The 144,179-nt window shown below is 40.4% G+C and overlaps 1 protein-coding gene across 9 annotated transcripts; it reads right to left on the bottom strand.

Moving 5' to 3' along the window:
• Positions 1 to 49,946: 49,946 nt before the first annotated feature.
• Positions 49,947 to 127,345, bottom strand: GK (glycerol kinase). 9 transcript variants are annotated; one of them, XM_032619781.1, is made up of 22 exons: positions 127,113 to 127,345; positions 115,945 to 116,018; positions 113,685 to 113,791; positions 106,503 to 106,580; positions 91,501 to 91,584; positions 88,070 to 88,146; positions 85,837 to 85,974; positions 83,622 to 83,731; positions 81,811 to 81,877; positions 80,678 to 80,695; positions 78,946 to 78,981; positions 78,506 to 78,573; positions 74,191 to 74,233; positions 73,634 to 73,714; positions 59,881 to 59,959; positions 59,011 to 59,107; positions 58,261 to 58,345; positions 57,602 to 57,722; positions 57,348 to 57,491; positions 55,880 to 55,960; positions 52,954 to 53,040; positions 49,947 to 51,110 (listed from the first exon to the last, which is right to left on the bottom strand). In XM_032619781.1, the coding sequence occupies exons 1-22, from the start codon at positions 127,188 to 127,190 to the stop codon at positions 51,100 to 51,102; spliced, it is 1,764 nt and encodes a 587-aa protein (XP_032475672.1). In that variant the 5' UTR covers positions 127,191 to 127,345; the 3' UTR covers positions 49,947 to 51,099. The 9 variants fall into 9 exon arrangements, with proteins under 9 accessions (XP_032475672.1, XP_032475676.1, XP_032475673.1 ...); XM_032619785.1 differs by lacking the exon at positions 52,954 to 53,040; XM_032619782.1 differs by lacking the exon at positions 80,678 to 80,695.
• Between the last annotated feature and the right edge of the window lie 16,834 nt (positions 127,346 to 144,179).

Below are 144,179 nucleotides of genomic sequence, written 5' to 3'. Positions count from 1 at the left end.
TTGGGGGATTTGACACCAAAAGAAAAGCATCAAAAGCAAAAATAAATAAATAGGACTACATCAAACTCAAAAGCTTCTGCACAGTAGAGGAAACCAACAACAAAGTGAAAAGGCAATCTACTGAATGGGAGAAAATATTTGCAACTCATATATCTGATAAGGGGGTAATATCCAAAATACATAAAGAACTCATACATATAACTAGCAAAAACCCCACACAATCCAATTTAAAAATTGGCGGAAGAGGGCTTCCCTGGTGGCGCAGTGGTTGAGAGTCTGCCTGCCGATGCAGGGGACACGGGTTCGTGCCCCGGTCTGGGATGATCCCGCATGCCGCGGAGCACCTGGGCCCATGAGCCACGGCCGTTGAGCCTGCGCGTCCGGAGCCTGTGCTCCGCAACGGGAGAGGCCACGGCAGTGAGAGGCCCGCGTACCGCAAAAAAAATAAAAATTGGCGGAAGATCTCAATAGACATTTTTCCAATGACAACCTGCAGATGGCCAACAGGTACGTGAAAAAAAGCTCAATATCATTAATCATCAGGGAAATGCAAACCAAAACAATGAGCTATCATCTCATACCTGTTAGAATGGCCATCATCAAAAAATCTAGAAACAATAAATGCTGGAGAGGGTGTGGAGAAAAGGGAACCCTCCTGCACTGCTGGTGTGGGAATGTGAATTGGTACAGCCACTATGGAGAACAGTACGGAGGTTCCTTAAAAAACTACAAATGCAACTACCTTCTGACCCAGATATTCCACTTCTGGGTATTTATCTGAAGTATATGAAAATGCTAATTTGAAAAGATATATGCACCCCTATATTCATTGTAGTAATATTTACAATAGCAAGATATGAAAACACCTATGTGTCCTTTGATAGATGAATGAAGATGTGGCACATATATACACACACACACACACACACACACACGCACGCATAACAGAATATGACTCACCATAAAAAAGAAGGAAATTTTGCCATTTGCAACAACATGGATGGACCTTGAGGGTATTATGCTAAATGAAATAAGTCAGAGAAAGACAAATATTGTATGATCTCACATTTATGCAGAATTTTAAAAAACAAGCAAACCAAGCTCAAAGTCACAGAGAACATATTGGTGGTTGCCACCGACGGGGGTGGAGGCAATAGGGGCGGGCGAAATGGGTGAAGGAAGTCAAAAGGTACAAACTTCCCGTTATGAAATAAGTAAGTCATGGGGATGTAATGTATGGTGACTATAGTTAATAATACTGTAGTGCAAATTTGGAAGTTGCTAAGCAGGTAGATCTAAAAACTGCTAATCACAAGAAAAGAAATTCTATAACTATGTATAGTGACGGATGTTAACTAGTCTTTTAGTGATCATTTTGCAATATATACAAATATCAAATCATTATGTGTTGTACCCCTGAAACTAATATAATGTATGCCGATTTTACCTCAATTTAAAAAATTACGTGAACTTGTGCTGCTGGGAATGTGCAACTTTGTCCATTCATAGAGAAATACAGGACACCAAGAAGATGGACCCTGTCTGATTAGATTTCTACTTTTCCCCAGGATCACTGTGTGTATCCTAAAAAGAATTTCTCACAGATCATGCCTTACTTCGCCAATTGGAAATTAATTCCACATACTCTCTCCCCCAGGGAGCAGAAATGAAATAAATGAAGCAATGTGTATTGTAGGTGTAAAAGTGTGTGTGTCTCAAAGTGCTATCATCACTTAAAAAGTGTCTAATTTTTAAGGCTTTTGAATTATTTCACACACCAAAAAAATAGCTTTACAAAACTGTAACTGAAGTCCACAGTTTTAAAACCAAACTAAAAATGATTACAATTTTTCACAGAAGGGGGATTAGGTAAACTTTGGCAGCAGGTGAGTTCACAACTTTTGAAGTTAGGACTCTCCAGTGGACTGCTTATGTTCCTGAGTTTGATGTAACTCACAAATGAGTATTTTGACAAAAGCACCTGCTGATCTCATTTCTGATCTCTAGGTCTCCTCTGAGGGAGCCCCATGTCTCATTTCCAACAACAGGATGGAACTAGCCCGTCTCTATTTTAGAAACTCGATGAGATTAAGTTTTATACCCCAGCTTTGAGCAGATGACCTTTGTCCTCGTTTTGGTCTTTAAGGACATTTGCCTGGAGCATGACACCTGATGACTGGTTCCCTTAAGATTGCTGGAGTTATGGAATTTCAGTTGATGGATGGATTGCTTTTTTATTCTCTTTACCATCTTTTTAAACCAATGTGGATAACAGAAATTTATTTCCCAACCTGCTAAGGCACAGTGTTTCTCCACAGGATTAGATCTCACTCAGGCCTCATGCCGGTCCACCTGAATCAGAATGTATGGATTGTGGGACCCAGGGATCAATATTTTAACAAAGTTCCCTAGGTAATTCTAATCTCTAGCCAAGGATTAGAACCACTGAACTAGACTAGCCTCTTTACTTTAAAATGTCCAAGCACTAGGATTTGTCCTCCTGACATACCACCTACTTAAGTGAAATACCTGAGACCCTATGCGCTTGAAGCAAGTGTCTCAACAATTTGACTTTGCCAATCCTGAGGGAGAGGGGTTCTTTCCCTGTGAGACTTCCAAGTGTATGCTCAATGGAAGTGACTCACGGATCTGGCTGAATCAGATGCTCATCAAAATATATTTGGCCTGAAGTACCCTTACATCATTAACTCTTTTTCAACCCTGACAAATTTTATGCTGCTGTTTTTGGCATGAAAAAAAGTCAAATCGAAAGAACTCTCTCATTCACACATTCTCTCACACACACTCACACACACACAGGCTTACTTTGCAATATCAGATTCAGAATTCTGGCTTGTTTTCTGCTATCTAGTTATTGGGACTACTATAAACACATTAACTTTGAGTAATGGACAGGCTTTCCACGTGTAATATTCTTAATTCTCTCTCTCACTTATAAGAAAATGTAACTGAGCATCCTGGCTGACTTGGGGCTGGGACTTGAATCTTCTTCTCTGGCAGGTAGATTTAAGCAACACCTTCCTACCACCTAATTCTATCCCCTGATTTATGCACTGCTGAGGAGCAACTTAGGACAAAAGCAAGTCAACCCGTGTCCCTAGTGATGTTTTACGTATACACATGAAGTGTGTACACTGCCTGGTAAGTAATAAACACTTAATAAAGACTTAGTTGAAGGAATGTTTGGGATACTTGGGTCAATGAGCAGGGGGCGCTGCCGGGAGTGGGGATGAGCAACTGAGAGAGATTTTGTCATAAGGGAAAGAGAAGCTTGGTACAGCTTCTCAGCTGAGGGTTGAAAGGAAGTGATAATTTTGACCTCCAAGGAGGTGCGCGCTATGCCCTGAGCACAAAGCCTGCAGGCACGAGCTGAACTAACCGCAATGTTCCCAGGCCCCGGCACCCTTCCCTGGGATCATTCTCTTACTGAGAAAAACACAGAAGGAACGAGGGTCCTGTGCCTTTTCTTTCTAGGAGCATAACTGGTGGAAAATTTTTTACATTATCAGGAATGAACAAGAAGGCACAGCTGAGAACTTCAGCTCCAGTGGCGTGGAGGTTCAGCACTGAAGCCCCAGCTGCTCTAGCCAAAACGGCCTTCTCCACCAGAACTGTGGACACACATAAAGGGTTTGGGATCCCCAGAAACACTTGGTCTCTACAGCCTCCTAACTGTCCTACAGGATTCACTTTCCACATCTTCCTCTTAGTTCTAGAACCCCCTGAGTTCTAGTTTATGACATATAAGTATATGGCTTCTGTTTGTGGTATATATGAGGGTTTCTGTTATTTAATGAAAAATTTTAATTCTCCACATTATTCCAGTCTACTCCAGAATCCCTACCACATTACCATACGAGGGATTTTACTAATGTTCTATGATGCAAAGCTAAAGAAAGAGTTGAATATACAGGAGATTTGAAAATACACATACATGTGTAAATAAACATGAGGAGATTAAGTGGAAAAGAGAGACACCAATGTCTGTCCTTTTTTTCATACCACCATTCCAATTTTCAGTGTCCTACAATTCAACTCAATTTTGACACTATCTATCTACCTGAAGATAGCATCAGATGCCACAGGGTAAGGGCTCAGTCCCACAAGACTGTCCCCACCCTCAACACACACACACACACACACACACACACACACACACACAGTTTAGATGCCAATCACCAGTCCGGGTTGTTACTTGTTCTTCTGACCCACCAGTCACAGATCAGAGGTTCCCACAACCCCCTCTCCTCAGGTTCGATTCATTTGCTAGAGCAGCCCAGAGAACTCAGAGAAACATTTTACTTACTAGATCACGGGTATATGATAGAAGGATATAATCGGCAACAGCCAGATGCGTGAGGTGCGTAGGGCAAGGCTTGGGGAGAGGGTGCAGAGCTTCCATGCCCTCTCCGGGCACACCACTCTCACCACATCTCCACATGTTCACCAACACCGAAGCTCTATGAACTCTGTCCTTTTGAGTGCTTATGGAGACTTCATTACATAGGCAAGACTGATTAAATCACTGGCCATTGGCGATTGAACGCAATCTCCAGCCCCTCTCCCCTCCAGGAGATCTGGGGGTGGGACTGAAAGTTCCAACCCTCTCAGCACTGGGTTGGTTCCCCTGGCAACCAGCTCCCATTTTCGGAGAAAAAGGGGCTTTCCAAAAGTTACCATTGGGCTTTCCTGGTGGCACAGTGGTTGAGAGTCCGCCTGCCAATGCAGCGGACACGGGTTCGTGCCCCGGTCCGGGAGGATCCCACATGCCGCGGAGCGGCTGGGCCCGTGAGCCATGGCCGCTGAGCCTGCACGTCCGGAGCCTGTGCTCCGCAACGGGAGAGGCCGCGACACTGAGAGGCCCGAGTACCGCAAAAAAACAAAACAAAACAAGTTACCATTAACATAACAAAGACACCTTTATCACTCTCAGTACTTAGGAAGTTCCAAAGGTTTTAGGAGCTCTGTGCCAGCAAAGGGACAAACAGTAAATATATATTTCTCATTGTAAATCACAATATCACAGATAGCAAGAAAAGAATTATTGGGACTTCCCTGGTGGGTCCAGTGGGTAAGACGTCACGCTCCCAATGCAGGGGGCCTGGGTTCGATCCCTGGTCAGGGAACTAAACCCCGCATGCATGCCGCAACTAAGAGTCCTCATGCCGCAACTAAAAGAGCCCACATGCTACAACTAAAGACCCCACATGCTGCAACTAAGACCTGGCGCAGCCAAAATAAATAATAAACATTTTTTTTAAAAAAGAAAAGAATTATTTTAATGAGAGAGGATAATAAGGGACTGTTTCCTTAACTTATTAATGGTACATAAAAGTACATAAATTTTAAGTGTACAGCCTGAAAAACTTTATATATGTAGACTCTCATGTAACCATCAACCACATCATAGTATGGAATATTAGAAGACTTCTTTGTGTCCTCTGCATGTTGGTTGTCCCCAAAGGGTAACCATTATTTTAATTTATCATCACAGACTAGTTTTGCCAATTTTAAACTTTATATAAAGGAATCATACAATTTGTGGAATGGTTGTTTTTTGTGGAGATGACAGTTTTTAACAAAGGTTGCTATAGCCCAGATGACATTTAATGGTGGGATTCAGAAGCGAAAACGAACACAAAAACAAATAAATGTACAGTATAAGGAGTCCCTTTCCAAGTCTAACTCTGGGAGTCTTCTCCTCCTACCAAAAAAGCCAGGGTGAGCTGTAAAACCCTTCTCACAGCAGTTGCAAAGGGAAACACTGTTTCTATGACAAGAGGGATTCAGTCATGGGTATAGTCCCATTGGAGGAGAGTGACTATTTAATATTTCAGTCCAACATAGATCTATCTGCAGAGGAAAGTGGGATCAATAAAAGCTAGAAAGATGAAGAGAGTTGCTGTGATGTGTGAGTGGAGACCAAGAACACCTTATAATCAGGATGTCCACTCTGTACCGATGAGTCCCAAGGGTTTAAAATGGTACTGGGCACATTGCAGGTGAAAAATGGAATATTTCCTGCCATTATCAGTAAACAAAGGACTTCACACTCATCAGGGATTGCAGCCCTGCAATGTGAGCCGGTGAGCCCTGAGGAAACTCAGGCTGTGAAAACACGGGATACTGGCCGCAGATAGCTGAGGTGCGGATCGAAGGAATGATTTCAGTGAGCCCAGACCCTTGCATCTTCCCATACATAGAAAAGCGCTAAATCCCTTAACTTGGGATATCTGCTTTTCTTTAATTAACAATATTTTAATGTTCCCAACTACCTGCCCCTTGTTGCAAAACGTCTGTATCACCTGCCCGCCCCCACCTCGGAGCAGTTCTCCCAGGGTTACTTGAGATGCTGCCTCCGGGGCCTGAAGTCCTAAAAATTCCCACCGAATAAAACGTAACTTTCAACTTTTAGGTTGTGAATATTTTCTAAGTTGACATGGGCATTCAACAAATATATGACTGAAAGAGTGTTGAACTAAATGAATAATGAATAAGGTTGAAGGAAGACTTCTAAAATAATTATATTATATACCCATCACCTAGAAAGTGGGAATAAGCCTACAGACAATGGTACTTGTTTCTGTGAACCTTCAAACTTTCTGTTTAAAAATATTCCAGTTCTAATTCTCTCTCAAGCAGATAACTACGAAATATTATTTTTAACATCTTTATTGGAGTATAATTGCTTTACAATGGTGTGCTAGTTTCTGCTTTATAACAAAGTGAATCAGTTATACATATACATATGTTCCCATATCTCTTCCCTCTCGCACCTCCCTCCCTCCCACCCTCCCTATCCCACCCCTCCAGGTGGTCACAAAGCACCCAGCTGATCTCCCTGTGCTATGCGGCTGCTTCCCACTAGCTATCTATTTTACGTTTGGTAGTGTGTATATGTCCATGCCACTCTCTCGCTTTGTCACAGCTTACCCTTCCCCCTCCCCATATCCTCAAAGTCCATTCTCTAGTAGGTCTGCGTCTTTATTCCTGTCTTACCCCTAGGTTCTTCATGACATTTTTTTTCTTAAATTCCATATATGTGTGTTAGCATACGGTATTTGTCTTTCTCTTTCTGACTTACTTCACTCTGTATGACAGACTCTAGGTCCATCCACCTCATTACAAACACGAACACAATTCCTTAAGTACTTTGAAATATCTAAGAGCCCATCAGTTTACTCGCTGAAATTTTTTTCTTTGGGTACTAAGGCAGATCTTCCTAGAAAAATGTTAAACCAGTATTATTTATTAAATGTATGGATTTGGATATCATCTTAACATGCAAGTATTTTAACATCAAAAAGAGAATCGTTCTACAATTTTTTAATTGTCTAACATGATGAATTCCTGTAATTTAAATAATGTCATAATTAAATACACTATGGTATAATGGATTGGATTCTGGAACAGAAAAAGGACATTAGTGAAAAAACTGGTGGAATCCAAGTAAATTCTACAGTTTTAGTACGTAGTAATGTACCAGTATTCACCTCTTAGGTTTGACAAAGGTATCATGGTTATGTAAGATGTTAACATTAAGAGAAACCAGGTGAAGGGTATAGGAGAACTCTGTACTATCTTTACAACTTTTCTATAAATCTAAATTATTCCAAAATTAAAAGTTTATTAAAAAAATAAAGCAGTAAAAGTCCCAATAGCCTGTGCTGCAGAAGACCATGAATGTTTGCTATTTACTTGACTTTGTTAGGCAGAATTAGACTTACCAGCCAATATACTAATATTAAGGGAGGGGAAAGAAAAGGATCCCTTATGCTTCTTTTACCAAAGGAGCACACGCGGTGGCACAGTAGTTAAGAATCTGCCTGCCAATGCAGGGGACACGGGTTCGAGTCCTGGTCCGGGAAGATCCCACATGCCATGGAGCAACTGAGCCCGTGCGCCACAACTACTGAGCCTGCACTCTAGAGCTGGCAAGCCACAGCTACTGAAGCCCGCGCGCCTCAACAAAGATTAGCTCCCAGCTCGCCACAACTAGAGAAAGCCCGTGCGCAGCAACGCAGCCAAAAATAAATTAATTTTTTAAAAAAGTGTTTTAAAAAAAAGGAACTACTATGAACAATTATATGCCAACAAATTACATAACCTAGAAGAAAAACCTAGATAAATTCCTAAAAACATACAACCTAGCAAGATTAAAGAATGAAGAAATAGACAATCTGAATAGACCAATTACTAGTAAGGAGATTTAATCAAAAACCTCCTAACAAACAATGGTCCAGGACTAGACAGCTTCACTGGTGAATTCTACCAAACATTCAAAGAATACCAATCCTTTTCAAACTTCCAAAAATAGCAAAGGAAAGAACACTTTCATATTCGTTTTATGAAGCCGGCATTACCCTGATACCAAAGCCAGACAAGGACACAAGAAAATAAAATTATAGGCCAATTTCCCTGATGAACAGAGATGCAAAAATTCTCAACAGAATAACAGCAAACTGAATTGAACAGTACATTAAAAGGATCATACACCATGATCAAGAGGAATTTATCCTTGTGACGCAAGGATGGTTCAACATATGCAGAACAATACATGTGATACACCACACTAACAAAATGAAGGATAAAATCATATGATCATCTCAAGAGATTTAGAAAAAGCATTTGGCAAAACTCAACGTCCTTTCATGATAAAAACTCACAACAAATTCAGTATAGAGGGAATGTATCTCAACATAACAAAGGCCATATAGGACAAGTCCACAGCTAACACCATACTCAAGGATGAAAAGCTGAAAACTTTTCCTCTAAGATCAGGAATAAGACAATGATACCCACTTTCACCACTTTATTCAACATAGTCCTGAAAATCTTAGAGCAATTAGGCAAGAAAGGGAAATAAAAGACCTCCAAGTCAGAAAGAAAGCAGTAAAATTCTCTACTTGCAGATGACATGATCTTATATATGGAAAACCCTAAAGACTCCACCAAAAACTGAACTATCAATGAATTCAGTAAGTTGCAAGACACAAAAATCAATATACAAAAATCAGTTGTGTTTCTATACATTAACAATGAACTACTGGAAAGAGAAATTTTGAAAACAATCCCATTTACATAACATCACAAAGAATAAAATATTTAGGAATAAATTTAACCAAGGTGCTAAAAGATCTATACACAGAAAACCATAAAACAGTAATGTAATTAAAACAAACACAAATAAATGGAAGGATGTCTGTGTTCATTCTTTGGAAGAATATGGTTAAAACGTCCACACTAGGGGCTTCCCTGGTGGCACAGTGGTTGAGAGTCTGCCTGCCCATGCAGGGGACACAGGTTTGAGCCCTGGTCTGGGAGGATCCCACATGCCGCGGAGCAACTGGGCCTGTGAGCCACAACTACTGAGCCTGCGCGTCTGGAGCCTGTGCTCTGCAACAAGAGAGGCCGCGACAGTGAGAGGCCCGCGCACCACGATGAAGAGTGGTCGCCACAACTAGAAAAAGCCCTCGCACAGAAACGAAGACCCAACACAGCCAAAAATAAATTAATTAATTAATTTTTTTTAAAAGTCCACAATATACAAAGCAATCTACAGATTCAATACAATCCCTATTATAATTCCAATGGCATTTTTCACAGAAATAGAAAAAACAATCCTAAAGTCTGTATGGAACCACAAAAGATACAGAAAATTTGAAGCAATCTTGAGAACAAAGCAGGAGGCATGACACTTTTGATTTTAGACTATTTTATAAAGCTACAGTAATCAAGACAGTATTATATTAGCACAAAAAACAGACACACAGATCAATGGAACATAAGAGAAAGCCCAGAAATAAATCCATGCATATATGGTCAGTTAATTTAGGACAAAGGAGCCAAGAACATACAATGGGGAAAGGATAGTCTCTTCAATAAATGGTGTTAGCAAAACTGGATATCCACATGCAAAAGAATAAAAATGCATCCCTGTCTTACACCATATACAATATCAACTCAGAGTGGATTAAAGACTTGCACATAAGATCTTTAACCATAAAACTCATAAAAGAAAACACAGGAGTAAACTCCTTGACATTGGTCTTGGTGCTGATTTTTTGGATTTGACACCAAAAGCAAAGGCAACAAAAGAAACATTAATAAGCAGGACTACATCAAACTACAAAAATCAAAGACATACAAATGGCCAACAAGTACATGAAAAGGTTCTCATTAATTATCAGGGAAATGCAAATCAAAACCACAATGAGGGACTTCCCTGGTGGTCCAGTGGGTAAGACTGTGCTCCCAATGCAGCGGGCCCAGGTTCAATCCCTAGTCGGGGACTAGATCCTGCATGCATGCCACAACTAAGAAGTCTGCATGCCGCAACTAAGACCCAGCACAGCCAGAATAAATAAATATTAAAACAAAACCAAAACCACAATGACATGTCACCTCATACCTGTTAGGATGTCTGTTATCAAAAAAACAAGACAGGGCTTCCCTGGTGGTGCAGTGGTTGAAAGCCCGCCTGCCGATGCAGGGGACACGTGTTCGTGCCCTGGTCTGGGAAGATCCCACATGCCGCGGAGCGGCTGGGCCCGTGAGCCATGGCCGCTGAGCCTGCGTGTCCGGAGCCTGTGCTCCGCAACGGGAGGGGCCACAAGAGTGAGAGGCCCGTGTACCGCAAAAAAAACAAAAAAAAAAACAAAAAAAAAAAACAAGACATAACAAATATTGGTAAGGATGTAGAGAAAAGGGAACCCTTGTACACTGTTGACAGGAATGTAAGTTGGTATAGCCACTATGGAAAATCGTATGGAGGTTTCTCAAAAAAATTAAAAATAGTACTGCCATGTGATCCAGCAATCCCACTTCCAAGTATACATCCGAAATAAATAAAATCACATTTTATATTCCCATCAGAAACATATGAGGTTTCCAATTTCTCCTCTTCCTTGCCAACACTTGTTATCTGTCTTTCAAAATATACTTCTTAGGGCTTCCCTGGTAGCTCTGTGCTTGAGAGTCCTCCTGCCGATGCAGGGGCCGCAGGTTCGTGCCCCGGTCCGGGAAGATCCCACATGCCCCGGAGCGGCTGGGCCTGTGAGTCATGGCCGCTGAGCCTGCGTGTCCGGAGCCTGTGCTCCGCAATGGGAGAGGCCACAACAGTGAGAGGCCCACATACCGCAAAAAATAATAATAATAATAAAAATATATATATATACACGCACATATATACTTCTTACTCTTGGATGTAAACAGTCCAAAAGAGATTCCAACCCTATTCCATCTTGTCTATTGTGGGGCCATTTTTAGGCTATCTGTGCCTCATTATACCCATCTGTAAAAAGGGGATAACAAGAATACCTATATCATAGGGTTATATGAGAATGAAATACTTTCATAAGAACACTTCTTGCTATAGCAAATGCCCAAAAACCATTTGCTATTATCATTACTATTATTATCATCATCTATGACAAAATGCTTTTTGCCTTTTCTCAATATACTTATTTTTAAAATAAATAAATTTATTTATTTATTTATTTTCAGCTGCATTGGGTCTTCATTGCTGCGTGCGGGCCTTTCTCTAGTTGTGGTGAGCGGGGGCTACTCTTTGTTGCGGTGCGTGGGCTTCTCACTGCGGTGGCTTCTCTGGTTGCAGAGCACAGGCTCTAGGGACGCAGGCTTCAGTAGTCGTGGCTCGCAGGCTCAGTACTTGTGGCTCATGGGCTCTAGAGGGCAGGCTCAGTAGTTGCGGTGCACGGGCCTAGCTGCTCCGCGGCATGTGGGATCCTCCCGGACCAGGGCTCGAACCTGTGTCCCCTGCATTGGCAGGCGTATTCTTCACCACTGCGCCACCAGGGAAGTCCCTACTTCTTATTTTAAATCTTTTAAGTAACGTTCAGGTTACCCATATCATTTTCAGTTTGTGACAGTGTTAGCACCTTTTTTTTTTTTTTTTTTTTTTTTTTTTTGGTACGTGGGCCTCTCACTGTTGTGGCCTCTCCCGCTGTACAGCACAGGCTCCGGACACGCAGGCTCAGTGGCCATGACTCACGGGCCCAGCCGCTCCGCGGCATGTGGGATCTTCCCGGACCGGGGCACGAACCTGCGCCCCCTGCATCGGCAGGCGGACTCCCAACCACTGCGCCACCAGGGAAGCCCCAGCACCTATTTTTTACTCCTGATATAGCTGTACGTTGGGAGAAACAATTCATTAAAGTGGTATCCCTGGCCTTTCTGTGCTCCTTTGCCGAGGATGGTGACTCGTCTCTTGGTGAATCTGGGAAAATAGTCTTGCCCATCTTGACACAATTTTTCCTCAATGTCCTCAGGCACTTCCTACCTACAGAGGGCATATATAATCTAATTTGTTCCCCCCTGCTTTAAGTTTCACAAGGGCTGGCTCCCCACCAGAGAGTGGCTGAAAGTCATTCAATTCAAGCAGGAGCCGTGAGTGTGTATGTAATTCTCAGTCTGTAAACTCGGTAGCATCAAGCTCATAATTTAGGCCACCTCCTCCACGCCAGGACTAACCAGTGATTTCAGTGACAGTTTATTCTCCTTCTGCCTTACTCCTGGGCCTGTCACTTAATTGGTTCTAAACTTGAGGGGGAGTTTGAGGGGAAGGTGTTTATTATTGATCCCCCACAAAGTCCAGCACACACCTATTTTTGTCATACCCAAGACTATAATTTAAATGACTTAAAAAATCAGTTACATGATCTTTAAGCCTCACCAATTACAAAAGGATAAGCTTGTGGAAATGGAAAAATGGAAGTGGAAAAATGCACTAATGTCCCTTAGAGGCAGGTTATACCAGTTAGCTATTTCTGTGTAACAAACTACCCCAAAATCGATTACCTTTAAAGAACAATCATTCATTTAGCTCAGTAGTCTATGGATCAGCCATTTAGGCTGGGCTCAACAGGGAATTTCTCCTGCTGGTCTTGGCTGGGTTCACTCTTGTTTCTGTGGTTGGCTGGGGGCTACTTGGTTTTGGGGGGCCTCAGCTAGGATAACTTATCTCTACTCCATTTTTTCTCTTATTCTTTAGCAAGCTAGCTCTGGCTAGCTCACATGGTGGTGAAAAGGTCCCAAGAGCCACAAGAAAGCAAAAACTGGAAGGACTCTTTAGTCCTAGGCTCAGAATTTTGGACATTTCGTACACTGCATTCTATTCTTCAAAGCAGGCCACTTGGCCGGCCCAGATTCAAGGGTGGAGAAAACAGATTTCACTTCTTGGTGGGAAGAACTGCAAAAGATTGTAGCCGTATTTGTAATCTACCACATATGCACAACAGAATAAAAGCAAATTTGCAGAAATATCGAACTCTACTTGTGTAATATAAAATTATCTGGACTAAAATTTAGCTAGACTAAACAGTATTTGCTTAGTACTGTTAAAGTTTATAAGCCAAGAATGAAAAGTTACCCTTACATTGTGGTAAACGATGTGAAGTGAAAATTTTTAAATTATAGAAGTCATTTGGAAATAGAAACCTCCTATGTAAATCCAGGGACCAACAAGTGCAAGACTGAATATCAGAGTCAATGAAAATGTTAGTCCATCATATAACTTTTGGTTAGTTACATGGTTTGAAAGTGAGACATTCTATAATACAACTGACGTGGGAGATGAATGTCCAAACTAATATTTTGGTATATAAGATTAAGACATTTAAAACAGGTAACAATTTATTATTGTAATTATAAAACTGAGTCACCCATGAAAGAGACTGGGTAGGATATTTTCTCTACCAAAAAAAACATTCTCTACTGAAAAAGTCTAAATAATTTATTCTTTACAAAGAACATACATTATTTAACTTGTTACTCCTACTTATATCATGAATTTGTTACTTTCCTCATTTTTTTGGGTCTCTATTTTGTAAACTTTTTATAATTAAATATTATAAAAATTATTCCAAGATGCCATATTGTCATTAATTCAATAGTAAGAAGCAGCTTAGTACTATTTTTATATTCTGATTTCCTGCCATTCCCCATCTGCCCCATTAACGACACAGATTATCAGATTTTGATTAATTTCCACCACCACCACCGCCCCCCCCCCCCCCCCCCCCCGCTCTTATGTTTATCTCTAGTTTTCTAAAATCCTCTCTGGTCCATTGGCTGCATAAAATGAATCTTCCCTAAATATTTGGTCTCAAATACTTCACTATTACAAGAGTAGTCTTGACTTCAACATGAAAAGAAAACAAATAAAACACCCAATGCAAAAGTTATTCTGAATTGGGGGCGATTGAGTAAACTCATTAACATATAGCTTCTAAATGTTTCTAATGGAATCTGAGGGTATTTTTTTGTTTTGAAGTTGTCACAGCAACTTGTTTTTTTCCCCCAGCCCAACTAGAATTGTTCTGCTTGGCCTAATTAGAACTGAACTGCTTGGTTTTCATCAAAAATCAAACGACACTGCTCAGTATTTTCTGGCTTTGTTTTTAAAAATCATTTACGATTTTGTATTGGATCACATATCTGGGGGAAAAAAACAAACCCTCAGCTTTAAACAAAGCATAGCTCAGTTGATTGCACGTCGTTTTTGAGTTTATTCATGCAAAATACCATCTATGAACTATGGGTATCAATGTCTACTTAAGGGAATGACTACCTTGTAGAAGTAGTCCCAATAAATTTAGTTAAATAAATGAATGGATGAATGAAATATAAAATGGAACATTAAATAAAGAAGCAGATTCATATACGAGTGAAAGCACACGAATTAGGTGACTGAGTTCAAGGCTTTGTTCCTTGATTAACTGCCTATGTGACTTTAGTCACAGATCGAAAACATACCGTAAAGTTCATCATATTGGTTGAAACGAATCTGGCTGCAAAATAACAGCACCAAACTAGAGGTGTCTATGGCTTCATCAAGGCTTATGGCCTTATGGTTGTGATATGGATGCCACAGCTCATGCATGACAGGGGGGAAGGACAAGTGGGAAAGGAAAAGTTCTCCTTACATGCCCTGCACCTTTCATGGTGGGGGTGGGTGGGAGGGAATCTTTCCCAGAAGTCTCTTATAATTTCCCTTCTATCTCACTGGCCACAACTGTGTCATATGGCCAATTCTGACTGCAAAATTGGCCGGATAGTGAAGATTTGGCATTTTCAGCCTCTGTACAGAGACAGGCAAGGAAGAAGACTGGGAATGGCAGTCAACTAGGCAGTCAACGGAGTCTGCCACAAGCCAGCTCCCTGGTTTCAATGATGATGAAGATTAGTCCAGAGAAAAGAGGTGACTTGTAGCAATTTACTGTTATGGCCAGAATCAGAACTAGAACTTACACCTTCTCATTGTGCAGTTCTGAGCATACCCTAGTAGCCACAGTGCTTCTTCAAAGGTACCGTATCCTCACCTCTGAGACAAGGGGGTTGACTAGATGCAATTAATTCAGCAGTGTATAAATGGGCATTAACTGACCACTTAATATATTCCATACCCTGAGTGAAGTGCAGGAGATCAAAAGAAATAGTTTCTTTCCTCAAAATCTGAATGATCTTAGTATTCTAGTTTCATAGATAACATAATTGTAATTTTTAAAACAATAAAATGAATCAAGTATCCACTCCAAGAAAAGGTTTAGAAGGTACATGTAAATCAGAAAATAACACTACTAGCTTACATAATTATCTAAGGCAAAGGTTAGCAAACTGTACCCTGTGGACCAAATCTACCCAGTGTTTGGATATAGTTTTATTGGAATCAAATCTAGCCCACTGTTTGGATACAAATAAAGTTTTATTGGAACACAGTCATACCCATTTGTATACATATATTCTATGACTGCTTTCCTACTACAATGGCAGAGCTGAGTAGTTGCAACAGAATTGAATAGTTGTGACGGAATCTGTAGCTTGCAAAGTCTAAAATATTTACTATCTGGCCCTTTACAGAAAAAGTTTGCCAACCTCGTATTTAAGGGGGAAAGGAAGAATGTTTATATAAAATATAGATGGCTGTTATTTATCTCATCATGTCCTCCTAATGTTTTACTGACTATCTGGTTTTTGGCTTCCTGCAAATTCAGCAGACGGTACATCAACATCAGCAATATACGACCTTGATTACTTGTGCCACTGTTGACTTGAAAACATTAAAAGAATGCTTCAATTAGCAGATGAGTTATTTTTGTTTCTGAGAGCATTTATTCACTCTGTTCAAGATGACAAAGATTTGACTTGGTTGGCTTAGACGACATTTTTGGATAACTTGAATTTATCAGCGTATATATAAGTATATTGTGTGAGGGAAGTCAAATTCAGCTGACCCTGTTTGCTTCCTGGCGTCTCCCAAGACCCTTGGAAGTTTCCCTTCCTCTGGTGGCTGAATATCCACACCTAAATGCTCATCAGTGTCTCAGATGCAGGTTTCAAGTTCAACTCAACTCTTCCCTCCACCTTGTCCCACGTTTGTTTATGATATGTTACACAGGCTTGGTTTCAAATTCTAGCTTCACCACCCTTGAACTTGGGCACATTTTTCCAACTGTCTAAAGCTTCAGTTTTCTCTTTCGTACAATGGGAAGAATAATATTCACCTTATTTAGGATTGGTATAAAAATTAAAGGAGACATTGAGCGTAAAGTGCTCGGCACAGAGCAGATATAAAAAATACTTCTCCTTCCACACACTTCTCAAAATGTTAGGCATTAAGTCGCGAGATCTCAGCTTCTGTAGCAGGCTTTGAATCTGGTGCATCGTTTCCAAAAATGTGGCCATCACCTTGCTTCTTCCCTAAATGGCTGCGATTATCGCCCATCTCTTCTTCCTTGCTCTGACTGCATGTTTTTTTGAGCCATCTTACTACAATTCTGCTTAGCAATCTACACTTAAAATAAAATTCCATTCTTAGTTTGTTACACTTGTTGATCAAGGCTCTTATTCAGTCATGATCTGCAAGGCTCTGCATTCCTCTCCAAGCCCATCTCTGCTCCACATGGTGTCTCATCTTCCAATAGGCTAGCCCAAGCTTCTTCGTATGGCAGACTCACGGTCCCAAAGAGCAGTAGGAGAAGACAAGCCCCAGTGAGCAAGTACTTTTCAAGCCTCTGTTTGTGTCTTTTTCTTACTGAGGTATAATTAACACATAACATTGTATCTACCTGTGTCTTCTTTGTTAGTGTCCGCTAGGACATAACAACTCACATGGCCTAGAGTCAGTGTGGATAAAAGGGTATGTATATAAGGAGATGTCCTTCTTTGGGGGTCATTACTGCCACAGTCTAGCACAGCCACTTCCTGCTTATGTGACACTGGGCAAGTCACTTACCTCACTGACACTGTTTCTTTAATCTGTAAAATGCAGATACCATTTATATTGTATGGTCCCTGTAAAGACGAATAATTTTTAATTCTTTACATGTCAATTCTGTACATCTCTTGCAATGCTCAGTATTGCGCCTTACACATAAACCTATTGTTATATTACTTTGCTAGGAACTAAGAAGGACCATAAAGATAAACAACAAACGGTGTCAGTAAATATCTGTTTATAGAAATAAAATGACTGCTCTGAGAAATGGACTGGTTGTAATATGGCCTTTGTCAGAGATGTTTTCCATTTTAATGACTTTTTTCTCCTGATTTAGAAATATATCTTCAGGGTAGAAAGAGATAGGAAAGTACAAAGGAAAGTAAAATTAACTAAAATCCCATTCTTAAGAGAGAACCGCTCTTAACATCCCAGCAGATTCCTCTTCAACCCTGTTCTCTATGGATTTTTTTTCCTAGAGATTTCACTCTTGTTAAGAGCTTACAAGCAAAATTAAAACAGCTTCTGAAAAGAGAAAATGGATGATCCCCACTTTGAAAACTTATTGAAAACATTTGTGTGTTGAAATAAAACCAAACGTACTGACATACCAGATAATTTTTGTTAATAGGGCATCAGGAATGGTGACTGAGAGATTGCCAGGAGACAGAAAAACATTCAATTTGCTTGTTTGGCAGCTAACAAGAAGTCACAGCCATAAAACTCAAAATAACTGACAAGTCATATATATACCCTATTTTCTTTCTTAAAAAAATTCCTCATGTAATCAAAAACATTTCCTTTACTTGACTCATTACAGGTGCCTTTTGCTAAGAGTATCTCCTCCATGCAAGAGTGGAAAAAGCAGCTCCACCTCTTTAAAGGGTTTTTTTCTGTGTTTTTGTTCGTCTTTTACAGAGACTGTATTCTAATCTGTCAGCACTTTCTGCTTTCTCACATGCTCCTTATTCAGCTCTTGGTCGCCCTGATCAATTTCCAGTTGACTTTCTCATTGAACTTTTAGCAAGTGTATTGGTGTATCCTTGGGGTCTTTACCATTCAAAATTGTTGCAAATACACGAGCCACATGAATGTAGTTTAAATTGTCTCAATTTACCAGATTTCTCCTTCATTAGTGAGACTTTACACATGGTTAAAAAAGTAATATGGGCAAAGAGAAAGAACTTTAATTACAAACCCATCTTTTTTTTTTTTTTTTTTTTTTTTGCGGTACGCAGGCCTCTCTCACTGCTGTGGCCTCTCCTGTTGTGGAGCACAGGCTCCGGACGCGCAGGCTCAGCGGCATGCAGGACCTTCCTGGACCGGGGCACGAACCCGTGTCCCCTGCATCGGCAGGCGGATTCTCAACCACCCATCTTTTTTTTTTTAATTAATCTATTTATTTTTGGCTACGTTGGGTCTTCGTTGCTGCACAGGGGCTTTCTCTACTTGCGGTGAGCGAGGACTGCTCTTCGTTGTGGTGCGTGGGCTTCTCATTGCGGTGGCTTCTCTTGCTGTGGGGCACGGGCTCTAGGTGCACAGGCTTCAGTAGTTGTGGCACACCGGCTCAGTAGCTGTGGAGCACGGGATTAGTTGCTCCGTGGCATGTGGGATCTTCCCGGACCAGGGATCGAACTCGTGTCCCCTGCATTGGCAGGCGGATTCTTAACCCCTGCGCCACCAGGAAAGTCCCACAAACCCATCATTGACTTAGTGACATGCTACTAATCTAACAAAGATGATTTCAGAGGTATTACATTTATTTCTAACTTACTGGAAGGAAAGAAGGGAGGAAGGGAGGAGAAGAGGAAGAAGGACTAGTGAGTGACTTCTAATTTCCCTGTCATGAAGGATTAAGTCATCTTTCTATGTCTGTGTAAATATGCATCCTTTTGGAATGAATTTTCAAAGGTAACCAAGTGAGCTAGGACTACTCAGTTTCAGAATCACAGTCATGATGGAATGGGCTGAGGGAGTCCAGATAGCCTAAGGGGTAAAGTCAAAGAATTGATTTTAGGGGGAAATGGAAAAACATTTTTTTGGCCAACCATTAGATTATTTCGGCTGGGATGAGGTTAGGGATATACTTTCACAATCAAAAGACATCTGCTTAGTAGTTACCAAATCTCTACTTCAAGTTCATCAATCTCCCCCATCAAGCAATCCGTGAATAAGTGGGAAGCACTGCCAAAAGTTGTTGTGCATTGTTTACTTTTTAAAAAGTAGTTTCATAAAAATGGTGAAATCACTCTAGGCTAATCCTTTTCTCCAAATTTTACTCCCATCCAAAATGTGCCTGCTTTGGTTCACTCTCTGGAGCCTTTAGACAGTTTTTTATATTTTGTTCAGAGTTTTTAGTTCTCTGTTGCAGTCACTTTATTAGGAGCCTACTTGGCCACACAGGAAGTGGCATTCCTGCTGAATCACATTTAGCTCAGAGAACATGACCTTTATGGTACTGATTCTTTGAGCTATGTTGATACTTGTTTTATGGACCAATTGGTTTTTTTTTATGGACCCATTTTTATAAACTGTGTGTTTGAAAAGAGTATGTAATTTTGCCTCTATTGGGGGCAGTATTTCTCTCAGGTCAAATGTGATTGTGTAGTTCAAATTGTCCATAGCCTTAATGATTTTTATCTTTTTGATATATTAAACCAGAAGAGTGTTAATATTTCCCACTATGATCGTGGATTTGGCAATTTATCCTTGCATTTCTACCAATTTTGACTCTATACATTTGCAGTCTTGTACTAAACATATAAAATTTTTAGTTGTTCTAACTTCTTGGCATACTGAAACTTTTATCATAATAATCATCAAAAAAAATCTTTGGAAAGGCTTTTTACATGGTATTCTGTTCTCTCTTTAGATCTCTTGGCTCACAACTGGATTATAGACTTGTCTTGGAGAACTTCTATCATCTATCTCGTCAGAACAATAATCTTTAAGGAGATGCTCCTCTCTCACTTCACCCAGGCGTTTCTGGAATTGCCAACCATAGTCTCTGTCCCCTTGTCCACAGCAAGTGGTCTGAGAAGAAGTCCAATGGCCCCAGCTGGGCCAAAGTTCTTCCCCAGACTTTTCTGGATTGTAGCTAGAGAAGAAGTTTTCCTTCCTCATTGGTCAGAAAACTGTCGAGATGGGTGCCCAGGGTTCCCATGTGAGGTTCTCTCTCTGTGGAGAATTCCCTCTGCTGTGGAAGAGAATTAGACCAGTAGGGAGACAGCAGCAGAGATAATGTAGTGCGTGTGCGTGCGTGCGTGCGTTGGCAAGGGTGGGAGTGGGAGCAGATATCACTGATGCCTATCTAGCTCCACTGCTGGTGGGTTACATGAGATGATAAATTTCTGCTCCACCCTTTCCCATAAGGTCGTGTGATCTGTCTGTCGCAATAAGTTAGCACATCATGAAGTACTTTGAAGGGTGTTATGGAACTCTGGCCAAAGAAGACAGTGTACCACCCAACAGCCATCCTCACCATTATAATTTTGTTCTAAAACTTTATTGGAAAGAAAGGAGTGCTCTTCTGTTTCATAATGAAAGTGTTCATGCTTACAGGAATGCAGTGATAGAAATCTTTAAAATATTTAATATACCTGAATGTGTGAGTACACATGATTTGTACTTTTGGGATATACCAGGCAATGACTTGAAGAAAAACACTGATTTAATCAAGAAGACATAAGCTAATTTTAAAAATAATAATTACGACTTTATGTAGGTGGTAAAGCAATGATGTCATTTGTAAACACAAAAGCCACACAAATAATAGAAAACCGCAGTCTGGAAGCAATAAACTCTAGATGATATGAAACAGGTTTTTGCATAAGTAAACACTAATCAAAAAAAAAGACCAAAGTTTAATTTACTGGTAGCATGAATTCTTTTTAGCATATGCAAACAATAATCATGAAAATGCTCTTTGAAGCCAAATTGCCTGTTTCAAAAAGGCCAAATCTACTGAGTGAAATCAGAATCGTTAATTTTAAACTGTATTCAATAGTAGCAGATACAGATACTTTTCACGTGATCAATGATGAATAATCAAATACTACTTTATGCAAAACCTATTCAGCACATTAAACTCTGTAGTATGTTATGCTTTTTAGTAATTTTATCTCTTTAGTATACAAAATTTAATTCAAGAGTAATTTACTAAAGGAAATAAACAAAGAAGAATTCTAGGTAAACGTGATAAAAGAGACATCATTCTATTCTCTCGTTCTTGTCTGTGGTCATGATGCATGACCAAGTATTTAGGAACTCAGTTTTGATAACTTAATGATTCTTGCTTATAATCACATTTTCCGTGCCCTTTATTTTTGGCCTTCTATTTTATATCAAAGAAAGAGAAATGAGATAAAGAGAAGCAAGTTGCTAGACTACAGCTATACTGCAGTATTGCTCTGAACTTAGTCAAATGCATGACCTGGAGTGCTTCAAAATGTGGTCACTTTCATCCATTCAGTTTTTTCTGTACGAGTAATGTTAGGTAAACAGAAACAGCTGATACATACCTATAATTTGCTATTTATGATCTATTTAAAGCAATACGCGAAATATATCATTCAAATCTTGGTTGTGTGAAATGAATCAAACTTTTGTGTGTGTGTGTGTGTGTGTGTGTGTGTGTTACGCGGGCCTCTCACTGTTATGGCCTCTCCCGTTGCGGAGCACAGGCTCCGGACGCGCAGGCTCAGCGGCCATGGCTCACGGGCCCAGCCGCTCCGCGGCATGTGGGATCCTCCCGGACCGAGCCACGAACCCGTGTCCCCTGCATCGGCAGGCAGACTCCCAACCACTGCGCCACCAGGGAAGCCCTGAATCAAACTTTTGACGGTGATTTGTCTGTGTGTGTACAGCTTTCAAAATACTGTGTTTTATACTAGTGGGTAAGAATATGCCCTAAAAGGAATATTCTGTAACTAACAAGCAAGCTAATTTCCTAGGAGAGAACAGTTAGCAGCTTCCAGCTAACGCTACTTGTGGTTTGCTATTCATAACATTGAGATCACTAAGAAAGCAAGCTTTCGTATAGAGGACACCGATCATTCTTCAGCCTAAGCTGCACGGGGCTGAACTATCAGGGGTTGTCAACCTCTCCCAACCTCTCTAGTAGTGAAGAAGAAGAGCAGGAAATGAATGCTGACCACTCTAGTTGCATAGCATGCAGGTGAAGAAACCCATTTTTCTCTACCAGCACCCAGGGTACAGGGACAGGACCTCCATGACTGGGAGGAGGAAAGAGAACAAGAAAAAGGCAGAAAAGAATATCATATCAAAGGGCATTAAAGGGACATGGTTCCTGCCGAATACACTCAGCAGGAAGTCAAGCCTCTGGGGGTAGGACACCTGGGGACCTACCTACCAGGTCCGTGGGCACCTTCAATTCCCTGAACGCTAAATACACACCTCCCGCCATGCTGCAGCTGGTGGCTTGTGCACACTCCCAAGTACAGCAGCGAGAGCTAGCTCTGTATGTAGATAGTGAGTGAGCTCAGAAAACAGGCCAGGGTTTACAGGCAAGGGAAAAATCAGAACGTGAGCTATAGTGCCACCTTCTGGAAAGCAAGAAAGGTTTCCAATAGCTACCCTGACGACTTGTAAGAAGAGACGACATAAAAGCTCAAGAATTGTGCCACAAGAGGAAGCAGGAAGAGCGGAGCAGGTGCATCCATACGGAAGTGGAGAAAACCCTGCATAGTAACAGCACTAACAAACTGAATACTCTACCTGAAGGCAACTAGCCAAGATTTAAAGAAGTATCTGCTTGCTTTCACATTTGAAATGGTAACGCAAAACTACAAGCAATATGAAAAGAAGAAAAATCAAGGAATCACGTCATCAACAAAAGATACTTCTTCAGGGCTTCCCTGGTGGCGCAGTGGTTGAGAGTCCGCCTGCCGATGCAGGGGACGCGGGTTCGTGCTCCGGTCCGGGAGGATCCCACACGCCGCGGAGCGGCTGGGCCCGTGAGCCATGGCCGCTGAGCCTGCGCGTCCGGAGCCTGTGTTCCGCAACGGGAGAGGCCACAACAGTGAGAGGACCGCGTACCGCCAAAAAAAAAAAAAAAAAAAAAAACTTGTGGATGGATTTTCTTTGGCCCTGGTGATTTTTTTTTTTTTTTAATGTGAGAGATGATGAGGCTTTAAACAAGGCTCATGAGAAGGGTAATCAGGGGACAGGAAAGTATGTATGTTCTGTTTTGATTTCTATTTATGTTTAAATTGACTTCAATGTATGCTCATTTTCCACTGGGAAGAGTTCAGTGTTTTACAAACCAAGAGAATTCATCCTGTAGACTTAATATTTCTATAAAGTAATCATGATCACAATGTATGATCCCCTAGAACTTCACACTGTTTATAGATCTACAACCAGAGAAGTACCCATTTAAATTTATTTTTTGGTTTACAAGTTAGTTCTCTACATTAAGGAGACCACTTAATCAATTATTTCAAGTATAAAAGAAACAAATTCTTGTTCTTTTGGTCAGTATTTTTATCTTTTCAAAGTGCTCTAATTATTCATTCATTCCAAAAATAGTTACTTAGCTTACTTATTATGTGCAAGGAACACAGTGCCACGTAAGATATGGTTTTCCCATTTGCTATCCCCTCCCTATCCCAGGCTTATTCATTCAGCAAATATCTACTGAGTACATTTTATATGCCAAACGCAATTATAACTCTGCATATCAAACTCACACATTCAATCAACAAATATGTACTGTCAGTTACGTGCCAGGCACTGTGCTAGACAGAGCTCCAAGGGTGAGCAAAGCTCAGCACTCTTTACTTTCTGTAGTTTACAGTGGACTTGGGAATACAGACATTAATCTGAAAAATCACACAAACGTCAGTATATTCGATCACAAAATGACATAAAAGCACAATAAAGGAAAAGAAGGGCCTGCACTAGGGAGCCACAGAAGGCTTTCCTAAGTGATGCCTGAGCTGAGATTAGAGGTCTGGGAAGAGCCAGTGGGGGAACGAGAGAAGAAGAATCCAGGGCAAAAGCCACAGCACACGAAAAGCCTCAGCGGCTGGAGTGACCAGAACTGAAGGAAGGGAGGGGTAGAGAGACTGAGGTGAGAAGTTGTGGAGATGAGACTCGAGGTGGCTGATGGGAGATGGCTCCTGCTGTTGAAACTGAGAAGGATCCTGTGGGACCCTCCTGGGTACAAAAAGCTTTTCTGTGTCCCCCATTTCTTATTTGCAGGAAAAGGGCTTCAGCCCCCTAGACCTTCCCTGCACTTCAAAGGGCAGGTGCAAACAGTTGCTAATCAGGGAAGGAGGGAATGCAGAAACAAAGGAGGAGCAGTCACGAAACAATAATGACAAATGCAAGACATGTGGCCACCATTATGGTATCATACAGAATAGCTTCATCATCCCCACGATTTTCTGTGCTTCATCTTTTCATCCTCCTCTACCCTCCCCCCAAACCTCACTCACCCCATATAAGGAACCAACTTACCACCCCCCAACCCGGGCGCAAGCAAGGGCACCTGTTACTTGTTTTCCCTCCCTCCATGAGTCCCAATTAAGCCTTGCCTGAAAGAAAGAAAGAAACAATAGTGCAGAGATGGGGCAGTGTCCTTGGTTCCTCCTCAAGGAATACACTTAACAGTGTATCTTTCAGTTCTTCTACTGTGACAAAGTCCTCCCTTCCACGTGGAGGATGGTAACTTCAGGCTGAGCACAAGAGTCCTGAAACACCACACTGTTACCTCACCACCAACCAATCAGAAGAAAGTCACACGCTCTGCAGCTCTCACCCCAAATACTGCCTATAAAAACTTCTCCCCCCAAACCATGGGAGAGTTCGTGCATTTTTGAGCATAAGCCTCGCGCTCTCCTTGCATAGCCCTGCAGTAAACCTTTCTCTGCTCCCAACTTCGACAGTTTGGTTTGTTTGGCCTCACTGTGCGTTGGGCACACAAACTTGCGTTCGGTCACACCGTGAAGGGCTGTGGGTCATGGTAACTACATGGGCTTTTATCTTAAGATAAATGAGAGAAGCTGAAGGATTTTAAGTGGGAGGGGGACACTGTCAGATTTCTTTTTGAAGTGACTGCTCTGTCATGTTGGAGCAGAGATTGGTGTGGGGCTGGGTGGATGCAGGAAAATGAGAAATCCCTGTTTAGTAGTCCAGGTGGGAGCCTTGATGAGGGTGGTGCCAGTGTAAATGGAGAAAAGGAGATGGATTTCTGAATTATAGTTGGTAAAAACAACAGACTCTGGTGATGGGGGTGGTCGGGCTGAAGGAGAGGGAGGTATCAAAGCTGACTCCAAGGTACCCAAACGGTTCAATAATACCTTTAGCAAGGTTTCTGCCTATAACTATACCCAATTCCAATCTGTGTCTTTTGCCCGCACCAGCAAGCATTCTCTGACACCAGCTGGGTACCCTATAAGTCAACTCAATTCTGACATTATCTACCCGGAGACAGCGTTAAGATGCCACAGGTTAAGGGCTCAGTCCCACAAAACTGACCCCCTTTCAGACACCAATCACAAGTCCAGGTTGTTACCTGTGCTTCTGACCCCACTGGCTATACATCAGATCATGATCCCCTCCTCGGGTTTGATTAACTTGCTAGAGCAGCTCACAGCACTCACAGAAACATTTTACTTACTTGGTCATGGGTATACGATAGAAGAACATAACTCAGGAAGAGCCGGAGAGAAGAGGGTTGTAGGGCGTGTGGAAAGGGGTGCAGAACGTCCATGCCTTCTCCAGGTGCGCCACTCTACTCAATCTTCACCAACCTGAAGACTGTCCGAACCCAGTCCCTTTGAATTTTTCTGGAGGCCTCATTACATTGGCCACTAGTGATAGAACTCAACCTCCAGCGCCCCTCTCCCAGAGCGATCTGGGGATGGGACTGAAACTTCCAACCCTCTAATCACGTGGTTGGTTCCCCTGGCAACCAGCCCCCCCCCCCCCGCGTAGGTGCTTTCCAAATGACCTCATTAACATAACAAAAGACACCTTGATTACTCTCCTCACAGGAAATTCCAAGGGCTTTAGGAGCTCGGTGCCAGAAACAAGGACAAAGACCAAACATATATATACTGTATTTCTTATTATAAATCACACTATCACATTACCAACTTGTTAGAGATGGAAACAACACACTTTCTTTGGCGTAAGAATTGCAGAGGCAATCCGTGAGGTCGTCCACAAGATATATCAGTTTCTACTGTGTCATAAACCACTCCCAAAATGTAATGGCTTAAAACAACAATCATTTACTTACAATTTTGAGGTTTGGCAATTCGAGCTGCGCTCACGAGTGGTTCCTTTACTGCTGGCCTCTGGGCTCAGGCTGGTGAATGCAGTCAGCTGGAAGTTTAGCTGACTAAGAGCTCTCAGCTGAGATGACCTATTAGCTGTTCCACCTGATCTCATCTTCCAGAAGGCAAGCCTGGCTTCTTTACATGGTGGTCTCGGGCTCCAAAGAATAACAAGAGAAGCTATTCCCAAAGGGCTATCACTTGTCAAGCTTTTTGCTTGCACTTCATTTACTTTTGACCCATTAGATAATACAAGTCACATAGTGAAGCCCTCATTGTACAAGAGGATCACTAAGGGGCATGGATATAGGGAGATGTGACCAAATGGGGGCAAATTACTGAAACAATCTGCCACACACGGTTTCATTGTTGTAACTATGAATGACTTGAAAACTGGGAGGATTTTCTATGATCTCAGGGATTTTTTTTACGCTTATGTAGAAACAAAACAATGTTACTGCCAACTGAAGAATGTCACTCCTGTGGTGCTCCAAGGACAAAGGACGACCCTGCCTCAAAGTGTCGGCGTTACACCCCCTACAGGACTCTTAATCGCCCTCCCTGCCACGTTGCGATGGTTACGAAATTCCTAAGCCCACCTGGGCTATGGGACCTGTCCCAAATGAGGAAAGGCATCTGGCCTGTCCCACTCCCACCCTGTAGAAGGAAGGTGTATGTGCCTCGACCCATCAGTAAACGAAATTTTCACCTCAGACCATTCCTTTGTTTTCTGGCTATAAAAATTGATCAATAGCACATGTTCGGGGTCGACTCTCCCAGACTACTAGGAAGTCGGCCCTCTGTTCTGGCAGCAACCCCCTTCCCTCTAATAAACCCTACCTTCTTTACATTCTGTCTTGTGTCTGGAAATTCTTTTCCAACCCGCGCTCGGACCGCGACAACTCGCTACCTGGCTCTGCAAGGATTCAGTCATTAGCCACTACACTCGCTGACCTTCAACACCCCCTGAAAGGAGTCCAGGGCGGAGATCAGGAATGAGGTACTCTGTGCTCTGGGAAAACTGGCAGAGCAGGACTTCAAACAGATATTTTCAGGAGAAATTTTTATGAAACCAATTTCTTGCATCTTCCCATACTTAGAAAAGCACTAAAATCATTAACTAAGGTGCACGGAGCCCTTCTGCAAAATCAACATAATCACAAAACCCTGCTCTTTGGAGCAATTCCCCAGAGCTATCTGAACAGCTGTCTCCTGGGCTACAGTCCTCAGTAAGTCCCCAAATAAAACTGAAACTCACAGCTCCCATGTTATATGTTTTTATTTCATTCAACATTATCTAGGTACAACTACTACTTGACCTGGTGTTCTTGATCTAGCATCACACACACAGGTGTATCAAGTAAATAGTTTGCTTAGTCAAACACCCCTTATCCCCTGCTAAATCTCATACTTTGTATGTCTATTATTGCCCTGCTATACCCTCAAAACGAGGCAAAATATATAAAATATACAAGATTGAACTAAATCACCTAACAAACATTACCCTTATTTCACCAGACCAAAGTTGGTATTATCAAAAACTAGCCTCCTAACTATATCAATGCATTACTTAGATATGTAAAGCTCATATAGACAGACATCCCCCTAGATCTGCCATTCACCTCCAACAAAATCAAAATTAAAGTACACTTTAATAATCTCCAAAAGAAAAAAACTTTCGATACTAATTTTAACACACAATCCAAACTACCATACCGACTGCCAATATATCACTTAAATACATAATTCTTATATATATAAAATGCAACTCAACCTGTTAATGTAGCTTAATAATTAAAGCACGGCACTGAAAAATGCCTAGATGAGTTTACTAACTCCGAAAACACATAGGTATGGTCCCAGCCTTTCTGTTAATTTCTAATAAAATTACACATCCAAATAGCTGCATCCCAGTGAAAATGCCCTCTAAATCATAAAAGATTAAAAGGCGCAGGCATCAAGCACGCTAAAAAGTAGCTCACATCTTGCTTAATCACACCCCCCTGGGAAACAGCAGTGATAAAAAGTAAGCTGTAAGCGAAAGTTTGACTAAGTTACATTAACTAAACAGGGTTGGTAAATTCACACCAGCCACGGCAGTCATACAAGTAACCCAAATTAATAGAAATCCAGTGTAAAGCGTGTCAAAGAGTACCCCCAAATAAAGTCCTAGCTAAGCTGCCATAAGCCATAGCCAAAATAAAAATAAGCTACAAAAGTGACTTTAACATTTCTGATTACACAACGGCTAAGATCCAAACTGGGGTTAGATATCCCACTATGTTTAGCCCTATACCCAAATAATTCTAAAAACAGAATTATTCACCAGAGTACTACTGGCAATAGGCTAAAACTCAAAGGACTTGGCAGTGCTTTATACCCCTCTAGAGGAGCCTGTTCTATAATCAATAAACCCTGATAAACCTCACCAACCTTTGTTAATACAGTCTATATGCTGCCGTCTCAACAAACCCTAAACAGGAATAATAGTAAGCATAATGATCAGTCATAAAAATATTAGGTCAAGCTGTAACCTATGGGGTGGGAAGAAATGGTCTACACCTTCTACCTCAAGAAGATAAAATATTTTATAAGACAGTTTTAATGAAATTAAAAGCCAAAGGATGACTTAGTAGTAAATTAAGAATCAAATGCTTACTTGAATCAGGCCTGGAGGCACACAGGCACCGCCCTTCACCCTCCCCAAATATCGAAAACTTCTTATAACCTATTAACAAGTACCAAACGTGTTTGGATGAATCAAAAAGTGTGGCTTAAACAAAAGCACCTAGTTTACACCCAGGAGATCTCATACTGTATGAACATCTGGAACTAAAACTAGCCCAAACTTCCCACCAAGCTCAACTATTAAAAGTAAATTAAATGAAGCATTGAAAGCAGCAAAAAGCAAAGCTTACCCCTTTTACCTTTTGTATAATGATTTAACCAGAAAACTTTAACAAAGAGAACTTGTTAAACACCCCGAAACCAGACGAGCTACTTATGAACAGTTTATAAGAACAAACTCACCTAATGGGCAAAATAGTGAGAAGATACACAAGTACAGGTGGCAAGCCTAAAAACCTGGTGCTAGCTGTGCTGACATAATGTGTGTCCTCAGTAGTCAAGATCAGAGCATAGAATTAATTGACGCTCATCCCATGGATACTCTCCTCCTGGATCACCACAACTCTAATGCACTGATTCCCAGCAAGCTCTCCAGCCCCTGCAGTATCAGACCCTGTTGGTTTTGTGCTTCTAATGAGGAAACTTGGAATTATTTTTTGGCCTCCATATTCTCTTGTACTTGACTTAAAGTGTTTCTGGGATCGCTATACATTTGCTTATGTTAGCTTTCCATTTCCTAACAGACATAACGATTGTATCAGTCAGCTATTAGTATATAATTGACAAAACAAAATCTGTTGCATACAATAAACACTGATTTTGCTCACATGTCTGTGGGCCAGCTGGGGAGTCTGCTGATCTCAGCTCATCTGAGTCAGCTCCAGGTATATCTTATTGTCCTCAATCCGCAGGGTTAGGTAATAAGGATGTTTCAGTAATGACTTATCTTTTAAATCTACTGGCCACACTGAGTTCCCCGGTTGGTTGGTTTGCTTGTTAGTTTTCTAATTTGCCTCTCTCTCCCCTTCCCTCTCCCTCTCCCTCCCCCCTCACCCCACTCATCCGTGTTTAAAATGTGGTTTTGTTTTGTTTTTGCTGTACACGGGCCTCTCACTGTTGTAGCCTCTCCCGTTGCAGAGCACAGGCTCCGGACGCGCAGGCTCAGCGGCCATGGCTCACGGGCCCAGCCGCTGCGCGGCATGTGGGATCTTCCCGGACCCGGGCACGAACCCGTGTCGCCTGCATCGGCAGGCGGACTCTCAACCACTGTGCCACCAGGGAAGCCCTAAAATGTGGTTTTTAAAAGGTTTTAAGACACAGTAGCTTGTTTCTTTGACTTTTTATTTCCAATTTTTAAAATGATTTTTAAAAGATGCCTTTTCTTTGATCCACTTTATTCGTGAAATTTATAGAGACATTTTAGTTTGCGTATTGTTTCTACACCTGTCAGTTGCCAGAATAGGTGGGTAAGAAATTTGTTCACTAAACTAAGATATCAAGTGTATCACTCACTGTGCCCTTTTTATTCCAACTATATCAAGACATTCTTTCCTTTTCGGGTATTATTCACAGAGGAAGGATCATTTTCTGTCCTTAACTTTTTTATTTTTTTGCGGTACGCGGGCCTCTCACTGTTGTGCCCTCTCCCGTTGCGGAGCACAGGCTCCGGACGCGCAGGCTCAGCGGCCGTGGCTCACGGGCCCAGCCGCTCCGCGGCATGTAGGATCTTCCCGGACCGGGGCACGAAGCCGTGTCCCCTGCATCGGCAGGCGGACTCTCAACCACTGCGCCACCAGGGAAGCCCCTGTCCTTAACTTTCAATGAAAGTTCTAGCTAGACATTTATCAAACACCTAGCACTTTCAGAGGCTTCTCAGGCTATTTTGCCAGTTATCGGAGAAGCAATGGCCATGAAAAGCAGCTCTGAAATCTCCCCCAGAGAATCAGTGATGAAAAAATAAATTACTCCTAGAATGAATAAATCTTCTGTGATTGATGGGATAGGAATTTGCTAATTTAGGGTCACCTACTTAGGTACGATTACGTATGCCTTATGGATTAATCATAAACATTAATGGCAGAAGTTACGGAAGTAGAAAATAAAGGCTTGCAAGTAAATACACCTGCAAATATTCATCATGGTAACTTTACTGAATGACAGTGACCCACATTTCTAGGAAGCGAGCCCGTGTCATAGACTAGAATGCGGAATCAAAGCTCACCCAGTAGGACGTCAGGGCGTGTGGCTGAATGGCACGTGACCATCTGCTCTCCCACCATCATTTCTTGGTAACACGTCTGAATGTGTACATCACCCAGATGTTGGCCCCAGAAATGCATATGGCAGGACAACAGTCAATCACGATTAGAAGAGAGTCAGTAGTGCTAAGAAATCTGGTAGTGTGGTCAAGAGCATTGGCTCTGGAGTCTGACGTACTTGGGCCTGAATCTCAGTTCTGTTATTCACTTGCTCTTTGACCTTGGGCAAATCACTCAACATCCCTGAGCCACCACTAGGGATTCAGGGAGCTTGTCTGTCCTGGGGAAGATTCTAGTCCTAAAATCAGCCTCCTTGAGCACCACTCCACCATCTGCCCCTCCCCACCCCTGCCCACCCACGAGGCCTCTAAATTTCCCTCCTGCGGTTTCTGTAGGGAGAAGAACCTGAGTCTCCCCTCTGGTGGAGACATGGGGCTCTGTGTCCTTTCTTTCCTCACTCACTGCCCTTACAAGCATTTATCTTTGTACCCGCCTACGCCCAGCCAAGCATAAAACCCTCCAATCGCTAAAAGGAAAAAAAAAAAAAAACGTACAGCAGAAACAAAACACATTCTAATAGCTCAATAAATTATCTAGTCAGAGTGAAATAGTACTAGCTAATTTTAAGGCTATTGATGAGAATTCAATGTGATAATATATGGTAAAGTATATAAAAGCACTTAATGTGGATATATAATAACATCTCAATAAATATTATTACTATTGTCTACCTCACAGGAGCAACGTCTCATAAACCAGAGGGTCAGTGCTTGATATTGAACCTCTTGGGCATTTCGCCTTGAAGACAGACAGGTCTAAATTCAAATTCTGGCTCCCCCTTTTTAAGGATATGCAATATTTTTCAGGCTTTGGTAACCTCTTCTATCTTCCAAGAGCTTCCGAATTTGAGGTTGTCCACTCTTACTTCCCAGATGTCTACTTTCTATGAGTAGCATTATGCTAATTAAGATAGGCAACAGGGGCCTGAATTCCCCCATAGCAACAACACAGGGTGTGTGGCCTCTGTTTCTAGAGCTCTGTCTCTCCCTGTTTTCTTTACTTTCTCTCTTCCCTTTTTAAGTTTCCTGTCTGGCCTCTGGGGGCACTTGACATTTTAACATGGGCACAAGGCATAAAGGCACCAGAAGGAAGCAAAAGAAAGGAGAAAAAACTCAGTACAGACCCTCTTCCTTTTGTAACACCTTATCATTACCATTTTTCCTATTAAAAGATAATAATAGTTAACATTTATTGAGCAGTTGCTCTGTGACACCCCTGTCCTAAGCAATTTGTATGTATTATTTCTTTTAATCCTGACAACTCTAAGAGTTGGGGATTGTTACTGTCCTTATTTTCTAGACGAGGGAATGATGCAAACAAACCGAACGAGACAAAGGCCACACAACTAATTATTGTGTGTCAAATCCAGGCAGAGAGCCCAAGATCTTAACCACTACATTCTTTTTCCCCTTAGTTTTCCTCTTTTTTTCTTTTTGGGTACGTGGGCCTCTCACTGTTGTGGCCTTTCCCGCTGCGGAGCACAGGCTCCGGACACACAGGCCCAGCGGCCACGGCCCACGGGCCCAGCCGCTCTGCGGCATGCGGGATCGTCCAAGACCGGGGCACGAAGCCGTGTCCCCCGCATCGGCAGGCAGACTCTCAACCTCTGCGCCACCAGGGAAGCCCAGTTTTCCTCTGTTTTAAAAACATATTTTCTTTTCCTTCAGGATTCTTACAAGTTGTGATTTGCTTTCAGTTTGTTATCTATACAGTTGCAATTCTTACTAAACCTTTTAAAAAAAGTCAAACAATACAGATGTCTATACAGTAAAAGTGAAGTCCCCTTCCCCACACCTCACTAGGAAAGCACCATTAATTGTTCAGTGTAGACCTTTCTTATGAATCTCAATAGCATTCTCTACTGACATCACAATGGCCATAGTAGGAGAAAACCAGTATCATGGAGTTTCTAATAGCATGACTATAATATGCAGGAACTATGTCCAGAATTGCTTTCAGAGTTCTGATTATTTTTGTTAAACTTTCTTCACTTTACCTCAACCTTTATGGAGAATTTAGAAGTAGAAAAGTGACTCCAGAGGCAGCTCCTAGGAGATAAAATGGCCCATGAGCCCTCCTTCAGACCAAACTCTGTGGGAAGCTGAACACTCCAGTGACCAATCACCATACACGTGATGAAAAATTATTATCCAATCCACCAGGAGTTCCATCATTCATAAAGTGGCATCCTAAAATGGCCATTCCCAAACCACCAGAACAATCTCTTTAGCAGCTAAAGGTAAATTCTTAGAATGCAATTCATTCATTCATTCATTCTACACATATATATTCAGCACCTACCACGTGCTACACACTCCTAGGTACTTAGGATTAAGAAATAGACAAATCAGAATAAAACTCCCTGCCTTCATGGAGCATACATTCCAGAGGAGGGTAAGAGAAAAAGACAACAAAGCAAAGTCATTTAATAAAATACATAATGTGTCAGAAGGCGGTAAGTATTATGGAGGAAAAATATCAGAGTAAAGAGGGTTGGATAGGCATCAGATTTTAATCATGTTGCTTATTTCTCATTTAAGATATTTTCCTCTATGGTCTCAGCTGTTTTAAATATTTTGGCTTTTTATTGTGAGATGGAATTTACATAAAGTAGATAAAACGTAAATATGCAATTAAATAAATGATGTGTTATTATAAGGTGAACCCCCATGTACCCACCACTCCACTCATGAGATACAATGGCTGTCATCCTACATGCTTCCCACGTTACTGTCTGCTCTACACTGAATGTTTGTGTCCCCCCAAAATTCATATTGTTGAAGCCTAATCCCCAAGGTGATGGTGGTTGGGGTTGAGTCTTTGGAGATGATTAGGTCATGAGGGTGAAGCCCTCATGAATGCCATTACTGGCCTTGTAAGAGAGACCCCAAAGAGCTCCCTTGTCCCTTCTACTTTGTGAGGACAGAGTGAGAAGATGGCTATGTACTGGGAGGCAGGCCCTCTCCTGACACTGAATCTGCTGGTGCCTTGCTCTTGGACTTCCCAGTCTCCAGAACTGTGAAAAATAAATATCTGTTGTTTAAGCCACTAGTCGACGGTATTTTTGTTTTTTGTTTTTTATCAAACCTGAATGGACTAAGACATGGCCCAACCACAATACCCTCCACAGACTTCCAGAGGTAACCACTATTCTGACTTGCACTCCCTTGCATTTTTAATACTTTTACTACCCACATATGCTTCCCTAAAAAAGAGAGTATAGCCTTTGGGATTTCCTCTTTGGTGAGGTGCTTGCTTGCTCCATTCCTCTAGCCATTTTTCTAAATTGGGCTGTCTCCCATTTTCTCATTGACTTAAAGAAGTTCTTTTCGATTCTGGATACAAGTTCTTGGTCATATATGACGCAAATATCTGTCCCCTCCCTGACTAGCGTTTTCACTTCTTACGGTGTCTGTGACAGGCGTGGAAGGGGCTCTGCTCACCTGAGAGGAGTGCAGTTAGCAGCTGTTGGCTCCTTTGGGTTCCTTCTCAGTTTCTGAACTGGGCTCATGCTTTTTCGGGTGGCTGCCCAATGCGGGGCTCCTTTAACAGTCAATCTGCCCTCCAGAACTCCCTGTTGGGCTGGAAGAGGTTTTCCACTTTTTCTTTCTGTGCTCGATGCTGGACAATTTGTCCTGATCTGTCTTCCAGTTTACTCATTCTCTCTTCTGAGGTGTCCAATCCTCAATACATTCACGGCATTCTTAATTTTGGTTATGAATCTTTCTTTCCTAGAATTTCAGACGGATTCTGTTTCAAATCTGCTTTGCAGATGTTTTCAAGTTTGTCATTGATTTCTTTAAACCTGTTTGATAATATCTGAAACGATAAAAATCTCTTTCTGATGTTATTTTAGCAGGTTCTTTTTCATGATGTCTTGTCTTCTAGTGGCACCGTGGACTCCATGCTGCTTGATGCCTTAGGAAAATTATTTCTGGTGGCCTCCAAAGGCCTAGGATGGAGAGGCTCTGTGGTTCGATTAGGTCAGACACCTTGCAGCACTTCCTGTTCAGACTGCGTCAACTAAGTTCAGGCCTTGAGGGACCCAGCTCATTGAAGCTATGAGTTCTGGGGGTACAAATCTGCATGTGCCAACTTCTCAGGGACTCTCTTTCTTCTTCTCTAGTTGTGCTCAGAGCCAAGGCGGCCTCCTCTGTAGGCTCCTGCGATAGGGAATAAGGGTTAGGGTGAGGGTTAGTCCTTATCCTGGAGGTGCAATCTTCCCGGGTCCTTCCATAATGCTGCAGAATCACCTGTAAGACTCCCTTTATTTTGAAGTGTCCTGGTCCTGGACATCTGGATCCGAAGTGTAAAGCCAATTCATCTTTGGTGCTCTGATAGCTTATACCTTGGATTACAGGCTAACATCCCCAAATTAAACATTAACCTGAGAGCTCGCTATTGTTTTCTTAGCTCTTCAATACTTTTAAGGCATTATTTCAACATTTTCAGTGAGAAGTTTAATCCAAATAACCTAGTGTGATAGATAAATATGGCCACAAACTGTCTGCAGCTCTTTCTATCAAGAGATGGAAACTATTTTCCCTTCCCTTGAATTCAGGCTGTCCTTATGATTCTCTCTGACCAACAGAAAGCAGTGGAAGTGACATTGTAGGACTTCCAAGCCAAGGCCTCAAGAGGCCCTACAACTTCCACTCCTGTCCTCGTGGAACCCAGCCACCACGAGAAGAATTAAGAGCAACTTAGGTGCTCTGGCTGACAGTCTTAGCTAACTGTCAGATGTGTGACTAGGGTCAACTGGGGCCAGCCAGCTCCCAGCCAACTTGTCATCTGATTGCAGGCCCATGAATGATCCAAGCAAGATCAACAGAACCGCCCCGAATGAGCCCAGGCCAAACCGATGGTCCACAGAATTGTGATCAATAAAATTGTCGTTGTTTTAAACCACAAAGTTTTGGGGCAGTCTCCTATGCAGCAATAGATAACTGACACACCCAGCTCACAAGTTATTAAAAATTACAACTACCCTAAACTGAAATTTTGATGCTAACAACGTCACTAACTTAATTTTATTTATTATTTTGAGATGATATTTACGCAAAATTTGTTAATCATCTAAGTATATTCTACTTTAGTAACCAAATATTTGATGGCAGAATTGGATTCTAATCTTTTTCCTTTTGATTCCAGAAAATCTTTAAGCATACATGATTAGAATAGCCAAGTTCATTTGGATATACTAAAGCCAACTGATCAATAAAACATGAAAAGAAGAAGTCTACCTTCCTTTCTCCAATCCCTTCCCCAAGTGCACTAAAATTAGCTCCACTGAAAGCAATTTTAAAAACAAAACTCACTGGACCTAGAGATTATCATACTAAGCAAAGTCAGTCAGAAAGAGAGAGACAAATACCATATGATATCACTTATATGTGGAATCTAAAATACGACACAAACGAACCTATCTATGAAACAGAAACAGACTCACGGACATAGAGAACAGACTTGTGGTTGCCAAGGGAGAGGTGGGGGAGGGAAGGATTGGGAGTTTGGGATTAGCAGATGCAAACTAATATATATAGGATGGATAAACAACAAGGTCCTACTCTATAGCACAGGGAACTATATTCAGTATCCTGTAACAGACCATAATGGAAAAGAATATGAAAAAGAATATATATATATATATATATATATATATACACACACACACACACACATATATATAACTGAATCACTTTGCTGTACAGCAGAAATTAACACATTGTAAATCAACTATACTTCAATAAAATAAAATAAAGAAACAAAACTCATTCTTTAACCTAGAAACCTGACTGTAGAGAAGGCAATAATATAATTCTAAGGCCATTCACTTCGTTTCAAGTTAACATCCTACTCACGTGTTTTGGATAAAAGCCTTTTTAATGTCTTTCTACAGCAAAGCTCCGAAAAGAATTTCGGGAGCAAAAGAATCTTTCACTACATCTTCCTGCTTACGTATTTTTAGCATCTATACATCTACAACTAAATTTCTTACTCATAGTACAATGCAAAGCAGAATAGCATTACTTCTTTTAGATAAACATTAATTTGGATTACTCAATTCCAAAGTTGTTTATGATTCTTTTCAGAGTGGTGTATTCAACAAAATTTCTTTGAAAATATATTTTATTTTATAGAAAAAGAATTCCATTTAAAATACAGTTTACCCAAAAGATACCTAAGGAATAAATTGTTCAAATTGTTGATTCAGCAACTGTTTTATGATGAAAGGAACTTAATCCTATTTGTAGCTTACTAACATTGATATGAGTGATCGTTTTTTTCAAAGTATACCCTCTACCTCATACAACTGTATGTGGAAAATGTTTACAAATTATTACGTAAATTAGATTATTCACCATTTTCCAGATTAGCTATGTTTTGTTATATATATATATATATATATTTTTTAATTAATTTGTTTTTGTCTGTGTCGGGTCTTTGTTGCTGCGCGTGGGCTTTCTCTAGCTGCGGTGAGCCAGGGCTACTCTTCATTGCGATGCGCAGGCTTCTCATTGCGGTGGCTTCTCTTGTTGCAGAGCACGGGCTGTAGAGCGCAGGCTCAGTAGTTGTGGCTCACGGGCTTAGCTGCTCTGCGGCATGTGGGATCTTCCCAGACCAGGGCTCGAACCCATGTCTCCTGCATTGGCAGGTGGATTCTTACCCACTGGGCCACCAGGGAAGTCCCGTGTTTTGTTATATTTGGATGCTCAAGTGCTTATAGTGGATATATGATCAACGTGCTGAAGGACTGTAGCAATAAAGAATATTTTCTTTTTTTTTTTTTTTTTTTTTTTTTTTTTTTTGCGGTATGCGGGCCTCTCACAGTTGTGGCCTCTCCCGTTGCGGAGCACTGGCTCCGGACACGCAGGCTCAGCGGCCATGGCTCACGGGCCCAGCCGCTCCACGGCATGTGGGATCTTCCCAGACCGGGGCATGAACCCGTGTCCCCCGCATCGGCAGGCGGACTCTCAACCACAGCGCCACCAGGGAAGCCCAAGAATATTTTCTTAATAACTGTAAAACTCAATATGTAAGAAGCTAATGACAATGATAATAGAGTTTTAAGAAACCTGCTTGGTATTGAGACACTAATGATGGTATCAACATAAGGTACAATTAACACAATTTTGCCTTGATTTGGTCATTATTTGTGGATTGTTATAAAGAGATTATTTCTTTATAATTTTCTAGAACTGCATAGGTGAAGCAGAAACAATAAAATAAGGAAGAATGAAAAATAATCTGGTTGGTATCAGGGAAAATAATGGATGCACACTATTGCCTTGGAATTGGCTGATTCTACTATGTCATCCCAAGAGTCAACTACGAAGAGAGGTATTCTAAAAAGGCTTTTTTAAGAAAATAGGCTAACTATGAAGATCTTTATGACTGAATAAATTTAGGACAGTATATAATGTGTAATTAGCAGAGATATTTCAGTCTTTAAATCGTTAAATGTTAAATTATAGATGATGAAAAAAATTATCTACAAATCTGAGTTTTTTCATGAGCTGAAAATTCTAAGAAAAATCAGAGAGGCAGGAAAGTATAAATGGATTGATGGCTTCACTTAAGCCTTTGGTTTTTATGATCCTAGCATGAAGGCATCCTGGACATCTCCTATGATCACTACGATGCTTTCATGTAATTATGATTACCCAAAACAAGTACCCCAGCCACTTCTGCAGTATACGCTGACGGAAAGGAAGGCTACATGAGAAGACAAAAAGCCTGAGTGTTGAAAACAGCGCCACCTAGGAGGTGAATTTGTTTATAACAAGCCAGCTTTTCAAAAGGTAATCAATCAGTCACTAGATTCTATTCCACATGACCTCTAGGAAGCCGATAAAAAAATTTAGACTACAAGTGATGGACTTTGGAAACATAGGGGAATCTTGTATGGTACACATTGTGATTGGATATCTGAGACTTTTCATCAGAAATGGCTCAGCATCCATCCGTGTTATAATCACTTAATATTGGCATTACAGTGTCCAAAGTGTAACTCAATGAAAAACAAAACCACAACATTACGTTTGAAATCCTGTCTACTATAACCAGATTAAAGAAACCCATGTTAACACTTGTACCGTCACCAGTTCTTCTACTAGTGGTGGGACACAAATCCTTGGCTTGAACTACACAGTTGTTTGGCTCAAGCCAAGAATCTGGGAATGGGGATTTCCTTGCCTTAGTCCTGAAAGGCAACATTCTTTCTGGGAGGCCCATGCAATTACCAGTGAGTGCAGTTCAATTAGCCAAACACACTGATCAAAGTTAATTAGAAAAACAGTAATAAGCAGCGACAGGCTTCAGAGCATACTAAGCCCTGTGTGTTAGAGGCTTGGTCCCGGGCAGGCCTGGCACACATGGGTGCCTCTTTCTGAGAAGGAGGGAAGGGGCACCTGGTGGCTCTCGTGAACACATTTACACACTAGAGACATGGCAAAAATTCCCCACCAATAATTCGTATTATCTATAACCCACAGAAGTCTATAACCCATTGTGTGTGTGTGTGTGTGTGTGTGTGTGTGTGTGTGTGTGTGTGTGTGTGTTGGGAGAGGTGAATGTGTATCCCTGCAGGATACACATATACACACATATTTAACAAAGAGAATGAGAGAATTACCCCACTCTGCAGGATGGATATGTAAACATAACGCTGAAAAGTCAAGGAAAAATCTAAACAATTTAGTTTTATTCGTTAGTCATGGCTCTTCCTTTACAAGTCTATTAGACAAAGCAACTAACTAGCAGTCACATCTCCCCGACTGAGTAAACAGAAGTGAAATATCCAGCCGTAATGGGGAAAAAGAAATGTAGCACAGGTGAACAGATCCCACCAACCCATCCTCTCTGCTTTTCTGAGCACCCCGTCCCTCAGGGCGCCACCTTCCTGGTTCTTACTGTGTATGGTTTACTTCTCCAGACAGACACCAGGGTCCTTGAAGGCAGGTTAAGCCTTCTTCTCTTGGGCACCCTTGAGCTACTGGCATGGGGCTGGGCACCTGGTAGTGGCTTATTGGTTGATTGATGTCATGGGGCAGGAGGGATGGGCCTGAAGGGAGGGCGACTGATTCCAGCTGAGGAACGAGGGAGGCAGGCGCAGGCCGAGGGCAGTGAATGCCGGGAAGGTGGGGGCAGGAGGGTCAGTAGCTCCAAAGGAGTCTGCCCCCCCACTGCCGCCCTAGTGGCTCTGACCTAGGAGCTTGGGCTAAAAAGAATAGTTTACAGAAGTAATCCCTTAGAGGGATAAACTCTTAGAGGAAAACATAGGAAGAACACTCTTTGACATAAATCACAGCAAGATCTTTTTTGCCCCACCTCCTAGAGTAATGGAAATAAAAACAAAAATAAAAAATGGGACCTAATGAAACTTAAAAGCTTTTGCAAAGCAAAGGAAACCATAAACAAGACGAAAAGACAATGCTCAGAATGGGAGAAAATATTTGCAAACGAAGCAACTGACAAAGGATTAATCTCCAAAATATATAAACAGCTCATGCAGCTCAATATTAAAAAAACAAACAACCCAATCCAAAAATGGGCAGAAGACCTAAATAGACATTTCTCCAAAGAAGACATACAGATAGCCAAGAAGCACATGAAAAGCAGCTCTACATCACTAATTATTAGAGAAATGCAAATCAGAACTACATTGAGGTATCACCTCACACCAGTTAGAATGGGCACCATCAGAAAATGTACAAACAACAAATGCTGGAGAGGGTGTGGAGAAAAGGGAACCCCCTCGCACTGTTGGTGGGAATGTAAACTGATACAGCCACTATGGGGAACGGTATGGAGGTTCCTTAAAAAACAAAATATAGAACTACCATATGACCCAGCGATCCCACTACTGGGCATATACCCAGAGAAAACCATAATTCAAAAAGACACATGCACACCAATGTTCACTGCAGCACTATTTACAATAGCCAGGTCATGGAAGCTACCTAAATGCCCATCGACAGATGAATGGATAAAGAAGATGTGGTACATATATACAATGGAATATTACTCAGCCATAAAAAGGAACGAAACTGGGTCATTTGTCGAGACGTGGATGGAGCTAGAGACTGTCATACAGAGTTAAGTCAGAAAGAGAAAAACAAATATCGTATATTAACGCATATATGTGGAACCTAGAAAAATGGTACAGATGAACCGGTTTGCAGGGTAGAAATAGAGACAAAGAGGTAGAGAACAAACGTATGGACACCAAGGGGGGAAAGTGGCGGGGTGGTGGTGGTGGTGTGATGAATTGGGCGATTGGGATTGACATGTATACACTGATGCGTATAAAATGGATGACTAATAAGAACCTGCTGTATACAAAAATAAAATAAAATTCAAAAATTAAAAAAAAAATAGTTTACAGAAGTAATTGCTTTGAGAGTGATTAAATAAATTACCATAACTCCTGAGACGAAATATGACATCCATTAAGAGTTCTTTGAAATTATGGGGATAGGGCTTCCCTGGTGGTGCAGTGGTCGAGAGTCCCCCTGCCGATGCAGGGGACACGGGTTCGTGCCCCGGTCAGGGAGGATCCCACGTGCAGTGGAGCAGCTGGGCCCGTGAGCCATGGCCGCTGAGGCTGCGCGTCCGGAGCCTGTGCTCCGCAGTGGGAGAGGCCACAGCAGTGAGAGGCCTGCGTACCGCAAAAAACAAACAAACAAACAAAAAACGAAAATTACGGGGATAACTGTTCAGTTTCAGAGTCCAATTTTCCCTTCCACAGAAGGTGCTAATCATTTTGATTGCCACCCTACCATTTTATTTTACCCATGTCTTTGTGGTCTTGTAAACACATGCTTGGAAGGAAACAAATTTCAACCAATTTTATTATTTAGTGCTTTCTTTCAACTGTAATGAACTAGAACCTGGAATAGAATAAAACAGGTCTTGTGCCTGATTTGAAATCCAATATAATGGCAATGGTCTTTTCCCCTTGATATTAAACTTAAATCTAGAATTGAGACTTTTCGGCCCAGAAATTTTCTAGTCTTAATATGTAATTATAAATGCGGTGGGCTGTCAGCAGCGCAATTATCTATTAAAATTTGTGGAAGTTTCTATATTGGAAAGAAGACAAGTATTGAGTCACGGAATTCATAACAAATGAATGGCTAAGCAAGGATATAATTTCTAATACACCTTATTTACTCTGAATATTGATGCTTCACATGAGGTGCTTGAAATAATTGTGCCAGAAGATCAATAAGATTTCAGCCCTTTTAATTGGGAAGGGTGCCAGGATAAACAAAATTACACTAATGGACAGTGAGTGGTGGACTTAGATACATAAAATTAGGAGGACGATACACCTTACATTTTTACTATGAAATATTTCAAGCATACAGAAAATTAGAGAATATAGTAAATACATCCGTACCCCACCACTCAGTCAAATCTTAAGATTTTGCTATATTTGCTTTAGCTTTTAACTTTTTAAGAAACACAACTTTTCAGGTTCCAGTGAAGTCTCTTGCCCCGATTCCATGCTCTGCCTTCCAGAAGTAACCACCATCCTAAACTTGGTATCTATCATCCCTATGCAAGTTTCATACTTCTAGTTCAACTGTATGTGTCCGTACACATGATACGTTGTATTGTTGTGCAGGTTAAACTTTTTATGTAAAGTTTATGAACATTCAAGATCTATGAAAATACCACCTTAAAGTTTGGGGAAAAAATAAATGATTTTCTACTATTCTTTGTAACCTCTTATCTTCTAATTTTTCTAAGAGCAGTATTACTCTGATTTCCAAACAAACAATTTGATCAAAAGAACTAAATGGACAGGAATGCTCATTTTACAAAGCGCTCCCTGGGCTGTTGAGAAACCAGTGATGTAGAGTGTGAACTTGTAAACATTCACTGCCATTTGAATTAGATTTACAATTATTTGAAGAGGTAGATGACAAACAGACCTATCGTTTCCTCCTATAAACAGCAGTAAAGAAAAAGATGTGGTGGTAAATTAATGAAAGGTTGAAGGTTTAAAATGAGTTTGAGGAGAAAGATGATAAACAGATGAGGCTAAACTTTCAAGAAAATTAGGAAACAGCATAGTTTCGTAACTAGAAGTCAAGTTACTGGTAATTAATAGTGATATGATTTGCTTAATACGTTCAGAAGACTGCCTCCTCATTTACCAAGTCTTTGGGGAAAACGAGTTAGCTGCACCCTTTTTATCACTATATTCTATTGGACAGACCATGAAAACGCCTGGGAAACTGAATGGGAGGCCAGATCTTCTACTTCATCATAATCTTTTATGTATCAGTGACTAAAGCATTTTTCTTATTTCCAGTATTAGATACTTAAAAAATAGTTAATGAAAGTGAAATAAAAAGGAGATAAATTTATTAACCTCCATTTTTCAAGGAGCAAATAAAATTTATTTCCTTCAGAGGGCTCATTTCAGGGCCTACCAGTTCACATGCCATCAGGGACTGGTCATGTGTATTTATTTTACGTAAATGCAAATTAAAGTTACATTTTTATTGAAATATAATTCATATACCATAAATGCGCTCCTTTAAAGTGTATCATTCAGTTTTTAGTATAGTCACAAAGTTGTGCAATCATCACCCCAAAAGAAACCCTGTCCATTAGCAATCACGTCCCCTTTCCCCTCCCCCCAGACTCTGGCAGCCACTAATCCACTTTCTGTCTCTATGGAGTTGTCTATTCTGGACATTTCATACAACTGGAACCATACAATATGTGGCTTTTTGTACATGACTTTTTTCACTTTGTGCAGTTTTCAAGGTTCATTTATGTTGTAGCATGTATCTGGTACTTTATTCATTTTTATACCTGAATAATATTCCATCGTATGGATATACCAACTTTCACTTATCCATTCATCAGCTGATAGACATGTGGGTTATTTCCTTTTTGGCTGTTATGAATAATGCTATCATGAACATTCATGTACAATGGCCTCTGAATTTAAGTTCAAAAATTTTAAATTAGTTTTGCAAACAGTTAATATATTAACATGGTTCAATATTACACATACTAGCAATTAACACGGTTCAAATATATAACTTTTATGTTTTTCCCTACTCCTGTGTCCCACATGCCTGATCACTGCGTTCTGTTCCAGTACTATTTAACAGCTTCTTTTTTTCCCCCCACATCTTTATTGGAGTATAAATGCTTTACAATGGTGTGTTGCTTTCTGCTTTACAACAAAGTGAATCAGTTATACATATACATATGTTCCCATATCTCTTCCCGCTTGCGTCTCCCTCCCTCCCACGCTCCCTATCCCACCCCTCTAGGTGGTCACAAAGCACCGAGCTGATCTCCCTGTGCTATGCAGCAGCTTCCCAATTTCCTTATGTGTCCTTCTGGCACAGGCAAACATCCTAGATTTTCCCTTTTCTTTTTTTTTTAAATGGAAAGGTAGCACACTTACGCACTCCTCTGCACCTTGCTTTTTCACTTATCTTGGATGTTTCCATGTTTCTAGACAGCATCCTCATGCTTTTCTAAAGCTACATGTTCTATATTGTGTGGCTGTAGCACAGTTAATTTAACCAGTCGTCTCCTTTTTTTTTTTTTTTTTTTTTTTTTTGCCATACGCGGGCCTTTTCACTGCTGTGGCCTCTCCCGTTGCGGAGCACAGGTTCCGGACGCGCAGGCTCAGCGGCCGTGGCTCACGGGCCCAGCCGCTCCATGGCATGTGGGATCTTCCCAGACCAGGGCACGAACCTGTGTCCCCTGCATTAGCAGGCGGACTCCCAACCGCTGCGCCACCAGGGAAGCCCCCAGTCGTCTCCTTTTGATGAATGTTTTGGAGATGATTTAAGTGATCTGATATTTATGAAATCCACTTGTAAACTAGTCATATCATAATAAGCAATCAATGAGATAAATAATATCAGGTTTAATAATGGGGAATAAAAGAAGCTACTTAATTTTAATACTACACAGGAAAACTGAAAAATATTGTTATCCTCAACTATTATGCTGTCAGGTAGAAATAGTTACCTGAAATAGGATGAAAACTGGTAAACAGAGATATTGGTCTAGTTGAGCAACTTGTTTTTTTTTTTTTTTTTTTTTTTTTAAAAATATTTATTGGGGTATAATTGCTTTACAATGGTGTGTTAGTTTCTGCTTTACAACAAAGTGAATCAGCTATACATATACATATGTTCCCATATGTCTTCCCTCTTGCGTCTCCCTCCCTCCCACTCTCCCCATCCCACCCTTCCAGGCTGTCACAAAGCACCGAGCTAATATCCCTGTGCCTTGCGGCTGCTTCCCCCCAGCTATCTACCTTACTACGTTTGTTAGTGTGTATATGTCCATGACTCTCTCTCGCCCTGTCAAAACTCACCCTTCCCCCTCCCCATATCCTTAAGTCCGTTCTCCAGTAGGTCTGCCTCTTTATTCCTATCTTACCCCTAGGTTCTTCATGACATTTTTTTCCCTTAAATTCCATATATATGTGTTAGCATACGGTATTTGTCTTTTTCTTTCTGACTTACTTCACTCTGTATGACAGATTCTAGGTCTATCCATCTCATTACAAATAGCTCAATTTCATTTCTTTTTAAGGCTGAGTAATATTCCATTGTGTATATGTGCCACATCTTCTTTATCCATTCATCCGATGATGGGCGCTTAGGTTGTTTCCATGTCCTGGCTATTGTAAATAGAGCTGCAATGAACATTTTGGTACATGACTCTCTTTGAATTTTGGTTTTCTCAGGGTATATGCCAAGTAGTGGGATTGCTGGGTCATATGGTAATTCTATTTGTAGTTTTTTAAGGAACCTCCATACTGTTCTCCACAGTGGCTGAACCAATTCACATTCCCACCAGCAGTGCAAGAGTGTCCCCTTTTCTCCACACCCTCTCCAGCATTTATTGTTTCTTGATTTTTTGATGATGGCCATTCTGACTGGTGTGAGATGATATCTCATTGTAGTTTTGATTTGCATTTCTCTAATGATTAATGATGTTGAGCATTCTTTCATGTGTTTGTTGGCATTCTGTATATCTTCTTTGGAGAAATGTCTATTTAGGTCTTCTGCCCATTTTTGGATGGGGTTGTTTGTTTTTTTGTTATTGAGCTGCATGAGCTGCTTGTAAATTTTGGAGATTAATCCTTTGTCAGTTGCTTCATTTGCAAATGTTTTCTCCCATTCTGAGGGTTGTCTTTTGGTCTTGGTTATGGTTTCCTTTGCTGTGCAAAAGCTTTGAAGTTTCATTAGGTCCCATTTGTTTATTTTTGTTTTTATTTCCATTACTCTAGGAGGTGGGTCAGAAAGGATCTGAGCAACTTGTTTTTAAACTATCTTCTGCTTCTCAGAATATTTATCTTTGTAAGTCCCCCAATTTAATAGGTCATTTTCACTAAATCTGATGACAGGGAAACGTTTGGAAACACTTGCGAGAGTTTTTTGTCTATGATACTTAACACAATTTATACTTTATCATAAGACCAGAACTAAGATATGTACCTATAAAATATAGACCAAGTAGCAACCAAGTTGGTTTTAAAAAAGCCACTCAGTTTTCCAATAATTGCCTGTTATGTGACCTTACAAATTGTTAGGTTGCTAGAACGGATCAAGTAAACTTCATTACTTAAATATTATTAGGTAAAACAAGTTATTACAAAGTTCTAGTTAAAAAATAATTTTTGGAACACTTGTAACATTGTTGGTGGGAACGTAAAATGGTACAGCCACTGTGGAAAACAGTATGAGGATTCCTCAAAAAAATTAAAAATAGAACTACCATATGACCCCGCAATCCCACTTTTGAGTATATATCCAAAAGCTTTGAAATCAGGATCTTGAAGAGATATCTACACTCCCATGTTCACTGCAGCATTATTCACAATAGCCAAGATATAGAAACGACCCAAATGTCCATTGACAGATGAATGGTTAAAGAAAATGTGGGGGAAAAAAAAAAGAAAATGTGGTATATGCATGCAGTGGAATCTTGATCAGCCTTAAAACAAGAAGGAAATTCTACTATTTGTGACAACATCGATGGACATGGAAGATACTATGCTAAGTGAAATCAACCAGACACAGAAAGAAATACTGCATGATCTTACTTCACATGTGGAATCTTAAAAAGTCAAACTCATAGAAACAGAAAACAGATTGTTGCCTAGCAGGGTCTGGGGTGAGGGGGAAATGGGGAGTTGTTCAGTGGATATGAAGTTAATTACACAAGAAGAATAAGTTCTAGAGATCTGTTGTACAACATAGTGCCTACAGTTAACAATATGGTATTGTGCACTTAAAAATTTAAGAGGGTAGGGCTTCCCTGGTGGCACAGTGGTTAAGAATCCGCCTGCCAATGCAGGAGACATGGGTTTGAGCCCTGGCCCAGGAAGATCCCACATGCTGCGGAGCAACTAAGCCCGTGCGCCACAACTACTGAGTCTGAGCTCTAGAGCCCAAGAGACACAACTACTGAGCCTGTGTGCCGCAACTACTGAAGCCCACGCGCCTAGAGCCCGTGCTCCACAGCAAGAGAAGCCACCGCAATGAGAAGCCCGCGCACCGCAACGAAGAGTAGCCCCCACTCACCACAACTAGAGAAAGCCCGCACACAGCAACAAAGACCCAATGCAGCCAAAAATAAATAAATAAATATTTTAAAATGTAAGAGGGTAGATCTCATGTTAAGCATTCTTAACACACAAACACAACAAGCAAAGGGACATAAGAAAAATTTTGGAGGTGACAGATATGTTTATAACCTTGATTGTGGTAATGGGATAATGGGTGTATGCATATGTCTGAAGTCATCAAAGTATATACATTAAATATGTACAGTTTTCTGTATATCAATTATAACTCATTAAAGCTATAAAAATATTAATTTTTGAACTTCTATTTACGATTAGGTAGACACTGTGAGGTGAATACTACTGACTAGACTGCCAATACTGTTACAGTTTCTGTGCTATGACATATTTTGATTGGTGGTCCCTCCTAAATAGCTATCATTCTTCATTCCCACATGATACAAAATACCCATAAGCCAAAGAACTGACCTTTAGGCATTTCGAAAGAAACACACTAAAAAATTCTAAGATATTATTACAGAAGCAAAAATGCATTACTTATGTTACCGATTACCTGGAGAACAAAAAAAAGGTTGAGGTGTTGGCTATTGTGTTCAGAGAACAGTGGTGTACTTCATTCCACCAAATCACCCAGGTAGAGAGAAACTGAAGCAGAGAGTGGAACCAGTAGGTCACGGTTAGCCGTGACCACAAGACCCTATTGATAAAGGCTGCCGACCTCAGCAGGGTATTTTCTGGATGCTGAGATGGGACACTGTAGTCTTTTCTAACAGAACGAGTAAGGTGCTCATCATTCCAGAAACTACTTCTTCGGCTGTCGGTTAATTCTTCAGAGTGTGCCTGATCAAGTGCTAACAGCTGAGCTTCACGTGTCCTGCAATTTCTTTCTCAATTTAACTTTGATCTAAGTTCTAGTCTGCAAATGAGAAATGCAAGTAAGAATGAGGGTTGATTTATTTTAAGTAAATTTATCATTAAATATCAATGTGTATAATTTCAAACATTTATAAATATTGCAATCTATAGAAAATTAATGTAATCTTAAAATTATTTGAACAATGATTTTCACAACTATTTACATTAACTCAACCTACCTTTGTAGAAACGTAATTGTGTTTAAAAGTATCCTTGCCACAAAGTAATAATTTCATAGTACCTTTCTACAATATTTACGTCACTAAAGTGGCAGCTGCGTCAATAAAATCCAGCAGACTCACTGATTTAGAAACAGCGTAATCAGAACTGCAAATGAAAGCTACATTAATTCCAAACAAAACAAAACCTTTTATATTAATATATAAATATTTTCCCATTTTCATCACTGATTGAAGAAAATAATTAGAAGGCAGTATCTTCTTGCTGGTAGTAAAACAAATTAATTTTAAGATATTTTAAAATTGACATTAAGAAGCTAGATTAGGTTACGTTTTTACAACACATAACATTAAATTTTTTGAGAAATTCTTGGTTGTCGGTGGGGGGCAGAAAGAAATTCTTGGTTTTACTAGAAGCCATTTCTATCAATAAAACCTTTTTTTTTCAGTTGTAATATGACAATAAGCAGAGATAGCTATCTGTTATCTCAAATAGAAATTTTAATTGCTTATCAGCAATTGATAACATACTTGGAGAGAAAGAGATTCTTGGCTTTTTTTTCTACTTAAGTGTTTTAACCTTTTTTGACATCCCCTCAAAACATACTAAATATGTGTAAAATTACGTCAAAGGAAAAATAACTTTATATGAACTAGTGCTTGTATTTGAAAACAATATTTGCTGTAGTATTCCACAGTTTTTTCTCTTTTCTTTTTTAGCATATAAAAGTATGGTATAAGAAATTATAGTCACAATAAAGTACATTTTCTTTTATTGACATAGAACATATACTTAAATTTTAAATGTTGGCTCTTTAAGAAAAAGTTTCTCCTGGTAAATAATATGCATAACCATTGCCCAAAAATGTATACAGCTGTTTTCTCCAAAATATTTATACACATAGAGGTCCACTTAAGACCAGCCCCATTATAACCTACCGAATACAGTGTGCTCTTAATTTATAAATGGGCTACCCTCAGTATATAAAATATAAAGGCATGTATGTTACACATACAAAGTAAGAAATATAAAAAGGAGAGACAAAAAGAAAAAAAAGAAAGTGTTCTTCCCTATAAGATCCAGACAGAAATTCAGTGTAATTAGTGAGAACACATACTCTTTTTATAAATGGGCTACCCTCGGTATATAAAATATATAGGCATGTATGTTAGACATACAAAGTAAAAAAATATATAAAAAGGAGAGATGAAAGAAAAAAAAAAGGAAAGTGTCCTTCCCTATAAGATCCAGAGAGCAATTCAGTGTAATTAGTGAGACCACGTTAAATACAATATATGAAGAATTTTCAGTTTTGGCAACTACTTTTCAGCGAAATACCTAAGCAATGAGGGTACTAAATTTCCATTTTAAGAATTTAGTAGAGGCTTCCATTTAAACATTCAGTGAAGATGCTGTGGTCTCCCTAATATGCAGAAAAGAGGACTTTGGGGAGGGGGGTCTGTTAAAAAGAAGCAAACAAAAGGTCACAAATTTTTAGCCCATTAGTAACAGCCCCTTAATCAAGCATGTGTCGTTCAGGAATCAAATCCTGGCCCATCAGAGTTTGAATATATGTGATAAAAGATTCCAATGGACAGGATCTGAATTATTCCTAGATCTTAGAGGGAATGAGGCAGGAAATGATGGCAAAGGAGCGGGTCAGCCCCAAAGGTGGCTGGTCCAATCTTAACTACCGATGTTAAAAAACACACCAAATGTTTCTATAGCATTCTTTCTGCTGCATTTACTTTATTTCAAGCCACAGGTCTACTTGGAGGGTCATGCAGCTAGTGGCTTATAAATAAAATCAGAGTCTATGAGTAGTGTCATCACATTAAGAGACAGAATCACTGGATTCTCTCGGTAGGTAAAGAGCTCGCATCTTTGGAATCCACGAGTTGGTAGTATTTATGGCATACCTAAAATGGGGGACAAAAATCATATATGTCAATGATAAAATACATGCAATTCAGGAGTTAAAACAATGAGGACAATTCAATAATTTATTGAGCTAGAAATTCCATATGATTCTTAAATATTGCTTCACAGGTAAAAATGCAACAAATACAACTGATCCAATTCCGAAATTAGTAAATAAACACTATTGCTAACTGTTTACCAAGGCAAGCCATCCCAATTCTTCTCAAATCTCAGCATATGTTACCAAGAGAGATCCTGAAGATGGCAATCATATCTATTTTGGAAGCCTAGGAATTTGGACACTTACTGTATCCTTTAGCTTAGACATATGCTACATATCCTAATTTTCATAGACCAAGCCTTTTCATTCTGTACTGGTATCAAAGGGGAAACAGAAGGTGAAAAAAAAAAATCAATGAAAACATTCAGCTGCAATGTTATTTTCTTTCCTTTTCCAGACCATCATTATGCAGCCAAAAAAACTCACGGTAAAGGAAAAAAATAGAGCTTTTCCTCAAACAGCATTTTTTAAAAAAATTAATTTAAACTACAGTTCTTCTGGGGAATATTTGGACTGTTCCACCAAACATTCCCAAGAAGCAGAAAGAAAATAAGCATCTGCTAATTCTGTATAGATTTATGTATACAGAAGCCCTTTGTAAGGTATAGAGCACTAATACCAACATAAGGTATGATTATTATGGAAGTAGAAGATTTGAACAAATTTATCAGGAACGTGAAGAATACAGAAAAAGGCAATCTAATTTTAAATTCTCATGCAAGTAACCCAAGTTTTATCATTAATTAAAAGATAATTTAATGTTCTGCTAATGTAAATAATTTTCATCCCATTTCTGCTGATGTAAACAACTTTTCATTCCATATTTATATATAGCACTTTGGTGATGATGTCAAGCTGATTAACGCTTGTCAGATTTCTATAAACAGATATTCTCCCATATTAATAAAAAATTTTATATTTTACACCCAGGTAATCTTCTAATTAATTAAGAAAAATAATTTAACTCTTTCCTTAATTACAAAGATTGTTAAAATGTTTCACTTTCTTGGCAACATATGAAATACGTCATTTCCATTTAGGCCATTAATTTGAAGAAAAACTGAGAGCTATCATCAGCAACATCTTCCAAAAATGATTATTATATTTAAATTAATACAGGTTATGCAATGTGTTTTATAAAATACGGAGCAATTTTACTCTTATAAGAATATTCAGAAGTTAATATGCAAAATAATAATTCAGTTTGAATTTCGACCCCAATTTATTTCAATAATAACTTTTTAAAAAACTTCATTTCACCAAATGTATTCTTTTAACTAAAATAAAAGTGATGATAAATTTTCCCTAGCTGTAGAGTTTTACAGAAACTCTGCTAACATACTCTGGCTGAAATTCTTACCAGAATTGAAATATTAAGACTTGTGTAGCAGATTTTCATTAAGTATGAAAAACAACTTATGTACATTTGAAAGCCAATTTAATTGATTTCAAATACTATAAATTTCATCTATCACTCTGAATGTCCTTTCATTTAAACATTGACAGTAGTACTTTCACTTGTGCTTATTGTTGCAGCTGACAGCAGAATGTAGCCCCCTCAGAGAAAATCATCATCTACTAAAAAGAGAATAAAAGCAGAGTCACAGTCCTTAATTCTGACTGCCCCCAAAGATCAATTGGTCTAACTAATTAGACCTTTAATAGATTTTCCAGGTTCCTAAGAATAGGAAGAAGGAAAAACACCAAAAACTTTCTGCTGAGTCATACACAAATACATTAATGCTAACTAATACAATTGTCTAATGTAAAGAGGAACTGACCTGAGAGGTACCTTGCTCCGATTAACATTACCATGCTACTCACTATAAAAAAGCCCAAGGGTAGACTACAGAAGATACTAGGGTCACCTGTGGTCATCCAAGTAGGAGGGAATTCCAGTCAAGCAAACCGAAAGAGAGACACATAATTACAATATTGGTGTTAAGAATCACACGATAGCAAAAAAAGTTATAAAAATAGCATATTCATAAAAGCTAGCAAAGAGTTCTTACTTCAAATCAAAACCAGAATCAATATTCAAGGCTTATGACAGTCAACAAACAATACAGATAGCATGCCACAAGTAGCCAAGAACATAGGACATACAGACCAACATAAACCTTCCACTGGCAAAGCCAAAGCTGATGGAGAACTTTTTGGGAGGCTGTTGATTTTAGCTTTCTTGATTCTTCCCCAAAAGATACTAAATGAGCAATCCAATTCCCCTCAAATTCAAATTATAGATCCTTTGGCTATCAGAGAAGAGTTATATTCGTCTATTAAAAATGAATTTCAAACCCTACTGGTTTCATTTTCTTTTTTAAATAGACTTGGTGTATAAGGAAATGCACCTGAATATTCATGTTAGTATAATTAAAAAACCAAACTGTATTAATCTACATTTTAAAATATTGCCTGAGAACACGATTGTTTTGATATTTTCCAACCTGAATTCTCTTGGAAACCCTTCCTTTAAAGAATAGATAGATAGATACTTTTCTTGAATATAAAAATTATATATCTAGAATATTTAACACTCTTTGAAAAAATATTTTGGTGGGTTTGGAGTACAGAGCCAAGAAGTCATCATTTATGATAAGCTCTCTCCAAAAAATATCAAACCCCCAATCACTTCTACAACATTTTAAACATATTGAATGTATGTTAAAAATTCTTTACACTCCATTCAAATATAGTTACAAACAAGAAAATAAATATTAATGCTTCAAAACTGGCAAAACGCTTTGGAAATTAAGCTAACATAATATTCTTCCCATAAATTAAACCTATTTAAAGAGGATAAGAGACCAGGTAGCAATTCCAATATCCTTTCAAGATCATCAAAATAAGATTCTGTCTGTACTGCTATTATCAGATAGCTTATTGATAAATCATACCGTTATATAGCTTATATTGCTTAAGGAATACAATCAGCATTTCACTAATTGAATATTATTAGCCTGTTTATTACACAGTTTAGAGACTCTCAAAATATTATACATGAGTGCTTTTCATAAATCTACTCAAAAAGTTTTTCAAACTTTGCCTTAAATCCACTGCAGCCTAACTGAAACAAAAACAAAGTTTGAAAAATCGAAAGCTCTCAAAAAATCAAATTACTTTATCATCAATGCTGATGGCAGAAACAATAGAATCATGTAATTTTCTTTTATCAACTTTTTCCTGGCATTTTAAATTCACTGACAGGTAAGGTAAGCAAACAGAGAGAAAAGGATCAATTGGTCTTGTAAGAACTTTGCAATTAAAATTAAGTCTTCAACTGCAAGTAAGGAGAAGAACGTGTGGCATTGACGTGGAGGCAGCTAGGGCAGTGGAGTGCGGGAACACAGGTAGGATTGTGCCATCTTATTTTATTTGGCCATGCCGCGTGGCATATGGGATCTTAGTTCCCCGACCAGGGATTGAAACCGGGCCCCTTGCATTGGAAGTACGTAGTCTTAACCACTGGACCATCAGGGAAGTCCCTGTGCCGTTAAAAAAAAATCTAACTTGTCAAAGAAAACATATAACTCATTTTCATTAGCCATTAATTAAGGGCAACCAGAAAATAAATCGAGTGCATGTCTGTTATATCTTTCAAAGCAACTAGCACTGTGCTACAAAAATACCTATGATTGAGAAGTTTAGCTATAAAGGGTCTCAAAACTGCAAACAGTCTTAGCAAGAAAGGCTTTGCCACTATCTTAGAAAGAAAGGTGAGTCTCAGAACAAAAGATTTAAAGAAAACGGATATTAAGCTTAAAGCTTATTTAGGAGAATAAACAAAAGCTTCAAGTAGGAACACCCAGGACTGAAAATACAGATCACAGTAATCTGTGGTACTAGATGATCCCAGAAGCTTCTCCTAAAAGCCAGATACATTAAAAGTGGTTCTATACTCCCTTTGGGGTTGGAAGGCAGGCCATATTTCATTTATATTCTCTTCTCCATTAAACTATACGCTTCAATATATTATTGGCCATTGTTTCATTCACTATGTTTGAAATCTTGCATTTAGCAAAGAATTAAAATATTATGTCATATTAAAGGCATGTTTAAGGCTGTTTCTACATTAAAGGCAGCTCAGGGCTGTTTATAATTAAATAGTTTACTTGAGGCAATACCTTCCCACCTAAGAGGTTGAAAAAAAAATAGTCCTCTATTTTCTGCCAAGAGCATTTGCCAATATGACATTTTTAATTTACTATGTTTGGTACTTTTCTTCCTCTGATTCAAATGAGTTCTCATAACATACACTCACTAAGGGCTTGGAAGCAGTCTAGGAAGTAGTGAAATATATTCTGAAATTAATACAGCTTTCGGTTGGTTCAGGTCATGAAGACAGCCCCCCAGAAAGGCAAAGTCAGACACTAAGAAGAAGAAGAAAAAAAAAAAGTCTAGTTGATTTTTTTTTTCATTAAGAAGAAACTAGAAATAATTTTACTTCTAGAAAACTAAGTTATCAATTGAAGTACCAGGAATAAACTAATAAGGAAAGATATGGCAGGACAGAGTTAAGTATGTATACCAACATGATAATTTACATTTTATGTTTAGAACTTTAAAGTGTTTTCAAAACATTAGAAACTATAACTTACAATAACGCTTTTCTTCAGAGCAGCCTTGCTACGTATAAATGGCCAGATACTTAAAGAAGCGATTTAACATACTAGGGCAAAGTGGCAATAATAATAAAAACATTTTTACCACTTTCTGAAGACTGAGTTGTAACCCAACCCATTGACTTCATCACAGCTTTCTTCCACGTAGAATAACGAATTTCACTTTCTAGACATAGAAGGTAGGAAAACCACACATAAGAAAGGCAGTTTACTGAGATGTTCTAAGTACCACACTTATGTTCACTCAGCGTTCTTTTTTTTTTTTTTGCTGCGCCGTGCAGCATGTGGGATCCGACCAGGGATCGAACCTGTGCCCCCTGCGTTTGAAGCATGGAGTCTTAACCACTGGACTGCCAGGGAAGTCCCTCATTCAGCATTCTTGACAAATTGTTACACATATTAAACTGATGTTTGTTACACTGTATTAAGCTGACATGGAGTTTTACCAGGACTCAGACTCCGGAGAGTACCATTGCTAGTGACTACCGGTGACTGGGAGAGAAGCTTGCTTGGAAGTTGGAGGGAAATTCAGCCTGGTCTGCACGATGAAGGGAGATGGGGAAACAGGCTACCTGCTAAGACCAGGCCATTCACAAGCAAGTGGTGATGAATTAGAAAGGGGAATCCTACTTGACCTATTTTCTCTTTTTGGGAGGGTGGAGGAGCTTGGGATATCATACAAAATCCACTTTGACGTTATTTTATACATAGGTTTTTAAAAAGGTTTAAAACCAAATTCAGTATTTAAAACCTTATTTACATACACAGCTTTTAAAAAAGGTTTAAAACCAAATTCAGTATTTAAAACCTTATTTTCATACACAAATTTAATACAGGTATTGGTCAGAGCTTGTGGCTTAGCTTTGTTTATTACGACAGTAAGTCAAATATTTAATGCTCATTTATTTAAATTGTTGCTGCTTTTGTCAGGCTAGCCCTGCTGTGTTTAAAAGTTATCAGAATATCGCTTACCCCACATAATCCTGTCCTAAAACTGGCCACTGGCACCAAAGATGATCCGATGCAGACATGAGGAGTCGGTGGCCGATATATCTCCCTTGTCACTGTCAGGAAAGGCTACACTAACAAGCTAGAACTGATAGTGTGGCAGTGTTATCCTCCTACATGAAAGGACTGTAAACACTAGAAGTGAATGGTAAAAAAGTGATTATAGAAGTTTGTTTTTTTTTTAATAGGGAACCATTCCTCTCATTCACATTCATTCAGTGTATCCAAATATGCTTAGTAGCCAAACCTGAAACAGTAGCATTTGCTATCTTATTTACTTTCTCAACTTATGAATAAACAGAAAAGCAAACTCTCTCTCACTTTTCACAGTATACCAATCTTCAATCTTTACAAGTACCCTCACCAAAAAGGAACTACTGTATAGCACAGGGAACTAGGCTCAATATTTTATAATAACCTGTAAGGGAAAAGAATCTGAAAAAAAATAGATATATATGTATGTATAACTGAATCACTTTGCTGTACATCTGAAACTAACACAACATTGTAAATCAACTATACTTCAATTTAAAAAAAACAAGTACCCTCAGCGTTGATCTGAGGTTCAAACCGCTCCATTGTGACAGCTGACAAGTCCTCAGGTTCCAGACTCCAAACGCCAACCCCTTCCGCAGCCCCTGCTGCCATGGCAGCTCCCAGAGCAGTTGTTTCGGGCATTGAGGGCTTCACTGAGGGGAGAGAGCTACGTCAGTATCTTTGCAGTTACATATGCCTAAAAAAGCCAGTTCTTCCGAAGAAACATTAGTCTTGGAGTTTAAAGGAATGAAGGCTTACTAACCTACTGGGATATACAGAATGTCTGCTTGTAGCTGCATCAGAATTTTGTTGTTGGTCATTCCTCCGTCTACCTGCAAATGGCTAAGAGGAATTCCACAGTCGCGGTTCATGGCGTCCAAAATCTTAAATAAACCAATGCAATGAACATAATTAAAGTACTCCATAGTAACATCTCTGAAAATAGCCATCTTCTACTCAAAAATACTCAAAAGCTCCCCAAAGCCTGTAGAATAAAAATTTAGATTTCTTAGGCTGGTCTTCTAGGCCCTCCTTGATCTGGTTACAACCAACCTTTTCTCTCACCACACCTCTGCACTCACCCCTATATCCAGTCAAGCCAAACAATTCTATTTTGCACCCTGATTTCCTGCCATGGTGCCTATGTTTGTGCAACTATCCCCTTTGCCTAATATGCACCACTCAGCATCCCCTCAACTGTAAAATGCCCAGCACCTGGCAGCTAACAGGAACTTAGAAAGTAATGACAGCTGGGAAAAGAACCAAAACTTGCAGTTATTACATTAATGTTTAGGCAGGCTTAATTTTTGATTAAATATTTAGTAAGCTTATAAGTTGTAATAAATTTCTGGCATTAATATATAATTTGTTTAGGAATAATAAAGGTGGATTAAGTACAAGAAAAGGGCTCATATTTATTACCTCTCGAGTTTGGAAACAAACAGCTTCTAATGCAGCGAAAGCAATATGGCATTTATTGGTGAACTGAGTGAGCCCACAGATGATCCTAAAAATACAAAGATTTTTATGATTAGAGTGGAATAAATGAGTCATCAACTGGAAATGTCCTAAATATGGAAAGACTGAATTTGGTAGGTAGAAATGTACGGTGGGGGGTGGGGAATGGACATTAAAAAAAACAAAACTGGACATAAACATTAAGTAGCTTGGAAAGTCCTTATAGTCTACAATGCTGCATCCACATACGAAAAAGTTCAAGATCTATCCGGATAGATGACAATAACATAAAACCAAATCAATATTCATCTAGATGATGTCCCTTTGAGACATAACTTGCAGGTACCTTGAAGATAAAAGATAATAACACTAACATGAATATGAATATGGCAGGGGCTTATCTGTCAGATGATTTATAACTTCTTGGAGGTTTTTTTTTGGCCATGCCACGTGGCATGCAGGATCTTAGCTCCGCAACCAGGGATCGAACCCGTGCTCCCTGCAGTGGAAGCCCGGAGCCATAACCACCAGACCACCAGGGAATTCCCAACTTCTTGGAGTTTAAAGGTTCTGAAATTATACTTGCCAAGTGTAAAAGGTTTCCTCAATACTTTAAAATCGTTTGAAAATAGAAAACTATTAACTAATAAGTTATTAGCTAATATAGTAAATAAATCAAGACCGACAAAAGCATACCTTATTTTCAATTCTTACCCTCTTGCGCTGGGCTCCCAATAAGGTGCATATAGTCCTGAAAATGCTGGGACGAAATAGCAGCCATAAGAAGTACCTACTTCTTTAGCAAGTTTTTCTAACGTTAAAAACAAACAAACAAACAAACAAAAATCACTCTACTATATGCTACTTATTTTAGTCAATAAACACACACGTTTAAAAAATTAGGACAGAGCTTTTGGTTTCCTATTATTTAGTACAGCAAAATGTTCCTAATTACAGCAGAATGTCAGGAGCAACAAAAGCAAATTTCTCCACATTGAATACCACCCCCCCAGTAAAATGCAACCCAGCCCAAGAAATAAAGGAACTGGATTAGTTTCGTTAAGGTATTTTAGCTTATTTCCACTATTTTTAAGGTTGCTGACTAGCAGATGAAGAAGTGGCCTTCAGTGGGTCCCTAATCAGAAATGTGTTCCTGATTGTCTCACCTTCAGGCGAAATTAAAGTAGATGGTTCAAAATAATTATCCATTGTCTGAAAATAGCCATATTAATACTTAAATTACAGGTACTGGAGTTTTAATTCTCACTCTAATAAGACTTAAAGCTTTTTCTCATCAGATAAATTTAACTGCAGGTTCTGGCCATCTTTGGTGTTCACTTTTACACTTGGGTGATTTTTATGCCCTACCGTGCCAGTTTATTAATAACCACCACTAATTATGTCAATTTGTCGTTTTATAAATCTTCACAAAATAATCTTTTATGTGTAAATCAAACTCATAATAGGGATTCATATAGTTTAATGTCACATACGGGGCAAAGCACATGTATTAACAGATTGCAAGGGTAAAATATTTAAAATTCTTATTATTTAGACTCTAGCCCTTTGTTAGAACATACTCACCAATTTCCTCAGAGGTCTTTATAATTCCAAGATTGTCCCTTAGCCAGCGAATAACAGCACCGGCTATAGCTACAGAACCCTATGGGAATAAAGGAATCCGAGAGAGAATATAAGTTATCAAAATAAAAAGTTTTTATTGAGCATATTCTCTGTGTATGACACTACCAGATGGATAAAATTCAAAAATTTCAACATTGGGACTTCTACAAATATCATAAACTAGGTCTTTTACTACAAACATTGTTTATCTAGGGCATTACAGAAGTTTTTTTTTTTTTTTTTTTTTTTTTTTTATTACAGAAGTTTTTAATGAGACAGAGAAGAGAGTCCTCCGGTACACCCTTGGACCTGTGCCCGTAGGTGGACATCAATGTCTTGAGCAATTTGCTTCTTATACAATTGTTCTATCTATTGCTAAACTACTGAGGTATATTATCACCCAGAGTACATTCCCATCTTATCCACAAAGTTATTGGGAAAGGCCACCCTGAGAGTTTTTTCAAGCCCATTTCCCATAGCTAACATTATATTAAAACTAGCAACCACAAAAAAAAGTTAGCAAAGAAGCTAACTACAAAGTAATGATTCTTTCCAACAAAATCACCAAGAGATGGGGCTTGGAGTCAGATGAACTGGTTTGAGTCTGAGCTCTAGTTCTTAACTGCTATGTGATCTTAGGCAAATTAGTTAGGCTTTCTGAGACTCCATTTATTCACCTATATAATGGTGGTGACTATAACAACAGTTACCTAAAGAAATTACGATGAGGCTCAATACAGGAAGTATACAGGAGTACACAGGAAGGTTCTTACTGAATGTAAATATTAGCTTCTTTAATTCTTTAAGTGTTAAAAAAGTATCAGCCAAATTCCACTGACTGATGTATGGGTAAGTAAAATGGAGTATATCCCCACAGTGGAAAATTATTTGGCCATGAAAAGACAAGAAATTCTCCTACGCGGGCCTCTCACTGTTGTGGCCTCTCCCGCTGTGGAGCACAGGCTCCGGACGCGCAGGCTCAGCGGCCATGGCTCACGGGCCCAGCCGCTCCGTGGCATGTGGGATCTTCCCAGACCGGGGCACGAACCCGTGTCCCCTACATCGGCAGGCGGACTTTCAACCACTGCGCCACCAGGGAAGCCCTGGATGAATCTTGAAAACATTATGCTAAGTGAAAGACCATATATTGTATGACTCCATTTATATGAAATGTCCAGAAAAAGCAAATCCACGGAGACAAAGAGTTGTTTCGTGCTTGCTTAGGGTTGAGGTGATGCAGTTATTCTTTGGGGTGATAAAAATGTTCTAAAGTTAGACTGTGGTGATGGCTGCACAAATTTGTGAATATACTAAAGAACACTGAATTACACACCTTAAAAGAGTGAATCATGTGCTATGGGAATTACATCTCAATAAAGATGTTTATAAAAAGATTCTGGGGGCAAAAGAAGTATCAGCACAAACCATTAGGAATTCCAAAAAAAAAAAAAGTTTTTTGGTTCTGATGTTTCATTCATATAGATTATTTTTTTTCCTTCTTTTTTTCTTCATATGCATTATTAATGTAAATTACTTCCACAGAGTCACCCCAAACCAAAACATCAGGTAATATTAAGTGTAGGAAGCAGAATGTTTTTTATATGTCGCCTGCCTCCCTGTCTCCAATTAAATTGATTGAATTACAAATGGTTACCCTTTCTTGCCATCAGTTTTCAGGATGTAAACAAACTAGATGCTGAATATGTTGATACAGCCTATCATTCATAGCTGCTATGAGAACAGGTCACTATATGCTACTGCATAGCTGGCAAAACATTGCAGTTGCTCTTTTTATACAGTGAATTTTCAGCTATAAAAAATTATTTGAGGAACAGATTTGACATCCCTGTGCAAATACAACCAGACTTTAAAAATGGGACAAAGACAATTCAGTAAACACCTGACAAGGGACTCTAACCCAGTGTTTCTCCCGCCCCAAAAAAGAAAGTTCTTAATACACTGCCTAGTTTTGATATATTATATATTTAGGTACAGAGTGGGACCATCAAGGAGAACTAAGTAAATTGTTTGCTTTTGGAGACAATAGTTCAACTCTCACACATCCTTTGGGAGCGAACAATTCAGAGAGAGTAGCTGCCAAAGGCTAGAAAATATATAAGATTTTCTAGAACAGTGCTGTTTACAGAAATATAATGTGAGCCACACATGTAATTTAAATTTTCTAGTTACCATATTTAAAAGGGTTAGAGTAATCGTAATATATTTTGCTTAACCCAATATATTAAAAATATTATCATTGCAACATGTAATCAATATAAAACTCGAGATCTTTTATTTGTGTATATTTCACTAAGTCTTTGGTATCAGTATATCGTTTATGCTTATGGCACATCTCAATTTGGACTAGCCACATTTCAAGTGCTCAGTAGTCATGTGTGGCTAGTGGCTACCGTATCGGACAGCACAGTTCTAGATCTAAATGGAAAAACAGATGTTCTATACTCTCAAAAAGACACTGGTCCTACATGGCATCTAACCACGAAATGTGTATATTTCCAATAGTTTTAGGTGAGTAAGTAATGAATTTTAAAAAGCCACTGAGCTAGAAGTCTAGTGGAGTGGTCTTGCAGCTACCAGCTAGTGGAACTTTATATTTTGGGAAGTCAAATGCCGATGTACCTCATTTCCACTGAAAAGTGCAGGATGTTTACATGCTCAATTTTTTTTGAGAGGAAGCAACGTGGTTGCAGTAAAAGGAAAATCAAGGTTTTCATTAAAGGTAACTGGTTGAGGACCAGAGGGCATTATTTTAGATTAAAACAATAGAAAAAAAATACAAAGCCACTGTCAAGGCTCCAGAAGAAAATTATTCTAAATTTGGTCATCAGGAGTACACAGGAGTGTTTTGCTACTGAACGAAGAAGTAGGTTCAATATAAAAAAAACTTATCTGAAAGAAGTATATAATTTTGGTACAGGATATAATACTTGGTATAGCTTTTTTTTTTTTTTTTTTTTTTTTTTTTTTCTTTACGCGGGCCTCTCACTGTTGTGGCCTCTCCCGTTGCAGAGCACAGGCTCTGGACGCGCAGGCTCAGCGGCCATGGCTCACGGGCCCAGCCGCTCCGCGGCATGTGGGATCTTCCCGGACCGGGGAACGAACCCGTGTCCCCTGCATCGGCAGGCGGACTCTCAACCACTGCGCCACCAGGGAAGCCCTTGGTATAGCTTTTTAAAAATTAATAAAAATAAGAGAAATCTCCAAATTCACAAAAGATGTAGTCTTCTGAATCCAGAGGCAGGAGATAAAGTGGAAGATGGTATAATGCTTTGAAGATGGGCAGAAAAAAAGAGTACAGGAATGGAAACCTAAAATGATAGATAGAAGGTGACTGTCTACTTGCTATCAAATAAGTTACTGTCAATTATATCATAAATATAAACATTCAATACTTCAGCTCATCAACTATAAATATGAATCAACCCTTATTCTAAGTCACGATCCACTGGGAAAGCTGCACACAAACCTAATAGTGGTTCTCTAAGAAAAACATAATAGAAATGAGAGGGTAAAAAGAAGTTCTATGATAACCGGACAAGAGAAATAAATTACTCAAAAACTAGACACATAGCCACATAGTGAAAGGCTAAGGAACAGGCTATGCAAAGATTAGATTAAAAATAATCAAGTAGATCTGATATAATGTCATAGCAGGCAAACATACTTTCCCTCAAAAGCTCCTTGACATGAATGCCACTGCCATGAACAGTATCTGTATAAAGTAGATATTTCAGGATGCAGGATGTATCTTACAATGCAGTTATGGTTAAAATCAGTAAATGTGGTGCTTCCCTGGTGGCGCAGTGGTTGAGAGTCTGCCTGCCGATGCAGGGGACACGGGTTCGTGCCCCGGTCCGGGAGGATCCCACATGCCACGGACTCGCTGGGCCCGTGCGCCGTGGCCGCTGAGCCTGCGCGTCCGGAGCCTGTGCTCCGCAACGGGAGAGGACACAACAGTGAGACGCCCGCGTACCGCAAAAAAAAAAAAAAAAAAAATCAGTAAGTGTGGAGAAAAATTATGTAAAATTAAGATTATCCTGAAATTCCTTAAAATCAACCATTAGGCACAGTAAACATAGTTTTGTGTATGCTACAGTAATATGTAACACTACATATATAACTTATATTGTACTTAACTTCTGCCTGATTACAAATGCAAAATCTAACTCTATAGCATTTTTATTTGCAAAGAAAAGAGAACAGGAGCACAGAGTTGAATTGGGGAAGCATTTATGAAATGTAATCTGTATCATTAATACTTTGATAACCAGTTAGGGAATTAAAATTAAAAGCACTTATTGCTCAGAAAGTACACTTTCCAAGAAAGTACCTTAGAAAAGTCCATAAACAATGTTTTTAGGCCCCCATGATCCTCGCCTCCTGCTGTTCATGGCCTTCCATGATCCTCTCCCTTTGCGTGAGGTGGGACTATGACTTGCTTCTAACCAACAGGATATGTCAAAGGTGATGGGACGTATGTGATGATGTGCATATGATTACATTGCATAAGATTATCGCACCTGTTTTCTGGACTCTCTCCCTCCCTTCCTGGTGTTAAGTCCTCACATGGGAAGGAACTTCAGGCGGCCTCTAGGAGCTAAGGGCAGCCTCTGGCTGACTGCTAGCAAGAAACTGAAACCCCCAGTCCTACAAACACAAGGAACTAAATCTGGCCAATAATCTGAGTGAACCTGGAAGCAGATGGAGCCTCAGATGAGACTGTAGCCTCAGCCTACACCTTGACTGCAGCCTGGTGAGACCCTGAGCAGAGGATCCAGCTAAGCTTTGCCTGGACTCCTGACCCATGGAAACTATAAGATAATAAATGGGTAAGGTTTTAAGCCGCTTACATCAGTGGTAATATTGTTATGCAGCAACAGTTAACTAATATATGAGACTTATACCTGAAATGGAATACCTGGCTGAAGAGGGATGAAAAACTCCAAAAACAAAAATTTAACACTATAATCACAAGTCATACCAAAGACAGGAGAAAAAGGACATTCAAAGAAAACAATGGGGGGATATAAGGAATCCTCTTTGAAGCTCATGTTTAAATAGACAAAAATGGCATAACATAGGATTTGGTATATAAACAATATTTATTAAGTGTCTGCTATGTGCCAGCCTCTGGGATAGAGTGGTGAACAAGACAGATAAATATTCTGACCTCAGGGAACTTATATCCTAGTGACAGAATACAGAACATGGAAGTCTCAAATCCAAAGTAAGCTCACGTTCATAATCAGATTAAAGGCCCCCAAAAGAATTTTGTTTCGTGAAATAACATTTAGAAAAAGATGAACAAGGAAGGGAAAAGCACAGCTTGGGGAAGACGTGCACAGATGGCAGAGGGAAGGCAGAACTACTCGTTCTATTTTGGTAATCCTTGGTCTATTTTGCTTCAGTATCTTCCAACACTAAGAAAAATTTCCAACTATTAAGAGTGGTACAGGGCTTCCCTGGTGGCACAGTGGTTAAGAATCCGCCTGCCAATGCAGGGGACACGGGTTTGAGCCGTGGTCTGGGAAGATTCCACATGCCACGGAGCAACTAAGCCCGTGTGCCACAACTACTGAGCCTGCACTCTAGAGCCCACGAGCCACAACTACTGAGCCCGCGTGCCACAACTACTGAGCCCGTGTGCCACAACTACTGTAGCCCTCCCACGGGCCTAGTGCCCATGCTCCGCAACAAGAGAAGCCACCGCAATGAGAAGCCCGTGTACCGCAACGAAGAGTAGTCCCCGCTTGCCGCAACTAGAGAAAGCCCGCACGCAACAACGAAGACCCAACGCAGCTATAAATAAATAAATGTTTATTTAAAAAAAAAAGAGTGGGACAAATTTTAGCAGTTTAATATGAGTTTAAAGTCTCAAAACAACTGAAGCATCAGGTGTCCCAATTCCTTTTTACTAACAATGAAATAAGGACCCAGAGATGTTAATATTCTTGGTGATAAAAAAAGAGGTAAACACCCCTATCAACAGAGATGGACGAGTTTGCACTTTAAAAATCACCTGTCCTGGGGCTTCCCTGGTGGCGCAGTGGTTAAAAATCCACCTGCCAATGCAGGGGACACGGGTTTGAGGCCTGGTCCGGGAAGATCCCACATGCCTGCTGTGGAGCAACTAAGCCCATGAGCCACAACTACTGAGCCCGCGAGCCACAACTACTGAAGCCCGCATGCAGCAACAAAGACCCAACGCAGCCATAAATAAATAAATAAATAAATAAATAAATAAATAAATAAACTACATTGTTAAAAAAAAAAAAAATCACCTCTGTCCCTAACAGAGGATAACACGCAAAACATAAAAAGAGAAAACCAAAACACGCTAACTCAGACAGAGAATAGCATCAATGTGGACAGAAACAGAAATGCACGGCTAAGCAGGATTTGAGGCCACAGGCATGATGGATTGCGAGTCATTTTTCTGTGTGTGTCAGGGAGCAGGAGTGGTGGCCGGAGCTGACTCCTGCAGAGGAAAGGGATTCGAAGTGCTTGGTGTAAGATCAGGAAGACTGTCAGTGTCTGAAGCCAGGGGCTAGGTAGTGCTTTCCTGCTTGTGTAGGGGTACTGGAAAACAAGCAATTGTCTACGTGCTGACTAGGGCTATTGGCTTAATGGAAAATGAGTCTGGAAGGGAAAATTCCAAAATACATGAAGAAATCTATTATTAAAACATCAGCCATGGTGTTGGGAAAATAAAAAAGCTCCATGCAAGGGAATCAAACTGGACTACTTTCTCACACCATATATAAAAATAAACTCCAAATAGATTAAAAACTTAAATGCAAGACCTGGAACCATAAAACTCTTAGAAGAAAACACAGGCAGTATGCTCTCTGACCTTGGGTCTTAGCAATATTTTTTTGGATCTGTCTCCTCAGGCAAGGGAAACAAAATTGAAAATAAACTAAAAAGCTTTTGCACAGTGAAGGAAGGTATCAACAAAACGAAAAGGTAGCCCACTGAATGGGAGAAGATATTTGCAAATGATATATCTCATAAGGGGTTAATATACAAAATATACAAAGAACTCAAATAACTGAACATCAAATACAAACAAACAATTTGATTAAAAAATTGACAGAGGACCTGAGTAGACATTTTTCCAAAGAAGACATATAGATAGTCAATAAACACATGAAAAGGTGCTCAATATCACTAATCAACAGGGAAATGCAAATCATAACCACAATGAGCTAGATACCTGTTAAAATGGCTATTATCAAAAATACTACAAACAACAAGTGTTGGCGAGGGTGTGGAGAAAAGGGAACTCTTGGACACTGTTGGTGGGAATGTTAAGTTGGTGCAGCCACTGTGGAGAACAGTGTGGAGGTCCCTCAAAAAATCAAAAGTAGAGCTACCATACGATACAGCAAATCCACTTCTGGGTATTTCTCCAAAGAGAACAAAAACACTAGTTACAAAAGATATATGCACCCCTACGTTCATTGCATCACTATTTACAATAGCCAAGATATGAAAGCAACCTAAGCATCTATTAATAGATGGATAAAATGGATAACTTTATAATATATATAAAATGGAATATTATGACATCTTGCCATTTGCGAAAATATGGATGGACTTGGAGGGTATTGTGCTAAGTGAAATAAATGAGACAGAGAAAGAAAATATAGCATGATTTCACTTACATGTGGAATCTAAAAAATAAAACAAATGAATAAACATAATGAAACGGAAATAGACTCATAGGAACAGAGAACAAAATGCTGGTTGCCAGGGGGTAAGGGGGTAGCAGAATGAGTGAAATAGATGAGGCAGATTAAGAGGTACAAACTTCCAGTTATAAAATAAACAATTCATGGGGATGTAATACACAGCATTGGGAATATAGTCAATAATACTGTAATAATTTTGTATGGTGACAGATGCTAACTAGACTTACTGTGGTGATCATTTTGTAATGTACAAAAATACTGAGTCACTATGTTACACACCTAAAACTAATGTAATATTGTAAGTCAATTATACTTCTATTAAAAATTGATTAAATTAAAAATATATATATACTTTGTATATATACTATATAAATTAGACATTACAGCATATCATATGCTAGCTTGCAAGCATCACTTCTAATGAAAATGTATGGAAGGGGAAAAAATGCCATCAGTCAACAAAATATAACATCTGGAATAGAATTCATTCCAATCCAGTGGTTAGGACTCCGCGCTTCTACCGCAGGGAGCACGGGTTCAATCACTGGTTGGGGAACTAAGACACTGTGTGTCCGCAGCACCGCCAAAAAGAGAAAAAAACAACAACAAAACAAAACAGTAACAACAAAAAAACCACAAAGAGGTAGATTAAGGTATGATTTCCATGAAAAAAAAAACCCCATGAATTACAAATCAAAAGAAAAGAGAAATAAAATCAGGTGGACATGAAAAATAACCAGTTAAAGATTGTAGAAATGAAATTACTGAGTGAGATTATAAAATGTAATAGATGAGATAAACTGTAGAATAGACAGAGAAAATAGGCAAAGTAGTGTTCCCATATACTGCTGGTGGTATTTACACATGGTAATGAAAAAGAATGGGACAATAGTTATATTTAACAACACAGATGAATCTCCCAAATAAAATGTTGAGTGAAAGAGGCCAGATCAAAGATTGCATACTGTATTACTCAGTCTCTCTCTTATATTTTTAATATATAAAGTATTAACAACATGCAAAACTAACTTCCGTGTTTAGGGTTACACATTTAAGCGTTAGAATTGTAAAGAAAAGTAAGAAAGTGATCATAATAAAAGTCAGGGCAGGGTTAACTTAGGGGAAAGGGAAGAGGATGTAATTGGGAGGGGCACATAGAAGGTTCCTGGTAGTTTTCTGACCTGGGTGAGGTTACATGGGTCTTCTTTTTATAATAATTTGTTAAGCTGTACATTGATGTTTTATGCATTCTTTTCTATACATGTGTTACATTTCACAATTAAAACATTTTTGTTTTGTTTGTCTTAAAGAGAGAATTTGGAAATGTAAGGTAGATACTGAGAAACTCACCAGGGATGCAGCACAGAGAAACAAAGAGATTAAAAATATATAAAAGGGCAGTTAAGAGACATGGAGGGTGGGTTGGAAGGTTCCAATATCCGTACAATAGCAATTCCAGAAGAGGATGGAGGTAATGGTAGAGAAGCAATATTTGAAGAGATAATTGTTGAGAATGTTCCAGAACTGAAGACAGACTTGTATCCAAGTACCTAACAGAATAAGTAAAAATAAATCCAAACTCAGGCACATCATAGTAAAACTATGGGACATCAATGATAAGGATATAACGTTTAAAACTTCCAGATTACCTATCTACAAAGGAACCACTTTTAAATCAGAACAGCGAAGGTCTCATCAGCATCAAAAAATGGCCAGAAGGGATGCAGATAAAGCAACTGACTTTTATATCCACCCCAGAGAGAGAGCAAAATAAAGACAAACCTAAAAAAGAATAGGCTCACCGCACCAGACTCTATAAACTGTGAAAGGCTATCCCTCAGCAAGAAAAAACTGGGGGTGGGGGGACGATATAAAAGGTATGGGACCAAGGAAACGATACTGGACACAGAAATTGACAAAATATGTCAATTGATATGATTTATGATTGACTGAACAGAAAACAGTATGAATTATTGAATGTTTAAGAAAAAGGGGAAATGAAAATTTCATACTCAATAACATGATTATGGATGGAGGCGGCAAGGGTAAAGCATTCAAGGTCCTCATCATGGTTGGGTGGTTATTAAAAATACTAAACAATTATAAGCACTCTTAGAAAAATATATAGTTATTATTTTGAAGGTACTAGCAAAAAACCCCAAAACAACAACAAAAAATGAGAAATGCGTTATGTTGCTTCCAGATCAGCAGAGGGAGAATGAAAGAAGACTAAAAACTAAGAGGGGTAGTTATAGTTTCAGTTTTCAAAAAGGGTAGAAAGTTACTTTTTGAATACCTCAGATTGCCAAGCCTAAGAACAATCTGTCAAATGAAAGAAATGGGTATTAAATATCTGCTTTGTAAGCACTTTAACCCCAAAAGGAAGCAGTGTGACCAGGTGGAATTTGCATGAATTCACTGAGAAAAAGTTTTACCCACCTAACTTTATTCTCTGCACTCGTTTTTGATTTTCTTAATTTTACAAAATGTTTGTTAACTGAAGAGAATTCGGAAAAGAAAAAAGATTCTATCTATTGTTGTTAATATACTAGTGTGTGTGTGTTGTGATCAAGTTGCTAGGTTAGTAGAAGGGTGTGACATATGGGAGATGCAGTGAAAAGAACACTGGACTTGGTAGACTGGAGCCCTGAATACTCAGATTTACAAGGAAGGAGATGGCACAGTGGAGCAGCCTAGGCATCTAGACTTTGATGCCCAATAACCAGGATTTGCATCGACGATTGGCTACTTACTAGCTGTCAAGCTACCTTGGCCAAATGACTCCAATTTCACTTGTCTTCTTCATGTATAAAACAAGGGGATAGCAGGGTGTAGCAAAGCCTGTTGTCATCTAATCTATTGCCCCTCTCTGCTTTAAAATTCTATGAAACTAAAAAAAAAAAAATGACATGAATCAAAATGAAATCATACGGGGCTTCCCTGGTGGCGCAGTGGTTGAGAGTCCGCCTGCCAATGCAGGGGACACGGGTTCGTGCCCCGGTCCGGGAAGATCCCACATACCGCGGAGAGGCTGGGCCCGTGAGGCATGGCCGCTGAGCCTGCGCGTCCGGAGCCTGTGCTCCGCAACGGGAGAGGCCACAAAAGGGAGAGGCCCGCATACCACACACACACACAAAAAAACCCCCCAAAAAACCAAAAAAACAAAATCATAAAGCTTATGTGTTAAGTCTCCAGATGAGACAAAACTGGAAGAGGAACAGTGGGAAGAGTGAAAAAGCATTCAGACAGTGTCAGAACAGGCTGAAATTACTATCCTGAAATTTAACAGGAAGAAACAAAGACCTCAATTTAGATTAACAAAAGATCGTCTGTACAAATACAAAATGGCATCGACTTGGCCTGATAATAATTCATTTGAAAAAGAGCGAGATATTTTAATATATGCTCCTGGAGCCAGTGATATGATGGGGTTATTAGACTAAATTAATGAACACTCAGGCTAGAGTAGCAGAAACAGTGTTTACGGTCATGGAGGCACAAATCCCACACTGGGAATACCTCATTTTATTGTGCTTCACAGGTACTGTGTTTTTTACAAATTGAAGGTTTGTGGTAACCCTGCACAGAGCAAGTCTATTGGTGCCATTTTTCCAACAGCATTTGCTCACTTTGTGTTCCTGTGGCACATTTTGGTAATTCTCGCATTTTTTCAAACTTTTATTATTATAGTTGTTTAAGGTGATCTGAGACCAGTGATTTTTGGTGTTGCTATCGTAATTGTTTTGGGGTGCCATAAACTGTGCCTATATAAGACGGCGAACTTAATGATAAATGTGTGTGTTCTGGGCTTCCCTGGTGGCGCAGTGGTTGAGAGTCCGCCTGCCGATGCAGGGGACACGGGTTCGTGCCCCGGTCCGGGAAGATCCCACATGCCGCGGAGTGGCTGGGCCCGTGAGCCATGGCCGCTAAGCCTGTGCGTCCGGAGCCTGTGCTCCGCAACGGGAGAGGCCATAGCAGTGAGAGGCCCGCGTACCGCTAAAAAAAAAAAAACAAAAAAACAAAAAAAGTGTGTGTTCTGACTACTCGACCAAGTGGCCGTTCCCCATCTCTCTCCCTCTCCTCAGGTCTCCCTATTCCCTGAGACAGAACAATAATGAAATCAGGCCAATTAATAACCCTGCAATGGCCTCTAAGTGTTCAAGTGAAAGGAAAAGTCACATGTCTCTCACTTTAACTCAAAAGCTAGAGAGAAATAATTAAACTTAGTGAGGAAGGAACATCTAAAGCTGAGATAGGCTGAAAGCTAGGCTTCTTGCCCCAAATGGTTAGCGAAGTTGTGAATGCAAAGGAAAAGTTCCTGAAGTAAATTAAAAGTGCTACTCCGGTGGACACACAAATGATAAAGAAGTGAAATAGCCTTGTTGCTGATATGGAGAAAGTCTGAGTGGTCTGGATAGAAGATCAAACCAGCTACAACATTCCCTTAAGCCAAAGCCTAATCCAGAGCAAGGCCCTAACTCTCTTTAATTCTATGAAGGCTGAGAGACGTTAGGAAGCTTCAGAAAAAAATGTTTGGAACTAACAGAGGTTGGTTCATGAAGTTTAAGGAAGGAAACTGTCTCTGTAACATAAAAGTACAAGGTAAAGCAGCAAGTGCTGATGTAGAGGCCACAGGAAGTAATTCAGAAGATCTAGCTAAGACACCTTCATTAATGAAGGGGGCCACCTAAACAACACATTTTCAGTGTAGATGAAACAGCCTTATACTGGAAGAAGATATACCTGAAACTTCCATAGCTAGAGAAGATAAGTCAATGCCTGGCTTCAGAGCTTCAGAGGACAGGCTGACTCTCTTGTTAGGGGCTAACGCAACTGGTGACTTTAAGTTGAAGCCAATGCTCATTTACCATTCTGAAAGTCCTAGGGCCCTTAAGAATTATGCTAAATCTACTCTGCCTGTGCTCTATACATGGAACAAGAAAGCCTGGATGACAGCACATCTGTTCACAACATGATTTACTGAATATTTAAAACCCTCTGTGGAGACCTAATGCTCAGAAGAGGATTCCCTCCAAAATATGACCACTCATTGACAATGCACCTGGTCACACAAGAGCTCTGATGGAGACATACAATGAGACTCGTGTTGCTTTCCTGCCTGCTAATGCAACATACATTCTGTAGCCCGTAGATCAAGGAGTAATTTTGAATTTCAAGTCTTATTGTTTAAGAAATACATCTTATATGGCTAGAGCTGCCATAGATAGTGATTCCTTTGATGGGTCTATTCTGGGCAAAGTACACTGAAAACCTAGTAGAAAGGATTCACCACTCTAGATGCCATTAAGAACATTTGTGATTCATCGGAAGAGGTCAAAATTACAACATTAACGGGAGTTTAGAAGAAGTTCATTCCAACCCTCATGGATGACTTTGAGAGGTTCAACACTATTTCTAGGAAGTAACTAGAAATAGCAAGAGAACTAGAATTGGAAATGGAGCCTAAAGATGTGACTGGGGACTTCCCTGATGGCACAGTAGCTGAGAATTCCCCTGCCAGTGCAGGGGACACGGGTTTGATCTCTGGTCCGGGAAGATCCCACATGCCACGGAGCAACTAAGCCCATGCACCACAACTACTGAGCCCATGCACCACAACTACTGAGCCCGTGCACTGCAACTACTGAGCCCGTGTGCCACAACTACTGAGCCCGTGTGCCACAACTACTGAAGCCCGCGCGCCTAGAGCCCGTGCTCCGCAACAAGAGAAGCCACCGCCATGAGAAGCCCGTGCACCACAACAAAGAGTAGCCCCCTACTCGCTGCAACCAGAGAAAGCCTGCGTGCAGTGACGAAGACCCAAGGCAGCCAAAAATAAATAAATAAATGATAAAAATAAAGATGTGACTGAATTGTTGCAATGTCATTATAAAATTGTAACAGATGAGGAGTTGCTTCTCATTCTTACAGACAACACTGTGGTTTTCATTAGCTTTGAATGTTTGTCACATTATCTATACTGAATGAAATGTACTTACTTCTAACGCATAATACACTGGTTTGTCTCTGCCCAGTTTGTAAGCCACTGTGGTCAGAAGGCCATGTTCAGAAAATACACACTGTAGGAAAGAGAAAAAGATTCCATTAGTCAGGAAAACAAAAAGATAGCATTAGAATATTTTTAAAGCAAAAATGATCTAGTTACAACATAATTCAATAAATATAACAATCTAGAAAATAGATCTTAAAAGTCAAAATTACCAGTATTAAGAACAGTACACTTAAACAGTATAAAAATTTATCCCTCGTTCCAAATTAGATTTGCATTAAGAATCTGACAAGGTCCTACTGTAGATATCCCACTAACACAATTAAAAACACACATGTAAAATTCAAAGAACCTAAAATGGTTCTTACAAGAACCATTCACATGTAGTGATTTTCATCATTTTTACTGAGCTCTAAATTAAACCCTGATAAAAATTAAATAAAAGCTCCTGACTCAAAAGTAACTTAATAGCAAATTATGCTCAAGTATTATTTATATGAAGTTAAAGAAGACTTTCACTAATCTTTTAATTTGAAAAAAACCAACCTTACGGCCTGTATTACATAGTAAGAAACAGCCTGTTCCATACCTATAGTTGGGGGAAGAATGAACAGTAGGACAATTTTATTAAAAGTAAATGATGAAACATTAATACTACAAAACTAACATTTAACTTAGAACAATAAAAGTAATTTATATTAAAGTTTTAGAAAAGTTCTAAAACCTAACAAACATCACAAACTCTTTGAAATAATGTTTTAAAGAACAGTCTAGAAGAAAATGTACTTAGTGCAATCCTAGTGGAAAAATGCAAGTATAGTATTTGGCACTTAGCCATAGCCCAGGGCCATGTTTATAAAATAGCACTGAGTTACAATAAATCCTAAATTCTGTCACACTTACATTGCTACTAATCCCCATGGAGTGAAGCATCATGACTAACAGGCATTCAGCAATGGGGCGGGCCAGCCTAGCTCCATCATTAGCACAGTCATAAACTTCTGGCATGCAGAGGGGGTAGGTCCAGGGTACAGGAAAGTGTAGGTGGACTTTGGGAAAATGAGGGGCCCAGAGGGAAAAGCTATTGCTGGTCTACTTTCCCTATTCTCTGCGCAGGACAGGGCATTCTACTAACACTGGTGGGAGAGTCATAGCCAGCACGTAACACAGCTGCCATGGAAGAACTGAATTTATTTTGTGACAGCCTTATCAGCAAAACCTTCGGACTCTGCAACAAATCTGTTGCTTGGACATGAGTGAGTGGTTTTGACTTGTGCCAGGCAGATAAGCAGCCCAAACTGATATCAGTAAGGGTCACATGGCGACAGTTTTCAAATCAGTTGGCTGTGACTATCATCCTTGGCTCTCCACAGCTGTCCTGCCCTGTTTGGGATTCCCTCCCCACGGGCCTTGTGGGGCAAATAGAAAGCCAGGGCAATTTTTTCTGATAAACATTTTTCCAGGCACCACTGTTGTGAATGAGAATTAGCCCAAGACCGTCTATCTCTTCTACCCGATTGTCGGCCTGCATGGGATTCATGAATATCTAAGTTTTCAAAGACACCAGTCAAATGACACTAGGTATGGGTAATAATATATTTACGAATTCAAACACATAAATCGCTACGCCTTTTTACTTCTGTGACGCTGAAAAAGCTATATATTTTAAGTCAATCTTCTTTAATAAATATTCATTAAAATGGAAGTGAATTTTCTGTTCCACACTATTTAAAGGAGAAATCTGTACTGATTTAGTCCCCATATAAACACTCTGTATACTGAATGGTAGTGTACAAGTCTTAAAGTATGAAACTGACGCAGAGGCTCAAGGTACTTAATAAAAGTGAATTCTTAAGTTTGTATATACTTGGTAAGTAATTACTGAGTATTGTCAATATATGAAGAGACCTCCTTGCTACATTTAGGCCACAGCTTTCAAAACAGTGTACAGGCAATTACTTTCCTCTTAAATTTTATTATTTTTTTCTTCCCAGTCATCGAACCTATATGGGGTTTTCAGCATTTATACGGTCTACCAATCCTTCCTCAAACATCCCAGAAAGACGTCTGACTTTTCTAAGCTCTGGAAAGTTAAAGGTTGTTTGCTATTCTCCACGGAGAAGTGGGCCAAACAAAGATGGCACACAGCGGGAGCGTGAGTGGCCCTGGCCGAAGCTGTGAAACAGGCAGAAGGACTCCTCTTATTACACTTAGGGCCTCTGGGGAGAGGAGGCACTTAAAACACAAACTTAACTTAAAAACACAAACAAAATTCCCCAAACTTGGCCATGATCCTGTTAACCTAACGAACTACGTACTTCACTTCCCGTTCCTGAATAGTTGCCTTTTTGCAAAGCACATTCTGTCTTGCTGTCTCTATTCTCTACCTACTCGCATCTCTTTTGACCACTTGCAACCTGGCTTCCATCTTGAGCATTGTACTAAAACTTCATTCTTTGAGGTCACCACTGAAGACCTGATTTCTATGTACAACGGTCTGTTCTCATTCTCAGCCTCCATGACCTACTTGTACTATTTTGCACTGCTGACCAAGCCCCTCTCTTCAACAGCTCTACACTGGATCTCCACTTTAATGACTAACTACATTCTATTTGTCTGACTTCTACATCCCTTCACCTCTTCCTTCTTCTAAATATCTCCTCTACCTGTATACTTTTTCTCGGTAATTTTATCTATTCTTACCGCTTCAAAAATCACCTCTAAATATGGGCAATTCAAAATCCCTTACTTTTATACTGAGTTCATTCCCCATTACCGTATGTGTGTAATGTACAGTCTACCAGTACTGCCAACGTGTCCCAAACAGAAATTCTTCTACTTGGACCCATTCCCTACTTTGGCAAAATCTAACCACTGGGCCCAGGGGACTAGTCTCCATACCTGCTTCCTGTCTCTTGTCCCTGTGTAGCGCCATGGACATCCACCCATGCCTCCCTCAGTCCTCATCCTTCTTAGTTCTTGTCCTTGTTACTGAGGCCTTGTTACGGAGGCCTTGTCCTTGTTACGGAGGCCATGGTGGCCTCCGCCACGTCCTCTTTGCTTCTAGTCTCTCCCCACTTTAACCCAGGACTGCCATATCATTAATGAACAGCCCCAGTCATCTCTGAACAGCAGCCCACAAACCTTCAGAAGTGTCCCACCACCTTCAAGAAAAGAATCCTCAGTCTGAAGTTTAGGGTTTCACAGCACCACCCTAGCCTTATTTTCCCACAACCACTTTCCCACCCAAATGTTCTCCACATTCTCTAAATAAAGTCTTCCATTTCCCTGTTTGCATCTTGGTTCAGTGTTCCATGCATTCACCAATATTGCTAAGTCTTCAAAACATCTCATTACTAACAATCCTTTGTGATTGTTCTCCCCTCCCTTTGAAACCCAACAGCAGTACTTCCAAGATTTTTATGGCACGTAAGTTCTGATTTATAATATGATGAACTGTATATTTGTGTTCTTTCCCCTCAGGAAGCGAAACACGAGCCCAGAGATCTTACAATTTGCTATTATTCCCCTCTGCCAACCTGCAACGGCTGCAGAGGTACTCAGCAAGCCCTCCCTGACTTAAATTCATCATTTCGGGACTTGGCTGATAATGCTTAAGGGGGAGGGGAGGATAAAGAGAGGGAAAATCTGGCAACTTTATTGGGCGCCTCCCATGTGCTCTGTAATGCTAGGTACTTGACAAAGAGAGAGAGCATCTGATTTACTAGCTAGCATTAGGGTGTCTGGCAGAGGACGAAAGAAGGGGGCGGAGGGGACAGCTTGCTTTTCTATCGTTTCTCTGACTCCTGACTCAGCTACCTGGGACCCAGAATTCAAAGAATATGTTTCCAGACGCACGCTGACTCAAACACTCCTTGACGGTAACCTCAGGATATCGTGACCTGCAAAGAATTTTTCCACCTTCCCTCCAAAAGAAACTCTCACACAAATAATGTCACACTTTTGCATGAGGACTTCTGGCCCTACTAGAGTACAAGAACACTTAATCTAAAACGTAAAGACATTCCATTACTGACAAAAGAAGAACGTAACCACTGAAGTTAACACTAATGAGAGAATTAGAAATTCCTCAAGAAAAAAACACTTAAACGTAGATAGTCTCCTGCCAGGTCTATGGAACTCTTCCACACGGAGGACAGTAAAGTACAGAGGTAAAGCACCCCGGCTAAATTAAATCAGCTGCATCTGGGTGCAAAGACTGCTGCTCTCACTTACTAGCTTAACCTCTCTGAGAATCTTTCCCAGCCTAAAGTGGGAGTAATCTTATCATTATTAAATATGGGGCTTGTTACAGACTGCACATATGAGCAGTAAGAAGATGAGATTAGGAGGAAAATGCACCAAATCTCTGCTTCCGTCGTTCCTTCTGCTTCTTGTCGAAGGAGAAACTCCACATGACGGGGAGAAAGCACAGTGCCAGGGAAATAACACTGAAAATCCCACAAAAACACGACTTTATAATCAGTGAGAAAGTCTAGGGCAGGAACACCATGTTGAAAATTGGACGTGGAAGCTCAGAGTCTTAACCGCTGGACCGCCAGGGAAGTCCCGAGGCAAGAATACTTTAAACCAACATTTAGTTTCTGGATGGAAAAGGTACTGAATTTTACAAATTAAGGTTTTTACAAGCCTCATCAGTTTGTTTACATATGATATAGTGAATTCTATGTGAAGGAGATGAAGAAAAACAAATGGCGAAAAGTATATATATCTGTACTGGAACTCTTAAGCTATGAATTTTCAGCCTGGATGAACTTCAAAAGCATTTCCTCATTCAAAGCACCAAAGGGAAAAACAAACAAAACACCATTGGTTTTCAGGTCTGTTTCTTAGAACTCACGTGTTTTTGGCTTGTCCATCCTGGAAGCACATTTGTCCCACCAATGCAGCAGATTGGTCCCCCAAACACTGAAAGTATACATGACAATAAAGAACACTGACTAAGACAATATTGTTCATTTCCTTTCCAGGACAGCCATAAGATTTATTTTCCCCTCTTTATTTATGAAGGAACGAATTGTCTTATGTTCTTTGCATTGCCTCCATTTGGCCATTTCCCCATGTGTTAACACTGCAAACAGGTATAGGAAGGGAGAGGTAGAATTAATTTATTCAGAAAAAATTCTCAATAGCCTACACTGTGTCACAGTGAAACAAGAATTAGCCAATTCTGCTGCTCTTACTTATTTTCCATAGTTAAGGAAGGAGGAAGATTGATTAAGGAAAGCCATAACATGGAAGGGGGCGGGTAGCAGGGAGATGTTTGGTGATGAAACTTACCCCAGATATTGGTACACCTTCCAAGGCCCCAGCTTTCTAATAAAATTTTAAAAAAGGATTATGAATAATCACAAATTTGGCTCTACTAACATAACTGCAACAGGAATGAACACAAATAGCAACATGCCAGAGCATGTGGGCAGACAAGACAAAGCAAGTGTTTCAACTACATGAGTGGTTCAGAGAGAGAGATACTAGAAATATTCCTAGAATGACAAGAAGAGACATGGACGTGAAACACTGGACTGAGAGTCAGGAGACGCGGGTTCTACTCCTGGTTAGTTAGTTAGTCACTGAGCAGGCCGCTGAAACTTCTCTATGCCTCAATTTATTTATCTACAAAACGGGCCTGGGCTTATATGCACGCCAAAGGCCACTAGCTCTTTGCTATTATCGTTGTTACTAAGAAAAGACTAACACATCCTTTAAAATGAACATATAAATAGCTATTAAACCAGCATGGAACATGTTTGTTTTGGAAGGCTGTATTTTACCAACTGTTCTTCCTACCCAAACTGCTCTGAAGATAAGTAAGAAACAAGAGAGGGTTCGGGTATTGGGTATTATTTGTTCATAGCCAACACCATTCTTCAAGTTTTGATAAGCAAGAGTTAATTTATGCCATGAATAGTGCTTTTGACTTTGATCAAGTATTGCCAGCATTCTAGGGGAAAAAAAATGAGATTTAAGTGACTGTCTGTGGACTTTACCAAACTTAATTGTGAAAAGAAACCAAACAACTTACACTAATACAAAGCAATTTGTACTGATATTAAGGAATTAGGGTAAAGGAATATGATCCCTGATGTACCTGTGATGTATTAGAAGAGCACCAAACTAAAGCTTTTGCCCGACCCCTCAGTCTGCCATTTGCAAGCCCGTCTCCTGGCCTCTGGGAGCTTCGGGTTCCCTATCTGTGACAGTGAGGGTAAGAACAGAAGCCACCTCACATGGCTATGATAAGGAAATAATAGCATATGTGTGGAAACCCTTTACAAAATAAAAAATACCCTCTATCTAGTGGATGACATTTTATTTCTTTCATGCTTTTGGGTTAATCCAAGACCTATCTTTTATTTACTGTATAAATTCTTAGAAAATCTGAACCTGGATAATAAGTGAAGGGCTGAAAGTGAATCAGGAAACCTATAGACTAGATATCTTAATGTATTTAAATACTGAAAGAAGTCTTTGCTTATACTACTGAAGTTATTATCAAACTACCAGCAGAATCTACTATGCGCAGTCAGGCACGGAAAGCGCTCTTTTTTCTTCACGGGGGGGGGGGGTCCTCTGGAGGATTCCTGGGAATATCCTCTGGTGAAGCATGCAGAAAAAGTGACAGTGCATTTCCAACTAACTGGTCTGAAAGGTTGGGCAAGATATCATTTAAGATAGATGTTTAGGACATCTAAAAACTACACCTAATTTCCCTATTGTGCTAAAGCCCAAAGCACATCACAACTGTACTTTGTAATAGGGACCATCAGAATTTCTCATTCCAGAAAACTACCTTAGTCTTCCTCAGCCTTATGGAAGACTTAAAAATAAATAAGATTACATTTTAAAAACACCTAAGGCTTGACTAGAGCTTATAATAATTTGGAGGGTCATGGACGGCTCTAGATTAATCTACTTAGTAAGTGGACTTCTGCTTATCTAAAACTAAATGGAAATGCACTGTATCTTTTCCAAATGAATGGGTAGCATAATTGGTGGGCAACCTACTCACCAGACTATGAGAGATTTTCTATAGTCAGCAAGGGGAGAGAGGGGGACAGAAGCATAATATTTTAAATGCAAGAGAAAACTAGGCCAGTTAAATGTTTTTGTAACCATCCTCTGAAACTGTTTCTCAAGAATAGTTTTTTTTTATCTGACCCAAGTCAGTTTATAGGTAGCTATGAAATTATCAAAGCACTTTTAAACTGTAGATAAGCAATGACTATGCTTCCCTTACAAAATTCCATTTTGCCTTAAAGGGCTTTATTATAAATAAAACATTTAAGAATTCTTGCTTAAGCTTTATCCAGAACACTTAGTGTTCTACTCTATTATTATTATTAAAGTCTATAAGTAGAGTTTCTAATGTTTTTCATGAAATGTCAAAACATTATTTTTTGGCAATTAATCTAAGACTTTTCTTAATCTTTACCATAAATTCTAGTTTTCTGAGCTTAAACACCAGTTCAAATGGTCCTAAAGGTTTTCATCCCTGATGTGTAATCAGAGATACTCAGTAATGCTAAGTGTACTTTTTGCTTAGACTACTTTTTCTGTGGGTTTCAATGAAAGCAACAGTAAAAATGTCCATGATGAAAACCAGTTTAATCAGCAATCACAAATCAGAACAGACTCTTTGCTTTCAGTTTCTTCGCTAAAGTTTTGCTCAGGCTGACGAAGAATCTAATATGAGACATGGTTTGGCCATTAAAGGAGATTCAACAGGAAAAAGAACACCACTAAAATGTGAAGAGACCTTCCCATAAATTAAAAGCAGGCACCACAACTACTAAACAGTTATTTGGATTAAAAGAATAACCTGGCTCAAACATTCCCTTACCACCCTCTGTAGTTAGATTATCTCAATAATACTTTAAAATACTCAAAGAAAAGCCAATAAAGTTTATAATAAAGTTTTTATATACAGTTTTATATAAAGTTTATATAAAATATAAACTGGTAAGTAGGACTCAAGAATTTTAAGTTATAAAACTATTTAAACAATACTAAATTCTTATTTTACATACTGTCAACATTCACAAAATGTACAGGTCTCAAAATATAAAACGTAACACAATCGACTTTTGAATTCTGAATAGTAAAGCCTTTTTTAAGATAAAAATTATTATTATTATTTTTTACCATTAGGCCATAGATCTCAGAAGAACTCCGGACATTTGGAAGAATTTTCATTGGAATTTCAAAAAATCTAAAAAACAATAAGATTGGGTATATAAAACTATTTTAAATAAACATCTGGAAACATTTATATGAATTTAAAGTCATGTAAACAACAATTAAAAATGAACGTATTTTAGTGTACAATTAAATAGTAACAAATAAATAAGCCAGCAGTATGCTTGGGTATTTAACACTCTAACTTTATACAAACAAATCAATACAAAATAAAAAGAACACAAAAACCAAAGTACTTTTATAGAGGAACCTAATTTTCCTTGAAAAATAATCAAGACAATTACTTAATTTGGCCTATTCAATATATATGCAATAAAGTGGATTAAAGACCTAAATGTAAGACCAGAAACTATCAAACTCTTAGAGGAAAACACAGGCAGAACACTCTAAGACATAAATCACAGCAAAATCCTTTTTGACTCACCTCCTAGAGAAATGGAAATAAAAACAAAAATAAACAAATGGGACCTAACGAAGCTTAAAAGCTTTTGTACGGCAAAGGCAACCATAAACAAGACCAAAAGACAACCCTCAGAATGGGAGAAAATATTTGCAAATGAAACAACTGACAAAGGATTAATCTCCAAAATTTGCAAGCAGCTCATGCAGCTCAATAACAAAAAAAACAAACAACCCAATCCAAAAATGGGCAGAAGACCTAAACAGACATTTCTCCGAAGAAGATGTACAGATTGCCAACAAACACATGAAAGAATGCTCAACATCATTAATCATTAGAAAAATGCAAATCAAAACTACAATGAGATATCATCTCACACCAGTCAGAATGGCCATTATCAAAATATCTAGAAACTATAAATGCTGGAGAGGGTGTGGAGGAAAGGGAACACTCTTGCACTGCTGGTGGGAATGTGAATTGGTACAGACACTATGGAGAACAGTACGGAGGTTCCTTAAAAAACTACAAATACAACTACCATATGACCCAGCAATGCCACTACTGGGCATATACCCTGAGGAAACCATAATTCAGAAAGAGTCATGTACCAAAATGTTCATTGCAGCTCTACTTACAATAGCCCGGAGATGGAAACAACCTAAGCGCCCATCATCGGATGAATGGATAAAGAAGATGTGGCACATATATACAATGGAATATTACTCAGCCATAAAAAGAAACGAAATTGAGTTATTTGTAGTGAGGTGGATAGACCTAGAGCCTGTCATACAGAGTGAAGTAAGTCAGAAAGAGAAAGACAAATACCATATGCTAACACATATATATGGAATCTAAGAAAACAAACAAACTAAAAAAAACGGTCATGGGAACATATGTATAATTGATTCACTCTGTTATAAAGCAGAAACTAACACACCATTGTAAAGCAATTATACTCCAATAAAGACGTTACAAAAAAAATAATAGTCTGGGGCTTCCCTGGTGGCGCAGTGGTTGAGAGTCCGCCTGCCGATGCAGGGGACACAGGTTCGTGCCCCGGTCTGGGAAGATCCCACGTGCCACGGAGCGGCTGGGCCCGTGAGCCACGGCCGCTGAGCCTGTGCGTCCAGAGCCTGTGCTCCACAACGGGAGAGGCCACAACAGTGAGAGGCCCGCGTACCCAACCCCCCCCAAAAAAAGTCTGTTTTAAAAGGATATACAACACAGACTTGTATATTGTAGTTGAAATATCAACAGTTAAAGTTTGGTGCTCCACTAACATCTGTAAATAGTAAGATTTAGGTTATAAATGGGCAACACACTTGGAAAACTATTCTTAGGGCAAAATACAACTCACTCGCAGAGCTCTTTATCCCATTCCAAAGAATGGATGTTGAAAAGCATCGTCCTGCTTGCATTTGTTACATCTGTACAATGGACACCGCCACTGGCTCCTCCTGTCAAGCTCTGGACAGAATGAAAAGGACATGTTAAATCTGTACTTATTTGCAATTTAATTTACACTTTGTCAAGACCCATCATCAGTTGCAGAGCACATAAGGCAGGAGAATGGAACATTTCAATTACTTAATTTTTTAGTTTTCAGCAGTGTCCAACAGAAATATAATGTAATTGAACCACACTGAGCCACGTATGTACTTGAATATTTTCTAGTAGCTACATTTAAAAATATAAAGAAGCAGGTGAAATTAATAATACTACATATTTTATTTAATCCAATGTATCCAAAATATCCTTTCAATATAAAAAATTATTACGGAGACATTTTACCTTCTATTCTGTGTACTAACTCTTTGAAACACAGTGTACATTTTACACTCACGCACATCTCAATTCACACCCGCCACATTTCAAGTGCTCAATAGTCATATGTGGCGAAGTGGCTACCATACTGGACAGCAGTTCTAGCTAACTGATGGTTAAAGAAAAAATTCAGCTTTTGTTTTCCTCCTCTTATCTTTGGAAGATGCAGAGTCTCATTAAATTTGGCAAAGTAAAATACATTGAAATGCCTGCCTCTTAGGATCTTACTGAACCCTGTATTGCTGTTGTTGCTCTTGTTGCATTTGTCTGTGTGTGTATGTGTGTGCGCGCGTCCGCGTTTTGGAATAACAATTCTCATTGGGCTGTGCCTGCAGTGACCCAAGCACATATCCTGAAAGCAGTTTTAAACTCTCTAATGTTAATACCCTTGTACCTGAACTGCAAGGACTGCTCCTTCCTTTCATGTAGAATCAGTGAGAAGTAAGAAAGGAACAAAAGTGGGGAAATGGCAGCTCACAGTTCCACATCTTGTCTTAGTCTGGCTCCAGGCAATTGTGAGAATTACTGTCAGAATTATTTCAACTGTGACCGACACGTATGAAAACTGCTGGCCATGAGCACAATGCACAGCATGCCCTGGCCAAGCACAGGGAGGGTTGGAGAAGGCGCTACTTCCTGATAGGGGGTTTGAAAGATCTGCTCTGTGGATCTGGCAAGTGAGAACAGGGGCAGTGTTCCCTTGAAGCTCCCCTGAATGTTGGAAAAGATAATCATATACTTAGAGCAGTGTTTACAAGTGAAATTATATGTCTGGCATTTGCTTTAAATCATCCATGGGGAGAAAGAGTGAGTACAGTTGAAACAAGTTTGGCCACAGCTGACTACTGTAGCTGACTATTGTTCTAGAGGTTCATGACGCTATTCCCTCCGCTTTTTGGGTGTATTTGAAAATGCCCTTAATAAAAATAACAGAGGAAGAGAGAGAGAGACAGAGAGAGAGAGAGAGAGAGAGAGAGAGAGAGAGAGAGAGAGAGAGAGAGAGAGAGAGAGAGGAGAGAGAACGAAGAGAATGAACATGTACTTTTAAGATATATAGATATCTGGGAAATGTTTGTTTCTACTCATCCATGTTCAGCTTAGGCAAAAAGATTATACATCAGAAATTTCCACTATGATTTTTCGTATTGTGACTTAAGTAAAAGTCAGCTGTGTGATGTTGAAAGCAAATGTTCAAACGTAGCCTAGGTGTTTTATCATGTTAAATAGTAGAAAATAGAAGAAATAAATAAATTTCTTCTAGGAAATGACTAGTGGAAAAGAAGTACAGTTGACCCTTGAGCAACACAGATTTGAATTGTGCAGGGGCACTTATACGTGGATTTTAAAGATAAATAATACAGTACTACATGATCCGCAGATACAGACAGCTAACTATCCACGGCGGGTCCTAGAACCAAGCCCCTGCACATAGCAAGGGATTGTATGATAGGCAGCAGATAAAGGCTACTTAAATTTACTAATTGCTAATTACCTAAATTAGTTAGTCTAAAGGTAATAGACATGAGATGTGGTTTTGGTAATCATCCTCCATTTTTGCTGAAATAAGACAAGAAAAAAATCAAGAGGAAGCAGGCAAAAATGCCTCTCAAATGGAGGCTGAACTGTTCTGCTGTTTCTTGAATGGCTTTTCTTAATGATGCTGCCAACTAAAAAGTTTGAAACTCTTTGTAGAAGAAAGATAGGCAGTTTAAAAGTTTTCTCCACACACACATGATATTTAAACGTACCCAAATAAGCCATGAATCAACGGTCCCAAAAAGAGCTCTATCTTCTTCAACTGCCTTTTGAACTTTTCTCACATTGTCAAGGAGCCAACGAAGTTTCACTGCACTGAAATAAGTGCTAAGTGGAAGGCCTGTCTTGGACTAAAAACAGTTATGAAATTCAGCCAGGAAATTAAATTCGTAACAGCTTAAAATAAAACACCAAATCAAAAAACTCAACAAATCACAAAATATTCAATGGCCCTAAAGGCAATCCTACAGTATTATGGATAAAAATACTTTTCCTATCTCATGGCACAGGAAAGCATGTTCATGAAAAAAGATCAGAGTGGTAGGTTTGCAGTTCAAAGAGCATCCACATAGCAAGGTAAAGAGAAAATTAAATGACACATGCCCTGCAATCTAGATAGTTAAGACACAGATGTTAACTTTTGTGACAAGTTAGGATTACATACAGAAGCTAGCCCAAAACTCTGCTTTTTATTTTATATTCCATGAAAGTGATATTTAAACTATTGAAAATCAGAGAGAATATCAATTCATAAACTAATGACCACAACCAGAAGATTGTTTTAAAACATATAAGCCTTAACAATATATCTATGTGTGTAAAAAATCTAATACATATTCAATACACATATTCAAATAGCATAAAATTGGTGGAGAATAAAGTAGAGCTCAAAGACACGCCAGATTAAAGCAACACAAAGTTGTTCTATTTAAGAAAGTAGTTGCCAGTCGAAATATAATGTTGTATACATGAAACTTATATGATGTTACAAACCAATGTTACCTCAATAAACTAAAAAAAATAGTATATATATATATAAAAGAAGGTAGTTACCTAAATTCAGCAAATAGATTGAACAAAGGGAAGGTGAACTGAATAAAGCTTAAAGGGTAAAAATGAAACATGGGCTTATCAATCTTCCTTGAGAATGGATCAGGTCCAACTCATTTTTGTTAGTATATTAAACACTGTATTTATAAGGGCTGGTGAAAGTGGTTAAGAAAATACATACATCAAAATAATGCAACTATCTTCCCCTTCTTGATCCCTATTCTCATTTATCACCCAACTACAGAAAGTGATCCCTTTTCCTTCTCATCTCCCATGGATATGTTTAGTAAAAAAAGCTCAAACCAAAGGATATAACACTTTAATGCAAGCTTGTAAGTTAAGAATCTTAACTCATAGTTTTCTAGCTTTCCTAGAAAAAAAAGATCAATGCTCAAAAATAATAAAAGGAAATAACATATGGGAATATGCTTCTTCGATTTGAAGGACCAAGGGTCATCCCACAAACCAAATAGTGAGGTAGCATATAAATAGCTCATTTTCATGATTTAAGTAGAAGGTGTAAAAGTTGCCGAAAATGGCTTTGGAGAGAAAAACATGCACCCCTTGAAGCAAAGTGCAGCTGGAGGTCAGGCGTGAAGGCTGGGCAGGTTGACCAAGAGAACAGAATAGGAAATGGGTGAGGGTATACTCAGGACAAGGCTGAGGTTATTTGGGTGGGTAATGGTAGGGGATGGTTTGTTAGACTGCTGCAATGAATGGGATTTGAGCACTAGCTTCAGAACCAAGAACCACAAGAAACTGCCATTTAAGAGTCCCACTGACAAATATAAAGGGAATAAACCAAAAATAAAAAAGAAAGAAAAAAAAAGGAATTTCTTTTTGGACAGTAGGAGAAATTGGCCTTGACCTTGCTAAGAAAAGTACCTCGCCTGTTTCAAAAATTTTCTCTCCCTTCATTTATCTGAAGAGAGACCTATATAAGGACTGAAAATTAGGCATTTTTTATTGGCTTCTTCATACGAAGAAAGTGGAAGAGGAGTTCAAGTAAAGGCTGGAGTGTCTTCTAGTTTCTCTCCCTGAATCCAGATGCCTAAAAACTCAAAAGCACGTAGAACTTTCTTTGATGGACAGTTAAAAAAATAAGAGAGAGAAGGATTTGGAAAGCACGGTTGAATTACAGGAAGCACTCCGTGAGGAGTATGGTTTAAGCCACTGGGACACCTCATTATCCCCCTCCAGCCTATTTACCTTGGAATATTATTCCTCCAATCTACCACAGGGCAAGGAAGATAGAAAGGTAATTATCTGTGGAGAAATATTCTATCAATTGTATCAAATAACTACTGTGCAATAAGATGTAAGGCCTGGTGAAATCTCCAAACTTTTTTTGTTAAACAGGCATTTTTATAGTATACTTTTGAAGAGATCTCTTACCTTGACAAAGTTATTATTTCCTGGAATTCGTTTACTAAGACTCTCAACGGTAGACTGGGTTCTTAGGTCAAGCCACACTATAGACCAAAATACAATAATATATATGAAAAACTTCATTTAAAAAAATCAGATCTTTATGAAATCACTGTCAAGGATAGGAGACAGATTAGTTTCCATAAGCAATTAAAATGCTACGGCTTTCAAAAGACAGAAATTAGAAAATTAGAAATGAATGGGCATATTGTTAGAAGAGAGGATAAATTTATGAGGGAGAATTTGAAGCTTTTATGCAAAATTATAGGCCAAGTTAGGAGAACAATACATACCTGAGGGTGCTGATTTTGTATCCTTTTTTATAGAAAAAAAATGAAAAAAATTTTTGGATATGGATTTTCTATGCATACATGAGTGCAGAGAAAATCTAAACGCTAGGCAGGCTAGTTTCCAGGGCAAAATGCACAGCCCAGGATCACTGTACCATGTATAAAGCATGTACCTTAGAAAAACTTGGTAGCAGTTTGTGACAAAGTAGAGAACCTGATACTATTATAGAGGGGGAAAAAAATAAGATTCGGTCGCTTATGTACAAATTGCTTATTTACATTAAACTCTTTAAAGGTAAGCTAGAATCCAGAATCGCTACAAGAATTATTTAAAGCTCACCATTCTTTCTCCATGCTAGATTGTAAAAAAACTCCCCATTTTAACAGATCAATGTTGTTTTCACTAAATAACTATCATCCACTTTCTGATCCCCCAGTAGAAAGTTCTGTTCTGCTTTACGGCAGAAGGCTTGAGACAGAGAATGCATTAAACAGTATACAGAGCAATTGCAAAAGGTAAACAATAGGATCAGCTGAGCTTTATTTGTCAGATTTCAGGTTTGTACTTAACTTTTATAACTTTTAATCTGTGAGTGGTCACTCGATATTTGTAGGCGCTGACTGTGCTCAGACGCCTCCTAAAAACACAGTTTATTTAAAGGGCACCAGGAAGATGATGCGTACTTGCCCACTGCACGTGTGAGTGCCGGCAGTTACTGTCTGGTCCGGCTCATCCTTAACTGTACTATTCCTTTCTCTTCATTCAAAAACCAGTTGTTTCCTGTCCTGAATTTTAACCAATTCTTTTAAATTACTTAAAGCATCATTTCCCTTGAGGGCTTGCCTGTGCTTGATTGTGACAGTGGCTACTTTGCACAAGAATTAAATCAGGGGCTTCGGGACACTATGCTCTTCCCAAAGGTGGGGAAAACTTTAAGAAAACAAGGCTCATCATAACCAAGGAAACAGGACACAAAGAGGAAGACCATGGAAATACATAGCCTCGCAATGACATCTGCATTTGCTGCCCAGCATCCATTCCTCTTGCTGCTGGGAGCTGTATCTTTAATTCTCTTTAGGAAGTCAACTCTCCCTCATCCTCAGCCTGAGATTCAACCCTACCCCCAGGTCCAGTATCGTGTCCCCAGTGAGCGGTTCAGGAGAGGAGCAAATCAGCCTCTGATGTGCTCTGATGTGGTCAAATCAGCCCAACTGAGATTTGTGCTCAGTCTGAAAGAGTCCCTGTTCTCAGCTCAGCTTGGGAGTGCGTAGCTGGGCCTGCTGCCCTCTTGAATAGAGAGCTGAATCGGCCACATCTGGAGCCAACCCAGAAGAGACAGACCTGCGGGGGATCCAGGCGATACTGTCTGACTTGAGAATCAAACAGCACCTGAACCAAGCTACTTGTAGAATTCCTTTTTTTCCCCTTATAACTTCACTTACTTGGGGTTCAGTCTTCTATTACTTGCCCTGTGACTGATACAGCCATTAGCAGCAGCGCTGTGGAGTTGGCAAGGTCTCCCATGTCCAGGGAACAAGGGAAATCTGCTTTGTACACAGTGGCAGTGTTGTGCGACTGTGACAGAGGTAGACCTTCCTCATAGGCAAGCAACCCTAGCAGGTGTTAAAGGCTTAACCAGAGGAGTTGGGAAAAGTAGAGGAGGTCGAGAGAAAAGTTTTAAACCTATGACAGGTGGAATTAACAGCACATCTCAATCCTCAAGTGTTTGAAACTACAGTGGGCTAGGGGTTTAAAAATCAGTGTATTAATAGTTTCCATTACCTACTTTACAAAAACGAAATTAAGATGCATTAGGATGGAAAATGCCAGCATTCACTGGACTCTGTAGGATAAATATTGACCTGTGAAACGCTGTTTTAGTTATGCTGGCTTGTTGAATCATGAGGTAAAATCTATTTCTTACCAAGGGACGTGAAAACCACTGCTCTAGGCTTTTTGTTTACTGACTCAAAACCTTCCAGATCAGCATTTTTCGACATTTAAATGGACATAAAAATCACTAGGGAGATTAAAGATAAACCCCACTCCCAGAAATTCTTGGCTAGTAGGTCTGCGGAGGGGGGCCCAGAAATATACCTTTTAAATAGATGCCCCTCCTCTTTAAGAAACACTGCAGTGGTTTAAGACTCAACATCAGTGGTTCTGATCCAGAAAGCACACCAGAACCAACTGGAAAACTTTGAAATCACACATCCCGGTCGGTCCCTACATTGTAGGATTCTGGTTGCAAGTCCAGGCAAGGAAGGCCTGAGTCTTTCTACCTATGTTATTCAGTGTTATACTACAGCTTGAGAACCTCTTTTTTAGGGAATGTTCTTTAGGATACTGAATTTGTTCCAATCATTAATTTAAAAACGAAACTAAAGACAAACTGATGATCAAGTGGCTCTCTGAGTTCCAGGGGCTCTGTGATTCTACTGCTCCTTGACAAGGACTACTTAAGAAATTGGGCACGACACTCCTCACTTGAAAGCTTCCAAGTAGCCACAGTGGTATGTGCAGAATAAGCCCCTCACCAAAAGGAGTCAAAACACTGGAGGTGAAATCTACATCTTCTGGCTTTGCCACCAACAAGCTATGTGACCCAAGCAAGTCACGTTACCCTTCGTGGCCTGGGTTTCCAGAATATAAAATAAGGCAGTTTGGACTAGATGGCCTCAAAAGTCCCTCTCCTTCCATTATTCCATGATCACAGAAGGCTGGCATAATTTTTACTTTGTTTTTATAACCCCAGGGTTTAAAGCAATTAGAATACATGGGATGAATTAGTAAAACTTCCAAAGAGAAAAATGTCAGTGGTCGGTATACTACTAAGCAATTCACAAATGCTCAAAATTAACTGAATTAAGAACAAAAAAAATTAGACAACTCATTAAAGAAGCTAAGATGGCAGAATTACATTTGCAGAATAAGAGACCAAAAGCCAAAGAGAAGACCCCAAGCTGGAGGACTAAGCCCCTCGTGGAGATAATTTCTGAGAACAATCAAAAGAAGGGCCAGATCCAGATCCAGCAGCAGCAGTCAATTTCCCCCAATGGGTCCGAGTTGGAAGGCCGGGAAGGGAGCAAGGGCCAGAGCACCAATACCTGAGGCAGCGCCAGCAGCTGGAACTGAAGAGCCAGAGGGAACAACGGCAACTGGATCTGAAGGGCCAGGAGAAACTGGAGCAGCTGGAGCATTAGGAGAAATAATGGCAATTCATGCTAGAGATGGCCAGGTTCAAGGTTTGCGTTTTCTTGCTGACCATTTAGGAAATGGTAGATCACATGGGCAAGTTCATCAGGATGAACATTTTCCTACACATTTAAGCGTAGAAAAAGAGAAGGAAGAGACATGGAGTGGAAGGGGAACAGAGGCAGTCCAGTCAGAGTCTCTGGTTCAACAGCATTTCCGTTTGGACAAGGACCAGGTAAATATCTGCTTCTTGTTCAGGATGACTCTTCCCTACCTTGTCACAAATCTATGTCCTAGTTAGGAAAGTGGCTCAGTTGACTTCCACCCAACCACTGAATTGAAAGGCTATGTGATGCAGTGAGAGAGTGCATCCCTAAGGGACTTCTGAAAGGAATGCTAAGGAGCATTAGCATTGTAGCACTGCTGCAATCTCTGCTGGGGTCACCTGCAGAAAGGCATAAATGGGTGGCTTTGGGAAGGCACAGCTCCAGGAAAGCACTTCCCTGGTAGGGTGGCAGGAGGTGAAGTTCATCTCCACAAAAAGCAACAGCATATCTAAAGGGAACAGGGAATTGCTAAGTTCCAAAGTGATTCGGAAAAACATCAGAAAAAGGAAAATAGAGTCCAGAATACCATACAGCCTGTTTCTAGAACACATGTCCCTTACTTAGACCAAATAAACTGGATTTAAATGGTTCAGACCACCAAGTGAATACGTTAAAAAAAAACCCAACTTGGGTGATCTGAAATTTTTATTTGTACTAAATAAAGTCACATCCAATGTATGTCTGGTGGATTTAGTTTGTTCTGAAAACAAAGTTTTAAGAATGAAGAAAAATGCAGTTGCCTCAAAGCCCACGGACCAAGGTTAGTTCAGTGATGTAGTGACAGCACAGAGGAAGAAATCATTTTTAGAATATTTAGAAGTTTGCATCAGTTTTGGTTAGTCATAACAATAGAAGGGAAATATACCTAAGGAAAAAAAAATAAGCAAACACACTAAATATAAACTAAATTATTTTCAGTTGCCTAGAAGCAAAGGCAAATAATACATCTCCTCTGGATGGTTTGCTATGAGGCGCTACTGGCCTGACAGAAAGGGAGATGAAGGTAAGGCTCCAGGTTTTGGAACACACCCTAAGCAAGGACTGCTGACAGTTATACAAAGTGTTATCGGGTCATTTTGCCCACAGTAGACATTACATCTAGTAAACCAGATTTAACTGCTATGTGTTACCACTAGCCAAAAGTTAAGCTATTAATTAAGCTGGGTAAGAGGTCATTTGCAAAGGGAAAGAGGCTGTCCCTCACCTGATGACATTTCCAGAAATCAGGTGGGGCCGAAAGAAACATGGAGAGTTGGGGGGGGGGGTGAATTAAAACATGCATGTCAAACTTTGGGGGCTGAAACCTATTTCAGCTCTTAGGTGTATAAATGCCAAAATGCCAATGGCTGACATGAGTGTGTGTGGCCCCAGGTAAGCTCTGCATTTTCCCTAAGAACACCTGTTGTATATAAATCAGCCATTTCATCTGGCATTCCTGGACTGAAAAGGCTATCATCTAATTCAGAACAATGGCCATGTTCTGAACACTTACTGAAGGCTTATAGTCTGCTAGGCACTGTTTTAAGTGTCCTACATGTATTAACTCATTAATCTTCACCTCAAGCTTTTGAGACCCATACTTTTACTTTCTCCAGCTTAACTGCTGAGGCAACAGGCACAGAATGGTAGTAAATGGAAAAGGCAGAGTCTGAATCCAGAATGAAATCTCTACGATATAGGTACAGTCAGGATGAAGTCAGTCTTAAATAGAACATGAAAAAATACCTCACACTTGAACTCTAATTTAGTTTCTTTTTATTTAAACTGGCCAGAGTTGAGGAATTCAATCACTGCAAAATATGGCAGTATTTCTTTATCCAGGATTGATGGAGATGTCAGGCATTCAAAGAACCATGTAATAAGAGACTTGACAAAATGAAAAATAAGTGGATCGTGATAGGGCTGAATACTCTAGATTTTACAAAAGTAAAAAGTCTGCTCCCTTCCATAGCAAAACAATAAAAAACAAAACCACACCTTTGTTGTTTAAGGCCAAGCATGCTTAGGAGTTTTAGGTGGTTTGCCATCTATGGTTTTCTTTCATGCTGATACTCTGAAACAGAACCCAGTTCCAGGAGAGATAGAAGAATTGAGCTCAGTGTTCCTTCAGATCTCAACAGATGACTAACCAGGTTGAATCACTGGCCCAGGGTTAACTAGCATGTAAAAATAAAAAAAGGCAAAGAGGATAACCAATGTTTAAAACTGCCATACTCTGCATAAAGAGTTATGTGTCATAGGGAACTTTAAATCCAATACCTTAAAAAAAATGTTTGCAATCCCAACTAAATAAGGAATAATGACTCAGAGACACATTTTGTTGGTGGTTTTCTTTAGTATACTAAAGTTCTCATTAGTATAGTAAAGTATACTGTACTAAAGTATACTAAGTATACCATACTCACTCAAAATTAGTGACTCTTGCCTTCCTGGATATTAGTCCCTACTACGAATAATATTTTTATATTAAATCATGAATTGTGCTCTACAGAAAGCTACCGATATGAGGGTCATATTGCACTAGGCTTGCTATGTACACCGATCAACTTCAATAGTGGGTGACGAAACCTGGACAAGAAGAGGGGAAAGAGCTGGGCCATCCTAGTTAGGCCAGAATGTTTCACCGGTAACATTAGTGAATATGAACACACTAAATGTCAATTGATTCAAGCCTTCCCCCACTCAACATCTGAACCACCTGTGTAGTTTTGTGCTTCTTTATCAATTTAGTCTACGGTGCATTTGTAAACCCAAACCTTCTTTTCAATACTACTTAGAAGACAGCAAGGCCTGTAGACCACTAAAAAAGAGTTGGTTTTGGAAGGAAAAGGCTTAGAAAAAGGTGGAGAGTGGGGTGGAGGGAATCCTTTGGAAAATAGTGATGAAGATAATGCTAAGAGGGAGAGAAAAAAGTGCCAGAGGGATGAGGAAAACTAAAGGTAGGGGAGAGAAGTCAAAGGCCTGCTTCATTCAGATCCAGGGCCACAAAGCTGCTGCAATCCACCTGTGAGGCCATCATGGTAAATGGCTGCATCATGGCACAGTGACTGGGAAGCAGGGATGCATTTTGCCTATACCTCAGATACCACACCAGTGTTCACCTCGCCTATCACAGAACTAACACATGAATTCTTAAAACAATATGAAACTTCTAAAACAGGCCACCTCTACTCTCATAAGCATACCATTATAAAAGATGTCAGTAAACAAATACACCTTTATTGCGAGGAAGAACAAATAGCCTTTCTCAGTCTTCAACTTCTTCACCTAGCCTAGTTCATGTCCACTAATAGGCCCCTGAAATTCTCCTCTCTGTTACTGTACTGGGGGTGCGTGGATTGCTTATTGAGGACTCCGAGCCATAAAAATGGCGACACAAAAGGCAATTAAAAAAATGTAGACTGCCCCTCTCATTTGCTTGTCTATAACAAATACTGCTCATCAGTTATATAATTTACTAAGTAAAGAGAGAAGAATGAAGAGGAGCAGGATAGGCCTTCAGTGACAGAGATTTACAAGAGAGAGGGACAAGGAAGAAAGAAAACATGGGGGGGGTAAAAGGAGAAAACCCACAGACTCTGATATGAAAAAAGACAAAGAAGCTCAAAGACAAAGATATGTAAAAATCTGATTCTGTTTCCATCAATCCCACCTTGTGTTGTTTTAAGATAAAGCTGCTAAAGATTTATTATTGTGTTGATATTCTCAACTGAAAACTTGCACGGAGATATGACACCTTAGTGTTTTCCTAGATGGAATAAAACTGGAGGTGGAATCTACCCTTGTCATTACTTAGTGGCTTCTCTTCCCAGCTAATTACTCTTCTGTCCTCCTTTTCTATGCCCCTTCCTAATCTAGCCTCCAAATTCCTATCCCTAGCCTCTCTGTCACAAAGGCAAGCAAGGTGATTGCCTGGTTTGTCACTATATGCCTAGGGGTCATCACAGAACCTGTCTACAGAAAGGTACCTAAACTTCTGTTGAATCAATTAATTTTACCTTCATTCCTATGGTGAATTCTTCTGTAATAAACTGAGACTATCTAAGTTAGCAACTTTTAAGTCTACATTTTGAACAACCTCTTTACAACAGAGCTACAAATTCTAACTGTCCAGAAATGAGCTTTGATTGCAAGTCCAATATTAACCTTGTCCAAGAAAGAAAGCCATTTTTCTCCCACGTTGGTACTCTTTCAGTATTACTTAATTTCCTTCTGTTCTCTCAGGCTAAAAATCTTGCAGCCCTGTTTTATTTTCCCCTCATCTTTATGCCCTATTCAATTTCCAAACATACCAGCTGCATCTTTCCTCTGAAAGGTCTGGCAAAGTTGTCTCTCCATTCTTACACTCTAATCCCATTAGCTCATTAGCAGTCTCAATTAACTCCTTTGCTAGATTTTACTGAAGAGAGTAATCTTGTCATTTTTTTTTTTTTTTTTTTGCGTTACGCGGGCCTCTCACTGCTGTGGCCTCTCCCGTTGCGGAGCACAGGCTCTGGACGCGCAGGCTCAGCGACCATGGCTCACGGGCCCAGCCGCTCCGCAGCATATGGGATCTTCCCGGACCGGGGCACGAACCCGTGTCCCCTGCATCGGCAGGCGGACTCTCGACCACTGCGCCACCAGGGAAGGCCCATTGTCATTTTTTTTTTTTTTTTTTTTTTTTTTTTTTTTTGCGTTACGCGGGCCTCTCACTGCTGTGGCCTCTCCCGCTGCGGAGGACAGGCTCCGGACGCGCAGGCTCAGCGGCCATGGCTCACGGGCCCAGCCGCTCCGCGGCATGTGGGATCTTCCCGGACCGGGGCACGAACCCGTGTCCCCTGCATCGGCAGGCGGACTCTCGACCACTGCGCCACCAGGGAAGCCCCCCATTGTCATTTTTAATATAATTACTTACATGTCTGGATATAAATGCTTTCTATTTGTCCTTCCTTCCTGTTTCTACTCCTTTTTCTTTCCTTCTTTTTCACAGTCATTCCATTTTCCCCCTTTATAAGCCTGTGACTTACACACTATTCACTCTCTTACTGCTTACCCTAGAGATTACAATATGCATCCTTGACAATACTGGGACCACAAGACACTTTAACCTCATCTACCCCATATTCCTTTCATGTACTACTGTTGCCATGTAATACTTAAAATTTTAATATATTTTGAATATCACAATACATTATTTCTTTATACAGTCAAAATTCATTTAGATTGACCTACATATTTACTAGATTTATTATCTAGATTTAAATCTATTTAGATTTAAAAAGATTTAAATCTATTACCTAGATTTATTATCTAGGCCTCTGCATTCCTTCCTGCATTGCCAAATTTCCACCTGAGAACATTTTTTCCTTCTCCCAGAAAAACATTATTTATTTATTTTTTTTTTTACATCTTTATTGGAGTATAATTGCTTTACAATGGTGTGTTAGTTTCTGCTTTATAACAGTGAATCAGTTATACATACACATATGTTCCCATATCTCCTCCCTCCTGCATCTCCCTCCCTCCCACCGTCCCTATCCCACCGCTCCAGGTGGTCACAAAGCACCGAGCTGATCTCCCTGTGCTATGTGGCTGCCTCACACTAGCTAGCTACCTTACGCCTGATAGTGTACAGATGTCCATGCCACTCTCTCACTTTGTCACAGCTTAGCCCTCCCCTCCCCATATCCTCAAGTCCATTCTCTAGTAGGTCTGGGTCTTTATTCCTGTCTTACCCCTAGGTTCTTCATGACATTTTCTTTTCTTAAATTCGATATATATGGGTTAGCATACAGTACCTGTCTCTCTCTTTCTGACTTACTTCACTCTGTATGACAGACTCCAGGTCCATCCACCTCATTACAAATAGCTCAATTTCGTTTCTTTTTATGGCTGAGTAATATTCCATTGTATATATGTGCCACATCTTCTTTATCCATTCATCCGATGATGGACACTTAGGTTGTTTCCATCTCCGGGCTATTGTAAATAGAGCTGCAACGAACATTTTGGTACATGACTCTTTTTGAATTATGGTTTTCTCAGAGTATATGCCCAGTAGTGGGATTGCTGGGTCATATAGTAGTTCTATTTGTAGTTTTTTTAAGGAACCTCCATACTGTTCTCCACAGTGGCTGTACCATTTCACATTCCCACCAGCAGTGCAAGAGTGTTCCCTTTTCTCCACACCCTCTCCAGAAATCATTGTTTCTAGATTTTTTGATGATGGCCATTCTGACTGGTGTGAGATGATATCTCATTGTAGTTTTGATTTGCATTTCTCTAATGATTAATGATGTTGAGCATTCTTTCATGTGTTTGTTGGTAGTCTGTATACCTTCCTTGGAGAAATGTCTATTTAGGCCTTCTGCCCATTCTTGGATTGGGTTGTTTGTTTTTTTTGTTATTGAGCTGCATGAGCTGCTTGTAAATTTTGGAAATTACTTCTTTGTCAGTTGCTTCATTTGCAAATATTTTCTCCCATTCTGAGGGTTGTCTTTTGGTCTTGTTTATGGTTTCCTTTGCTGTGCAAAAGCTTTGAAGTTTCATTAGGTCCCATTTGTTTATTTTTGGTTTTATTTCCATTTCTCTAGGAGGTGGGTCAAAAAGGATCTTGCTGTGATTTATGCCACAGAGTGTTCTGCCTATGTTTTCCTCTAAGAGTGTGATACTTTCTGGCCTTACATTTAGGTCTTTAATCCATTTTGAGCTTATTTTTGTGTATGGTGTTAGAGAGTGATCTAATCTCATACTTTTACATGCACCTGTCCAGTTTTCCCAGCACCACTTATTGAAGAGGCTGTCCTTTCTCTACCATACATTCCTGCCTCCTTTATCAAAGATAAGGTGACCATATGTGCGTGGGTTTATCTCTGGGCTTTCTATCCTGTTCCATTGATCTATATTTCTGTTTTTGGGCCAGTACCATACTGTCTTCATTACTGTAGCTTCATAGTATAGTCTGAAGTCAGGAAGCCTGATTCCTCCAGCTCCGTTTTTTGTTCTCAAGATTGCAATGGCTATTCGGGGTCTTTTGTTTCCATACAAATTGTGAAATTTTTTGTTCTAGTTCTGTGAAAAATGACAGTGGTAGTTGGATAGGGATTGCATTGAATCTGCAGATTGCTTTGGGTAGTAGAGTCATTTTCACAATGTTGATTCTTCCAATCCAAGAACATGGAATATCTCTCCATCTATTTGTATCATCTTTAATTTCTTTCATCAGTGTCTTATAATTTTCTGCATACAGGTCTTTTATCTCCTTAGGTAGGTTTATTCCTAGATATTTTATTCTTTTTGTTGCAATGGTAAATGGGAGTGTTTTCTTGATTTCACTTTCAGATTTTTCATCATTAGTGTATAGGTATGCCAGAGATTTCTGTGCATTTATTTTGTATCCTGCTACTTTACCAAATTCACTGATTAGATCTAGTAGTTTTCTGGTAGCATCTTTAGGATTCTCTATGTATAGTATCATGTCATCTGCAAACAGTGACAGCTTTACTTCTTCTTTTCCAATTTGGATTCCTTTTATTTCCCTTTCTTCTCTGATTGCTGTGGCTAAAACTTCCAAAACTATGTTGAATAAGAGTGATGGGCTTCCCTGGTGGCGCAGTGGTTGCGAGTCCACCTGCCGATGCACAGGACGCAGGTTTGTGCCCCAGTCCGGGAGGATCCCACATGCCGCGGAGCAGCTGGGCCCGTGGGCCATGGCCGTTAGGCCTGCGTGTCCGGAGCCTGTGCTCCACAACGGGAGAGGCCGCAGCAGTGAGAGGCCCGCGTACCGCAAGTAAAAACAAAAACAAACAAACAAAAACATAAAAAAAAGAGTGGTGAGAGTGGGCAAATTTGTCGTGTTCCTGATCTTAGTGGAAATGCTTTCAGTTTTTCACCATTGAGGACGACGCTGGCAGTGTGTTTCTCATATATGGCCTTTATTATGTTGAGGAAAGTTCCCTCTATGTCTACTTTCTGCAGGGATTTTATCATAAAGGGGTGTTGAATTTTGTCAAAAGCTTTCTCTGCATCTATTGAGATGATCATATGGGTTTTCTCCTTCAATTTGTTAATATGGTGTATCACGTTGATTGATTTGCATATATTGAAGAATCCTTGCATTCCTGGAATAAACCCCACTTGATCACGGTGTATGATCCTTTTAATGTGCTGTTGGATTCTGTTTGCTAGTATTTTGTTGAGGATATTTGCATCTACGTTCATCAGTGATATTGGCCTGTAGTTTTCTTTCTTTGTGACATCCTTGTCTGGTTTTGGTATCAGGGTGATGGTGGTCTTGTAGAATGAGTATGGGAGTGTTCCTCCCTCTGATATATTTTGCAAGAGCTTGAGAAGGTTAGGTGTTAGCTCTTCTCTAAATGTTTGATAGAATTCGCCTGTGAAGCCATCTGGTCCTGGGCTTTTGTTTGTTGGAAGGTTTTTAATCACAGTTTCAATTTCAGTGCTTGTGATTGGTCTGTTCATGTTTTCTATTTCGTCCTGATTCAGTCTTGGCAGGTTGTGCATTTCTAAGAATTTGTCCATTTCCTCCAAACTGTCCATTTTATTGACATAGACTTGCTTGTAGCAATCTCTCATGATCTTTTGTATTTCTGCAGTGTCAGTTGTTACTTCTCCTTTGTCATTTCTAATTCTATTGATTTGAGTCTTCTCCCTTTTTTTCTTGATGAGTCTGGCTAATGGTTTATCAATTTTGTTTATCTTCTCAAAGAATCAGATTTTAGTTTTATTGATCTTTGCTATTGTTTCCTTCATTTCTTTTTCATTTATTTCTGATCTGATTTTTATGATTTCTTTCCTTCTGCTAACTTTTGGTTTTTTTAGTTCTTCTTTCTCTAATTGCTTGAGGTGCAAGGTTAGGTTGTTTATTCGAGATATTTCCTGTTTCTTAAGGTAGGATTGTATTGCTATAAACTTCCCTCTTAGAACTGCTTTTGCTGCAACCCACAGGTTTTGGGTCGTTGTGTCTCCATTGTCATTTGTTTCTAGGTATTAAGTAGTGCATTGTTTAGCCTCCTTGTGTTTGTATTTTTTACAGATCTTTTCCTGTAATTGATATTTAGTCTCATAGCATTGTGGTCGGAAAAGATACTTGATACAATTTCGATTTTCTTAAATTTACCAAGGCTTGATTTGTGACCCAAGATATGATCTACCCTAGAGAATGTTCCATGAGCACTTGAGAAAAATGTGTATTCTGTTGTTTTTGGATGGAATGTCCTAAAATATCAATTAAGTCCATCTTGTTTAATGTATCATTTAAAGCTTGTGTTTCCTTATTTTCATTTTGGATGATCTGTCCAAGGGTGAAAGTGGGGTGTTAAAGTCCCCTACTATGAATGTGTTACTGTCGATTTCCCCTTTTATGGCTGTTAGTATTTGCCTTATGTACTGAGGTGCTCCTATGTTGGGTGCATAAATATTTACAATTGTTATATCTTCTTCTTGGATCGATCCCTTGATCATTATGTAGTGTCCTTTTTGTCTCTTCTAATAATCTTTATTTTAAAGTCTATTTTGTCTGCTATGAGAATTGCTACTCCAGCTTTCTTTTGGTTTCCATTTGCATGGAATATCTTTTTCCATCCCCTTACTTTCAGTCTGTATGTGTCTCTAGGTCTGAAGTGGGTCTCTTGTAGACAGCATATATATGGGTCTTGTTTTTGTATCCATTCAGCCAATCTGTGTCTTTTGGTGGGAGCATTTAGTCCATTTACATTTAAGGTAATTATCGATATATATGTTCCTATTCCCATTTTCTTAATTGTTTTGGGTTTGTTATTGTAGGTCTTTTCCTTCTCTTGTGTTTCTTGCCTAGAGAAGTTCCTTTAGCATTTGTTGTAAAGCTGGTTTGGTGTACTCTCTCAGTTTTTGCTTGTTTGTAAACGTTTTAATTTCTCCATCAAATCTGAATGAGATCCTTGCTGGGTAGAGTAATCTTGGTTGTAGGTTTTTCTCCTTCATCACTTTAAGTATGTCCTGCCACTCCCTTCTGGCTTGCAGAGTTTCTGCTGAAAGATCAGCTGTTAACCTTCTGGGGATTCCCTTGTGTGTTGTTTTTCCCTTGCTGCTTTTAATATGTTTTCTTTGTATTTAATTTGTGACAGTTTGATTAATATATGTCTTGGCGTATTTCTCCTTGGATTTAGCCTGTATGGGATTCTCTGTGCTTCCTGGACTTGATTAACTATTTCTTTTCCCATTTAGGGAAGTTTTCAACTATAATCTCTTCAAATATTTTCTCAGTCCCTTTCTTTTTCTCTTCTTCTTCTGGAACCCCTGTAATTCGAATGTTGGTGCGTTTAATGTTGTCCGAGAGGTCTCTGAGACTGTCCTCAGTTCTCTTCATTCTTTTTTCTTTATTCTGCTCAGCAGTAGTTATTTCCACTATTTTATCTTCCAGGTCACTTATCCGTTCTTCTGTCTCAGTTATTCTGCTATTGATCCCATCTAGAGTATTTTTCATTTCATTTATTGTGTTGTTCATCATTGCTTGTTTCATCTCTAGTTCTTCTTGGTCCTTGTTAAATGTTTCTTGCACTTTGTCTATCCTATTTCCAAGATTTTGGATCATCTTTACTATCATTATTCTGAATTCTTTTTCAGGTAGACTGCCTGTTTCCTCTTCATTTGTTAGGTCTGGTGGGTTTTTATCTTGCTCCTTCATCTGCTGTGTGTTTTTCTGTCTTCTCATTTTGCTTATCTTACTGTGTTTGGGGTCTCCTTTTCGCAGGCTGCAGGTTTGTAGTTCCCGTTGTTTCTGGTGTCTGTCCCCAGTGGCTAAGGTTGGTTCAGTGGGTTGTGTAGGCTTCCTGGTGGAGGGGACTAGTGCCTGTGTTCTGGTGGATCAGTCTAGATCCTGTCTTTCTGGTGGGCAGGTCCACGTCTGGTGGTGTGTTTTGGGGTGTCTGTGGTCTTATTATGATTTTAGGCAGCCTCTCTGCTAATGGGTGGGGTTGTGTTTCTGTCTTGCTAGTTGTTTGGCATAGGGTGTCCAGCACTGGAGCTTGCTGGTCGTTGAGTGAAGCTGGGTGCTGGTGTTGAGATGGAGATCTCTGGGAGATTTTCACCATTTGATATTATGTGGAGCTGGGAGGTGTCTTGTGGACCAGTGTCCTGAAGTTGGCTCTCCCACCTCAGAGGCACAGCACTGAGTCCTGGCTGCAGCAGCAAGAGCCTTTCATCGCCACGGCTCAGAATAAAAGGGAGAAAAAGTAGAAAGAAAGAAAGGAAGAAGATAAAAGAAAAGAAAATAAAGTAAGGTAAAATAAAGTTATCAAAATAAAAAAAGTAATTATTAAGAAAAAAATTTAAAAAAAAGAAAAAACAAACGGACGAATAGAACCCTAGGACAAATGGTGAAAGCAAAGCTATACAGACAAAATCTCACACAGAAACATACACATACACACTCACAAAAAGAGGAAAAGGGGACAAAATAATAAATCTTGCTCTCAAAGTCCACCTCCTCAATTTGGGATGATTCGTTGTCTATTCAGGTATTCCACAGATGCAGTGTACATCAAGTTGACTGTGGAGCTTTAATCCACTGCTTCTGAGGCTGCTGGGAGAGATTTCCCTTTCTCTTCTTCTCACAGCTCCCGGAGCTCAGCTTTGGATTTGGCCCTGCCTCTGCGTGTAGGTCATGGGAGGGTCGCTCAGACAGGACGGGGTTAAAGGAGCAGCTGCTTTGGGGACTCTGGTTCACGCAGGCCAGGGGAAGGGAGGGGTACGGAGTGCGCGGTGGGCCTGCGGCAGCAGAGGCCAGCATGATGCTGCACCGGCTTGAGGCACGCCGTGCGTTCTCCCGGGACCCTGGCAGTGGCGGTCTGCACAGGCTCCCTGGAAAGGGGGTGTGGATAGTGACCTGTGCTCGCACACAGGCTTCTTGGTGGCAGCAGCAGCAGCCTTAGGGTCTCATGCCCGTCTCTGGGGTCCGCGCTGTTAGCCGCGGCTTGCACCCATCTCTGGAGCTCCTTTAAGCGGCGCTCTTAATCCCCTCTCCTCACGCACCAGGAAACGAAGAGGGAAGAAAAAGTCTCTTGCCTCTTTGGCAGGTCCAGACTTTTCCCCGGACTCCCTCCCGGCTAGCCGTGGTGCACTAAGCCCCTGCAGGCTGTGTTCATGCCGCCAACCCCAGTCCTCTCCCTGCGCTCCGACCGAAGCCCGAGACTCAGCTCCCAGCCCTGCCCGCCCTGGCGGGTGAGCAGACAACCCTCTCAGGCTGGTGAGTGCCGGTCAGCACCGATCCTCTGTGCGGGGATCTCTCCCCGCTTTGCCCTCCGCACCCCTGTTGCTGTCATCTCCTCCACGGCTCCGAAGCTTTCCCCACCCGTGAAGGGGCTTCCCAGTGTGTGGAAACCTTTCCTCCTTCACAGCTCCCTCCCACTGGTGCAGGTCCCGTCCCTGTCCTTTTGTCTCTGCTTATTCTTTTTTCTTTTGCCCTACCCAGGTATGTGGGGACTTTCTTGCCTGGGAGGTCTGAGGTCTTCTGCCAGCGTTCAGTAGGTGTTCTGTAAGAGTTGTTCTACATGTAGATGTATTTCTGGTGTATCTGTGGGGAGGAAGTTGATCTCCGTGTCTTACTCTTCCGCCATTTAGTTTTTCTTTTAGTCGGGGTTTGCTTGTAATGATTCCTATAAGTCCCTGTTTGTCTTTGCTTTTATATTTCACCTTCATTTCTTAAGGATATTTTCACTAAATATAGAATTCTAGGTTCACGTTATTGTCTTTTAGCACTTTAAAGATTTCGTTCCATTGTACTCTGTTTCTTTGAGGAATCAGCTGAAAGTTTTAGTGTTGGTCTCTTGAAGGTCATATCCTCTGGCTACTTCAAAATCCTTCTTTTTATCTTCAGGTCTCAGCATATGTTTGTATACGGCTTTATGTGTATTTATCTTGCCTGGGGAATCATAGCGCTTCTTGAATTTGTAGCGTGATATCTTTCAACAGTTTTGAAAAAGTTTTATCATCTATCTCTCTTTCCTTTTCTTTTGGGTCTCCAATTACAAATATGTTGGACCTTCTTACCTTACCCCATATTTCTCTTAGATTCTTTTCTGTATTTTCTAAACCTTTGTCTCTCTGTGCTTTGGTCTAGATATTTACTTCTGATCTCCCTTCCAGTTCCCTAACTCAGCTGTGTCTAATACGATGTAAAACTCATCAACTGAATTTAATACAGTCCTAGAATTTCGATCTTTAAATTTCCATTTCTTTGCTAAGATTATCACTCATCTCAATGAATTCCTTGAACGTGTAGATGATGGTTATTTTAAAGTCTGATAACTCTAATATCAGGATTTCTTATTGGCCTGCTTCTAATGTCAGTTGTTTCTTTTGGTTTTCAGTCATTCTGTTTTGAATGCCTGGTATTTTTTAAATAGAAAACTAAAAAGTGTAGAAGAAAAAGCAATGAGTAGATAAGCACATCTCAAAAAGTTCTTCTAGTAAAATATTTACTGACATTCTTCACTTATGCATAACTTCAGCTAACCTAGTTGCATTATTTTAAAATGATAACTCAAAGTCCAAAGCTGCATTTTTACAATTCCAAGTTTAGAGTTTAACAGGAACTTTCTGGTTCCTGTGAGTAGGCCCTTCCTTTCACGAGGGGGAAAACAAAAAGTAAAACCTTAACTAGTATAAGAAGTCGGCTAACATTGGTCTGTGAAAGAATACTCTCCTAGATACTAGCCATTAAAATTGTAATACCCTGCTTATATTCAAAATGGGCTGCTCATGAGAATGAGAACAAAATAAAGCTTTAAAAGAGGTACTTTTGTGTAAGAGAACCTTTGGCTGCAATTCTTTGACCTTTTTTGCATCTTGAACTTTTTATCACAGATACAGAAGACATACTAAATGCTTTCTTATAACACAATAACATTAAAGACCTTCATTTTTTGTAAAGATCATTTCCAAAGGAATTCACACTACTCTTACAAGGAACCTTGTTAGTATATTTTCTGCTTGAATATCACTTTTTTCCAATCAATACTAAAGTAACTAAATATATTACTAAAGTAACTGTAAAGTAAAAAGAGCTCACTCTATAAATCATCCCACCTCTGACAACTTCTGCCTCCACTGTCCAACCCACAACCTGTTATTTTATTGACTAAAAAATTGTGCTTTGCTATTTGTGACAGAATAACGCCTTTTAGCGACTGTATATTTAGAACAAAACTTTCCTTTTAGCAAGTGACAGTGTCATTCAGTGCTCAACTGTCATGTGCTACTAAGAGTGAGGCTAAGATATACCCATGGTTATTTACATTTAATAAGATGTGATATCTAAAGGTGGTATATTTGAGATTGAGCTTTTGAACCCCTGCTGAAATCGCCAAGTTTGTAGCAGGAGGAGCTAAAATTCTGACATTTTATTTTCATAAGCTCAACAGAGTCGATTCAAATTTCTAGATGGGAAGAACAAGTATACAAGTACTTTATGGAAAGGTAGAGAAGGGAATGGGGACATCTGTAATCTTGATTTTCGAGGGGAGGAGGAGGCGAGATCCCTTTCAGGTGTCAGAAACAGCAGGGATTATAAAAAGTTCTGGCAACAATGACTCATTTGTATAATGCAAATTATCAGGAAGGGGCAAGCATAGGAAAGAGTTAATTCAAATTGGGAATAACTATCTGAAAATGGTAAATATGTAACAACTCATTTCTTAGAGGACTCTTCAGCCCAACCCATGAGATTATAGGGAACGTGACTACATGCTTTGTTAGCCAGATGTTTTAGTATGACAACTCCTGCAAGTGGAGAAAGGCCTTGAGTTTGACATCCATGCACAAGAGCTTACCCACAGCATTGTAGAGAGGCTCTCCAGTTAACTTGTCCCAGACTACAGTGGTTTCCCTCTGGTTACTGACACCAATAGCTTTAAAGAGAAAGTTAAACAGAAAGGATTAAAAAAAAGCAGAAATCTGAGGAAAGTTCTCACTTTTTTTTTTTTACAGGCACAACTAAACATAAAAATTTGAAGAAAAACATTTGGAACGTCTGTGGTGGTATTGAGTTGATTTTCTTTGACTGGCCCAGGAAAAGCGAACCACCAATGTCAACTACTTCTTTTTCTTTCTACAGACTTCTTCCTGCTTCACTACCAGCACACCATAACATGGACCCAGATCAATAGCCAAATAAAAGACTCGCAGGTTGCCTTATAAATAGGGAATGCAATAACTTCCCAAATTTACGATACCCAATTTATCATGCTGAGGAGACCAACAATAACCTCATTCGTTTATTTACTAACTGCCACAAGAAATTTCCCTCCGTGTGTGTGTGTGCACACATGCCTGTATTTTGAGAAAATAGTCCTTCATTTTGAGATAAAATCCTTCATGCTGGGCAAACTCATATTATGCTTAGTTAGAAATTCAGTTTTCTTCATGTATTTTAATAATATGTTACAAGACGTAGAATTTGAGGGACTCCCCTGGTGGCAGAGTGGCTAAGACTCCACGCTCCCCATGCTGGGGATCTGGGTTCGATCCCTGGTCAGGGAACTAGATCCCACATGCATGCCACAGCTAAGAGTTCGCATGCCACAACTATGGAGCCCATGTGCCACAACTAAGGAGCTGGTGAGCCACAACTAAGGAGACTGTGAGCCGCAACTAAGACCCAGCGCGACCAAAAAAAACAAACAAACAAAAGACATAGAGTTTGAATCAGGCATAAGTACAGTATGTGATGGCAATTACATTATACTAACCTATATACAACTCAAGGGCTATAGTTACAGTAAGTTACTATAAGTAAAACACTATTCCATACCATCTTACTCAGTTCGGCTTGATTCAGCTAAATTGGAGGTTCTCAGACTTGGTTGTACATTAGAATCAACTGCAGAGCTTTTAAAAAATACCGGTGCCCAGGCCCTGACCCAAATCTTCTGATTTAACTAACCTGGGGTAGCATCTGAGCATTGGTATTTTTTCTTAATACTCCCCAGGTGATTCTCCTGTGCAGAGTTGCACACACTGGGCTAAAGGATGGAGCTTTTCCACAATTTAAGATTAGGACAGACCTTAAAGGCTATATAATCAACCCACCTTATGCTCAAATCTCTGGAATTGCCTGTTACGTGACCATTCAGACAGCACTTCTAGTGACAAGATACTCACTACCTCTCTCCAGGCAAACAAATCTCTATTGTACAGCTTTGCTATTTAAAAAGAATTCGTTTCTTCATCGCTTCCACCTATAGATCTTTGTTACATTCTTTGGAGATACAAAGAATAAGGTGAATCCTTCTTCCACATGTCAGTCTTTCACACTTGAAGCAGCTATTCTGTCCCTCCAGGCTTCTCTTCCCCTGTCTAAGCTAAACAGCCCAATTTCCTTCCACTGCCCCACCTCCATAGGGCATGGTTTAAAGTCCCTTCACCACCTCTCCTAGGAACATGCAACTAACTGTCCAAATTACTCAAGCTGTACACCCAGAATAAGACATACTAGGAATGTTCTGACCAACAGAGAGCTGAAGGGGACCAGCAGCTCCCTTGTTCTAAATAATCTTTATCCAATGCAAATATACTTACTTTATTTAACACCTTTTCTAGAGGTATAAAGATGAATGAGATTCTACTACCAGGAAACCTAGAGGCATAGGATAAAAGGATGAGATTTGAGGGTGTTTTTTAAAAAATAGAAGGCCAAAAGGTCTGTAGGAATAAAGGAAGAGAAAGGAGAATGTGGGGGGAAAGGGGTCTGGAAATGAATGGGACACGGTCCTGATTGTTGTAGTGACAGGAGGGGATGGGATTAATACACAGGTGGAGGGAGGAGCCTCAGTAGGGCGGAAGGCTATTGCTTCCCTTGTGATGGAGGGAAGGGGGCAGGACATCCAGACATTAAGTACTGGGACAGGAAGTTGAGGAATTTAGACCCCAGAGCCTCAACTTTCTCTGTGAAGTAGAGCGCAAGGTTATCTGTGAAAACAGGGACTGTGAAGCTTGGGTGCTATTCAGTAGAGCTCAGGCTCTGAAGCCAGACTGCTGGGCTTCAAATTCCAACTCTTCTGCTTCCTAGCAGCATGATCCTGGGTCTCAGTTTTATCTTCTGTAAAATGGAGATGATAAACGTTCCCATCTTACAGGGTTACAAAAAGGAAAACCTAAGTTAATGCATATTAAAACAGTGGCGGGGACATAGTAACCACTCCATAAGTGTCACTTATTGCTGCCATTCATTGTCATCATTGTTACACAGACACTGGAGTACCAGTTGCCAAGAATGGGACTGAGCTAAGCGGGACACATAAAGGAATTCTGCAGCAGCACTGTGGGCACAGCAGAGGCCAGAGACCTCGGCGGGACCTTGGCAACGGTTGTTAAGGTGGAGTATTGTGAATGTGATACGTGACAACTTTACAATGAGGGCTCACAATGAATTCATGGTCTACTAAACTCTCCTATTCTTCCCCACTGCATTAATTTCCCATTAACTAGCTGGCTGCTTCCTTAGTTGCAATCCTGGAGTTTCTTTTTTTTATACATAAATTTATTTATTTCATTTATTTATTTTTGGCTGCGTTGGGTCTTCGCTGCTGCCCGCAGGCTTTCTCTAGTTGCGGCGAGCAGGGGTTACTCTTCGTTGAGGTGTGCGGGCTTCTCATTGTGGTGGCTTCTCTTGTTGCGGAGCATGGGCTCTAGGCGCACGGGCTTCAGTAGTTCTGGCATGTGGGCTCAGTAGTTGTGGCTCGCGGGCTTAGTTGCTCCGCGCCATGTGGGATCTTCCCAGACCAGGACTCGAACCCGTGTCCCCTGCATTGGCAGGTGGATTCTTAACCCCTGCGCCACCGGGGAAGTCCCAAGCCTGGAGTTTCTATTCTATGCCCTTCACGCTACCTTTCTTTATTGGCTCATTCTAACTGGTATTCAGAACATTATCTAGAGCTATTTCGATCTGATTCATTAGTCACGGATTTCACTCTAACCGCTTCTTCTTTCCCCTCTATCTTAATTTGGTTCCTTCATGCCAAGCAAAATTGCTTTTCTTGCAAACAATCGAAGTCCAGTGAACCAGCTTCTCAGGATTCTCTTCCAGCCACAAACAAGTCTAGTACCGGTTTCTCCCGACACAGGCCTTATGCATTGCCTCTGAACTTCTGAACTTCTAATTGTGCTAATTTCTTGGCATTTTTACCCTAAAATCCTCTATGTTTTTCTATGTTTCTTAAAGAAAACTTTTCTGACTGCTAATCCCAGCACATGTGCTTCTCTTAATAGTTCCTAATTTTAATTCCTTCTTTTTCAGAATAACATGTTTAGGTTTTACAATCCTCCACCCTAGTTCACCTACCATAAGAGCAAATGAATGTGACGTGCAAGTCTTTTAGCTAGAGATACTAAAATCACTGGACAATATAAAACCTAACACATTACTCTCGTATCTAGCAGGTCCATGCTTCATCCATATATTCTTTTTCAGGGGATTTTTTTTCCCTCAAAACTGAGTGTCACTAGTACAATTAACTAGTTAAATGCTACATTCAAAATCGGGTTAAATTTTGCTTAATATTGCCTGTGAAAAGTTATAATCGCAGTTAAGAAAATTTACTTCGAAAAAAGCCTTTGGAAATACTCCAGAATGTTATCATTGTTGCCTTGGTGGAATTATAGATGACATGCACCCTTATTTAAAAATAAAATTATAATTTCTAATTGGAACACATTTCTGGAGAAAACAACAACAACAACCCAATAAACGCACATAGCAAAACAACATGAGCCCCAGAGGAAGGCTCTGGGGCTACTAAAAGCGCCATTGGGAAGAGGTAGAAAGCTTCCATGTCTGGCAGACGTGTGCCTGTGGCAAGTTATACCACTTGCAAGGGAGATATGGCCATTGCTGGGAAGCCCTTTAGGACAAAGAGTGCCTTTCTGAGAGGCCGAGCCTCAGAGGCGAAGGAAAGGTGGGTGGATGTGTTGGCTAGGGCGAGGCAGCGGGTGTGCGGGCTTCCCTGTCCTCTAAGGGTGTGAGAACTACTATCTAACCTAATCGCTGAGGACTTGATGTTCTCAACTTTGTAACAGTGTATGTTGTATTTTGCTTGGATCTCATGAGGGAGGATGAATGAGACTATGTGGTATTGTATCTCTTTATAGTTTGTATTTCCTTCAGTCCAGTGACAGGCAAACAGAGCGGCCCAGCTCTCTAAGCCAAGATGGAAAGAAGCAGCCTATTTACTTGTCTTGGGCTCAAGTGAGCTGTTAAACTGGAAAGTGAACTTTAATTATGGAGACATTGTTTATAGGGACCTGAAATCAACAAACTTTGGCAGATGAGGACAACTAAAACCAATGAAACTGGAGTTTGCCAAAGAAATACAGCCAGCTATGATGAACTCAATGATTACCAGGTAAGATGATAAATGAATCACCCTTTAGCTGGAAAAAACTCATTTCTTTGCCACTTTGGAACCAAAAACTCAAGTGGTTTTTGAGGTTATTATCAGTGTGGCTCAGGAAAGAAAGCACTGGACCAGGAGACAGGGCAGTTGTGCTTTCATGTTATACCACCACTAAATAGCTACACGACCTGCAAAGGGTCCCTGTTCTCTCATTTGCAGCTAGGTCTAAGTGATGGAAGATCCTTTACAGCATTAGGGTTCTGTGACCTAGAGCTCTATATAGGCAAGCAAAAGCTTGGCCCTTGACAGTGGCCAATTCAATAAATTACCTGGGAAAAAATTTTTTTAACACAACTGGCCTGGTATGGAGGGGCTTGTGGAACGTTCTCTTCCTTGGCCATAGGCTGGTAGTTGTTGAGAAGGAAGTGCTGGGTCACTTTGGTTCAGGTATGGGTTTCACACTGGCCAGACACAGAGGAGCGTAGAGCAGAGAGCTGTGTGCTCAGTATTCTTACAGACAGTGCAAGTGGAAGACAAGTGACCTGCACTGGGGTTATGTGTCATCTTCACGACCACCACAAAAACAAGAGAAAAAAGAATGCCACCTGAGTGGGTCTAGAAGGCCAACATGCCGCAGCCTACCTCACCTGAAAGGGAGGTAGAATGAGGTCAAAATCATGGCCAATGGCTCTGGAATCTACATCGTGAACATGGCATTCCGCCACCTAGATTATTTACATCACTGGTAATGGATATTTCGACAACAGAGTGTGCTACTGAATGCCTCTTACATGTTTACACTGTTTAGACCATGAAAGCTGTGAGGACAGTTCAAGGAAACTGACCAGCAATCACTTTGACAGAGGACTCATCTAAAACTTGGTGAATGCAACTGTAAAAGAAGTTTGAAGTACTTCACTTAGATGTAAGGATAAAATGAAGGTAGGATATTAAAAAACTGTTAACAAAGTATCAAATCGTACATGGGTATTTCTTGTAAAAATCTGCAGTAACGGAAATGTCACTGTTACATTTTTCCATTAATCTGTGATTGGATTAACATGTTTCCCCCACTGGACAGCGGCACGACCCTATTTGTGCTCCACTGTTTCCCTAGCACACCTAGCACATCGTAGGCACTCCGAGTTTGCTGAATGACTGGTTTTGATTATACTTAGCCTATTTTAAAGTGAGTTTTATTTATACAAATAAGGGAAAGTCTGAAAAAAAATCAATGTTTCAACTCAGGAGTGCTGGTAAATTTCAGAGCCAAGATGACATGAATTAAGGAACCACCACCACCAACTGATGGTTCCCCGTATCTAGAGTCAAACTACCTAAGAAAGAAAAAAAAAGTAGTCCTTGAATGGTGAGCTTGAAAAATTTAAACTCTAAGGAGATGGCAATTACCGCATTATGCTTCCACCCTTTACACTAGTAGCGTATCAATTTTAGATGACTGGGTTATTTTTTTTCTCCCTTACGAATGATGCAAAGCCAAACTCAGGTAGATATTCTATTAAAACTACTAGGAATTATAAGGGAGATACTTGTAATAACCTAACACTCTCAGACAATTATTTAAGGGAGATTTCAAAAGTGAAGTGCTTTGATTTCAAACAACCTCCCCCCTCCCCAAGCTGTTCCTTATTCTAGTCTTTCTCTCCCCAGTAAAGGGTATCCCTATCCATCCAGGAGCTCCAGCAAAAACCCCAAGCCTCACCTGTGACCCATCTCTTTCCCCCACCCCACTACTCTCTCTGCTACCCTGACATCCAATCCATCAGCAAGCTCTGGCCCTTTCTCCCCACCTCCACTGCTACCACTGTCAATCAAGCCATCGTCCTCTCTCTCAGGACTTCCACGGCGGCCTCCACACTGGTCTCCTTGTGTCCACACTTACGCCTTTACTGTTCACTCTCCACAGTGTTCCGTACAGCAGTCAGGAAGTTGTTTTTAAACTGCAAGTCAGATCCTGTCATCCCCTATGGCCTTGCTTAAAGTCTTCTCATGGCTCCGTGTGATACTGAGAATAACATCCAAACTCCTAACTGTAGCCGACAAGGCCCCGTCCACTTCTCAGATTTCAGTTCCTTCTGAAACCCCTTACCCACCCAACCTCACCTGTCACCCTTCTTCCACTGTATTTTTGACATGCTGGCCTTCTTTCTGATCCAGGAATGGGCCAAAATTATTCCCACCTCAGGCCCTTTGCACGTGTTGCTTTCTTTTCCTCTAACATTTTCCCCCCAGATGTTTGCATGGCTGGCCCCTTTTGGCCTTTGACACCGCAGCAAAAGTGTCACCTCTTCAGACAGGACTTCTCTGGCCTTCCAATCTAAAGGAAGCCTCTCTGTGCACACTCTAGCATATCACTGCGCTTTACTTCTTTCTGTATGGAACTTATCTGCATCTGAAATTAGCTGGTACTTATCTACTTTTACTGTTGGTCTCACTCCCACCAAAATAAAAGCTTCATGAGAACAGGGACCTAATCTTCCTGTTTATTGTTGTATCCTCAGTTCTCAAAGAAATGCTTGCCACTGCATGGGCACTCAAGTATGTGCTGGATGAATGAAGTTAATTGAGATAATCGTACATAGAGTAAAATATGAAAAATACCTTTTATGTTGGAAATATCAATATTGAGCTGTCCAAGTTTCTCACACGTTTTCTCTATACACTCGTAGACAGAATGCAGAATTTCCTTAGGGTCCTGCTCCACCCATCTTCAAACAAAAGAATGTATTTGGTTAGTCCACAAGAGAGCAAGACACATATAATTTATTTCTCTAGAGATGTTCACTTATGAGGGAGTGGCTGCACAAATCGAAGAGAAACAGATAAGCAGAGCATATCCAATATTCTAAAGGAATGACTTAAAGAAGAGCCTATTTACTTTACATTTTTATTATTCTTCATATAGTAATTAATTGTTTGAAAGGAGGTAAGTAATACCAGGCCACAAACGGCAAATATTCTACCTATTTTAAAATTAGTTTTCAAATCCAGTAAGAAACTGGTTCCCCAATTCTTTATATTCTGTGGGTGTGATGAATTCTGATATACTATCTTTATGTTTCACTAGTCATTAGTCAGTTTTAAACAGACTAGATATAGATATTATTCTTTTGATACACTGATTTACTTACTTATATATCTGTGTATTTACTTATTTATGAAGCAAAACAAATTCTAAGAAGTCAAATAAGTATACTAATCTCTTTTGTCATTTTATTTCCTAAAATGTTTTGTTAGAATTTAGGGGAAAAATGTACATTCCTTCCAATAACTATTTCATGTAGACAAGTGATTGGTCCCAGTTTTCAGACCCAATCCCAGTGCAATTGTGGTTAAGGTACAAGGACCTCAGAAGGATGAATGGCTCATAATAAATGAAAAGGAAGAATACCTGGGAGAAACAAATGGCATACTTTTTCTATGCAAAAGTAGAAATGACACAAGTTAAAAGAATCCTACGCTAGAATCTGGAAGTAGCAAGGGAATTCCAAATGCCTTTCTTCTCTGCCTTCCTCAGGTCTGCCTGGCTTTCCTGAGCTTTCAGTTCTGCCTCTAAATGCTCTTTTTCCAAAACCCAATCTCCTTCCACATATTTCTAATTTTTGTCCCTCCCAGTCTAGCTATTCTCTCTCTAAATTGCCCTGGGATCAGGCCTGTGGACAGTCATTCTAATGCTGCTAACATATCAATAGCTTTTATTATTAAACAAAGGAATTCTCTAAAACATAGGAGAAAATTTTTAACGGAAAATTTGGTAACACACTGTTTTCCCTCTCTTTCTTAAATTGAAGTAAATTTTATGATGAAATGAACAGATTGAAAGTGCACAGTTTGTTGAGTTTTAACAAATGTATATACTAATCTAACCAACACCCCAGTCAAGATATAGAATATTTCCATTGCTCCAGAAAAGTTCTTTCATGCCTCTTTCAAGTCAATCACACACTCCACAGGCAACTACTTTTCGGATTTCCATCATCCTAATTAGTTTAGCCTCTTCTTGAATTTCACATAGAGCCATGCGGGATGTATTCTTTTGTGGCCAGTTTTTTTCACTCTCCAGGATATCAAAGAGATTCAACCATGTCATTGCATGTATCAGGTCACTTTTGAAAAACTGTCAAACAGTATTTCATTGCTATCGTTCTACTGATGGCAGACATTTGAGGGGTTTCCAGTTTGGGCTAGTATGAACAAAGCTACTATAAACGTTCATGTAGATAAGTCTTCCTATAGGCATATGCTTTCATTTCTCTTGGATAAATTCCTAAGAGTGGAATGTTGCAGATGTATGATTAATTTTATAAGAAACTGCCACACAGTTTTTCAAAGTGGTTGTATTATGAATATCAAATTTTAAATAAAATACTGTATAATATATGTATATGTACTATATAATACATATATATAAGTAGTAATATCACAATTACTATATATGAACATTATTCCCCAAAAGGATGATTTTAGTATTAGATGATAAGATATATGAATGTTTTTTAAAAACATATCTTTATTTAAGGAAAAAACCCTTACATGCAAATCAGCAAAGCAGCAGTTTGGCAATGATGGAGACACAGGACTAAATGATTTCAAAGTCAACGTGGAATTTCTGATATCTAATACTCCTTTGCTTTATTACTTTATTATCGCTTCCTTTTGTCACTGAATTCCTAAGCCATCAATCATCCACATGTTTTTGCTGAGCTACCAAGTTACTGCTTCTTTTTTTGACTAATACCTATCCCTCACGTCTTCTCAGGAGGGTGTTTGGTTAAGTTTACTTTACAAAAGCACAGGGCAGGTGGGGTGAGATGGACTAATAAACATGATGTACATTTACATATTAAATTAGGAAACATACCCTTCTCTTGGAAACTCTTGTTTTATTTCCACTTGATGATGACTAAGTAGTTCGGCTGTTTTTGAATTGAAAACCTGAAAAATATATTGCGATATTAGGGTAAAAATGCAGGTAGAGAGCAAAGATGTTTAAAAGTTATTCAGTGGGCTTCCCTGGTGGCACAGTGGTTGAGAGTCCGCCTGCCGATGCGGGGGACACGGGTTCGTGCCCCGGTCCGGGAAGATCCCATATGCCGCGGAGCGGCTGGGCCCGTGAGCCATGGCCGCTGAGCCTGCGCATCTGGAGCCTGTGCTCCGCAATGGGAGAGGCCACAACAGTGAGAGGCCCGCGTACCACAAAAAAAAACAAAAAACAAAAAAAAACAAATGGTTCTAGGTGTAGGAAACTTAATACATCAACCAATTAATAGTATGGATTTCTTTTAGAGAATAGGAAAACCAAAAATAAAAGAGAGCTGGCCAAATGCTGATAGTGATAGTATATGGTTCCATTCTGCATCTACCTTGGATGTGGAGACAGGAGTCAATAGACGCCCAGGCAGGAAAGTATACTGTGTAAATTCCTTTGAAGGGAAGTGTAACAATGCATCTAGCTCTTAGGAGAGGTAAGTAGAGCCATATCAGCAGGGGGAGATGAGTGCCGTGGCATCAAGCTGAGTGCTCTCTGTGACACGCTTGTCATGAATTGCTGACCCTTGATGATAAAACATTAAAACCAATGAATGAAAGCTACCAGAGAAGAAGTGCAGTACAAGCCTCCACAAATTTAAAACCACTAAAACAACACTTCTTAAAAACTTAGCAACCTTTTTTTCAGATATATTTATTTCTCACCTGGGTGTACCTATATTTAAGTATCAAATTACTTAGTCTTTCAGAGTAAGGATTCATGTTTTAATTAAAACTAACTTCCAAAATCACTATAATTGCAGCAGTAAAGTCACATCCAATTAAGAAAGTGTTTCCAGGCCTAGGTTTCCTGTGGGAGAAAATTACTTGCTGAATGCAGACTAAGGAAGAAAGTAATAAGGGAAAACACACAGTGGGTCGGGTTGCTGCTCCCCTCCCTCCCCACCACACACATCATTTTTGGGGGAGGAAGTAATAAACATAATGAAAGCAAGAAGGCAAATTCTCAAGTCCTTTGAGGAGATAAAATATCTTACACGGCAAAGGTTAATTTGATACATCATAAATAAAAGGCACTTGGCTGAAGCCCATGTAATAGCCCAGTAATTTACAACTTAGCATTGGGTAGGTCTCTAGGATGTCCACTCCAACTGTCCCATTTTATCTGCTGAAGCATCTCTAGGGCCTAGAATAGTGCCTGGCATAGGGTTTGATAATCAATAAATATTTGCTGAATATCTAAAAAACTGTGGTCTATCAGGTACTTATTAGGAAAATATTATTAAATAAAATGGGAAATGGGGACTTCCCTGGTGGTGCAGTGGTTAAGAATCCGCCTGCCAATGCAGGAGACACGGGTTCGAGCCCTGGTCCGGGAAGATCCCACATGCCACGGAGCAACTAAGCCAGTGCGCCACAACAACTGAGCCTGTGCTCTAGAGCCCGCAAGCCACCACTGAGTCCACAAGCCACCACTGAGCCCGCGTGCCGCAACTACTGAAGCCTGTGCACCTAGAGCCCATGAGCCACAACTACTGAAGCTCACGCGCCTAGAGCCCGTGCTCCACAAGAGAAGCCACCGTAATGAGAAGCCCACGCACTGCAACAGAGTAGCCCCCGCTTGCTGCAACTAGAGAAAGCCCGCGCGCAGCAACGAAGACCCAATGAAGCCAAAAAAAAACACACAAAAAAAGGTGAAATTACTTTTAATAACATTTTATTTAAACCAATATAGCTAAAATTATTTCAACAGGTGATCAATATAAAATTAATTAGACCTTTCACTCTTTTAGTACTAAGTCTTTGAGATCTGGTACAGATTTTATACTTATGGTCCACCTCAATTCAGACTAACCACATTTAAAGTGCTCAAAAGCCACCTGCAGCTAGTGGCTGTCATACTGGACAGTGAAGTTGTGGAGTACTGCTTTTCTCATATATCTAGGTTCATGCGAGGAACTGTAGTGAAGCCTCCTGATTATCCATTTGTCTGCAGACGGACAAGTATACAAAGCAGGCTAATGATGTTTCCATAAGACTCTATGGCTGGAGTATGAGACACTCCATATGAGAACACATTGCCGAGTAGCGAGAGTGCTAGTCGGTTCTTTTCAAGTAGATTTCAAAAGCCCTTGTCTATGAAAGATGGCAGTGGCTATAGAGTTTGCTTTATAAAAGGTCTAGCACAGTCATTTGTCTAAAAATCATTAGATGGCAAGGAAGAAACACCCCAGAATTACAGATGCTCCTCGTTTTTCTCCCTTTCCAAGTTTGAAATTCACCTAATTTAAAAATTAGTTAAAACTTCAGACGCACAACGGCACAGAACAGAAAACTCTCTTTAAGAAAATTAATTTAAAGAAATACTTTAAGACACAAGAGTCTATGGGATCTAGAAGAGATCCTAGAGTTCCTCTGGGCTAGTGTTTTCAAAGTGTGCTGCCCGCATCTCTAGGACCCTTCAGAAGCTGAGAGGGAAGGACAGGGAGCTCTGGACCACGCCCTCCCTTAGATTTCACATTTTATTGACTTCAGCTTCCAGAAGAGAGCTTAACGATGGAGTTCCAAGGCAAAAAACAAAATGACAACACACACTGAAACCCATGGCCCTAATGGAATGCTCTCTTATTTGCAAAGGGAGCTCCAAGAGATCGGATAATACTGACAAAACAGGGCTAAACTCTAGGTTTTCTAAATACCAATGCAGAGCTTTTCCAGTACAAAATCAGACTGATACTAATTAGGACTTTTTCTTTCATTAAGTGGCAGTGAATACAAAGGAGTTTTCTAACACAGGGCTGCCTATGCTACAACGAGGAGGTAGGACATCCAACCCAGACTGGTGGGCTCAGAGAAGGGCTCTCAGAAGAGGTAACTTCCAGGCTAAGACTTAAGGTTGAATACAAGGGAGTCCGAGTGGGACTGGGAACGGTGGGGAAGTTAGGCTGAGGCAGGGAGAGCAGCTGTAGATGTGTCTGCAGTGACCCAGGTAAGACACCTAGAGGGCTCCACTTGGAGGCCAGCAGCAGTGGGGACTGCATGAAGTGCATTGCTGAGAGAGATTCAGTTTAGGAGGTATAAGCAAATAGATGCGTCAAGGGCTTGGATGGGGAGGAGTGACAAAAAAGGAGGAATACTCAAGGATGACAGGTTACAGGTTACAAGTTAGAGTAGGCAGTGTTTACAAGACAAAGGTAGGGCAAGGAGAAGTAGTTAGGGCACAGAAGGGGGTAAGGAGATTGCAAATCTCATTTTAGATAACATGTGTTTGAGGTGTAACTCGGCACAGAAGTGGAGATACCCAGTAGTCAATTGCTTATGTTTTAGGTCATAAGCTTAAGGAAAGAGATCCATTAAGGGTACAAACTTGGAACTAGTAGATAAATAAGTCCTGGAGAGCTAACGCACAGCGGAGTGATTATACCCAATGGTAATGTATCATAAACTTCAAAGTCGCTAAGGGAGTAGATCTTAATTATTTCCACCAGAAAAATAAATGGTAATTATGTGACATGGTAGAGCTACGTGGATAATGCTATGGTGGTAACCATACTGCAATATACAAATGTATCAAACAACATGGTGGACACCTTAAACTTATACCACGTTATATGTCAACTATATGTCAATTAAAAAAAAAAGAGATCCAGTCTTAGAATTTCATGTGGGCCGGAAAAGGCAGTTGAGAACGTTATGCTTGGTGTAACATGGAGGCAAAGAGCATGGGCCTGGGAGAGCTGGGGCTGAGGGTCAAGCCCAGCCTTGCCCATGTCAGCTGTGTGACTTTAACTTCTCTAAGCCTGGACTTTTCCACCTGTAAAAGGATTAAATAAAATAATGTATGCTAATATTGTCAGGAACCAAGATTTTTCAGTGCAAGAGGAAATAAATATAAAATGAAAGAACTTAAGTGAACCGTAAAGTTAATTAGAACTGGAAATATCAATATGAACTGAGGCTTTTAAAATCCGTCCCCTGAAAGAGCCTAGAAACAGTGACATCTCTGTGACAGTGACCAACACTAGAACTCAGAATTTCATCTCTAAATATGGTTAATCACTAAAGGAAAACTTGGAGAAATATTTGGAAAAATAGCTGACTCCAGGTTTAAATTCACCAAAAAACTACATTAAGAAAGTATGACAAGTATGAATAATTGTTAAATCTGGGTGATGGATTCACAGCCATTCATTACGTTTGTCTTTCTACTTTTCAGTGTGTTTTAAATTTTTTCATTTAAAACATCGAAAATATATAGAATATAATAAAAAAAATAATGTATGAAAAGTATTTCATAGAGGGCAGGCACACAGCACGTATCCAAAAGATGTTACCATTACTGTTGTGGCTACAACTGGTACTATTTTTATTACTGTTCCTATTATTACTACTACCACCAGCACAGCAGATAGGTGACAAGAGTTAGGATTCAAAAAGTCACCAGTGGGCTCCCCTGGTGGCGCAGTGGTTAAGAATCCACCTGCCAATGCAGGGGACACGGGTTCGAGCCCTGGTCCGGGAAGATCCCACATGCCGCGGAGCAACTAAGCCCGTATGTCACAACTACTGAGCCTGCGCTCTAGAGCCCACGAGCCACAACTACTGACACAACGCGTGCCACAATTACTGAAGCCTACACACCTACAGCCTGTGCTCCGCAACAAGAGAAGCCACCGCAATGAGAAGCCCGTGCACCACAACGAAGAGTAGCCCCTGCTCGCCGCAACTAGAGAAAGCCCGCGCAGCAATGAAGACCCAACACAGCCAAAAATAAAATAAATAAATTAAAAAAAAAATCACCAGTTCTGTATTCATCTCTAAGCCCAAATCCTGTCTCAGTTCCAGATTTTGTTTTTGGTGGGGGAGGGCAATTAAAAACTGAAGAAACAACTTCACGTAGGAAAGGAATTCAGCACAGTGCAGGCGCATAGCATAAACCCAAAACCCAAAGATAGCATAGCATAAGCCCAAAAGATGTCACCACTGCTGCTGCTGCTACTACTACTGCTACTCCTGCTACTTATTATGATTATTACTACTACTGCTACTCTCACTACTTCTATTATAAGAGGAGAATTAGAATTAGAAGTCATTAGCTCTATATTTACCATTGTGCCTAAATCATGGTCAGTTCCAGATTTGGAGGAGGGGGACAGTTAAAAAGCTGAAGAAACAAGGAAAATTACTTCTATAAAAATTGTTTTAAAAGGACTTTCTGAAACAACGCATGCCTTCTGTCTCAGCAGAAGGGGAGTAGTGGAGAGATGAAGACGAAATGCAGTCCTTACTAAGTAACTGTCTTTCACGCTTGCCTCACTCACCCTATGACTAACTCAGCCATCCCATCATAAACATGCATTCACTTCCCTCCCCACGTGGTTTCCCCACTAGCCTACTCATGCCACACTCAACCTTACTGTGTGATAAGTAAGACATTTTTCAGGAATATAAACTCCGTCTCTAAAACACTATGTAAATTTGCAGGACCTAAAATAAAAATATTAGCTACAAACATGTTACATTGCAAACTTGACCACAGAAGGCATAATGGCATCTTCCAACAAGCCACAGAAGTAAACACAGCAAATGGCGTTATATTTTTCTTAAAAAAGGAAATTATATTAAATAGCATATTCATACATCTAACATAGCTATAGTTGCCAAATTCAACTTTTTCCAAGACCCCGCAAGTTCTCCCTTTCTAGTCTTTCAGTCCAAGAGTTCTAGTCAACACATCAAGCCCTGGAGGCCTCTCTCTGCTGTTGTCTATTCATGTAATGAGCACCGACCAGACGCCAGATGCTGTATTAGGCTTTGGAGAGGGGGAAAAAAGACACCATTCTGCCCCTCAAGGAACTCAAAACTGAAGGCTCTAAACATTTATGCTTATGAGACAAGAGGACAAGAGAGGGTGGCAGCTCTCTGATGAGAACATGTTCTTGCCCTGTCTGTAATGTTATGGGCAAGAAAACTAACCAGCTTAGTGGGGGGGGGGGGGGGGGACACAAAACAGTCACATTTACATTTATTATAAGAGGGGCCTCATTCGAGCTATGAGCCAAATTAGTTTTACCAAATTTACTGTTCATTAGTTCCTGGCCCTTAATGGGTGCCTAATACTTATGTGTTGGACACATGAATGAAAAAAGAAAGCGGAAATCTATCCCTTAACCTTGAGATCTCTAAGTATGATGAGACAGCCGGGGTCAAGGCAATGTTTCTTGCCAAAATAAGCACGGAGCTACAATTCAGGTCATTCTTCATAGATGCTGGCTATTGGAACAAAATGGTTACGCAACCATTATCCATGGTGACTACACCTAAGCCCTGCCCAGGCCCCGCTTAATCTGAGCCACAAGATGATCCAAACCAGCAGGACTTTTTCAAAGGCAACATTCTTTTACATATTGTGAAACCTGTGTGTGAGTATGTTTTTCTTGGTGAAGATTCATCTGTGACCATAATCAGAACTGGTAAATGGCCTTCCCCAGCCTCCCATCTTCCCTTCACAGTGCAGTCAGCCCTCCATATCCACGGTTCCGTTTTTGTAGATTCGACCAGCCACAGATCAAAAATATTTTTTAAAAAATTCCAGAAAGTTCCAAAAAGCCAAACTTGAATTTGCCCTGGGCCTAGCAACTATTTACATAGCATCTACATTGTATTCACAACTACTTACATAGCATTTACATTGTGTTAGGTTTAAGTAATCTAGAGATGATTTGAAGTATATGGAAGGATGTGCATAGGTTTTATGCAAATAATGCACCATTTTATTATACAAGGGACATGAGTATCCTAGGATTTTAGTATCCACAGGGGTCCTGGAACCAGTCTCCTAGATACCCAGGTTTGACTGTACTCAGGTAGCTCGGGAGCCTAAGGCAGGAGGTGTTAGGAGGATAGGTTTCTGACTGTGACAGACCTGGACTTGAATCCCAGTTCCACGTTACTCTGTAGCCTTGGGCACACTCTCCAGCACGGTCTAATCATCTGGGTAAAGGAGCTTAATAATACTACCTACATCGTATTTGTTACGAGGATTAAATGAGATAACGCTGGAAAAGTCCTCAATGCAGTGCCTGACACATTGCAAGTCACAACACATTCTAATCCTTTGTTTTTTGTTTTTTTGGGTTTTTTTTTAGCAGTCAACTTAATGGGGAAAAAATAAATTTACCAAATTAAAGAAGGAAGTTGACTGTTTAAGCTGAAGCTTTTGTCTTACGAAGAAATGGCTCCTCCTTTAAACCTGTTACACTAATTCTCTTTCCAAGGAGTTCCTACTCTGCAATCTGGGTAAACACATGCCAAGCCCAGTTCACTTTCCTATCAGACAAGTTGGAAATTTTCCTTTGGTACAAAACATATGCATAGGGTCCCAAGATTTAAGTCTTTGACAACTAGAGGAAGAAACGAACATGTTCTAAAATTGCAGGTCTACTACTAAAAGAGAAGAAATTAAGTAATCAAACATACCTAAGTCAGAGTTTTAACATTTTTTTGACAAGATAAAAAAGAAAACCAGATTTAAAATTCAGTTGACCTATAAAAATCTATTCAACAAATATGTAAAAAGTGCTCCTGTAGATAAAACAGATGTTCATTTGTCATGTTGACCAAGATGTTTTAAGGAATGCAAAGATGAACAAGTCTTAAAAAGGAGGTTCCTGCTTTCAAGTACAGCAGATATACAATGACACGAAGTAGGTGCTAAGAGCTATTAACAAATAAAAAAGAATGCTATAGGAAGGGGGAGAAATTCTGACTAAGGGTTTGAGGAAGACTTCTACCGAGAGATGGCAGTTGAGTACAATTTGGAGGGAGAGTACAATTTGGAGGTAAAATTTGGAGGTAGAGCGCAATTTCAAGAAGCAGATATGGGAAATTTTCACAGGGAGGAGGCATTTCCCTTGGATGAAAGAACATGAATAAAGAAATCTTGTGTCCCTTACGGGAGAAAGCCAATATAGCTGGCATAGAAAAAGGGAAAAGAAAACTTAGCAAGGTTATTGGTCTTGTGAATGTTGAGTGAGATATGACAATTCAGTGAATAATGGTCAGGAAATTATTTTAACACCTTTCACTCTATAAGCTTCCTTATGACAGTCCTTACCCGCTGTATTCTTTCCTGAGAAGGTAAGCAAATATTTTTGAGTCATAATTACAATGTGGAACAATATGACTAGAACAACTCCTGGGAATCGCCTTGTGACTGAAGCACTTATTCAGCAAATCTATTACCTGTATTTTGTAGGGAGTGCTTTAGCAAACCTCTTTCCTTATAACCAAGGGAAAAAAAAACCCTTTCTAAACCATTCCCAAGTTTTTCTCTACTTCACACAGGATCCCTTCACACAGGTAGTCTTTTATAATTTACCTCTGAAGCTTTCTTGCATAGTTGTTTCTCAAGCAGCAGGAAATTTTATTGATCAACTTTTTTTTTTTGCGGTATGCTGGCCTCTCACTGTTGTGGCCTCTCCCGTCGTGGAGCACAGGCTCTGGACGTGCAGGCTCAGTGGCCATGGCTCACGGGCCCAGCCACTCCGCGGCATGTGGGATCTTCCCGGACCAGGGCCCGAACCCGTGTCCCCTGCATCGGCAGGCGGACTCTCAACCACTGCGCCACCAGGGAAGCCCTATTGATCAACTTTTAAACATCATTCTGTAAGCAGGACAGGAACCTTCTGAATGTGCACCTTAGCTTACTCACTGAGATCAAGCCACAGTAAACAGCACCCAACTTTTTAAAGGCTCATGACACTGAACAACTGATTGTGATGATACTAAGTTTTCATTCCTTCCCCACCAATGCAGAAAGATGCCTCTTGGGCAACAAAATCTGAGGGACCAGGAACAACCTGCAGTAGATAAAGAAGATTGCTGGGCTATATGGAGAGCAACAGTGAAAAGTCAAAAGGAAGACAGGCACAGTCAGGCTGGTAACTAAAAAGGCAGCCTACAGAGTTATGAAATATTTTACCCACTTTCATAGAGGGCAAAGGCTGCATAAACTTGAGAACAACTGCCATGTTTGGTTTGGCCCGTACAATCCATTAGGAACTAGTTGCCAACATTTAAGAACAGGAAGATTTCACTGAAAACTCTAGACTACCAGCTTTTCTTAAAGAATTTGAAGATTTGGCAGCACGGGGCTAGTGTTCCTGCCTGGCAGCTATAGGTTTCCCCTTAGCCTGAGTCTGCTCTCCAGTCTGCCCTCCTCCCTCTACCTGCCTGGCCCCTGGAGGCATTTGTGTGGGCAATTCTTGAATACGGCCTCAAAACTCAATGAACAGTGCACTGTCTTAATGGTCTTTCTTAATTTGGGAAGATGGTAGCGATGATTGTGTATTTTATTAATCAAATCCAGGTAGGCTAAGTTTCTTACTTATGATTCTGGATTACTTTATAGACACTTACATGAAAATAAGACATAGTGAAACCTGCCCTGGGTGATCAGAAGGTAAACAATGTAAGAGACGGTAGAATTATGTCTTGGCAGCTCAAACCAGGGTAAGTCATTAAATAACCAAGCTAAAACTGGACTGAAGGCTTTTGACTTTAGACAAGAGAGATGAGTATCAAAATGAAGGTACAGGGGCTTCCCTGGTGGCACAGTGGTTGAGAGTCTGCCTGCCAATGCAGGGGACACGGGTTCGAGCCTTGGTCTGGGAGGATCCCACATGCCATGGAGCAACTGGGCCCGTGAGCCACAACTACTGAGCCTGCGTGTCTGGAGCCTGTGCTCCTCAACAAGAGAGGCCGCGATAGTGAGAGGCCCACGCACCGCGATGAAGAGTGGCCCCCACTCGCTGCAACTAGAGAAAGCCCTCGCACAGAAACGAAGACCCAACACAGCCAAAAATAAATAAATTAATTAATTAAAAAAAAAAACAAAAATACTCACTCACTAAAAGAAAAAAAAAATGAAGGTGCAAATGCAGGTTTTGGTCAAGTGGTCAACTAAACAGAGCTCTGAAAAATATATATATACTGTATGTACAATGTATACATACAGTATATATACATACTAAATAATGCATGAAAACATGATTTGAGACAAAGAAGTGAAGAGGGAGCTAAGTAGTCATTAAATATTTACATCAACTTGCCAGATTAGTCAAATGTCCACTGAAAGCATGGGCTCTTAAACAACAATAGTTTTTTAAAATTACTTTTAAATTATCTTACTGAAGTCAGTGCTAGATCACTTTAAGAGCAAGTTTCCTAATTGCCCAAAACAAATTAATCAGCAGAAAGTCACTTAAATAGCACTCCATTACGGCAAAACTCTGCTGTCAGACATGGTAAATAAAACGAGGAATAGAATTTCCCTGCCGCTTCACGCTGTGAAGCGCAGAGAGGACAGTCATCTTTGTAATGGGCAAAGTATCAGAAATGAAATTTACGAATCTTCGAAATTAAATAAAGACTCTGGTAAAAGCAGTGTAGTGTAACTTTTTCCTAATGTGCTCTGCCACTCGCCGGCCCCCGCCCCCCGCCTTAGCATTCTACCTTCTGCAATGTCTGTGGGAGAGAATGACAAGGCATCATCACGCTAATACTATATTCGTTCCACTGCTCCAAAGGACGCTGTTAGGCTACCACAGCCGTGACACAGCTTCCCCCATCCAAGGACGTCCTGCCCCCGGCAGGCCAAATGCTTCTGGGGAAGACTGCAGCAGCGGTCAATGTGGCCACCTGTCCCTGGCTGCAGGCGGGCTGCTCTGCACGGACGCTCGACGAGTCCTAGCTCCCTTCGGGGGAGGAGTCCCCCATTAGAAGGCGGCCCGGTTCCTCCTTCAAGGCCACGGCTGCTCAGCTCAGCCGCGGGGGTCGCGAGAGGCCGCGTTCCCCCAGGCCCGGGCGGGGCAGCTCCAGCGTGGCAAGTCCCGCTCCGGGGCTCTTGGCCTCCTTCTCTTGCCTGGCGGCCGGGGCCCCGGGCCGTGGGAAGAACGGGATGGGGACGCGACACCCAGCCCCGGCGTTCCAAGGCTCCCGCCCCGGTTCATCACCTACTCAGGGGCACCCCGGGCTCACCAAAAAGCGCGTCGAGCTGGTGCCCTGGTCCACGGCTCCCACCAACGGCCCCAAAACTGCTTTCTTCGCGGCTGCCATGAAACCAGCTTGGGGTCGGCGGGCGGTCGCAGCCCGTTTCCCTGAGTGACGGCGGCGGGCGGCGAAGGGGCGGGCGGCGAGTCGGGAGGGCCGGGGGACCGGCAGCAGTAGATGGCTCGGACCGCGCTCGGGCGGCCCCTTTACCGGCGCGGAGCCTTCTCACCCCGCCCCTCCAGCCCAGGCCCCGCCCCCACCAGCGTTCCCCACGACTCCGGGGGCGGGGCGGAGGGGGGGGCGCTGTCTGCCTGGCCGACCAATTACCGAAAGCGGAAAGAGAAGGAACATTCAGACAATCTGAGGTAGCTAGACGTCACGGGGGCGGGGCCTGGGCGCGGCGGAGGCGGTGGCCGGCGCGGCAGGTCACGTGGGCCCGGCGACCAGGCGGCCAAGTCGGCCTGCCGCAGGGCCGGGGCTGGGGCAGGTGGTGCCCACGGTCAGGGAGCGTCTCTGGCCCGCGGAAAGGGCACAACCCTACCAGCGCCCTGGGGCTTCCGCTCGCGGATAGGTCCCAAAGGGCAGAACTGCTTGTTCCTCTGGTGGGCTGTGCAGAGCAAGACGTGAGTCACTCTTTGGACCGACCCTACCGGGCCTTCCCGCGCTTCCCACGCCCCGCCCACTTCCCGGTTCCTTGTCCAAGAAAAGAATAATCCTCTCTACTGGGACTGACCCTACGTAGTGTCACCTTCAGGAGCAGCGCGAATCCTTCGCCTTTGGAGGCTTTTCAGGGATAATGAACGAGTTAGTTCTTTCGGTTTAGCGTTTAAGTGAAGCGCTCAAAATCAACCTCCTGGGGTCATTAGTAGACTATCCGGAAAGAAGTCGCCGGGGTCCTCCCTGTCCTGATGCGCCCTTGCCCCTCGTTTGGCCTCAGTCTGGTGTCTCCTCCCTCACAGGCCCTTTTCTTCTCCCTCCGGTAAATGATGTGGACAGCAACAGGAGAAAAGAGTCCTGCTTATTTGACCTTGAATTTACCTTGCTGGATTCTTTTAGATCCTATGTTCCAGGAGTTTTCAAAGTCTGGACCGAGACCCAATGTGAGAAATAGCTTACAAAACAACCCCAAGCCTGTGTGCCGACGTGTGTGTGTGTGTGTGTGTGTGTGTGTGTGTGTGTGTGTGTGTGCGCGCGCGCGTGCGCGCGCAGGCGCGCATTTATTTATAATTTATATAGTTACATATATATATAAATACATTTTATATATTTTTACATATATTTTAAATGTTTCCAAAACCGTATTTATCCTTCAATGCTATGCATTCTGTATCTTTTTATTCTACTGCGTATCATTTTTTTTTAAATGCTGGTTGAAAAAATCACTAAATTGATTTTGTAAACCAGCATGCTCAATCAATTTCAAAAGCATTATACTATTCCCACACTCGCATTTTTTTCCACTCCATTTCCCCAATCTCTCACGGTTCTGGAACATCATTTCTATTTTTCCCCCTTCTCGTCTTCCTCTACACCACCTCACTTATTCATCTCCGTGTTTATAGTTTTACAACTCTTGCTCTGGAAGCAAATTTTCCTATACTCTGTCTAGAAATCGAATTCTAGTGTTCCAGAGGAGGCCTACTTGTAGAGATGTTGGACTTGGTAACTACGGATAAACTGGCTTGCTTAAGGGTAGGAGTGCAGATGAATCAGTATTTCTGAATTTCCTGGAAGAGGAAGAGACACAGACAGGCATACAGGCACATGTAAAGGAACTAGGCTAACTTGCCCCTAAACACCCTGAAAAATTTAATTGACTGAAATAGATAAGGATTTCTTTGACGCTAACAGGCAGTAAAAAGAAAGCCACCAGGCTTTCCTGGTGGCGCAGTGGTTAAGAATCCTCCTGCCAATGTAGGGGACACGGGTTCAAGCCCTGGTCCGGGAAGATCCCACATGCTGTGGAGCAACTAAGCCCGTGTACCACAACTACTGAGCCTGCGCTCTACAGCCCGCGAGCCACCACTACTGAGCCCGCGTACCGCAACTGCTAAAGCCCGTGCTCCTAGAGCCTGTGTTCCGCAACAAGAGAAGCCACCGCAATAAGAAGCCCGTGCACCACAACTAGAGAAAGCCCCCGCGCAGCAACAAAGACCCAATGCAGCCAAAAATTTAAAAAATAAATAAAATAAATAAATTTATTTTTAAAAAAGTTAAAAAAAAGCCATCAAACCTACCACTTTGATCCATTAAAAGAAAAAAAAAAAAATCCCTGACCATGTTTGAACTTTCACACACTTCTGACTCTCAGATTCTAACAGGACAGCAAACTATTTGTTCAGCAGCATCATGTGATCAGAATTCAGACATTTCAGTAAAAGTGGGGCTAGACGTACATGAGAGATTCTAAAACTTATTGATCCTGTGGTTCCCACAATAGTCTGTGTTCCACATCCTTATTCTTTTCACCAAAACAGAACTTAGGCCACTGAGGAAATGTGACTTGTGCACGTCTCATCCCAGATGGAATCTGAACTATGATCCCTTCTTGTCTTAACACAGGCATTCGAAACATCTGCCCAATGTTCCAGAAACTCAAGATACTTATCGGACCCCTACCCTAAAATAACTCACGATTCCTTAAAGACAAATATTTCCTTTCTTGTGTTGGTTCAACTGTAATTCTTGAACAACCTTATGGCTTTTGACTATATAAGCCCCTGACTCTTTATCTTCCCCAGAACAGAACCTGAATCTGTGTCTCCAGAATTGCAATTCCTAAGACTCCCACAAAGCTCTTTGTTTTGCAGCCTTGATACTGATTATTGATACCAAGGGAAGGGTCTTAAATGGCAGAATCGAGCTCAGCCGTATCTCAACTCCACACCCTAAATATTTACTCTGACTGTCATAAACCTATTTGCTTTTATCCTTTTGGAATCTCCCCCGTTTGCCTGCCCTCTCACATCCCTTTAAACCCCAGCTACAGTCTGTAAACTCAAATCTATATAAATGCAAAAGTCAACCAATATATCTTCTGATTCCATTTTTCATACTACGATTGAGAAAAAGTTGGAAATAACTGTTGATGACAAATTAATCAAGGGACTTCCCTGGCAGTCCAGTGGTTAAGACTCCGGGCTTCCACTGCAGGGGGCACTGGTTCAATCCCTCATCGGGGAACTAAGATCCCATGTGCTGCATGGCACGGCCAAAAACAAAACCAAAAAATAATCAATTGTCAATCTAAGAAAGAAATGGAAAATTTTATTCAATCCAACCTGAGGATTATAACCCAGGAGACAGTCTTTTAGAAAGCTCTGAGGACTGTTAGAAGACACAGCACGGTTATGTTTTTGAGACAAAGGGTGATATGTCAAATGACATACTGACAGTCTGCACAATGCAGATCTGCATGTAGAAAGCCAGTAGTGGGTCACCCTGTCTCTTTACAAAATTAAGAAGGAATGTTAACTCCCAAGGAGCTCTGGTTAATGCAGAGCACAACACACACGAAAGGGGGGGAGGAGGCCCCAACAGGCAGAGAATAATTTTATGTTTAAATTTTCCTTGTCTTGCCATAAAATATGAATTTAATTTCATCATAACAATGGTCCACGTGAGGCCCAGAGTGCATAAGTGGCTCATCTGAGTCCTTCTGTGGTAGAACCAAGACTAGAACTTCCATCTCCTTGACACAAGCCTAGTGCCCTTTGATAGCAACCTGAGGAAAACTAGGAAGAGAAATGGGTAAAAAGGAAAAAGGTAGGATGGTCCGCCTTGATCTCCCCAACACCCGTTGAGATTTGAAGGCAAAGCGGTAGAAGAAACACTGGATTGGAAAACTAAGGACCTTGGTCTAGTGTTGGCCCTGGCATTCAACACTTAATCTTCCTAAATTTGAGTAACTCATTGCCTCCCATGTCTTTCTTTTGCTTGTTTGTAAAATTGGGAAAATCACTGACGTGGGTGGGTTAATGTGAGACTGAAGTGACACAGTGTCTGTGAAAGCACTCTACAAGCAGCACAGTTCATCATGAAAAGCAAGATGTAGTCTCACTGGCAAGTGTGTTTCTATCAAAGAAATCCAGAGGTAAAGACCAAAGTCCTTCATGCAAATGATTTAAGTGGGTTGAGTCATCAAAAGCTCACCGTGAAATATTTCTGACTGGTAGAGCAAGAAACCAGTGTTAACTCCCCACCCACCCCTTGGAGAGTCTCTGGCTGTTTCACTTATTCCTCCTCTAGTTTTCCTTGTTCTTTAATTAACACAGAATTTATATAAGCAGAAAGGCTACATTTCCTTAGGGAGTTTTTTCTTTTTGTCCAGTAGTGCTTCTTGGTCTTTCCATATTTGCCTGTCTTATTTTTTCTAGTCTAGTCTATTTGGAAAGCTAGCCTTTCCTTAATCTCTCCCTGCTATTCTAATAATTACTTGGATATGGATTGATATAGGTACGAAAAAAAAAAAACGATAACATGGAAAGTTAGTGCTGGAAAGGATGACAATAAATAGGGGCAGCACCCCTTTATTTTATGGGATGATGTAGGCAGATGTACGAAGTGCTTTGCCCACGGTAGCAGAGGAAGTTAAAGACAGATCCAAAATTTAAATATACTTGATAAAAACAGCCAAATTGGGCGCCTTCCCCTCTCCCCATGGGAACTGGACAATCCACTCGCATGCATGTTAATAATGTAAGTATAACTACCTAATATTATGTATCACTTCATGCAATGTTACAGTTGTAACAGAGTTAGGACACGGCAATTATTCTCAAACTTTACCTACATTAGAACCACCTAGAGGACTTGTTAAAACCTGGGCCCACAACCCCAGAATTTCTGGTTTAGTAGATGAGTTCTGAAAATCTGCGTTGCTAACAAGCTCCCAGGTGGTGCTGATACTGCTGGTACAAGGACCACACACTTTGAGAACCACTGTGCTATGGGTATGCTGGAATTTCTATTTTTCTAGGATTTGGCAGAACTGTGAGGTATGAGAAATTTGTCTTATGACTTGTGTAGACCTTTTTGTCCCAAATCTTAGTTTCCTGCTAACAATCAAATAATCTGCTTAGAATATTGGGAGTAAAGGTTCAGGGCAGAGATTCTCAAACATGAGTCTGTGTCAGAATCACCTAGGGCACTTGTTAAGGATTCAGATTCCTGCCACCTTCTCCCTACCCCGACCCCTCAAATGCAATGTGCAAGGCTCCTTGGTGCCAGGGATTTTGTACTGATCATTATTATATCCCTAGGGTCTGGGTGTTCTACAAGTGATGGTTGAATGAATCAATCAATCAATGTGATAGACTGTTACATAGGTGGTTCCTAATGAATCATGCCTTTTTTTTTTTTTTTGAATCATGCCTTTTGATGATAATGTCCTTGTGTTGTAACTTCCCACATTTGTGGGGCGGGGGATCATTTTAAAGTTTTATTATAGGCTTTGCTGCTGGATACAAAAGAAAGACAGACAACTGTCACAGGTATCATGGGCAGTACATACCAAGTCTAAGCTGTAGAAAACCATTTCAAAATATAAACTTGTTTTTGGAATACGTTGTGTCAAAGGCTGTCCGTATTAATGCCTTTGGTATAAAGCGGTAACATTTCCCTTGATGAGCAGACAACACCCATCCATTACCTTATACACATTTCCACCTCCTGTAACTACTCTACTCTCACTCACCCAAACTAGTCACAACTCACTTCTGTCCCTTCACAGGTGCAGAGGAGATTTGGCTTGGGCCACGTGACTTTCATGGTCAATGGGATGTTAGCAAACGTGATGCAGATGGAGACTTGATAAGTACTTGTACAAGAAACATACGCCCTCTTGAAACTGAGCCACGCTGTTAAGAAAGCCAAACTAACCTACTAGCCAATGAGAAGCCACGTGGAGGAGAACTATGGCATTCTAGCTGACCAACACCAACTTCCAGATATGTAAATGAAACCATCTTGGATATTTCAGCCCCAGCAGAGCTCCCAGCCGACTGCAGCTGCTAAATGAGTAGTTTAGTTGAATGAGTGACCTTAGCCACTATCACCTAAAGCAGGAAAACCAGATAGGCCCAGCTGGTTCACAGAGTTATGAGAGATAATAAATGGTTGCTGTTTTTAGCCACTTGGCTTTGGAGCAACAGGGAAATGACACAATGAGTACATTTTGGTGTGATCTCTATTCCTCACAGAATTTAATTCTTAGTCATATTTGGTTACAACCAAGACACTGGCTCTTTTGGAAAAAATCAAAGTATGAGCACCCAGAAGCTTTCTTGTTTTCCAAAAACTTTCAACTGATGCAAGTTGAGAAGCTTTCAATTTGAAAACCTGTTCCTGATAAGGTTCTGGGGCAGGGATGATACCTGGAATGCCTTTGAAGTCTTGGTTGGGTCTGTTAAGGGCAGTGGTGCTTAAGGTGGGACCACTGTCACTTTGGTTGTTTTTATTTCCTTCCCCCAGCATCTGTTTGGCCCTCTAGTCTCACATTCCTCTTATATCCCTCACGCTTTCTCTTTTGTGTGCTTGTTTGACTTTCCCTTTTTATATGCTCACCTCCAAGCCTCCAGTGGCTAATAGAAGACAAAGATGTAAGTTCCTTTTTACTTTCTGCCTTTTGCCACTATAAAGATGTAAAAAGTATGAATAATGACCCAAATGAAGTCAAAGTAACCACAATTATGTTCAATATTGTGTTCAATTATGTTCGTGATTAGAAATTATGCATTACATTCATAATCGTGGGGCAATGACTTTTCCAGTGCTCCATTCACACATTCATATCAAACAGAGAAAAGAAAACCGATTTAGTGCCTTTCTGACAAGTCCCATAGGAGGCACAAAATACATGTTGAATGGATGAAGGGAATTCACTAACCTCAGTGAGATTACAATAATTGATTTGCTGATTCTTTGAAAAAAAATGTGTGCTCTTGCAAAGAAAAGGTAACTTTACAGTTAATTTGTTTAATCTCCCTATTTAAACTTGACTAGGAAAAAACTTGGAGGAAAATCTATCATTTATCACTCAGTAATGGCGTGTAAGGAAAGAGGAACAGTGATCTTAGTTGAAGTATATTCACTGTTCTTTTAATGGGAGCCTCTATTCATTTTTGAAACATTCCAGTGAAATCATCTGTGTCTTTGGGGAAACTTCTTATGTATGAAGAAACATATGGATTTATTTTTTTAATTAAAGGATTGGAAATAATTTTTCAGATTACCTAGCTCAGCTGAACCTATTAGAGTGGGAGAAAATAAAGGCAAGAATCTAAGTCGCTTGTCCAAGGTCACTCAAATGTATGAAGCTGGTCACAAAGTGGTGAGATGCCCGTGTGTGTCTTATGAATTTGTTACTATTCATGGAAAAGGAACTCAGAGTATATGCCAACCTACAATGAATCAACAGTACTATTTTCCAAAGAAACTGTAAACATATAAACATTATATATATTAATTATTGAGCCATCAGTGAAAAAAAACCTGTAGCTTCTTTCTTTCTTTCTTTATTTTTGGCCACACTGTGGCTTGTGGGATCTTAGTTCCCTGACCCGGGATTGAACTCAGGCCCTTGACAGTGAAAGCACAGAGTCCTAACCACTGGACCACCAGGGAATTCCCTGTGGCCCTTTTTCAGAGTTTTTCTACCATACTTTTTGTACTCCATTCTCCCAAGGCCCCATATCTCACCACTGTACACAAAACCTAGGTCTTCATCTCTATCACCAATCTATGTTACAGAATGAGGAATTAAAAACCATAGAGAAACACCAGATGCTGGCAAGGATGTGGGGCAGCAGGAACTCTGATTCATTGCTGGTGGGCACGCAAAATGGTACAGCCACTTTGGAAGACACCATGGCAGTTTCTTACAAAACTAAACGAACTCTTACCATAGGATCCGGCAATTGTTCTCTTCGGTGTTTATCCAGAGGAGCTGAAGACTTATATCTACACAAGAACCCGCAGCAGATGTTTATAGCAGCTTTATTCATAACTGCCAAAACTTGGAAGCCACCAAGATGTCCTTCAGTAGGTGAATAGATAAACTGTGGTACATGCAGACAACAGAATATTATTCAGTGCTAAAAAGAAATGAGCTATCAAGCCATGAAAACACATGAAGGGATCTTAAATGGACATTGCTAAGTGAAAGAAGGCAATATGAAAAGGCTACACGCTATATGATTCCAACTATGTGACAATCTGGAAAAGGCAAAACCATGGAGACAGTAAAAAGATCAGTGCTTGCCTGGGGCTTGTGGGGTGGGGATGTGTGGGGATGAATAGGTAGAGCACAGAAGATTTTCAGGTCTGTATCATTACTATAATGATGCATACATGTCATTACACATTTGTCTAAAACCATAGAATATAAATACTAAGAGCGAACCCTAATGTGAACTACGGACAGTCGGGGATAATGATGTGTCAGCGTAGGTTCATTAGTTGTAACAAATGTACCACTCTGGTAGGGGATGCTGATAACGGGGGAGGCTGTGGGTATGGGGGCGGTGGCCATATGGGAATTCGCTATCCTTCCCGCTCAATTTTGTTGTGAACCAAAAACTGCTCTAAAAAAATCTATTAAAAAAAAACTGTAGAAATAGTTTTGATAGATATGAATGGTTCTGTCCCCTACTTATTCTCCTCAGCTGGCTGTATGTTACTGGGCATTCATTACTTTGGTTGAGAAATCACCACTCTTTCCCTCCCATTGCCATTTCGATTCTCTGGTCTCGACCTCCTTTAATTACTTACTTACTTATTTATGTATGTATTTATTTATGGCCAGCGCCTCGAGGCATGCATGATTTTAGTTCCCCGACCAGGGGTCAAACTCAAACCCATGCCTCTGCAGTGGAAACGCGGAGTCCTAACCACTGGACCACCAGGGAATTCCCTCAACCTCCTTTACTTTTTTTTTTTTTTTTTTTGCGGTACGCGGGCCTCTCACTGTTGTGGCCTCTCCCGTTGCGGAGCACAGGCTCCGGACGCGCAGGCTCAGCGGCCGTGGCTCACGGGCCCAGCCGCTCCGCGGCACGTGGGATCTTCCCGGACCGGGGCACGAACCCGTGTCCCCTGCATCGGCAGGCGGACTCTCAACCTCTGCGACACCAGGGAAGCCCCTCCTTTACTTTTGACCACATTGCTTGCATTGGTATATTTCCTTGCTTATGCTAAAATAAATTTTATCAGAATTCTTTTTAGTTGCATTTTAATAAGCTTATGAATTTAATAATCTTTTAAAGCTAAGGCTATTTTAAATATTTTGTGAAAACTGGCACATCATGGAATCACTAACTTCTGGAGAACAGAGGGTTTTTTCCTCCTTTTAAGAACAGTTGGTCCCCAAATTCCTGCTATTCAGGAGAATTTCAAGAACACTTTGTACTTACATTTTCAAATGTACCTTAACTTCTCCACTCCCCTTCATGCCCTTTCCCCTAATTGCTGGTTCATGACACTACAGTCCACAAATGGAAATTTTCTCTTTGTAGTTCATGTCTGGAAATGATGGTGATGTCACAATCATTGGTTAGGCAACACGGCAAGAGGAACCTGGTTAAACGGAAAATAACTTCTATCTGTAAATTAGTATTTGTACAATGAAGAAACCATGAGTTTGTATGACTCTCCTCTCATCATCTCCTTTTCTTTTGGATGGGGTGAGAGGACATCTCTGCCCATTAAAGAGAACTTGCTTTGACGTAGTGCCAATGTCTAGATACTTTGAGATGCCTGCGTATTCCACAGGTGACAGAGTCCATATTGCTTCATCCTTTAGAGATCTCCAGTCTGCTAGTCTCACAGATATGGACACCCACACTGGCATATGTGTTCAGAAATAGAGGACAGGGCGATGATTCACAGCTATGTGGTTATGAAGCTTAAAGGAACAAGCCCCATTTCAAGTAAGGGTGTGATGCCTTCTGTGGTACCCTCAGTGAAGTGTTTTGCAGCAGAATAGCTTTTCCCTCTATAATTACATTTATTATTTGGGAGCCTTCTCTGCTAAGAAGTACAAGAGAGCTTGTTATGTGGATTGCATTCAGGAAAGACTATTTTCAATCTTTTGATATCTTCCGCCTGTTAATTCTACTGATATTCTTTTTTTCTAAAGGAGGGAAGGCAGATTATATATTCCAATGAGAGTGAAAATACTACAGAGACTTGTATATTTGATAACATTTTTCCTTTCTTTTTTTAAAAAATTGAGGTATGATTGACGTACAACATTATACTACTTTCAGGTGTACAATGTAACCATTCGACCCTGCAGACACTGTAGAATGATCACTACAATAAGTCTAGTCACCATCCATCACCATAAAAAGTCCCCCTCAAATTTCTTTTCTTGTGATAAGAACTTTCAAGATCCATTCTCCCGGCAACCTTCAAACATGCACGACAATGCCATTGACTATCATCACCATGCTGCTCACCATACCCATGACCTATACTTTTCACAACCGGAAGTCTGTACCTCCAGAACCCCTTCACCCATTTCACCCACCCCCCAACCTTCCTCGCTCCTGGCAACCACCACACTGTTCTCCATATCCATGAGTTGTGTTTTGTTTGTTTTGTGTTCTAGATTCCACATGTGAGATCATACGGTATTTGTCTCTCTGTCTGACGTATTTCACTTAGGATAATGCCCTCAAGTTCCATCCATGTTGTCGCAAATGGCAAGATTTCATTCTGTTTCATAACTATTTAGACCTGTGTTTCTATGGCTTTAGAGGCGCACAAGTCTCTGAGTTAAAATCTTGATCTCTTCTAAAGGTATGTAGGACAAGTTGTAACAAACTGGAGGTTTTCTTAGACTCACTCCTTTAAAAATACCACTTCCCTGGCCTTTGGCCTTTGCTCACAGGTCCTTCTTTAGCAATATTCCCTCCTCCCTCCCTCCCTGTTGTAGTTTGTCCTATGTTGTTGCAATAATGGCTTCCAATGTGTTCACTCCTTCCTGTATCCAAGCCCTTGCTTAGTCTCCAACACCCTGGTTTACACTTGACCAGATGACTTGCTTTGGCTAATGGAGCAATAGTAACTATGACATGAGCAGAGACTTAAAACAAGCTTCTTCATTTGGGCCAGGGCTCCTTTGCAGCTCCTTTGGTAGTCCTCAAAGTATCACATGGAGAAGACTGGGCTAGCCTGTTGGAGGATGACAGACCTCATGGAGCAGAGACAAGTCATTGTTACTGAGGCCCTACTAGAAAAACCAGCTTAGCAATCACCAGGCATGTCAGTGAGGCTATCCTAGAATGTCTAGCCTCAGCCCAGCTGGCCTCGTCCAGAAGAGCCATCACAAATGTGCCAGTCATCACAGATAAGCCACAGGATTGCGAACTAAATAAAATATTTTGTTATTCTAAGCCCCTAAATTTCAAGATGGTTTGTTATGCAGCAAAAGCTACATGATACACAGTCTCAATCAGTTTGGTTTTCTATCATGTGAGGGAATACCGATCACACAACTGGTTGCTCATCTTTCCTCTTCTTCCATTAAGGGCAATATCTTAGTCCAGTTCTTTAGTTACAAGGAACAAAACCCATTTAAGTTAGCTAAAAATAAAACTCTGTGTGTATATGTGTGCAGATGTGTGTGCAGGTGCACGTGTGTATATGCTAAGTGAGGTAAGGGACTTCTTTTTTTTTTTGGCTGCGCTGGGTCTTTGTTGCTGCGCGCGGGCTTTCTCTGGTTGCGGCGAGCGGGGGCTACTCTTCGTTGTGGTGCACGGGCTTCTCATTGCGGTGGCTTCTCTTGTTGCGGAGCACGGGCTCTAGGTGCGCGGGCTTCAGTAGTTGTGGCTCACAGGCTCTAGAGCGCAGGCTCAGTAGTTGTGGTGCACGGGCTTAGCTGCTCCACGGCATGTGGGATCTTCCCGGGCCAGAGCTCGAACCCGTGTCCCCTGCATTGGCAGGCGGATTCTTAACCACTGCGCCACCAGGGAAGCCCCTAAGGGATGATTTTGATGACAAAACAGACAACGTCTTACACACAAGACCTGCGGCTCAACCAGGCTTTATGTTTGCTGGTGCTGGGAAGCCTCTGAGAAATAACTGTAATCTTTTTTTTTTCTTTTTTTTTGGTCTCTCTGGGACTCTTCTCTGAAACTCTTTGAGCATCTGTTCTGTTTTCCTACTTAATTCTGAAGACTAGCTTTCTCTGTTTATTCATCCAGTTGCACAGGGCTTCAAATGACAACTCAGTCTCCATGTCTAGAAGACTCCATCCCTTATTGATTACAATCTTTTCCAAATACAAACCCTCAAAAATTTAACTGACTCATTTGCCTACTGCTTATGAGTAAGCTTCCCTTTAATCAAGTGATCACCCTGATCTAGTCATCAATGGTGACATGGGACGGATAGGTTGGGCAAGACTCTGCATCTGCTGGTTGCCTTGAGTTCTGCTGATCTAGGCTGGACTCGGCTGGGTGCCACTGCTTCAAGCTGTGGCAGCTAAGGTGGCCCTTTTTCTCACTGCTAGTTGTGTATTGGATAGACAGACTCTACTCCATGTGTATTCTTTCCTTCCTTGCTTCAGTGAGATAGCTTGTTCTTAGGCACGTTTATCTCGCGGTGATGGCAAAAGTGAAAGAGAACAAATGGAAACGTGCAAGGCCTAGGCTCGAAACTGTCACACTGGCGGCACTTCTATCCAGATATCATTCATCACAGCAAGTTACATGGCCAAACCCAAGGTCAAGGGGCAGGGAAATCCACTCCACCCATGATGAGACCATGACAAGTGTCTGCCTGCAGGTAGGGCTGAAGAACTGGGGCCAACAACGCAATCTAATACACCTTCCCCTTTTCACATCTTTGATAGGCTCATCTTTGGACCAGCAGAGATGGTCATGGTGGTGATTAATGGTGAAGAGCAGGAAGATGCAGGGGCTAGAAGAACTAGTCTGCAGGAATGGCTTCTAAGATTGTCAGCAGCAGAAACAACACAGTTTAAAGGGACATGGTAGATATGGGCTTGCTCTGGTTCAGCACTGTTATTCTAGGAGATCTAATGTGGTACCACAGTTGCAATCTCTAGGTCATGACAAGACCCTACTGGAGAGGGCCAGCCAGGTTGTTTGGGGTGGAGCCATACTAGTACCCTGGAATGAGAAAACTGCTGTGTATATCAGAAAAGCAACATGGACATACAGTCATATATCTGGCTGACACAGAAGAGGTCAGCGTCAAGGTGGCAAAATGACTGCAAGCACTGGGCCAAGGTTAATAGCACAAGACTACTTCAGGCCCCAGAAGGTTTGCTTTGGTCGGGCTTGGCTAGGGCCAGACATGAAAAGTTATTAAAGGTCCTCAGGGCCTGGCAAAAAACAAAAACAAAAACAAAAAAACATGGACTAACTCTGTTAGCTCACAATGTTTTTTCTGTCTCATAAACCCACTGCCTCTAGCCCTTAACCTGCTATACCGCTTGTCTAAATGATTCAGTTGGGGGCTTCCCTGGTGGCGCAGTGGTTGAGAGTCCGCCTGCTAATGCAGGGGACACGGGTTCGTGCCCGGGTCCGGGAAGATCCCACATGCTGCGTTGTGGCTGGGCCCGTGAGCCATGGCCGCTGAGCCTGCGCGTAAAGGAATTCATTAGTAGGGCTTTACTCTGATAGTCCCAGAAGAGGCTCCCAATACAAGCTAGTTACTAATGGTGGAAAAGAGGCTGTGCCCTGACTGTAAGCGTTAGGAGCAATGGGGGAGGAGCCTGTTCCGAGCACTTAGGGGAAGAAATGGACGTTGGCCAAGCAGCAGTGGGGACTCTTTAAACTTCCTCATCTCTGAATTCAGAGTAAGCTCCTGTTTATTTTTACAGTCTCATCCTCCACAACTTCCCCATCTGTACTCTACCCACTGCCAACGAGCGTGCTTTCTGTTTCCCAAAGACATCCTGCTCTTTTCCTGTTCTGTGCCTTTGACTGTTCTGTTCTCACCATCTAGGATGCTGTCTTTCCAATTTTTGCTTATCAAATTATTCTCATCCTGCAAGGTCTATCTCCAATTCCACTTCTTCCATCAAGTGGATTCCTCAAGCAAATATGACCTGTTCTCACTTTAACTCCCATAGAGCATCTCACAGTCTGCCCTGTATTATTATTTTACTTGTTTTATCCATCCTTTCTCTCGTCTTCCCTCCGTATGACTTACCTGTTGGACATCCTGTACTTTATCTGGACTTCTAAAGATGCTTGTTCTCAAAGACTCTCGTTGGTCTAGAGGGAGATGTACACACCGTGAACGGGAATCGAAACATGTGGTAAAGACTAAACAGAAGTAAGCATAAGTACTATGGAGCCTCTAAGAAGGGAACACTAGCCAGCCTTCTAGAGCCAGAATCCGGAGGGTAAAGGGCAGAAGTCATTCAAGCGGAGTCAGCAGCATGTGCAAAGACCCTGGGATTATTCACAAATTGCTGTAAGGAGCAATACATTAAATATTTATGTTTAGATCTTGGTAAATTAATAACCAGAATGTATCAATTATATACAAACTTTCTTATTTGTCATATCTTCTGGCAACCTTCAATAAGCTATCATTCAGTGCGATTTATAAATAAGGAAACCAGGCTCAGGGTTTAAATGATTAACCTGGAGTCAATCAAATTCAAAGTAGCAGAGTAAGGGTGACAACATAGGTCTTCTGATGCCACAGCCATTCTCTTTCCTCTATATTCTGCCTCTCAGATCTGGCTCCTCTTGAAAGGAGAGAACTGGGCAAAAGGTCAAGGAGAGGCTGTAGAAGAAAAGTTAGGAGCTGGAGGATAAATGACAACCTTCACAGTTTTGGCCCAAGACTAACTCTATTTAATAAAGTATATAAATTCCAATGTTGGTAGTTGATAGACCAGAGTGCCTTAATCCCTTCCCATGGACTCCTCTGCTTTCAATTGTTGGCACTGCCTTTCATATAGGTAATAAAAAAAGGTGGAGGTAAAGGATGACTTCTAACCTACTTAAAGAACTGATGTGGATGCAGTGATGACAGCCAGCAGGAATATTGTAACATTCAAGTGGAAAGAATTATTTTGGAGTTGCACAAATCACCTGACCGAAATTCTAACCTCAGTACAAGTGACATCCCAAAGGTGAAATTTAAAAAAAAATAATACGATATTACTATATTCTAACTCCAAACAAAAAGTTTCACTTCATCTGCACTTAACAAATACACATGTGCATATACATATACAATATTTAAGAGGGGTAATAAGGGTAAAGATCTAGAGATTGCTGTAATTCCAAAAATTCTGGTCTCTACAGAAATCAGCACTGCCACCCTCAGTAAAAGGTGGAAATTGCAGTTATCTAGTAAGGACACTGTATCCTTAAATTAAATGTAAATCGCTTCCCTAATTAACAGCCCTGAATGATGGAATATTTGTGTTGGGTAAAACTTTGGAGATCACGCCTCGTTTTCCACATTAAAAATTAGATTCAGAGAGGGCTTCCCTGGTGGCGCAGTGGTTGAGAGTCCGCCTGCCGATGCAGGGGACACGGGTTCGTGCCCCGGTCCGGGAAGATCCCACATGCCGCGCGCGGAGCGGCTGGGCCCGTGAGCCACGGCCGCTGAGCCTGCGCGTCTGGAGCCTGTGCTCCGCAATGGGAGAGGCCACAACAGTGAGAGGCTCGCATACCGCAAAAAAAAAAAAAAAAAAAAAAAATTAGATTCAGAGAAATCTGATGATTCTGCAGGGTAACATTCCTTGAGGATTTTCATATGTGTGATGCCATTTCATCACTGAAATCTCGCCGAGTAGACAAGTAGTATTGCAATTTTACAAGCAGGAAAACAAAGCTCAAAGAGTTTAAGCCTTGCTTATTAGCACAAGAGTAATAAATGACTGTGCCAGGATTTTTGTGCTTTTCCCTGTACCATGTGACCCTTCATGAATTTTTATTGATCTGAAGGAAATAACAGTTAAGGAATAATAATAACAAAGAAAAAATCGGCATTTCACTGTTTTCTGATGCAATACAACAAGGAGGTGGAAAGAGTTCTAGATTGGAGTTTGAGACTTATTTCCAGCAGTTATAGCTAAGTGACCTTTGGGCTAACTTCTTACATGTGTTCATCTCTGAAGACACAAATCTGGAATTTGACCTGCCTCCCAAGGTTGGTATGAAGCTCAAATGAGATAATTGATGGGAAAATGCTGTGTAAACTAGAAAACGTTAACTGATTATATGGTGATTCCAACAGACTACTTAACAGAACTTAATTATCTATAAACTTTTTATGGAAAAGCATTCAAGCAAGCAATGTTTTTACAAAAAAAGATTAAAGTGTAGGATTTGCTCTGCCAAACTTTTAAATGACTGTCACAATTTTCTGGTACTACCTTAAGTACAGAAAATAGAATGATGAAGTAGAATAGATATAAAAAACAGACTAAAAACATTTTAAGATCGCAATATATGGCAAGTCAAGTTACACAAAGTAATAAAAATGAATCACTAATAAATGTGCTGAAGAAAGTGGATAGGAATATGAAGAAAAATTAATTTATAGTAATATCTTATATCCTAAATATATTTCAAATTAGAGTTAAATTTTAAAAAGCCATCTATGACCAAAGCCAGAAGAAAATAGAATCATAAACCTTAAATTGGTTGTGAAAGAGAGATAAGTTCTGGATAATTAAACTAATAAAAATATCTACAGTAAAATGGATAAAATAAGAAATGAAATGTTTTCCCACACAATCAATAATAAAATGGAAATAACTGAGTGAGAAAGATATTTCTACTTGATATGTAGGAATAAAAATTTTGGATCCAAAGTATGTAAGTAAGAGAGATACTGGTTTATAAAGGCAATAACTGCTTTCTAATGGTAGCAGGGTCAAAGAATATGAATGTACAGTTGCATAAGAAAAAGTATATGTAGTAATCAAATGTTTATTTATTTTTAAATTTATTTACTTTGTTTATTTTTGGCTGTGTTGGGTCTTCGTTGCTGCGCGCGGGCTTTCTCTAGTTGCAGCGAGCAGCGGCGACTGTTTGTTGAGGTGCGTGGGCTTCT

The sequence above is a fragment of the Phocoena sinus genome, chromosome X (assembly GCF_008692025.1).
Source record: "Phocoena sinus isolate mPhoSin1 chromosome X, mPhoSin1.pri, whole genome shotgun sequence".
NCBI classification, from domain to species: domain Eukaryota; kingdom Metazoa; phylum Chordata; class Mammalia; order Artiodactyla; family Phocoenidae; genus Phocoena; species Phocoena sinus.
Note: the sequence above shows the minus strand (reverse complement) of the source record. Positions and strands in the feature narration are given on the sequence as shown.

Coding starts and splice junctions, on each gene's coding strand:
- GK (XM_032619781.1), bottom strand. CDS start 127,190: ATGGCAGCCGCGAAGAAAGCAGTTTTGGGGCCGTTGGTGGGAGCCGTG. Junction 91,585..106,502: donor GCCTCTCTACAATGCTGTGG/GTAAGCTCTTGT, acceptor CTAATGCTCCAG/CTGCTCCAGTTTCTCCTGGC. Junction 58,346..59,010: donor TGGGAGCCCAGCGCAAGAGG/GTAAGAATTGAA, acceptor TTGTATTTTTAG/GATCATCTGTGGGCTCACTC.